The sequence below is a fragment of the Bufo bufo genome, chromosome 2 (genome assembly GCF_905171765.1).
Source record: "Bufo bufo chromosome 2, aBufBuf1.1, whole genome shotgun sequence".
Taxonomy (NCBI): Eukaryota; Metazoa; Chordata; class Amphibia; order Anura; family Bufonidae; genus Bufo; species Bufo bufo.
Window position 1 is genome coordinate 812,944,255 of NC_053390.1, and position 144,179 is coordinate 813,088,433.

Sequence of the window (144,179 nt, forward strand, 5' to 3'; positions counted from 1 at the left end):
GGTGGTATTTCATTGCTGCTGACATTTTTACTTTTTTTGTTATTAATCGAAATTTAACAAAATTTTTGCAAAAAAATGCAATTTTTCACTTTCAGTTGTAATTTTTTTATTTTTTTTTTAAAACGACCTCTATATATAAATTTTTCTCTAAATTAATTGTTCTACATGTCTTTGATAAAAAAAAAATGTTTAGGTAAAAAAAAATGGTTTGGGTAAAAGTTATAGCGTTTACAAACTATGGTACAAATATGTGAATTTCCGCTTTTTGAAGCAGCTCTGACTTTCTGAGCACCTGTCATGTTTCCTGGGGTTCTACAATGCCCAGACAGTAGAAAAAACCCACAAATAACCCCATTTCGGAAAGTAGACACCCTAAGGTATTCGCTGATGGGCATAGTGAGTTCATAGAACTTTTTATTTTTTGTCACAAGTTAGCGGAAAATTATGATTTTTTTTTATTTTTCCTTACAAAGTCTCATATTCCACTAACTTGTGACAAAAAATAAAAACTTCCATGAACTCACTATGCCCATCACGAAATACCTTGGGGTGTCTTCTTTCCAAAATGGGGTCACTTGTGGGGTAGTTATACTGCCCTGGCATTTTAGGGGCCCTAATGTGTGGGAAGTAGTTTGAAATCAAAATGTGTAAAAAATGCCCTGTGAAATCCGAAAGGTGCTCTTTGGAATGTGGGCCCCTTTGCCCACCTAGGCTGCAAAAAAGTGTCACACATGTGGTACTCAGGAGAAGTTGGGCAATGTGTTTTGGGGTGTCATTTTGCATGTACCTATGCTGGGTGAGATAAATATCTCGGTCAAATGCCAACTTTGTATAAAAAAATGGGAAAAGTTGTCATTTGCCCAGATATTTCTCTCACCCAGCAAGGGTATATGTAAAAAGACACCCCAAAACACATTGCCCTACTTTTTCTGAGTACGGTGATACCAGATGTGTGACACTTTTTTGCAGCCTAGGTGGGCAAATGGGCCCACATTCCAAAGAGCACCTTTCGGATTTCACAGGGCATTTTTTACACATTTTGATTTCAAACTACTTCTCACACATTAGGGCCCCTAAAATGCCAGGGCAGTATAATTACCCCACAAGTGACCCCATTTTGGAAAGAAGAAACCCCAAGGTATTTCGTGATGGGCATAGTGAGTTCATGGAAGTTTTTATTTTTTGTCACAAGTTAGTGGAATATGTGACTTTGTAAGGAAAAATTAAAAAAAAAATCATAATTTTCCGCTAACTTGTGACAAAAAATAAAAAATTCTATGAACTCACCATGCCCCTCACGGAATACCTTGGGGTGTCTTCTTTCCAAAATGGGGTCACTTGTGGGGTAGTTATACTGCCCTGGCATTTTAGGGGCCCTAATGCGTGAGAAGTATTTTGAAATCAAAATGTGTAAAAAATGCCCTGTGCAATCCAAAAGGTGCTCTTTGGAATGTGGGCCCCTTTGCCCACCTAGGCTGCAAAAAAGTGTCACACATCTGGTATCTCCGTACTCAGGAGAAGTTGGGCAATGTGTTTTGGGGTGTCATTTTACATATACCCATGCTGGGTGAGAGAAATATCTTGGCAAAAGACAACTTTTCCCATTTTTTTATACAAAGTTGGCATTTGACCGAGATATTAATCTCACCCACCATGGGTATATGTAAAATGACACCCCAAAACACATTGCTCAACTTCTCCTGAGTACGGCGATACCACATGTGTGACACTTTTTTGCAGCCTAGATGCGCAAAGGTGCCCAAAATCCTTTTAGGAGGGCATTTTTAGACATTTGGATCCCAGACTTCTTCTCACGCTTTAGGGCCCCTAAAATGCCAGGGCAGTATAAATACCCCACATGTGACCCCATTTTGGAAAGAAGACACCCCAAGGTATTGAATGAGCGGCATGGCGAGTTCATAGATTTTTTATTTTTTTTTGCACAAGTTAGCGGAAATAGATTTTTTATTTTTTTCTTACAGTCTCCCTTTCCGCTAACTTGGGACAAAAAGTTCAATCTTTCATGGACTCAATATGCCCCTCAGCGAATACCTTGGGGTGTCTTCTTTCCGAAATGGGGTCACGTGTGGGGTATTTATACTGCCCTGGCATTTTAGGGGCCCTAAAGCATGAGAAGATGTCTGGAATATAAATGTCTAAAAAATTTGACGCATTTGGATTCCGTGAGGGATATGGTGAGTTCATGTGAGATTTTATTTTTTGTCACAAGTTAGTGGAATAAAAAATAATCAATTTCCACTAACTTGTGCCAAAAAAATGTCTGGAGCCTTACAGGGGGGTGATCAATGACAGGGGGGTGATCACCCCCCTGTCATTGATCACCCCCCTATACGGCTCCATTCAGACGTCCGTATGTGTTTTGCGGATCCGATCCATGGATCCGTGGATCCGTAAAACACATACGGACGACTGAATGGAGCCTTACAGGGGGGTGATCAATGACAGGGGGGTGATCAGGGATTCTATATGGGGTGATCACCCCCCTGTTATTGATCACCCCCCTGTAAGGCTACATTCAGACGTCCGTATGTGTTTTGCGGATTCGATCCATGGATCCGCAAAACACATACGGACCTCTGAATGGAGCCAGCCTTACAGGGGGGTGATCAATGACAGGGGGGTGATCAGGGAGTCTATATGGGGTAATCAGGGGTTAATAAGGGGTTAATAAGTGACAGGGGGGGTGTGGTGTAGTGTGGTGCTTGGTGCTACTTATTACAGAGCTGCCTGTGTCCTCTGGTGGTCGATCCAAGCAAAAGGGACCACCAGAGGACCAGGTAGCAGGTATATTAGACGTTGTTCTCAAAACAGCGTCTAATATGCCTGTTAAGGGTTAAAAAAAAATCGCATCTACAGCCTGCCAGCGAACGATCGCCGCTGGCAAGCTGTAGATCCACTCGCTTACCTGCAGTTCCTGTGAACACGAGCGCCTGTGTGCGCGCGTTCACAGGAAATCTCGCGTCCCGCGAGATGCCGCGTATATGCGTGACTCTGCCTGAGACTGCCGCCTCCGGAACACGATCCTGCGTTAGGCGGTCCGGAGGCGGTTAAGGACACAGGGGCATACTGTGTATTTCCTGTATCATTAAGCTGGCACCTTGGGTCAATGCGCAGGGGGGTCCCGTGACCCCTTCCCCCGTGTCGGCGATCGCCACAAACCGCAGGTCAATTCACACCTGCGGTTTGCGGCTTTTATGGGAGTTGCGGCAGGCGGTCGGAGGTGCCATCGGGTCCCCGTGCGGCTGTAAGGGGGACCCGATGGCAAGGAAGGCAGCGTGATGCCTTCCTTAGGCATCGGCGCTGCCTTCCGATGACAAGCCTGTGAGATCCAGCCCCCTGGATCTCACAGGCAGGAAGCTGTATGAGTAATACACACTGTATTACTCATACAACCAATGCATTCCAATACAGAAGTATTGGAATGCATTGTAAAGGGGATTAGACCCCAAAAAGTTGAAGTCCCAAAGTGGGAAAAAATAAAGTGAAAAAAAAAGTTTAAAAAATGTAGTTCCCCCACGCCCAAAAAAATTAAAAGTTTCAAGTAAAAAAGAAAAAGAAAATGTCACTTCCCCCAAATAAAGTAAAAAAAAAAAAGTTGACATATTAGGTATCGCCTCATCCGTATCGACCGGCTCTATAAAAAATATCACATGACCTAACCCCTCAGATTAACACCATAAAAAATAAAAAATAAAAACTGTGCCAAATAAACCATTTTTTTGTCATCTTACATCACAAAAAGTACAACAGCAAGCGATTAAAAAGGCGTATGCCCACCAAAATACTACCAATCTATCCGTCACCTCATCCCGCAAATAATGAGCCCCTACCTAAGACAATCGCCCAAAAAAAAAAAAAACTATGGTTCAGAATATGGAGAACCATATAAATCACAGAAAAAATGCACCAAACGGATATGCCACTGACTATACTGGCTAGTCATAAATGCAGATATTAAAAGCTGAGACTTTCGCCAATATATTCCTGTCAGGAAAATATCGGAGCCCTTCATGCACCACGTCACGGTCACTCAGCATGGCAAAGGGTCCTACCACTACGCTAACTATGGTGTGAACAAAGTCTGAAGGTGATGTAATCCAGCTCACAGCCAAGCTTCCACACAACCGCCTAGCAGGACAACTAGTGCAATGTGAACAAAGCCAAGACTGCAAGCCACACCCATATCAGACCCTGTGATGGAGGTCACCAGGTGCAAAAGAGTGTTTTAATGCCAAGTAAAGGCACATACACTACATATAAAACAAGACAAAAACACAGAAATATAGTGGCAATACTGGAGGAGCGGCTCAACCCCTAACACTGTAGCGTGTTTTTCATTGGGGGAGCAGCCCCACCGCATGTGGACCGCAGCAAACGACTATCCCCAGCAAACAAATGCATACGGTGGAGGATGTCGGCGCGGTCCACATGCACGACAGGAATATTTTGGCGAAAGTCTCAGCTTTTAATATCTGCATTTATGACCAGCTAGTATAGTCAGTGACATATCCGTTTGGTGCATTTTTTCTGTGATTTATATGATTGTATTTACATCCGCACAATGCTCCGTTTTGTGTAGGATGCCCTTGTGGTGCATGTGGACCGCGCCGACATCCTCCACCGTATGCATTTGTTTGCTGGGGATAGTCGTTTGCTGCGGTCCACATGCGGTGGGGCTGCTCCCCCAATGAAAAACATGCTACCGTGTTAGGGGTTGAGCCGCTCCTCCAATATTGCCACTATATTTCTGTGTTTTTGTCAGAATATGGAGACACTAAAACATCTTTTTTTTTTAATGCTGTTATTGTGTGAAACTAAAGTAAATTAAAAAAAGTATACATATTCGGTATTGCCGCGTCCATAATAACCTGCTCTATAAAAATATCACATGACCTAACCCCTCAGGTGAACACCATAAAAAATAAAAACGGTGTAAAAAAAGCAATTTTTTGTCACCTTACATCACAAAAAGTGTAATAGCAAGCGATCAAAAAGGTATATGCAATCCAAAATAGTGCCAATCAAACCATCATCTCATCCCGCAAAAAATACGACCCTACCTAAGATAATTGCCCAAAAACTGAAAAAACTATGGCTCTCAGACTATGGAGACACTAAAACCATGTTTTTTTTTTTTTATGATTTTATTGTGTAATACTTACATTAAAAAAATTGTATACATATTAGGTATTTCCGCATCCGTGACAACCTGCTCTATAAAAATAACACATGATATAACCTGTCAGTATAATGTTGTAAATAACAAAAAAAGAACGGTGCCAAAACAGCTATTTCTTGTTACCTTGCCTCACAAAATGTGTAATAAAGAGCAACCAAAAATCATATGTACCCTAAACTAGTACCTACAAAACTGCCACCCTATCCCGTAGTTTCTAAATTGGGGTCACTTTTTTGAAGTTTCTACTCTAGGGGTGCATCAGGGGGGCTTCAATTGGGACATGGTGTCAAAAAACCAGTCCAGCAAAATCTGCCTTCTAAAAACTGTATGGCATTCCTTTCCTTATGTGCCCTGCCTTGTGCCTGTATAGCAATTTATGACCACATATGGGGTGTTTCTGTAAACTACAAAATCAGGGCCATAAATATTAAGTTTTATTTGGCTGTTAACCCTTGCTTTGTAACTGGAAAAAAAAATTAACTGGGAAATCTTCTAATTTTGAAATTTCTGAAATTTCTGAAAAATTTCAAGATTTGCTTCTAAACTGCTAAGCCTTGTAACCAAAAAATAAAATGTCATTCCCAAAATGATCCAAACATAAAGTAGACATATGGGGAATGTAAAGTAATAATTATTTTTGTAGGTATTACTATGTATTATAGAAGTAGAGAAATTGAAACTTAAAAATTTGCTAATTTTTCCAAATTTTTGGTAAATTTTGTATTTTTGTATAAATAAAAATGATTTTTTTTAACTCCATTTTATCAGTGTCATGAAGTACAATATGTGATGAAAAAACTGTCTCAGAATGGCCTGGATAAGTCAAAGCGTTTTAAAGTTATCACCACATAAAGTGACACTGGTCAGATTTGCAAAAAATGGCCTGGTCCTTTTGGTGAAAATGAGCCCACTCTTTAAAGGGCTTCTGTCACCCCACTAAAGTCATTTTTTATTTTTTTTTGGGCTACTTATAATCCCTATACTGCGATATATCAATACATGTTATTAATCATTTTGGTTCAGTAGTTAATTAAAAAACCTAATTTTTATTATATGCAAATTACCTGTCTACCAGCAAGTAGGGCGGCTACTTGCTGGTAGCAGGCGCATCCTCGTTTCATAAAGACGCCCCCTCCTCATGTTGATTGACAGGGCCAGCGAACGCGCTTGTCTTCTGGCTGGCCCTGTCTGCATTCAAAATCTGGCGCCTGAGCCGTACCTGTCTTCAGTTAGCGCAGGAGCACTGAGGGGAGGACGCTCGCTTGGCCGCTCCATCCTCAATGCGCCTGCGCCGATGACATCACATCTACACCCGGCGCAGGCGCACTGAGGAAGGAGCGGCCGAGCGAGAGTCCTTCTCTCAGTGCGCCTGCGCCGACTCAAGACAGTTACGGCGCAGGCGCCAGATTTTGAATGCAGACAGGGCCAGCCAGACGACGAGCGCGTTCACTGGCCCTGTCAATCAACATGAGGAGGGGGCGTCTTTATAAAAGGAGGATGCGCCTGCTAACAGCAAGTAGCCGCCCTACTTGCTGGTAGACAGGTAATTTGCATATGATAAAAGTCAGTTTTTTTTAATTAACTACTGAACCAAAATGATTAATAACATGTATTGATATATCGCAGTATAGGGATTATAAGTAGCAAAAAAAAAAAAAAGACTTTAGTGGGGTGACAGAAGCCCTTTAAGGGGTTAAAGTGCCTCTGATTAACCCCAAATAAAGTTCAGCTGCTCTAGTTGGTCTTTCTGAAATTTTCTTAGTCGTATCCCACAGCAAAAGCCATGGTCCACAGAGAGCTTCCAAAGCATCAAGGGGTTCTTATTGTTAAAAGGTATCAGTCAGGAGAAGGGTACAAAAGAATTTCCAAGGCATTAGATATACCATGGAAGACAGTGAAGACAATCATCATCAAGTGTAGAAAATATGGCACAACAGTGACATTACCAAGAACTGGACGTCCCTTCAAAATTGATGAAAAGACGAGAAGAAAACTGGTCTGGGAGGCTACCAAGAGGCCTACAGCAACATTAAAGAAGCCGCAGGAATATCTGGAAAGTACTGGCTGTGTGGTACATGTGAAGACAAGGTAATCACAAAATATCATAATTTTTATTGAAAATTACATAAAGACATGATTGACACAAGTCACAAGACATTTAAAACATTAAAAACCAAGAGGACCAATGGTGGGCTGTCGGTGTACACTGAAAAAGTACAAGTGCAATATTAGTGGTCAGCCACTAGTAGGAAAGTTGGTACAACCAAACAGTTATGGCTCAATAATAAATAATATCAAAATTAATCTTCAATTACATAAAAAAGGACACATTGCCATGTGGGTGATGTAACACACCACATAAAGTGACTAAGACATAGGAGCAGCAAAATATCAAGAGCACATAACAAATACTGACCAACCTAACTTGAACACCGCACACGACCACCACCAGTCCACTTTCACCTGAAACACCACAATCAATGGCAGGACTGGAAGGTCCGAGGCATTGATAGAGTGATTCTGGGCTCTAGGGGTGACGACCTCTTTAGACGTCTGGAACAGGTTGAGAGTAGAGTTGAGCGGACACCTGGATGTTCGGGTTCGGCATTTTCGGCCGAACTTGAAAAAAAAGTTCGGGTTCGGGACCCGAACTTGACCCCGAACCCCATTGAAGTCAATGGGGACCCGAACTTTTGGGCACTAAAATGGCTCTAAAATAGTCCTGGAAAAGGGCTGCAATAGGCATCAAAATGTGCTTAAGAGCATGGCAACTGTTCTGCAAACAAATGTGGATAGGGAAATGACTTAAAATAACATATAAAATACAGAAAAATTTAAAATAACAATCTGGATCTAGGAGTAGGAGGTTGAGGAGGCGGTGGATGGGTGTAGGTGGCGGTGTAGGTTGATGTGGCGGTGTAGGTTGACGTGGCGGTGAAGGAGGAATAGGTAGCCAACACTGATTTGTGTTATTTTTTATTTTTAAATATTGGGACATATAACAAAATAAAACAATGAAGTGCACTTGAGTACAAGAATGGATGGTTGAGGCTGGTATAAATGTCTATTCTGCACAAGGTACGGACAAGTCCTGTGGGATCCATGCCTGGTTCATTTTAATAAACGTAAGCTTGTCCACATTGGCTGCGGCCTGTGATAATGCTCTCTGCCGTGCTAAACACACGTTCACACTATACACTGGCTGCAGGGCAGGTCAGCACCTCCAAGGCTGACAAAGCTTTTCCACATTTGGACCATGCTAACCCTGCCTTCTCAGGTGCTGGCGGTGCCCCAGCTGCGTTGGCGACCTCTTCCTCCTCCTTGTGCCCCCGCTGTCAGGTGGGAATGCCATCATCAGCGTGCGCTTGTAGTCGCGCATCTTCCGATCAGTAACAGATGTTTTCACTAAATTTAGTTCCCTGTCAGCAATGCAGAGCAGGGGTTCGTTCACGGCAAAAGGAGGTTCATGTCACCCTGCAATAGAACAGAGGATTTTGAGAGATTTAGGCCCCTGTCCAGGTGCGTACATACAGGGGTCGCAGTTGCGACCGGGCCCGGCACTCCAGGGGGCTCGGCAGCCTGTGGACCCCTGGCCCCTGCAGTAGTGCTGTACCCAAGGCAGCTGGGGCCCGCAGCCCCACCTCAAATGATTTAAAAAGTTTTAATAGTATATGGCCGGTCGGGCCCCGGCCTCTGTGTCTGGCCGGCGGTGCAGCACTGCGCACTCGCAGTTAGTACCTTACGCGGCGGCCCCTCCCCCTCCCATCCAGGGCTGCTGCCAGTGCCTTGCTTCAGACCCGTGACCCTCGCGCCAGGTCTCGCGGGATCACGCTGGTTCACGGGATGACGCGGCTGACGCACGCCAGAAGATGGGATTATGAACAAGACGGCGGGAGCAGAGCAGGTTCAGAGTAGGTAATTTATTATTTTTTTTTTGTATGTGCCGGCTCATAACACAGGGAGCCTCTGGCAGTGCGGCGAATCCTTCATAGGGGCCCGACCCCGGGGTCAAATTTAATGAAATATTTGGCAAAATACAAAAAACGACAAAAATTTAATATATACAGAGGGGGTAAAAAATGGAATACATACACAGGGGACAAATGAAATCTATTCAGAGGGGGCAAAATGGATAAATATATATATATACAGGGCCCCTGTGTGTGTGTGTGTGTGTATATATATATATATATATATATATATATATCCATGTTGCCCCCTTTGTATATATTCCATTTGTCCCCTGTATATATATTCCATTTTGCCCCCGGTCCTAGGGGGACACATATCTGGCCATAACTACAGTAAGGGGACACATATCTGGGCATTACTACTGTGAGAGGGATACATCTGGCCATAACTACTGTAAGGAGGGCATATTTCTGACCACAACTACTGTGAGGGGCCACAAGGTGGGCATTAGTACTGTGTAGTAGAACTTAGGGGAAATGTATGCTATACATTGGCATGGCTCAGTGTTACAGGCCAGCACAGCGCCCCCTGCTGGTGATTTCACAGGGGCAGTCACCATCCCTTCCTTATGTGATTATTCTTTTTTTCTCTCTCACCACAGGGACCTTGTTCTGGATCCAGCGGACATCCCGCCGACGCCAGCGACACCCTGGATGAGGTAGGACCAGATTGTATTAGTTAGGACTGGGTGAGTGTAGTCATGCATTGGGCTCAGGGCTCTTTCACACGAGCGGATCCTGTGCGGGTAATCTGCTGTGAGAGAGAGCCGAGCCCCGCACCGGACAGCGGAGACACGGAGCAGTAACATGGTTGATAATGCTCTGTGCCTCTCTGTGATCTATTTGCTACAAAATCACAGTGACAGCTTTATCTCACAGTAGTAAAAAGGTCACAGAGAGGCACAGAGCATTATCAATCCCAATCCAGGGGGCCCAAGCAAATTCTTGCGACGGGTTGGGGGGGGGGGGGGCGACAGGGAGGGGGCCCCATGGATCAGTTTCGCAGCGGGGCCCCATGGATTTTGTGTATGGCAAAAGGAGGGTTCATGTCACCCAGCAATACAACAGAGGATTATGAGAGATTTAGGCCCCTGTCACCCAGGCACAGCAGGGGTTTGTATACGCCAAAAATGGTAAAATGTCACCCGACAATTTTTTTCAATTTAGGGCACTAAAATAGTCCTTGAAAAGGCTAGAGGGATGTAAAAGGCATTAAAATGTGCTTAAGAGCATGGCAACTGCTCTGCAAACAAATGTGGATAGGGAAATAACTTAACATGAAATAAAATAACAAAAAATTACAAATTATTAACCTGCAACACAGAGAAGGAGGTGGATATAGAGTCGGAGGTTGAGGAGGCGGTGAATGTGGTGTTGTAGGTGGAGGCAGCAATGGAGGAGGAGGAGGTAGCCAACAATGTTTTTTTATATTTTTTTTATTAAGGTAGGGTAGCCCCCAAAATATTGGGACAAATAAAAAAAAGAAAACAAAGAATGATTGCAGTAAAATACAATATACTGGGCACTCACGCTATAAATAGAACCATGAGATAGAAACAATAAATCTAATTTTAAATTAATGAATTTATTAACATACCCATAAGTTGATAAATATACGAATAATGATAAAAATATTAAATACTAGGACAACCTAAAAGTTATGGAATAAATATGAAAAATGCTGGATTATTAGAACATCAGTGTGACCACAATAAAACTTAATCTGTGGCTAAAACCCTTAATCACATTTAATCATAAACATAATATCATATAATACTATAAGAGACATAAATTAGTAGCCAGTGTAGGTTAATTAAGGATTCGCTAGTTGGAACAAAGTTTCTGAGTACTTGAAAGTCCAATGTTACAATGAGTGTTTAAAGCGGCGTCCCGCTTATACTCACTGTTCGGTAATTACTTTTGCAGTCTTCCACTGCTGCAGTTCCGGTTCACTGTGTCAACAAAATCTTGCTCCCAGGTTGTATCTGCCACCGGTCTGTGTGGCTCTGGGCACCGCTCCGTACCGCTGAAGAGCCGGTGTCCTCCAAGCCAGTAGTTTCCCTGCTTCCACGCTGAATTGTCTCTGCAGTCACGATGCTGGATATTCTCGTGCTGCGGTCTTAAAAGATCAGCGTTCTTAATGAGTCAGCGTGCCAGGGCCTCTTTACTTACTGGATATTCCGTTTTTTTTGTAGCATCAGCCTGGGATAATTTCTGAAGTATATTCAGCACAAGTTCATGTAGGTGGGCTGGGGGTCTTGGACCAAACGCGTTTCGGGGCTTCACGTTGCCCCTTCCTCAGTGGTGAACAATCCCCCTTGAAAAAGGTATTTTTATACAAAGACAATACCATGCTGGTTCCAATTACTCAATTAGATGTTACTCCTCCTATTTTTCACATTGAGATACAAATCCTAAATTGTGGATTTGAAGGTCTTTGTTGCTCCAACAGAATATATATTTTTCTCTACATTTCTTAGTTTATATTCGGACTCTATATAAGTGACATATTATGTCCTCATTTATATAACAGAGAATATTAGTAAATAAAGAACATATATAAATCCAAAATATATACCTGAAAAAAAATATATATATATACCCGAAAAAAGCATCCCATATTTCTATGAGTCTAGGCGATTTGAGCATTTCTATATTTCACCCAGTATTTCTAGTAACATGGGAGTCTCCTCTAAGTTTTATTATTGTAATAACCATAATACTGATCATAAATTATTTCTCCTAAAAATGTTGAAAAAATGATTTATCAGAAACTCTCTATTCAAATACTTATTATCAAAATAATATATTCCATCATATATAAAAAAAGGCGGTACAAATACGCAAAATCTTTTATTAAACAATTTTTGTTTAAAAAATTTTTTACATTTTTTTTTTCAGTTGGTGCGGAGTCATATATAAAAAATGGAATAACCAAAAATTTTTGAGGAAGAGGCCGAGGCAGCAGCAGAAGAGGGAGCAGGAGGGGCCTGATGCCTTTCTTGGTTTTGAAGGTGCTTCTCCACTGCAGCCTGTGTCTCGCATATAGATGCCTGGTCATGCAGGTTGTGCTGAGGTTCAGAACGTTAATGCCTCGCTTTAGGCTCTGATGGCACAGCGTGCAAACCACTCAGGTCTTGTCGTCAGCACATTGTGTGAAGAAGTACCATGCCAGTGTCACGGATTAGAGTGGGGGTAACTCTAATCCGTGTGATGTTAACGTAAGTGGAAGCTGCTTGACCAGGACAACAGAGTTAGGGAGCAGGTCACCTCCTAGCGCATCCCGATTCTGACCCTGACTCCTAGCTGTATGAGCCGACCTTGATGGTAGGAGGGCTCATACTCAGGAACCTCGGATCCCTACTAACCCTCCGCAGATCCCTGAGCTAGGAGCTGGGTAGACAACCTGTTCCTCCTGGAAGCGGAGAAACCGAAGTCTAAACTGGCCAAGCTGCAAGGGGATAGAAACATAAACAGCCTATAGATATGGCAGGAGGGTGAAAAGCACTTCCACACCTACCTGCCACAGACACACTGACTGGATCCCATGCTCACAAGCTGGTGTCCACACCCAAACATAAAAGGACACAGCACACACACATAAACACACAGGAACCCAGATCCATAGCCGCAGTAATAATAGACACCACACAAACATAAAATAACATCATGTAACATAAATAGAGTTGAGCGAACACCTGGATGTTCGGGTTCGGGAAGTTCGGCCGAACTTCCCGGAAATGTTCGGGTTCGGGATCCGAACCCGACCCGAACTTCGTCCCGAACCCGAACCCCATTGAAGTCAATGGGACCCAAACCTTTCGGCACTAAAAAGGCTGTAAAACAGCCCAGGAAAGGGCTAGAGGGCTGCAAAAGGCAGCAAAATGTAGTTAAATCCCCTGCAAACAAATGTGGATAGGGAAATTAAAATAAAAATAAAATAAATAAAAATTAACCAATATCAATTGGAGAGAGGTCCCATAGCAGAGAATCTGGCTTCATGTCAGCAGAGAATCAGTCTTCATGTCATAGCAGAGAATCAGGCTTCATGTCAGCCAAAACTGGAACAGTCCATTGTCAGATATTTAGGCCCCGGCACCCAGGCAGAGGAGAGAGGTCCCATAGCAGAGATTCAGGCTTCTTGTCATAGCAGAGAATCATGTTTCACGTCACCCAACACTGGAACAGGCGACTGTCAGATATTTTTAGGCCCCGGCACCCAGACAGAGGAGAGGTTCATTCAACTTTGGGTTGCCCCGCAATATAATGGTAAAATGAAAATAAAAATAAGATTGAATGAGGAAGTGCCCTGGAGTACAATAATATATTGTTAAGGGGAGGTAGTTAATGTCTAATCTGCACAAGGGATGGACAGGTCCTGTGAGATCCATGCCTGGTTCATTTTTATGAACGTCAGCTTGTCCACATTGGCTGTAGACAGGCGGCTGCGTTTGTCTGTAATGACGCCCCCTGCCGTGCTGAATACACGTTCAGACAAAACGCTGGCCGCCGGGCAGGCCAGCACCTCCAAGGCATAAAAGGCTATCTCTGGCCACGTGGACAATTTGGAGACCCAGAAGTTGAATGGGGCCGAACCATCAGTCAGTACGTGGAGGGGTGTGCACACGTACTGTTCCACCATGTTAGTGAAATGTTGCCTCCTGCTAACACGTTCCGTATCAGGTGGTGGTGCAGTTAGCTGTGGCGTGGTGACAAAACTTTTCCACATCTCTGCCATGCTAACCCTGCCCTCAGAGGAGCTGGCCGTGACACAGCTGCGTTGGCGACCTCTTGCTCCTCCTCTGCCTTCGCCTTGGGCTTCCACTTGTTCCCCTTTGACATTTGGGAATGCTCTCAGTAGCGCGTCTACCAATGTGCACTTGTACTCGCGCATCTTCCTTTCACGCTCCAGTGCAGGAAATAAGGTGGGCACATTGTCTTTGTACCGTGGATCTAGCAGGGTGGCAACCCAGTAGTTCGCACATGTTAAAATGTGGGCAACTCTGCTGTCGTTGCGCAGACACTGCAGCATGTAGTCGCTCATGTGTGCCAGGCTGCCCAGAGGTAAGGACAAGCTGTCCTCTGTGGGAGGCGTATCGTCATCGTCCTGTGTTTCCCCCCAGCTACGCACCAGTGATGGGCCCGAGCTGCGTTGGGTGCCACCCTGCTGTGAACATGCTTCATCCTCATCCTTCTCCACCTCCTCCTCGTCCTCCAGTAGTGGGCCCTGTCTGGCCACATTTGTACCTGGCCTCTGATGTTGAAAAAAACCTCCCTCTGAGTCACTTCTAAGAGACTGGCCTGAAAGTGCTTAAAATGACCCCTCTTCCTCCTCCTCCTCCTCCTGGGGCCACCTCCTCTTCCATCATCGCCCCAAGTGTTTTCTCAAGGAGACATAGAAGTGGTTTTGTAATGCTGATAACGGCGTCATCGCCACTGGCCATGTTGGTGGAGTACTCGAAACAGCGCAACAGGGCACACAGGTCTCGCATGGAGGCCCAGTCATTGGTGGTGAAGTGATGCTGTTCCGCAGTGCGACTGACCCGTGCGTGCTGCAGCTGAAACTCCACTATGGCCTGCTTCTGCTCGCACAGTCTGTCCAGCATGTGCAAGGTGGAGTTCCACCTGGTGGGCACGTTGCTTATGAGGCGGTGAGCGGGAAGGCCGAAGTTACGCTGTAGCGCAGACAGGCGAGCAGCGGCAGGATGAGAACGCCGGAAGCGCGCACAGATGGCCCGCACTTTATGCAGCAGCTCTGACATGTCGGGGTAGTTGTGAATGAACTTCTGCACCACCAAATTCAGCACATGCGCCAGGCAAGGGATGTGCGTCAAACCGGCTAGTCCCAGAGCTGCAACGAGATTTCGCCCATTATCGCACACCACCAGGCCGGGCTTGAGGCTCACCGGCAGCAACCACTCGTCGGTCTGTTGTTCTATACCCCGCCACAACTCCTGCGCGGTGTGGGGCCTGTCCCCAAAACATATGAGTTTCAGAATGGCCTGCTGACGTTTACCCCAGGCTGTGCTGAAGTTGGTGGTGAAGGTGTGTGGCTGACCGGATGAGCAGGTGGGAGAAGAGGAGGAGGAAGCCGAGTAGGAGGAGGAGGCAACAGGAGGCAAAGAATGTTGCCCTGCGATCCTTGGCGGCAGAAGGACGTGCGCCAAACAGCTCTTCACCTGGGGCCCAGCCGCCACTACATTTACCCAGTGTGCAGTTAGGCAGATATAGCGTTCCTGGCCGTGCTTACTGGTCCACGTATCTGTGGTTAGGTGGACCTTGCCACAGATGGCGTTGCGCAGTGCACACTTGATTTTTTCGGATTCTTGGTTGTGCAGGGAAGGCACGGCTCTCTTGGAGAAGTAGTGGCGACTGGGAACAACATACTGTGGGACAGCAAGCAACATAAGCTGTTTGAAGCTGTCTGTGTCCACCAGCCTGAATGACAGCATTTCATAGGCCAGTAGTTTATAAATGCTGGCATTCAGGGCCAGGGATCGAGGGTGGCTAGGTGGGAATTTACGCTTTCTCTCAAATGTTTGTGAGATGGAGAGCTGAACGCTGCAGTGTGACATGGTTGAGATGCTTGGTGACGGAGGTGGTAGTGGTGTTGGTGGTACATACTCTGTTTGCTGGGCGGCAGGTGCCAACGTTCCTCCAGAGGCGGAGGAAGAGGCCGAGGTGGCAGCAGCAGAAGAGGTAGCAGGGGGAGCCTGAGTGACTTCCTTGTTTTTAAAGTGTTTACTCCACTGCAGTTCATGCTTTGCATGCAGGTGCCTGGTCATGCAGGTTGTGCTAAGGTTCAGAACGTTAATGCCTTGCTTCAGGCTCTGATGGCACAGCGTGCAAACCACTCGGGTCTTGTCGTCAGCACATTGTTTGAAGAACTGCCACGCCAGGGAACTCCTTGAAGCTGCCTTTGGGGTGCTGGGTCCCAGATGGCGGTGGCCAGTTGCAGACGGACTCTCTTGGCGGCGGGTGTTCTGATTTTGCCCACTGCTCCCTCTTTTGCTACGCTGTTGGCTCGGTCTCACCACTGCCTCTTCCTCCGTCCCCTGCATCGTCTTCCACCCAGTCTTGATCCCTGACCTCCTGTTCAGTCTGCACACTGCAGAAAGACGCAGCAGTTGGCACCTGTGTTTCGTCATCATCAGAGACGTTGCTGAGGTGGTATTCCCTTGTCCTCATCATCAGGAAACATAAGTGGTTGTGCGTTAGTGCATTCTATCTCTTCCACCCCTGGGGAAGGGCTAGGTGGATGCCCTTGGGAAACCCTGCCAGCAGAGTCTTCAAACAGCATAAGAGACTGCTGCATAACTTGAGGCTCAGACAGTTTCCCTGATATGCATGGGGGTGATGTGACAGACTGATGGGCTTGGTTTTCAGGCGCCATCTGTGCGCTTTCTGCAGAAGACTGGGTGGGAGATAATGTGAACGTGCTGGATCCACTGTCGGCCACCCAATTGACTAATGCCTGTACCTGCTCAGGCCTTACCATCCTTAGAACGGCATTCGGCCCCACCAAATATCGCTGTAAATTCTGCTGGCTACTGGGACCTGAGGTAGTTGGTTCACTAGGACGTGTGGCTGTGGCAGAACGGCCACGTCCTCTCCCAGCACCAGAGGGTCCACTAACACCACCACGACCATGTCCGCGTCCCTTACTAGATGTTTTCCTCATTGTTACCGTTCACCACAATAAGAAAAAAATTATTTGGCCCAATGTATTGAATTCAAATTCAGGCCTTTTTTTACAGGCACCTAACACTATCTGGCTATCTATTTAGGTACCGTATTACACTAATACAGGCATAACAGTAACGACAGATTTAGCTGAATATAAATTGTAGGCCTGGTATTTAGGCGCTGGGTGACAGGTATACGTTTACGGACAGAATTAAACTTGGAAATGCACGGTAGCGTGTGAAGTTATTGAGGATGACCCTATCCGCACCTTCAATCTAATATACCCTTTTATGGATAGATTTAAACTTGGCCTGATACAGCAGAAAAAAAATATTTAGGGGATTGCTAAGTTGGGAATTGTATTCAACCCAGAACAAAAACTGTGCTTCGGCAGACAGCAGACAGTATTACAATTGGCTAGCCACAGCTGAAACACCAGATTTAGGGTACTGCTATTTTGGCCAATTGTATTTTACCCCTCAATAAAATAGCAAGCACAGCCAAGCCCCTGATGTAGGATATAGTAAAAAAAATAACCACACTATTGATGGTTAAATGGACTTGGTGGCAGCTTGTGCTGGCGCACCATAAGACACAAAATGGCCGCCGATCACCCAAGAAAAAAGTGACATAAAAATGCTCTGGGCAGCCTAAAAACAGTGAGCAATTAAATAGCAGCAGTTCAATGATCCACAGCTGTAGATCGATCACTGAATTAAGTGTTTTTGCTGAGTAAATCCCTGCCTAATCTCTCCCTAACAGCAGCAGCAACCTCTCCCTACACTGATCATAGCAAAGTGACGTGCGGCGCTACGTGACTCCAGCTTATATAGAGGCTGGGTCACATTCTGAACTGGCCAATCACAGCCATGTCAATAGTAGGCATGGCTGTGATGGCCTCTTGGGGCTTGTTGATTGGCTGGTTTGCAGCCTTTCAAAAAGCGCCAAGAAAGCGCCGAACCCCGAACCCGGACTTTTTTATGAAAATGTTCGGGTTCGGGTCCGTGTCACGGACACCCCAAAATTCGGTACGAACCCGAACTATACAGTTCGGGTTCGCTCATCCCTAAACATAAACTAATTTATGACCACAAGGGTGGCCCACACTGGCAGATGGTAAATGAACCAGGAGGATGACTCCAGCTTAACAAGAAGGCTGGAGTACCCCTCAGACTTCTGATCTCAGCAGAAGCTTAATAGCCACACCCACACACAGACACACCCAGTGTTCACACAGTAGGAAGGGATTAACCCTTTCACTACCAGACAAGGGATGGAAACTATTTAAAGGGGAAAAGCACAAAGAAACACACACTTCACCTGTTACCGCGGGCAACGGCATGCGTGGCAACCATGTCCTGGGGATCAGCCATGGGGCCGAGACACTGCCACCACATGCACACAACACCACATGTTGCCACGGGCAACCACAAGTGAAGGAAAGTGTCACAGTGCACACATAACATAAACCCCGTGCACACCAGACATCGAAAGTGCATACATACACACAACACATAGCCAGAGCCAACCGCACGCATCCACAGTGAGACGCCTAGCAAGCAGCTCAGGCTGCTACACTGCCAAATACACCTGTTGTCCGTGGCAACCGCACTTGAGGCAAACAACTAACATCCCCCGGCTGCGGTTGACAAAACACCCAGACCGCGGGCAACTGCATGCGGCTCCCAAGGAGTCACGACCATGAACATGGGCGTGACAACCAGGGAACTCCTTGAAGCTGCCTTTGGTGTGCTCGGTCCCTGGTGACGGTGGCCAGTAGCAGGCGAACTGTTTTGGCGACGGCTGCTCTGCTTTTGCACCCTGCTCCCGCTTTTGGTACGCTGTTAGCTCGATCTCACCACTGCCTCTTCCTCCGAACTCTGAAAGTCTGTGGCACGACCTTCATTCCATGTGGGGTCTAGGACCTCATCGTACCCTGCATCGTCTTCCACCCAGTCTTCCTCCCTGACCTCCTTTTCGGTCTTTGGGGTTAGATGTCATTATCATAATATCATCTGCGAATGCAGCAATCTTGTGATCCCTACCCCCTAGAACTACTCCTCGAATATCGGTGTCAACTCTCAATCTCAGTAGAAGCGGTTCTAGTGCCAGTACAAAAAGCAAAGGGGAGAGGGGGCAACCCTGTCTAGTACCGTTTTGGATAAGAAAGGGGTCAGACAAATCACCATTACCAGTACCGAAGCAGAGGCTTGTGAGTACATTGCGAAGGTAGCATGTACGAAGGGATCAGGCAGGCCAAACCGTATAAGGACATGTTTCAGAAAAAGCCAATTTATCCTATCGAATGCTTTTTCTGCATCCGTGCTTAGCAGGAGAAGAGGTCTAGATCTATTAGCAGAAAATTGTACTATGTTCAATACCCTGGCTGTATTATCTCTACCTTCTCTCCCTTTGATAAAGCCTACCTGATCCCCATGCACTAATGAAGGAAGTATAACCGACAAACGAGTGGCTAACAACTTCGCAAGCAGCTTAAGGTCGATATTGAGGAGGGAAATGGGTCTATAATTGGCACATTGTCTAGGGTCTTTTCCCTCTTTAGGGATCAAGGTGATGTGGGCTTGTGTCATATCCCTGGATAATTTTTCCCCTTTAAGGGTCAGATTACATACCTCAAGTAGGTGAGGGAGTAGACACTGCTGGTAAACTCTATAATATTGTATCGGAAGGCCGTCAGGGCCTGGACTTTTGCCAGAGGGTGTCTGTTTTAAGGCAAGTTTGAGTTCTTCAATAGTAAACGGTGATGCCAATTTCTGTTTCTGGCCTTCAGGGATAGCCGGGAGTGGGATCGAGTCTAGGAAGGTTGATAGTATTGATGTTTGAGTTTCAGGAGGAAAAGTTTGAGGCAGATTGTAAAGAGCTTCATAAAACTCTCTAAATTGAGCACCTATTTCTTTAGAGGAAAATAAGGGGAGGCCCTGGGAAGATGATAATTGGTGGATGTAGTTCACTGCTCTCCTATTTCTTATTCTGCTCATCATGAATTTGGATGTTTTGTCTCCATGAGCAAAGAACTTGTGTTGCGAATTTAAGAAAAGCTTAGTAGTGGATTGCTGTAACATAGATTTCAGTTCAGCTCTATATCCAGATAACTCCTGGAGTTGCAGTGCTGAGAATGTACGTTTGTGCGTAGATTCTAAGGACTGTATTTTCTGGCAAAGAAAGTCTAGTATTTTTGGTTCTCTCCTTTTTTTGATGGGCTCCCATGCTTATGAAATGTCCCCTAATAAAAGGTTTATGGGCGTCCCATAAGGTTAGGGCAGAGATATCAGGACTTTTATTTAAAGAAAAGTATTCCTCAAGGAGTTTTGCAATCTTATCTTTAGTGTGTTGATTTCCTAATAGGGATTCATTGAGTCGCCATTTAAATTTGTACTGTTTGGGGGCCAGGGCAGAGAGTGACAAGGAAATAGGGGCATGGTCAGAAAGATGTATAGATCCAATCTGGGGGTTACGAAAGTATTGAAGGTGTTCTTAAGAGACAAATATATAGTCTAGACGTTGGTACGAGCCGTGGGCATTTGAGTAAAAGGTGTAATCAGCAGTGGTGGGGTGTAGGGTACGCCAGACGTCAATGAGGTGAAGGTCCCAGAAACCCTCTCTAATGTACCGTAAGGTTCTTAGAGCAAGGGCCGATTTTGAGGTTGAAGAATCTAGTTGAGGGTTTAATGTAGCGTTAAGGTCTCCTCCTACTACAGTCAAACCTTCTGAGAAGGACTTGATAGCTGGAAAAACCGTGGAAAACCAAGTGTAATGGCCAGTGTTTGGTGCGTACAAGTTGATGAAAGTATAGGTCTGAGGGCCTATTGTGCCCTTGACCATTAGGTATCGACCCTCAGGGTCCTGTAACTGCGAAACAAACTGAAAAGGGACTCTCCTCTGGAACCCGATACTCACCCCCCCCTGAAGCAGAGGAGTTGCCTCCACAATGGAACCATTGCGAATAATGGCCAAATGAGAGATTGGGGTATTGATTGAACTTGAAGTGAGTCTCCTGGAGGAGGAGGACAGTGGCTCCTAGTTTGCGTAACAATGAGAAAATCTGACTCCGTTTTGAAGGAGAATTAAAGCCTTTGACATTGTATGACGCAAAAGATAGGTCAGCCATTATGTCTAGTGTGTAGTGTATTACCTTGCTGATAGTCCCTCCTCCTCCAGAAGAGTCCAACTTTGTGGGAAATGCAAGATGAGAACTGGGCGAGCATCGTGTGATCCAGAGGGCGCTCCTGCTTCCGATGGGTCCTTAGAGCAATGAAGACACGTACCTTCATAACATAGTAAACAAAACAACAATTAATCAAACAATAAACAAGGTGAAAAATCATCCGTGAGAGAGACCTTGAGGGGCCGGTCATCACAGAATGGGGTGTAAGTCGTAGGGGGGAAAAGGGTATATAGCCCACTTGTATTCCCCAAAGCACCGTTTGATGACTCATGAGTGAGGTTCTCAGACATGCACATGAGAAGAATTGTGGATGGCCTCTCATTTGACACGCACACCATATACGAGTGTGAGAGATAGAGTGGAGGAGGTAGACAAAAAAGGAAGCAGGCTAGGCTTGCAAAAGGAGGACAGGGAAGTAACTCATAGCAAGAGTAAGTAAGTAAGAACAGGACAGGTATGTATATAGACATACGATGTAGATTCTAGCTGTCGCGTCACCAAGTCCTTATGGGGTAAACTGTATGTTTCTTCGCTTAGACTTCTGTGGCTTTGGAGTGCGAGGATGCTCAAATGGGGTAATCACAGGAATCTCCGGCAGCTCCAGGATGTCTTGATATAGTTCCCAGTTTTCGATATCCATGCTTGGAATCTGAAGTTGGTCGAAAATTCCAGCCAGATCAGCGTACGTTGAGATCGTGAGGCGGCGACCCTCATGCGTGAAGGTAAGTCCAAATGGAAAATTCCACCGGTACAGGATCCTGTTGGATCGAAGCCAGTCAGTCAGGGGCTTCAATGCCCGCCGTTTTCTTAAAGTTGATGGAGCAAGGTCTTGAAAAACCGTAACAGGCGACCCCTTGCACGATATCGCATCCTGGTTCCTGGCCGCCTCCTGCACTGCTGCTTTTACTTGGAAGTTCAGAAAACGGCATATGACATCCCTGGGGGGTTCGGCCGGCTTCGGCTTAGGCCTCAGCGCTCTATGCACGCGCTCTATAGTAATGTCCACTTGAAGCTCCGGGCCTAGCAGTGATTTGCACAGTGCCATGACAGTGGATGGTATATCAGCGGCCAAGATTAATTCAGGTATCCCCCTGAACCGAAGATTATTCCTTCTTCCTCGGTTCTCCTGATCCTCCATAGCGCTGTGGAGGTCGTTTAGGTGAACATGGCATTTCTGGAGGGAGGATGCTGTGGCTGTCTGGTGAGCAAGGATCGCGGCCTGGTGCGTCTCCAGGGAAACCACTCTGTCCCCGACATGAAGCATGTCCTGTCGCATTGCCGTGAGTTCAGCCAGAACTGGCTCCATTGCTTTGCTAAGCGTTTGCTTAAGGAACTTGCGGGTGATCGGGAGAGCAGTTTTGTTGTGGGAGTCATCAGTGTCTGACTCCCCTTCAGAGAATTCCGCCGCTCGCTCACTAACCTTGAGTGAAGGTGTTGGCGCCATTTTGGGCTCCCGGGCCGCAACTGTGGCGGCAGCTTTCCTGATGAATTTGTCTATTTCTCCACTTGGGTTCGCCGTTCTGTTGGAGCTGGACGAGTCCCCACATCTAGCTTGACCTATTTTGACCATTTCTCTGGCAGTCAGCTAATGTACGCTGGTGCTTTGTAGGATTTGTAGCGGAGAGCTCCTGACTACGCTGCCATCGCGGTCTGGCGCTAGCTCCGCCCCCATATTAGAGGGTTTTTTCACACCAGTATTCCAAAGCTGTATTTCTGGACCTGCAGATAGCTTGTGCTGGTGCACTATCGTTGCATAAAATGGCTGCCGATGAGTTATTGATATCAATGAAATGAAGAAAAAAAAGTTTGTTTTCAGCAGTAGTTAGCACAGGGCAGGCTTAAAAAAATTGTGCACTGCACCCACAAAACACTTTTTCTGTAGATCGCTGAGTACATAAACCAGTTCTTGATAAGATTCCTCCCTGATCTCTCCCTCACAGCAGCTGCAGCCTCTCCCTACACTAATCCGAGCAGAGTGACGGGCGGCGCTATGTGACTCCAGCTTAAATAGAGGCTGGGTCACATGCTGCAGTTGGCCAATCACAGCCATGCCAATAGTAGGCTTGGCTGTGATGGCCTTTTGGGGCAAGTAGTATGACGCTTGTTGATTGCCTGCTTTGCAGCCTTTCAAAAAGCACCATAAAAATTGCCGAACACCGAACCTTTACGTAAATGTTCGGGTTTGGGTCCGGGTGCCGAAAAACCTAAAGTTCGGGTTCGCTGAACTCTAGTTGTGAGTAAATGGATAATCAAACTCCAGACCCAAATACCATGTGGCTCAATGACAAAGTTCCTTTTGCCTCCTTATTGTGATTGACTCCTCCTTCAATTTCCTTGCTGTGTACAGGTTTTTAAATTTCACACATATGGGTGGTGGGGAAATAGTCTTGATTATTGGTTACGAGTTTTTTTTTTCTAGCCCTCCTTGTGGGGGGGTGGAGCATCTCCTCCCTTCACGGGGATGAACTAGCCATTTATGATGGGTTGGCCATATTCACCTTTCAGTGATCCTCTGGGTTGGTTAGGCGTACATACAATGCCAGCATTATCGCCCCTATTATCTGGTGGTGGGGAGACATTATGAGTCACAATGCCTGGATGGTTCACCAACCAGTATTGATAATTTGGTGTTTTTTATTAGTATAGAGGGGATTTTTCATAGGGATCCTGTTTAGAAGCTTATTTGGTATTTTGTTTAACACACGTATGTGTGCTTTTTCTTCACAGGCTTTCAATTGCACAATTGCACATACCCTTTTTTCAGCACAATTTTTATTCATTTATCCAGTGCACATACTATGAGTCATACATTTTACTAACAGGAAGGGTAAAACTGACTCTCAATTATACACAGATTTTTTGTGTCATCACTAGGGATGAGCGAACCCGAACTGTACCGAATTTTGGGGTGTCCGTGACACGGACCCGAACCCGAACATTTTCGTAAAAGTCCGGGTTCGGGTTTGGTGTTCGGCACTTTCTTGGCGCTTTTTGAAAGGCTGCAAAGCAGCCAATCAACAAGCGTCATACTACTTGCCCCAAGAGGCCATCACAGCCTTGCCTACTATTGGCATGGCTGTGATTGGCCAGTGCAGCATGTGACCCAGCCTCTATATAAGCTTGAGTCACGTAGCGCTGCACGTCACTCTGCTGATTCAAACATAGGGAGAGGTTGCTGCTGCGACGTTAGGGCGAGATTAGGCAGATTAACTCATCCAAAAGACTTCATTCAGTGATCGATCTCCAGCTGTGGATCATTAAAGTGCTGATATTGAATTGCTCACTTTTTTTAGGCTGCCCAGAGCGTTTTTAGATCACTTTTTTCTGGGGTGATCGGCGGCCATTCTGTGGCTTGTGGTGCGCCAGCACAAGCTACCACCAAGTGCATTTAACCATCAATAGTGTGGTTATTTTTTGCTATATCCTACATCAGCTGCAGGCTGAGCCTGTGTCACCCAAGTGAATTTAACCATCAACAGTGTGGTTATTTTTTGGCCATATACTACATCAGGTGCAGGCTGAGCCTGTGTCACCCAAGTGCATTTAACCATCAACAGTGTGGTTATTTTTTGGCCATATACTACATCAGGTGCAGGCTGAGCCTGTGTCACCCAAGTGCATTTAACCATCAATAGTGTGGTTATTTTTTGGCCATATACTACATCAGGGGCAAGTTGAGCCTGTCACCCAGCGCCTAAAAAATAGCCCTGACATTTATATTCCTCCAAATCAGTACTGTTTTAGCTGGTCAAGTTATTTGTAGTGACCGTAAAAGCACAGTTTTTGTTCTGGGTTGAAAAATTATTCCCAAATTTGCCATTTTCTAAATTGGTAGTTTCTGCTGTATCAGGCCTACTTTAAATCTATCCCAAAAAGGGTATATTAGATTCAAGGTGCTGATAGTGTCATTCTGAAAAACTTAACACACACGCTATAGTGCAGATACAAGTCTAATTCTGTGATTAAAGGTATACCTGTCACACAGCGCCTAAAAAATAGCCCTGACATTTATATTCCTCCAAATCAGTACTGTTTTAGCTGGTCAAGTTATTTGTAGTGACCGTAAAAGCACAGTTTTTGTTCTGGGTTGAAAAAGTATTCCCAAATTTGCCATTTTCAAAATTGTGGTGAACGGGAACAATGAGGAAAACATGTAATAAGGGACGCGGACGTGGACGTGGACATGGTCGTGGTGGTGTTAGTGGACCCTCTGGTGCTGGGAGAGGACGTGGCCGTTCTGCCACAGCCACACGTCCTAGTGTACCAACTACCTCAGGTCCCAGTAGCCGCCAGAATTTACAGGGATATTTGGTGGGGCCCAATGCCGTTCTAAGGATGGTAAGGCCTGTGCAGGTACAGGCATTAGTCAATTGGGTGGCATCCAGCACGTTCACATTATCTCCCACCCAGTCTTCTGCAGAAAGCGCACAGATGGCGCATGAAAACCAAGCTCATCAGTCTGTCACATCACCCCCTTGCATATCAGGGAAACTGTCTGAGCCTCAAGTTATGCAGCAGTCTCTTATGCTGTTTGAAGACTCTGCTGCAGGGTTTCCCAAGGGCATCCACCTAGCCCTTCCCCAGGGGTGGAAGAGATAGAATGCACTAACGCACAACCACTTATGTTTCCTGATGATGATGACATGGGAATACCACCTCAGCACGTCTCTGATGATGACGAAACACAGGTGCCAACTGCTGCGTCGTTCTGCAGTGTGCAGACTGAACAGGAGGTCAGGGATCAAGACTGGGTGGAAGACGATTCAGGGGACGATGAGGTCCTAGACCCCACATGGAATGAAGGTTGTGCCACTGACTTTCAGAGTTCGGAGGAAGAGGCAGTGGTGAGACCGAGCCAACAGCGTAGCAAAAGAGGGAGCAGTGGGCAAAATCAGAACACCCGCCGCCAAGAGACCCTGCCTGCTACTGACCGCAGCCTTCTGGGACCGAGCACCCCAAAGGCAGCTTCAAGGAGTTCCCTGGCATGGCACTTCTTCAAACAATGTGCTGACGACAAGACCCGAGTGGTTTGCACGCTGTGCCATCAGAGCCTGAAGCGAGGCATTAACGTTCTGAACCTTAGCACAACCTGCATGACCAGGCACCTGCATGCAAAGCATGAACTGCAGTGGAGTAAACACCTTAAAAACAAGGAACTCACTCAGGCTCCCCCTGCTACCTCTTCTGCTGCTGCTGCCCCGGCCTCTTCTGCTGCTGCAGCCTCGGTCTCTTCTTCCGCCTCTGGAGGAACGTTGGCACCTGCCGCCCAGCAAACATGGGATGTACCACCAACACCACCACCTGCGTCACCAAGCATCTCAACCATGTCACATGGCAGCGTTCAGCTCTCCATCTCACAAACATTTGAGAGAAAGCGTAAATTCCCACCTAGCCACCCTCGATCCCTGGCCCTGAATGCCAGCATTTCTAAACTACTGGCCTATGAAATGCTGTCATTTAGGCTGGTGGACACAGACCGCTTCAAACAGCTCATGTCGCTTGCTGTCCCACAGTATGTTGTTCCCAGCCGGCACTACTTCTCCAAGAGAGCCGTGCCTTCCCTGCACAACCAAGTGTCCGATAAAATCAAGTGTGCACTGCGCAACGCCATCTGTGGCAAGGTCCACCTAACCACAGATACGTGGACCAGTAAGCACGACCAGGGACTCTATATCTCCCTAACTGCACACTGGGTAAATGTAGTGGCGGCTGGGCCCCAGGCAGAGAGCTGTTTGGCGCACGTCCTTCCGCCGCCAAGGATCGCAGGGCAACATTCTCTGCCTCCTGTCTCCTCCTCCTCCTACTCAGCTTCCTCCTCCTCTTCTTCCACCTGCTCATCCAGTCAGCCACACACCTTCACCACCAACTTCAGCACAGCCCGGGGTAAACGTCAGCAGGCCGTTCTGAAACTCATATGTTTGGGGGACAGGCGCTACACCGCACAGGAGTGGTGGCGGGGTATAGAACAACAGACCGACGAGTGTTTGCTTCCGGTAAGCCTCAAGCCCGGCCTAGTGGTGTGCGATAATGGGCGAAATCTCATTGCAGCTCTGGGACTAGCCGGTTTGACGCACATCCCTTGCCTGGCGCATGTGCTGAATTTCGTGTTGCAGAAGTTCATTCGCAACTACCCCGACATGTCAGAGCTGCTGCATAAAGTGCGGGCCGTCTGTTTGCGCTTCCGGCGTTCACACCCTGCCGCTGCACGCCTGTCTGCGCTACAGCGTAACTTCGGCCTTCCCACTCACCGCCTCATATGCGATGTGCCCACCAGGTGGAACTCCACCTTGCACATGCTGGACAGACTGTGCGAGCAGCAGCAGGCCATAGTGGAGTTTCAGCTGCAGCACGCACGGATCAGTCGCACTGCGGAACAGCACCACTCACCACCAATGACTGGGCCTCCATGCGAGACCTGTGTGCCCTGTTGCGCTGTTTCGAGTACTCCACCAACATGGCCAGTGGCGATGACGCCGTTATCAGCGTTACAATACCACTTCTATGTCTCCTTGAGAAAACACTTAGGGCGATGATGGAAGAGGAGGTGGCCCAGGAGGAGGAGGAAGAGGGGTCATTTTTAGCACTTTCAGGCCAGTCTCTTCGAAGTGAATCAGAGGGAGGTTTTTTGCAACACCAGAGGCCAGGTACAAATGTGGCCAGACAGGGTCCACTACTGGAGGACGAGGAGGACGAGGATGAGTAGGAGGTGGAGGAGGATAAGGATGAAGCATGTTCACAGCGGGGTGGCACCCAAAGCAGCTCAGCCCATCACTGGTGCGTGGCTGGGGGGAAACACAGGACGATGACGATACGCCTCCCACAGAGGACAGCTTGTCCTTACCTCTGGGCAGCCTGGCACACATGAGCGACTACATGCTGCAGTGCCTGCGCAACGACAGCAGAGTTGCCCACATTTTAACGTGTGCGGACTACTGGGTTGCCACCCTGCTGGATCCCCGGTACAAAGACAATGTGCCCACCTTACTTCCTACACTGGAGCGTGATAGGAAGATGCGCGAGTACAAGCGCACGTTGGTAGACGCGCTACTGAGAGCATTCCCAAATGTCACAGGGGAACCAGTGGAAGCCCAAGGCGAAGGCAGAGGAGGAGCAAGAGGTCGCCAACGCAGCTGTGTCACGGCCAGCTCCTCTGAGGGCAGGGTTAGCATGGCAGAGATGTGGAAAAGTTTTGTCACCACGCCACAGCTAACTGCACCACCACCTAATACGGAACGTGTTAGCAGGAGGCAACATTTCACTAACATGGTGGAACAGTACCTGTGCACACCCCTCCACGTACTGACTGATGGTTCGGCCCCATTCAACTTCTGGGTCTCCAAATTGTCCACGTGGCCAGAGCTAGCCTTTTATGCCTTGGAGGTGCTGGCCTACCCGGCGGCCAGCGTTTTGTCTGAACGTGTATTCAGCACGGCATTACAGACAAGCGCAGCCGCCTGTCTACAGCCAATGTGGACAAGCTGACGTTCATAAAAATGAACCAGGCATGGATCCCACAGGACCTGTCCATCCCTTGTGCAGATTAGACATTAACTACCTCCCCTTAACCATATATTATTGTACTCCAGGGCACTTCCTCATTCAATCCTATTTTTATTTTCATTTTACCATTATATTGTGGGGCAACCCAAAGTTGAATGAACCTCTCCACTGTCTGGGTGCCGGGGCCTAAATGTGTGACAGTGGCCTGTTCCAGTGGTGGGTGACGTGAAGCCTGATTCTCTGCTATGACATGAAGACTGATTCTGTGCTGACATGAAGCCAGATTCTCTGTTACGCGACCTCTCTCCTCTGCCTGTGTGCCTGGGCCTAAATATGTGACAGTGGCCTGTTCCAGTGGTGGGTGACGTGAAGCCTGATTCTCTGCTATGACATGAAGACTGATTCTGTGCTGACATGAAGCCAGATTCTCTGTTACGGGACCTCTCTCCTCTGTCTGGGTGCCAGGGCCTAAATGTGTGACAGTGGCCTATTCCAGTGGTGGGTGACGTGAAGCCTGATTCTCTGCTATGACATGAAGACTGATTCTCTGCTGACATGAAGCCTGAATCTCTGTTATGGGACCTCTCTCCTCTGCCTGGGTGCCTGGGCCTAAATATGTGACAGTGGCCTGTTCCAGTGGTGGGTGACGTGAAGCCTGATTCTCTGCTATGACATGAAGACTGATTCTGTGCTGACATGAAGCCAGATTCTCTGTTACGGCACGTCTCTCCTCTGTCTGGGTGCCAGGGCCTAAATGTGTGACAGTGGCCTGTTCCAGTGGTGGGTGGCGTGAAGCCTGATTCTCTGCTATGACATGAAGACTGATTCTGTGCTGACATGAAGCCAGATTCTCTGTTACGGCACGTCTCTCCTCTGTCTGGGTGCCAGGGCCTAAATGTGTGACAGTGGCCTGTTCCAGTGGTGGGTGACGTGAAGCCTGATTCTCTGCTATGACATGAAGACTGATTCTGTGCTGACATGAAGCCACTTTCTCTGTTACGGGACCTATCTCCTATGTCTGGGTGCCAGGCCTAAATATGTGACAGTGGCCTGTTCCAGTGGTGGGTGATGTGAAGCCTGATTCTCTGCTATGACATGAAGACTGATTCTCTGCTGACATGAAGCCTGAATCTCTGTTATGGGACCTCTCTCCTCTGCCTGGGTGCCTGGGCCTAAATATGTGACAGTGGCCTGTTCCAGTGGTGGGTGACGTGAAGCCTGATTCTCTGCTATGACATGAAGACTGATTCTCTTCTGACATGAAGCCTGAATCTCTGTTATGGGACCTCTCTCCTCTGCCTGGGTGCCTGGGCCTAAATATGTGACAGTGGCCTGTTCCAGTGGTGGGTGACGTGAAGCCTGATTCTCTGCTATGAGATGAAGACTGATTCTCTGCTGACATGAAGTCTGAATCTCTGTTATGGGACCTCTCTCCTCTGCCTGGGTGCCTGGGCCTAAATATGTGACAGTGGCCTGTTCCAGTGGTGGGTGACGTGAAGCCTGATTCTCTGCTATGACATGAAGACTGATTCTGTGCTCACATGAAGCCAGATTCTCTGTTACGGGACCTCTCTTCTCTGTCTGGGTGCCAGGGCCTAAATGTGTGACAGTGGCCTGTTGCAGTGGTGGGTGATGTGAAGCCTGATTCTCTGCTATGACATGAAGACTGATTCTCTGCTGACATGAAGCCTGAATCTCTGTTATGGGACCTCTCTCCTCTGCCTGGGTGCCTGGGCCTAAATATGTGACAGTGGCCTGTTCCAGTGGTGGGTGACATGAAGCCTGATTCTCTGCTATGACATGAAGACTGATTCTCTGCTGACATGAAGCCTGAATCTCTGTTATGGGACCTCTCTCCTCTGCCTAGGTCTAAATATGTGACAGTGGCCTGTTCCAGTGGTGGGTGACGTGAAGCCTGATTCTCTGCTATGACATGAAGACTGATTCTCTGTTGACATGAAGCCAAATTCTCTGTTACGGGACCTCTCTCCTCTGCCTGGGTGCCGGGGCCTAAATATATGACAATGGACTGTTACAGTGGTGGTTGACGTGAAGCCTGATTCTCTGCTATGGCATGAAGACTGATTCTCTGCTGACGTGAAGCCTGAATCTCTGTTATGGGACCTCTCTCCTCTGCCTGGGTGCCTGGGCCTAAATATGTGACAGTGGCCTGTTCCAGTGGTGGGTGACGTGAAGCCTGATTCTCTGCTATGACATGAAGACTGATTCTCTGCTGACATGAAGCCTGAATCTCTGTTATGGGACCTCTCTCCTCTGCCTGGGTCTAAATATGTGACAGTGGCCTGTTCCAGTGGTGGGTGACGTGAAGCCTGATTCTCTGCTATGACATGAAGACTGATTCTCTGCTGACATGAAGCCAGATTCTCTGTTACGGGACCTCTCTCCTCTGCCTGGGTGCCGGGGCCTAAATATATGACAATGGACTGTTACAGTGGTGGTTGACGTGAAGCCTGATTCTCTGCTATGGCATGAAGACTGATTCTCTGCTGACGTGAAGCCAGATTCTCTGCTATGGGACCTCTCTCCAATTGATATTGGTTTATTTTTATATATTTTATTTTTATTTTAATTCATTTCCCTATCCACATTTGTTTGCAGGGGATTTACCTACATTTTGCTGCCTTTTGCAGCCCTCTAGCTCTTTCCTGGGCTGTTTTACAGCCTTTTTAGTGCCGAAAAGTTCGGGTCCCCATTGACTTCAATGGGGTTCGGTTCTGGGACGAAGTTCGGATCCCGAACCCGAACATTTCCGTGAAGTTCGGCCGAACTTCTCGAACCTGAACATCCAGGTGTTCGCTCAACTCTAGTCATCACTCATTTCTAACACATTTTCTATTATCGAGGTCTTCACATTTTTCACAACATTTTTTTTCACATGTTCATACTTTTCACTCATTATTTACCTTGCGTCACAATTTTGTGTGCAGCATCATTTCTTCACATTATTATTGTTTCTGCATTGTAGGCACATATCACACTTGTATTTATTCTTCATATGTGTTGCCTTCAACATTTAAAGTAACAAAAACTGCATAAAAAAATATATTATAATGTAACTTAGTCTCCCTTCTCTATAGGATATTGTATTTTTACTTTAGTCCTATAGGCACCTGCGTTCGGGCGTGATACACAAATGTATTATTACTTTTCATCCACATTCTTTGCTTGGCCACTTTGTCTTCACCTTATATGGTGGCTGCGGTGTGCCCGACTGTCCACGCATGCGCCTGGCTCGGGCCCCGCCCACAGCTCCTGGATGATGATGGTCGCGAGAATCTCGCGTGATCCTCCTCCTTCGGACCGTCTGGGCGGGTTCGTGAGCTCTGCATTAATGGTGAAGTACCGGGCGCCATGTAACGAGCATCCACCGCTTTCATTCGATTCAGGTGTGGGCACTGAGGTGGTGAGGTTCAACCTATTAGCAAACATGATGTAGCCTTCTGATTTATTTAAAAGGCCATTCCCACCACACCAGCCATTACCCCCTTGAAAAAGCTAATGCGAAACGTGCGTTGGGGAGTGGACTGGTGGTGGTCGTGTGCAGTGTTCAAGTTAGGTTGGTCAGTATTTGTTATGTGCTCTTGATATTTTGCTGCTCCTATGTCTTAGTCACTTTATGTGGTGTGTTACATTACCCACATGGCAATGTGTCCTTTTTTATGTAATTGAAGATTAATTTTGATATTATTTATTATTGAGCCATAACTGTTTGGTTATACCAACTTTCCTACTAGTGGCTGACCACTAATATTGCACTTGTACTTTTTCAGTGTACACCGACAGCCCACCATCGGTCCTCTTGGTTTTTAATGTTTTAAATGTCTTGTGACTTGTGTCAATCATGTCTTTATGTAATTTTCAATAAAAATTATGGTATTTTGTGATTACCTTGTCTTCACATTTGTTTTTGTACATTGAGTGGCCCATTATCTTTGTTTGGTTTTCTTACATGTTCAGGTGTGGGTCCTGGATTTTGGTTTTGGGCTATATATAGGTTTCTTACCATTGTGTGTTACATGTGACAACAATCTCCCGTATTCTTCATATGTCTGGGCTATGGGGTAGAGTGGCAAGACGAAAGCCTTTTTTTACGAAGAAAAAACATCCAAGCCAGGCTACATTTTGCAAAAACACATCTCAAGTCTCCCAAAAGCATGTGGGAAAAGGTGTTATGGTTTGATGAAACCAAGGTTGAACTTTTTGCCCATAATTCCAAAAGATATGTTTGGCGCAAAAACAACACTGCACATCACCAAAAGAACACCATATCCACAGTGACGCATGGTGGTGGCAGCAGCATGCTTTGGGGCTGTTTTTCTTCAGCTGGAACTGGGGCCTTAGATAAACTAGAGGAAATTATGAACAGTTCCAAATACCAGTTAATATTTGCACAAAGCCTTCAGGCTTCTGCTAGAAAGCTGAACATGAAGAGGAACTTTATTTTTTAGCATGACAACAACCCAAAGCATACATCCAAATCAACAAAGGAATGGCTTCACTAGAAAAAGAGTAAAGTTTTGGAATGGCCCAGCCAGAGCCCAGACCTGAATCCGATTGAAAATCTGTGGGGTGATCTGAAGAGGGAAATGCACCAAGAGGATATGTCACTGACTATACTAGCTGGTCATACAAGCAGATATTAAAAGCTGAGACTTTCGCCAATATATTCCTGTCAGGAAAATATCGGAGCCCATCATTGCACCATGTCACGGTCACTCAGAATGGCAAAGGGTCCTACCACTATGCTAACTGTGGTGTGAACACGGTCTGAAGGTGATGTAATCCAGCTTACAGCCCAGCCTGCACACAAATGCCTAGCAGGACAGCCAGTGCAATGTGAACAAAGCAAGACTGTGAGCCCCACCCATAGCATAGTGAACATTCCTTTGCACCTGGAATCCTCCATCACATGGTCTGATATGGGTGGGGCTCACAGTCTTGCTTTGTTCACATTGCACTGGCTGTCCTGCTAGGCTTTTGTGTGCAGGCTGGGCTGTGAGCTGGATTACATCACCTTCAGACCGTGTTCACACCACAGTTAGCATAGTGGTAGGACCCTTTGCCATGCTGAGTGACCGTGACATGGTGCAATGATGGGCTCCGATATTTTCCTGACAGGAATATATTGGCGAAAGTCTCAGCTTTTAATATCTGCTTGTATGACCAGCTAGTACACTGCGTGCAGAATTATTAGGCAAATGAGTATTTTGACCACATCATCCTCTTTATGCATGTTGTCTTACTCCAAGCTGTATAGGCTCGAAAGCCTACTACCAATTAAGCATATTAGGTGATGTGCATCTCTGTAATGAGAAGGGGTGTGGTCTAATGAAATCAACACCCTATATTAGGTGTGCATAATTATTAGGCAACTTCCTTTCCTTTGGCAAAATGGGTCAAAAGAAGGACTTGACAGGCTCAGAAAAGTCAAAAATAGTGAGATATCTTGCAGAGGTATGCAGCACTCCTAAAATTGCAAAGCTTCTGAAGCGTGATCATCGAACAATCAAGCATTTCATTCAAAATAGTCAACAGGGTCACAAGAAGCGTGTGGAAAAACCAAGGCGCAAAATAACTGCCCATGAACTGAGAAAAGTCAAGCGTGCAGCTGCCAAGATGCCACTTGCCACCAGTTTGGCCATATTTCAGAGCTGCAACATCACTGGAGTGCCCAAAAGCACAAGGTGTGCAATACTCAGAGACATGGCCAAGGTAAGAAAGGCTGAAAGACGACCACCACTGAACAAGACACACAAGCTGAAACGTCAAGACTGGGCCAAGAAATATCTCAAGACTGATTTTTCTAAGGTTTCATGGACTGATGAAATGAGAGTGAGTCTTGATGGGCCAGATGGATGGGCCCGTGGCTGGATTGGTAAAGGGCAGAGAGCTCCAGTCCGACTCAGACGCCAGCAAGGTGGAGGTGGAGTACTGGTTTGGGCTGGTATCATCAAAGATGAGCTTGTGGGGCCTTTTTGGGTTGAGGATGGAGTCAAGCTCAACTCCCAGTCCTACTGCCAGTTTCTGGAAGACACCTTCTTCAAGCAGTGGTACAGGAAGAAGTCTGCATCCTTCAAGAAAAACATGATTTTCATGCAGGACAATGCTCCATCACACGCGTCCAAGTACTCCACAGCGTGGCTGGCAAGAAAGGGTATAAAAGAAGAAAATCTAATGAAATGGCCTCCTTGTTCACCTGATCTGAACCCCATTGAGAACCTTTGTTCCATCATCAAATGTGAGATTTACAAGGAGGGAAAACAGTACACCTCTCTGAACAGTGTCTGGGAGGCTGTGGTTGCTGCTGCACGCAATGTTGATGGTGAACAGATCAAAACACTGACAGAATCCATGGATGGCAGTCTTTTGAGTGTCCTTGCAAAGAAAGGTGGCTATATTGGTCACTGATTTGTTTTTGTTTTGTTTTTGAATGTCAGAAATGTATATTTGTGAATGTTGAGATGTTATATTGGTTTCACTGGTAAAAATAAATAATTGAAATGGGTATATATTTGTTTTTTGTTAAGTTGCCTAATAATTATGCACAGTAATAGTCACCTGCACACACAGATATCCCCCTAAAATAGCTAAAACTAAAAACAAACTAAAAACTACTTCCAAAAATATTCAGCTTTGATATTAATGAGTTTTTTGGGTTCATTGAGAACATGGTTGTTGTTCAATAATAAAATGAATCCTCAAAAATACAACTTGCCTAATAATTCTGCACTCCCTGTATAGTCAGTGACATATCCTCTTGGTGCATTTCTCTCAGTGATTTATTTAATTGTATTTTCATCCGCACAATGCTCTGGCCTGTGCAGGATGCTTTTGTGGTGCATGTGGACCGCGCTGGCGTCCTCCTTTGTACGCATTAATTGCTCGGGATGGTCGTTTGCTGCGGTCCACATGCGGTGGGACTGCTCCCCCAATGAGAAACACGCTACAGTGTTTGGGGTTTGAGCAGCTCCTCCATATCTGCCACTGCAATTCTACAGTGATTTTGTGATCTGAAGAGGGCTGTGCCCAGGAGATGCCCTCGCAATGTGACAGATTTTGAGTGTTTTTGCAAAGAAGAGTGGTCAGATCTTGCCAAGTCAAAATGTGCCATGCTGATAGACTCCTACCCAAAAAGACTGAGTGCTGTAGTAAAATCAAAAGGGGCTTCAACAAAGTATCAGTTTAAGGGTGTGCACACTTATGCAACCATATTATTTTATTTTTATATTTTTTCTTCCCTCCACCTAAAAGATTTCAGTTTGTTTTTCAATTGAGTGGTACAGTTTATACAGTCACATTAAAAGGTAGAAAAAGTTCTGAAATGATTTATTTTTGTCTCTTTTTTTACATCACAGAAACCTGACATTTTAAAAGGGGTGTGTAGACTTTTTATATCCACTGTATGTACAGATATGTACAGATTTTTCCTTCCTTGCCTTTCCTCAACTCAATATATCCCAAGATGAGTGGCACAAGATAAAAAATAAAACTTTCGATGTTCTTTTATGCGCCTACCATGGTGATCACGGATAGCGGGGATTCAGGGTTCCACGCCGGAGAGGGAGCGTGAGAAAGAGAGATTACATCCAAGGGAGGATTCATTTTTTAAAATTTAAAATTATAGAGCGGAATTATGGGACAAATTATTAAAGTGTAAAAGTGGGACAACTTTTTAAAGTTTAAGCATTGAATGAAAGGATGTGGCGCGCATCAATTAAAGAAGAATTTCTGAAATTTTATTCCCTGTCACCTATGCAGAGCAGGGGTTTATTCACATCTAAAATTGTATAATGTCAACCCAAGAATGTAACAGAAAAATTACAGAAATGTATTAAAGGGATTCTGTCACCAGGTTTCACCCCTGTCAGCTAAACATATGCTGATGTTCAGGGCCTCATCAGGATTCCTAATGTGGGCTTCTAAATGTGATCCGTAGCCTTATTTTGCTAAAAAACAGGTTTTACTAACCTGTCACTCAAAGAAATAAGGTGCCCAAGGGGATGTCAGGGGATGTCAAGGGATGCAAGGTCACCGCCGCACCCACCGCCATTCGTGCCCAGCGCCGCCTTTCCAGACTTCTGCACCGCCTCCTAATCCTCTGTGCCGCCTCTCGCTCTCCCTCCCTCCCCCCTCCTCCTGCTGTAAGATATTGCGCGTGCGCACAGGGCTCTGTCATGGGGTATTTTTATAGAGCAGATGCTTACGGACGTGGCGATTCCTAATATGTCTACTTTTTTATTTATTTTAGTTTTACAAAATATCATTCTTGAAAAAAATTTATTGTTTTGGGTGTCTCAAGTCTGAGAACCATAGTTTTTTTCCGATTGTCAGTGGCTAAATGGAATTAAATTAGGGGAAGGGGATTATAAATTTTGTACTCCATGGAAGTGTGGTACTCCCAGAAGCAACCAATAATGCAGACGCCCGGATGATCGGGGCACGTGTCACACTGAGTGGTGGTGTCCTTCCGATTGTAGTCGACGATACAATCGGGCTTGAGGACCATTGCCGTGGTACCTCGTACAGGGACAGGGGTGATGCCATTACCGTGAATTGTGGACGCGGCGGTGATAATAAATGCACCTGACGTACCGGTACGTCATGTGTCCTTAAAGGGGTTCTGCACTTTGTTTTAACTGATGATCTATCCTCTGGAAAATGGTCCGTTACCCTTTGTATTGTAAGACGACTAGTGAACAGAGCTTAGCCCCACCCCACGCTAGTTGATACTAGTCAAGACGTCACTGGGCCAGCAGTAAACAGTGAGAAGGCCGCGGCGCTACTGGAGCGCTGCTGCCTTCTCAAACAGCTGATCGGAGGGGATCCCGGGTGTCGGACCACCGCCGATCAGAAGCTGATGATCTATCCAGAGTATAGATCAGTTAAAAAAAAAGAGCAGAACCCCTTTAAGTACCAGGGCATCATGACGTACCTGTACGTCATGTGTTCCCAACAGGTTAAGCTCACTTTGGAGATTTTTGCAGCCCTCTAGCCCTTTCTATGACTTTGTTATAGCCATTTTAGTGTCCCAAAGTTTGGGTCTTCATTGACTTCAATGGGGTTTGTTGTTCGGGTCAAGTTCGGAACCCGAACGAAACTTTGAAACGAAGTTGGGCTGAACCCCTCGAACCTAGACATCCACTTCATCCCTAACTCCTACGTGTTATTGTAAGACACACTTATCCTATTTTTCGAAACTTAAAATAAGGAATCATTTGAAATGTCTGCAGCATGGATTTTAGCCTAATGTTTAACCTTATCACTCAGAGATGAAAATGGTCCGTTACCCTTTGTATTGTAAGACACTCATATGCTAATTTCCAAAACATCATCCAAAAAAATAATAATTGAAGTGCCTGGAGATTCACAGACATGGATATTGGACTAGTATTTCACGTTTTCACTCAGACTAGTAAAAACAGTTGCCCTTTGTATTGTAAGAATAAGAAACACTAATATGATACTCCCCCCCCCCCCCAATTTTTTTTTTGAAATGCCAGCACATGCACCGACACTGATTGCAGTCTAGGCTAGTACCAAATATTACTAGATATAACGATCTGCTACCCTGTGTATTGTTACACGCACTAAGGCTAGTTTCACACTATAATGGGGGTGGAGTTCTGCTGTTCACCCGCCGAAACAGCCTACCGGAGTCCCCTGCCGCTAGTGTGAAAGTACCCTAATATGCTGTCGTCCCCAAACTTAAACAAAAAACTAATAAAAATAAAAATAAGTGCCTAGAGATGCTCCGATTGCAGACTAATACTTTAAATTTTTTATTAAACTGGTATGAACAGCTACACTTTGTATTGTAAGACAAAATAATATGCTATTTTCCCAAACTTAAACATTAATTTGAACTTTCTGGAAATGCACCGACACGGATTTCGGACCATATAATCGTCTGCTCAGATGTGCATTATAAGACACACTCATTTTTCCAAACCCAAAAAAAAACTTTACATTTGAAGTGCCTTCTGATGCACAGACACTGCTCTCTGCCTACTATTTCTCATTATCATTCAGGGAAATACCGTTCACCACCCTACTAGACTTTGGTCCAGTATTTAAAGATACAATTGTCCGCTACCCTGTTTATTGTAAGACACACTAATATACTATTTTATATATTAACATAGTAAATTAGTAACATAGAGGGTCATTTATTAAGCAGAAATCCGCCTAAATTAGGCGTATTTCTGGCGACGATTGTGGGACAGCGGTTATGCCGCAATCTGAAACTTTTCCCTACTCACGCCAGGTCTAAAAATGTGCAAAAGTAATCCCAGCAGGCGTATTGCTTTCAACATGGTGTATTCTTTATTTTAACTTCTAAATCATAGGCTTAAAGGACACGTTTTGGGCCGTCCAGCCTTTCTCAACTGATAACATAAACTGACACATAGTAACATTTTATAGGTAAGAAGGGTTGTCACGGTGGGGAGTGGGGGGAACCCACCACCGTGCGGTGTCAATAGGTAAAAGGGTATCAGCCTGGCCAAAAGGAGTAATAAGGTAGTAGGTCACCTCCTACAGCGTCCCTAATCCTCTCCCTGTCTCCTCAGGAGTCTCTATCTGAGGCCAGGCTGCAAGGAGAGGGGAATACATACAGCATATGGAGTTGGCAGGTAAGTGAAACCCATAACACACTTACCAGCCACAGACACACAGACTGGAACCCGTGCACAAGTGCTGCTGTCCACACCAACATTAAAGGACACAGCACAAACCACAAACCACACAGGAACCCAGGACACCCATAGCTGCTATAAACGTGAGACAGGGGAAATGCCTAGCAAACATGCTGGACAGCAAACATCACCAGCCATGTAACAGATCACAAGACATACAACACCCTGAACATAACCCACGCAAACCAAAAGATAAGAAGGGAAAGAGACACCACAATAACATCAATGACCACAAGGGTGGCCCTCACTGGACAGATGGTAAAAGCTAGGAACAGTGGACCACCAGCATACACCAAGGCTGGAGGAACACTCAGCTTCAGGCATCTAGCAGAGGCTAAATAGCCCAAGCAGCCACACCCACACACCCATAAACCCAGTGTTCACAAAACACTAGGAAGGGAGTTAACCCTTCCAAAACCAGACAGAGGAAGGAAGCCACTTAACCCCTTAAGGACTTAGGACGTACCGGTATGGCATGGGTCCCGAATCCTTAAGGACCCATGACGTACCGGTACGTCATGGCTTAAATTCCCGATTCCGGCACCGCGGGGGTTAATCGGAACGGGATGCCGGCTGAAATCATTCAGCCGGCATCCCGTAACAACGCAAGGGGGTGGGTCATTTGACACCCCCCCCTTCCCGTATCGACGATCGCAGAAAACCGCAGGTCAATTCAGAACTGCGGTTTTCTGCGCTTTTAGCCGTTTCTGATCCCCGCTGTTTATTAACCCCCCCTGCACCCCTCAATGATATTATGTGGGCGGGTGGTGCAGGGGGGGTGTCGCAGGCGGTGCGGGAGGTGCGGGAGGCGGGCGGTGCGGCAGGCGGGATCGCAATCCCCCGCCCACCTCCCCTTGAATAATCGTTGGTGGACAGTGATTATACCAGGGTGTCAGCACATTGCTGACACCCTGGTATAAACGGCTGACATCGGTTATGCGATGTCAGCCGTTTAACCCTTTCCATGGAATGGAAAAGGTTAACAGCTCAGGGAGCTCCCTCCCTCTCCCATCGGGGGGCTGCTGTGCCTTTGCATCCCCCCGATGGGAGAGGGAGAGAGCCCCCAGACAGCCCCCTGACAGCCCCGTCCTTACCCTTCCCCGTCTGCGAAGTTCTGACAACTACTGAGCAGACGGGGAAGGTTCCCATGGCAACAGGTCGCCGTCTCAGGCATCCTGCTGTCAATGGTAATGAACAGATCTGTGCTAAAGGTAGAGATCTGTTCAGACAAAGTGTAAGTAAAATACAGTACAGTACAATATATATTGTACTGTACTGTATTATACAGACATCAGACCCACTGGATCTTCAAGAACCAAGTGGGTCTGGGTCAAAAAAATGTAAAAAAAAAGTGAAAAAAGTTAAAAAAACACATTTATCACTGAATAAAAATAAATAAAAAAAAATACACTACACATATTAGGTATCGCCGCGTCCGTAACGACCTGATCTATAAAAAGGTCATGTTACTTTCCCCGCATGGTGAATGCCATAAAAATAAAAAAATAAAAACTATGAGAAAATTGAAATTTTGCCCACCTTACCTCCCAAAAAAGGTAATAAAAGTGATCAAAAAAGTCGCATGTACGCCAAAATAGTACCAATCAAACAGTCATCTCATCCTGCAAAAATCATACCCTACCCAAGATAATCGCCCAAAAACTGAAAAAACGATGGCTCTTAGACTATGGAAACACTAAAACATGATTTTTTTTGTTTCAAAAATGAAATCATTGTGTAAAACTTAAATAAATAAAAAAAAGTATACATATTAGGTATCGACGCGTCCGTATCGACCGGCTCTATAAAAATATCACATGACCTAACCCCTCAGGTGACCACCGTAAAAAATAAAAACGGTGTAAAAAAAAACATTTTTTGTCATCTTATGTCACAAAAAGTGTAATAGCAAGCGATCAAAAAGTCATATGCACCCCAAAATAGTGCCAATCAAACCGTCATCTCATCCCGCAAACAATGATACCCTACTTAAGATAATCGCCCAAAAACTGAAAAAAACTATGGCTCTTAGACTATGGAGACACTAAAACATTTTTTTGTTTTAAAAATGAAATCATTGTGTAAAACTTACATAAATAAAAAAAATTGTATACATATTAGGTATCACCGCGTCCGTGACAACCTGCTCTATAAAATTACCACATGATCTAACCTGTCAGATGAATGTTGTAAATAACAAAAAAAAAAAAACGTGCTAAAAAATCTATTTCTTGTTACCTTGCCGCACAAAAAAGTGTAATATAGAGCAACCAAAAATCATATGTACCCTAAACTAGTACCAACAAAACTGCCACCCTATCCCGTAGTTTCCAAAATGGGGTAACTTTTTTGGAGTTTCTACTCTAGGGGTGCATCAGGGGGGCTTCAAATGGGACATGGTGTCAAATAACCAGTCCAGCAAAATCTGCCTTCCAAAAACCGTATGGCATTCCTTTCCTTCTACGCACTGCCGTGTGCCCATACAGCGGTTTATGACCACATATGGGGTGTTTCTGTAAACTACAGAATCAGGGCCATAAATAATGAGTTTTGTTTGGCTGTTAACCCTTGCTTTGTAACTGGAAAAAAATTATTAAAATGGAAAATCTGCCAAAAAAGTGAAATTTTGAAATTGTATCTCTATTTTCCATTAAATCTTGTGCAACACCTAAAGGGTTAACAAAGTTTGTAAAATCAGTTTTGAATACCTTGAGGGGTGTAGTTTCTTAGATGGGGTCACTTTTATGGAGTTTCTACTCTAGGGTGCATCAGGGGGGCTTCAAATGGGACATGGTGTCAAAAAACCAGTCCAGCAAAATCTGGCTTCCAAAAACCATACGGCGCACCTTTCCCTCTACGCCAGGGGTGGGGAACCTCCGGCCCGAGGGCCGTATGCGGCCCACGGTATCATTTCATGTGGCCCCCGGCCCCCTGCCAGAACATAATGTGAAAATGCTTATGACCCCTTCCATTATGGAAGCGGTCATTAGCATACGGGAGGCACAGGAAGGTGAGAACAGCACTGCACTGGCTGTCCTCACCTTCCCTGGTCTTCTTTCAGCCCCACACTGTGTCCTGACACATCCAGCGTCAGGACGCAGTGCACGTAGACGTGCACTATGACCTGACGCTGTGCAGTGTGAGGTGACAATATAGTGCGGCAGGAAGAAGAACAGGGAGGGTAAGTGAATCTGCCAAGAGGCAGCGCCGTACGGAGCTGGAGAGGTAAGTTTATTTGTTTATCTTAAATACAGTATCTGATCTGATGTCTGATTGGGGCTGATCTGAGGCTAAAGGAGGGTGGGGAGGGTCTGATGGGGGTCTGATCTGAGGCTTGGGAGGGTCTGATCTGAGGCTGGGGGTGTCTGATCTGAGGCTGGGGTTTGATAGGGGTCTGATCTGAGACTAGGGGGGCTGATGGGGGCTGATCTGAGGCTGGGGAGGGTCTGATGGGGGCTGATCTGAGGCTAGGGAGGGTATTATGAAGGTCTGATCTGAGGCTGGGGGGTCTTATAGGGGCTGATCTGACCCTGGGGGGTCTGATGGGGGCTGATCTGAGGCTGGGCGTCTGATCCGGGTCTGGTCTGAGGCTGGGGGTCTGATGGGAGTCTGATCTGAAGCTAGGAAGGGTCTGACTGGGGTCTAATCTGAGGCTTAGAGGTCTGATGGGAGTCTGATCTGAGGCTGATGTAGGCCTGGGGGGTCTGATAGGAGGCTGATTTCAGGCTGATGGAGGTGGGGGCAGATATTTTGCTGAGAAAGGGACAAAGGCAGGGACAGTTGCGAAGAAAGAGGCAGGGAGAGTGAAAGCTGGGTGAACCCCTCTCTGGACCCCCTGGGTTTAGCTTCCTGCCATTAATGTCAAATAAGTAACATTCTGAACTTAAAAATTAGACTGCTATGTGTGGTCAATATGGCGCCTGTATTGTATGTAATATACTGTATATATATAGTGCAGGCGCTATTTTGTGCTGCAAAAATACAGCCCTCTAGATTATTTTAATTGAAGTGCAATTTCTGTAACTTATCCCTAAGTCAATTATATGTTTGACCAAATACAGCAGTAAAAATTTTTTATTGAGAATTTTGTATGGCCCCCGAATGATGTTACAAATATCCAAATGGCCCTTGGAAGCAAAATGGTTCCCCACCGCTGCTCTACGCCCCGCTGTGTGCCCGTTCAGTAGTTTACGGCCACATATGGGGTGTTTCTGTAAACGGCAGAGTCAGGGCAATAAAGATACAGTCTTGTTTGGCTGTTAACCCTTGCTTTGTTAGTGGAAAAAAATTGGTTAAAATGGAAAATTAGGCATAAAAATTAATTCTCAAATTTCCTCCCCATTTGCCAATAACTCTTGTGCAACACCTAAAGGGTTAACGAAGTTTGTAAAATCCGGTTTTGAATACCTTGAGGGGTGTAGTTTATAGAATGCGGTCATTTTTGGGCGGTTTCTATTATGTAAGCCTCGCAAAGTGACTTCAGACCTGTAGTGGTCCCTAAAAATTGGGTTTTTGTAAATTTCTGAAAAATTTCAAGATTTGCTTCTAAACTTCTAAGCCTTGTAACATTCCCAAAAAATAAAATATCATTCCCAAAATGCTACAAACATGAAGTAGACATATAGGGAATGTAAAGTCATCCCAATTTTTGGGGGTATTACTATGTATTCCAGAAGTAGAGAAACTGAAACTTTGAAATTTGCAAATTTTTTAAAATTTTTGGTAAATATGGTATTTTTTTATGCAAAAAAATTTCCTTTTTTGACCCAATTTTAGCAGTGTCATGAAGTACAATATGTGACGAAAAAACAATCTCAGAACAGCCTGGATAAGTCAAAGCATTTTAAAGTTATCAGCACTTAAAGTGACACTGGTCAGATTTGCAAAAAATGGCCAAGTCCTTAAGGTGAAATAGGGCTGAGTCCTTAAGGGGTTAAAGAAGAAGTGCACACACAAGCATACCAAACCACACGTTAACACCGGCAACAGCATGCGTGGCAACCATGTCACGCAATCACCCAGAAGGCAGAGACACTGCCACTGCATGCTCTCACAGCAACACGTTGCCGCCGGCAACCGCAAGTGTGGCAACAGTGTCACAGCGCAAACCAAAGGCCGTGACAGGGGTTGGATCTCATGTTCATGACATCGTTAATTCATTATACAGACAGGAAGTGACCGAATTTTTCGCCCTATAAGACGCACCGGCCCATAAGACGCACCTAGGTTTTAGAGGAGAACAATAAGAAAAAAATATTTTCCATTACACCTCAGGTCAGACCAGCAATCAGACCCCCAATGTTAATCAGACCTCAGCTTACAGCCCCACTCAGACCCCCAATGTCAATCAGACCCCAGATCAGACCCCCCAACCTTCAGCCATCTAACAGCCCCTATATGTCAGCCATCAGCCCCCATATGTCATCCATCAGCCCCCAGCGCAAATAAAATAAAAATAACTCACTTACCTCTCCTGCTCCTGGACGCCACCGCTCCTGACCATCGCGATCCTCTTCTTTCTGCTGTCGGCTGTGTATCGCGGCGCACACTGAGGTCAGAGAGCACCCTCACGCTGTGCGCAGCCCTGCACAGCCGATAGCCGAGCCAAAGACCAGGAAGTCGTGAGTACAGAGCCTTCACCGCTACACGGTGCTCCGGTACTAATGAAGCGCTTCCATAATGGAAGCTTTTCATTAGAATTCGCCCCATAAGATGCAGGGACATTTTTCCCCCACTTTGGGGTAAAAAAAAAGTGTGTCTTATGGGGCAAAAAATACAGTATATAGATATTTAAATAATGTGTCAGTTGAGAAACCTGGAAACCTATGATTTGGAAGTTACAATAAGGAATACACATGTTGAAAGCAATACGCCTGCTGGGATTACTTTACACTGATTGTGGGGATTGCCCCTTTCCGTGCAGAGCGGAAAACGGATCGTGAGCTGTTGAACATTTACATTAGGTCTACAAAAGTGGGCGTGGCGCGGGAGGGGGAGGGGATGGGACGCCAGGCCCGTCTCATTTATTAGTTGTAGAAAATGGTCTGAATGTAAGACCGCAATGAAGCTGCCTTACATTTAGACTGGCGCTGCATGTGTCAAAGTTATGTGGAGGCTTAATCCTCTTCATGACTTTGGCGGATCCACCGCCAGATATAGGGGTTATTAAGATTGGTGTCTAAAATGCCGGTCTTAATATATGACCCCCATAGTTTGTAAGGCTGAAAGAAAGACATCTGTCCATCCAATTCAACATGTTTTCCTGCAAGTTCAACCAGAGAAAGGCAAAAACAATGTGTGAGGTAGAAACCAATATTCCTCCTTTTTGGGGAAACCTTTTTTTTTTACCCCAATCAGGCAATCAGAATAACTCCCAGGATCAATGACACTTCTCCAGAAATCTTAGTATCTATAATTTGTAATATTATTACACTCCAGAAATACATCCAGGCCCCTCTTGGACTCTTTTAGTGAGCTCACCATCACCACCTCCTCAGGCAGAGAGCTCCATAGTCTGACTGCTCTTACTATGTTTGTGTAAAAACCTTCTTCTAGACTTCTCCTTCTTCTAGAGGATGTCCCCTCATCACAGTCACAGTCCTGGGGATAAATAGATGATGGGAGAGATCTCTGTACTGACCCCTGATATATTTATACATCATTATTAGATCTCCCCTCAGTCGTCTTTTTTCTTAGCTTTCTGGTTACTGGTTACTGGAAATGAACCAGAAAAGCTTCAGGTTTGGCTGCCAGATGAGTTAGAAACATAGAAACATAGAATGTGTCGGCAGATAAGAACCATTTGGCCCATCTAGTCTGCCCAATATACTAAATACTATGGATAGCCCCTGGCCCTATCTTATATGAAGGATGACCTTATGCCTATCCCATGCATGCTTAAACCCCTTCACTGTATTTGCAGCTACCACTTCTGCAGGAAGGCTATTCCATGCATCCACTACTCTCTCAGTAAAGTAATACTTCCTGATATTACTTTTAAACCTTTGCCCCTCTAATTTAAAACTATGTCCTCTTGTAGCAGTTTTTCTTCTTTTAAATATTCTCTCCTCTTTTACCTTGTTGATTCCCTTTATGTATTTAAAAGTTTCTATCATATCCCCTCTGTCTCGTCTTTCTTCCAAGCTATACATGTTAAGGTCCTTTAATCTTTCCTGGTAAGTTTTATCCTGCAATCCATGTACCAGTTTAGTAGCTCTTCTCTGAACTCTCTCCAAAGTATCAATATCCTTCTGGAGATATGGTCTCCAGTACTGCGCACAATACTCCAAATGAGGTCTCACTAGTGCTCTGTAGAGCGGCATGAGCACCTTCCTCTTTCTACTGGTAATGCCTCTCCCTATACACCCAAGCATTCTGCTAGCATTTCCTGCTGCTCTATGACATTGTCTGCCTACCTTTAAGTCTTCTGAAATAATGACCCCTAAATCCATTTCCTCAGATACTGAGGTTAGGACTGTATCACTGATTTTATGTTCTGCTCTTGGGTTTTTATGCCCCAGGTGCATTATCTTGCACTAATCAACATAAAATTTTAGTTGCCAGATTTTTGACCATTCCTCTAGTTTTCCTAAGTCCTTTTCCATTTGGTGTATTCCTCCAGGAACATCAACCCTGTTACAAATCTTTGTGTCATCAGCAAAAAGACACACCTTACCATTGAGGCCTTCTGCAATTTCGCTGATAAAGATATTAAACAATATGGGTCCCAGAACAGATCCCTGAGGTACCCCACTGGTAACAAGACCTTGGTCTGAATATACTCCATTGACTACAACCCTCTGTTGCCTGTCCCTCAGCCACTGCCTAATCCATTCAACAATATGGGAGTCCAAGCCCAATGACTGCACTTTGTTGATAAGCCTTCTATGTGGGACAGTATCAAAAGCCTTACTAAAGTCTAGATAAGCGATGTCTACTGCACCTCCTCCATCTATTATTTTAGTCACCCAATCAAAGAAATCAATAAGATTAGTTTGACATGATCTCCCTGAAGTAAACCCATGCTGTTTTTCATCTTTCAATCCATGGGATTTTAGATGGTCCACAATCCTCTCCTTAAGTATGGTTTCCATTAATTTCCCCACTATTGATGACAGGCTTACTGGCCTGTAGTTGCCCGATTCCTCCCTACTACCTTTCTTGTGAATGGGCACAACATTTGCTAATTTCCAATCTTCTGGGACGACTCCTGTTGCCAGTGATTGGTTAAATAAATTTGGTATAATAATAATGGTTTTGCTAGTTCACCGCTGAGCTCTTTTAATAGCTTTGGGTGTATCCCATCAGGCCCCTGTGACTTATTTGTATTAATTTTAGACAGCTGACTTAGAACCTCTTCCTCTGTAAAGACACATGCGTCAAAAGATTCATTAGTCTTCTTTCCTAACTGAGGTCCTTCTCCTTCATTTTCCTTTGTAAAAACTGAGTTCATTACGAAATGGTTCGCTCATCTGTATCTTCAACCTATAACATATATATGTATACCACGTGTGCAATACCAAGGCAGAAGTGACATGTACTTACCTGCATTTAGTTGTACATACCCCAGAACACACAACACAGACCTGGATGAAGTGATTTATTTACGTTGCTCCTCACAGAAACTTAACAAGGTTTTATATCACAGTAAGTTAATAAATGTATCCCTGTATAGACTGAATACAATAAGAGGTGATCGCCTCACTGATCCCTGTAATTTCCCTGCACATTTTCTGTGTAAATTCCAGCTTTGCAGGACTAACATTTGTACTGACCCTGTACACATCCGGTTGTAGTGGTTGCTCCCTTTCCAGCGCCATTGTTTCACCCAGGAATGTACACTGAAGATCCCTCCGATAATGATGTCTCCTTCCTGAGAATATTCATACTCAAAGGTGTAATCCTTCATTACAAGATGACATTGAGCTGCAGGGTCCTGTATCTCAGAATCACAGAAGGTCACACACAAAACCAGAAATAGGAAAATTTTCTGAAAATAACACAAAATGATGGAAATGATCTTCTGCATGTTCACTGGTGTCTGCACAGGCCTGCATCACTGGGAATTCTTCAGCAGTAGATCAAGGGAAGTGACAGGGAGAGGTTTATATCTTATCGCCGGTCAGGTCTGTACCGAGAAATAAGCACAATATCCTCCTGTGTAATATCTAGAAAAGGATACACAATGAGAAAAGTCATATCCATCAGGGACCTCTCAGATCTGCAAAAGGAAAGCAGAAACGTGATTCTTAAAATTTGATTTCATTTTTCTATTTTAGACTCCTCAACTTTGAAATTGCAAAACCAAGACGAACAAGCCGTAAGCTCATGCAATTCAAGGAAGTAGCAAGTTGTCAGTAATATTTACAGCACGCCAGACTTGCAGGGTATTGCGAAGTGAGGTCACGGTTATGGGCAATCGAGGGCCACTCACTGTATTGGAGAACCCTGGGCAGGCATGCGGCAGTGAAGGAGAGGTAGACACAAGTTCCTCTGGGGCACACTCCGTATGTAGGGACCAGGCCTGATGGTGGATGAGGTGCCCTGGATGTTACCGGTATTTTGAGTGCCTGAAGCAAGGTCCCTTTTGGAATTGTGACGCCAGTGCCTGTAATGGTGGCACACCGATTTATAGTAGTAATAAGTGAGGTACACAGGTGGTATAGTGAACCAAACGTTGCTTTACTTAAACAGTCCAACTTTGTACATCAAGATGGTAATGCAGTTCCTTATATCAAGTGCTTCACAAGCAGGCTCAATTCAAATACTGGCAGGTATAATTCTGTGCAAGATACTCAGAGGGTAATCCACAACACACTCAGAATCAGGTTGTACCTTCTCATCAGAAATAGTGTAAGCTGTTCCTTAGAACTCCTGTCTGGTTTCTATCCCAAGGCCCGGATGCCTAAATGCTGGCTTAAATCCTTGGTAAAATATATCTTCCTCCCGTATGGATTCTTGCTTTGCCTTATAGTTCCTCTGCCCATTAGCTTACTTATCTGAGCTGATGACACTGTCTCTGCTTGACTTGAGGGTAACTGCAGGTTTTCTCCCAGGAGGTTCTGTCCTACAACTGGGGTGTCTCAACTGAGCTAATCCTAGCCTCAGGAGCTTCAGGTAGACGAAGTGACTCCTCTAGTCCCCTGGAATGTACTACCTCTCCCCTGTCTGGGCCTACCTATATATATATCTAGGGCTCTCTAGCTCCCTCTAATGCCTGGGAGGCTAAACTGCACCCTAACAGGCCTGACACCCAGATAACACAGGGAAATACATTGCATGTAAAACACATGACATTGAATGTAATAAGGCACGTTAATCCTTGTGTAGTGCCCACCTTTACCTAGTGGGACACTACATACAACCACGCTATAACGTTGCCCGTCCTCGGCGCAACATGGAGGGGGCCCTGCCCGGCTGGACACTGCAGCCTGAAAGACAAAATAGAGAACAGGCATACACAGCAATTATCACAGCAACAATATAAAGATTAACAAACAGTGTCACTGAAAGGAATGGTGAAAAGGGGCGTCGTTCTCTTCTCTCAGGATAATGTAAGGGAACAGGGGCGCTGACCTGGTACAGCGTATCAATAAGACCAGGATAGTCCATTATAAACTTTAAATGTAAACAGTCCACAAAAACGCAAACAACCATAAGTCCTTGGAGGCTCACAGGATCAAATGAGTCCGTACCCAGGCTTGCAAAGGGTTAAACAGGGGTTTCCCGTGAGGGGCTACCTGGGCCCATAATGTAGTCCCCAAACCTCACAGGTGGGTGCCCCCTGGTAGAACGAGTGGACCTCCTTAGTGGCAGGGATTCTTCCTGCCTGGACTCAGGAAGGTCAGGGGAGCTCACCGCCTCTGGAGCCACTTCAGGAGCTCTCTGGGGTAAGATGTCCTGAGACGGAGGACTAACAGGAGCAGGAGCAGGAACCAGTAAATTCAACCAAGGCGTGAGGGCCCAGTGGAGCGGCTCTTTATCATGGATCAAGTTCTCCACAGCCTGCATAGGGTCCATAGGTGGAGCCGGCAACTCTTCCTCAGAAGGCTCAGGCTCCATTTCCTCTGCCGCTGGTTCTCCTTCTATACAAGGCTTGAGGCGGTTCCTGTGAACGACTTGGGGACCTTTTCCTTCTCTGGAGACCTGGTAAATGTGGGCTGCAGCATTGGGTATGGCAGTAATAACGTAGGAAATCCTTTCCCATTTGCTGTCCAACTTGCTGGTCCGGTGGTTGTTTTTTAACCACACCTTGTCTCCAAGAGCCAGGGGTTCCGCATGGGCAGTCTGGTCATAGTCTTTTTGCTGGCGTTCCCGGACATTTTCCATTCGTTCTTGCACGATCTCTTTGGCATTAAGAAGATGCCTTTGGTGCTCCACTACCCAATCAGTCCTGGGCAGTGGGTTGATCACATCCGGCACTTGTACCCCCAGGGAGTGATCTGCAGGTAATCTCCCTTGTCGCCCAAACATCAGATAGAACGGGGTGTAACCGGTGGAACAATGGATGGCGTTGTTATAGGTGTACATAAGCTGTGGCAACAGAGTAGGCCAATCACCCCTCGTCTCAGGGGGTACTGCTCTCAGCATTTCAATGAGAGTCTTATTCATTTTTTCACAGAGTCCGTTACCTTGCGGATGATAGGCGGTGGTCCGGACTTTCTGGCAGTTGTGCAGCAGGCACATCTCATGGAACAGCTGCGACTCAAACGCGGACCCTTGGTCGGTGAGGATCCTTTCTGGGCAGCCGTAGGGCAGCAGGAAATGCTTCCAGAACGCCTCCGCTGTAGTGTTAGCTGTCAGGTCTTTCACAGGCACTGCTACGACAAACTTAGTAAAGTGATCAATTATAGTCATGGCATACGTATACCCAGAGCGACTCGGTTCTAACTTCACATGATCAATAGCGACAAGTTCTAAAGGAGCTGTACTTACAATGGGATGGAGAGGCGCCCTCTGGTCATGGCGCTCAGTTCGCCCCACTGCGCAGGCAGTGCATTCTCGGCACCATTTCCCGATATCTTCTCTCATCCCAATCCAATAGAACCTTCTACGTAGGGTAGCCTAGTTTTTTGCACACCGAAGTGTCCGGACTGGTTGTGGTACATATCCAGTACCAGGCTGGCATCCCGACGTGGCAGGAGAATTTGGTAAACTCTATCACAGGACACTGGATCCAGACTCCTTCTGAGCAACAGGCCTCTTTGAAGGAATAGTTGGTGGCGATGTCTCCACAGTCTCACTAGTTCTGGGTCTGCACTCTTCCTGCGGATTCTCTCAGGGATTTTCCCACTGGTAAGGAAGTCGAGCAGTTCACCGAGGACTCTACTTTCAGACTGGAGCTTAATCCATCTTTCTTGATCGCCTCTGGACTCAGGATCATCTGATGAGGGAGGATCAGCAGCAGGGAGATTTTCAGTACGGATATTATCCTGCTGGGCAAATTTATTGTAGAACGCGGGCATTTCCACTTCTTCCCAGGCATCTTTCGGTTCATCTGGGGCCTCTGTAGTGGGAAGCCACGACAGAGCATCGGCATTATCATTGGAGCGGCCTGCCCGGTATTTCACAGCAAAGTCAGAGTTGGCAAGGCGGGAGGCCCATCTTTGCTCCAGTGCCCCTAACTTGGCTGTATTCAAATGTGCCAGGGGATTATTGTCCGTGAAGGCAACAAATGGTGTGGCAGCGAGATAGTCTTTAAACTTTTCGGTCACAGCCCACACTAAGGCAAGAAACTCCAGCTTGAAAGAACTGTAATTCTGGTCATTCTTTTCAGCTCCCTTCAGGGATCTGCTGGCATAGGCAATTACCCTTTCTTTGTTATCTTGCACTTGAGCCAACACGGCCCCCAGGCCTCTTTTACTGGCATCTGTGTAGAGGTGGAATGGCTTCTGATAATCTGGGTAACCCAGAACAGGGGGTTCAGTCAACTTCTTCTTCAGGAGTTGAAAGGCAATTTCTCGTTCTTGGTTCCATTCAACAGGAATAGGAGTTTTCGGGCTCTTCTTTGGATGCCCCCTCAGGAGTTCCTGGATGGGATCCGCAATTTGTGCGAAATGCGGGATAAAACGCCTGTAGTACCCTGCAAAACTGAGAAAGCTTCTCACCTCCTTCACGGTCGTAGGAGTAGGCCAGTTGCGGACAGCAGCAAGTTTATCAGGATCGGGCTGTACTCCTTCGGCACTGACAACGTGCCCAAGGTATTTGACCGCTGGTTTCAGCAGGTGGCACTTGGATGGCTTGATTTTGAGGCCATATTTAGCAAGAACTTGAAACACCTCATCCAGGTGCTTTAAATGGTCCTCATACGTCTTGGAGTATACAATGACATCATCCAGATATAAGAGTACAGTCTCAAAATTCCTATGGCCTAAACAACGTTCCATCAGCCTCTGGAACGTTTCTGGAGCGTTACACAGTCCAAACGGCATATAATTGAATTCAAATAGGCCCATAGGTGTTGTGAAAGCAGTCTTTTCTCGATCTTCTGGGGCCATGGGTACTTGCCAGTACCCACTGGTTAAGTCCAAGGTGGAGAAATAGGCTGATGACCCCAGGGCAGTCAAGGACTCTTCAATGCGTGGCAATGGATATGCATCTTTGTGGGTGATTTGATTAATTTTTCTATAATCCACACAGAACCTTATGCTGCCATCTTTTTTCCGGACAAGTACTAGGGGCGCAGCCCAGGGACTATGACTGTCCCGGATTATATTAGAGTCTTTCATCTCTTTTATCATCTCTTTCACAGACTGATAGGTAGTAGGCGGTATGGGTCTGTGCCTCTCCTTAATAGGAGGATGAGAGCCAGGGGGTATGGTGTGTTTGATTACACTGACCTCTCCGTAGTCCGTGGAGTGTTTGCTGAAAGCCTGGTGGTGCTCCTTCACCAGCTTCAGGACTCCCACTATTTGCTCTTTTGGGGTGGATTCGTTCCCCACATGTAGTTCTTCCCACCAGGATGTCGTAGGGAGGCTGCTGCTCTGTGTGGTCTGGAACGCCTTCGTGGCAGGCAGACGGATCACATCCTGGAAAGACACTTGGGAAAGCTGAGCAACGGGGCAGTGCTTGAGGAGAGTAACGGGATGATCACCAAAGTTAATTAACCACCTCCGGACCGCCGAACGCAGCGACGCGTCCTGGAGGTGGTTGATTCATTCCTCCTGGACGCGCCGGAGCGTCCTCTAGCGAGACGCGAGATTTCGGTCACAGCCGACCCGCGCATGCTCATCGCGGGCCGGCAAAAGTTCGAGGAGTATTGCATCAGCAACCTGCCAGCCAATGTTCGTTGCTGGCAGGTTGCTGATTTTTAAAAAACCGAATCAGAAGCCATCTAACACCTTATATTAGTAAATATAAGGTGTTAAATGACTTGTCTGCTCCTCTGCTGGTCCTTTTCGTCGGTTGGATCCAGCAGAGGAGCAGACTGAACTGTGAGTACCCACCAAACACTGCCCTTAGCCCCAGATCACCTTCCATCACCCCCATCATCCAAATTAACCCCTCGATCGCCCCCTGTCAATCACTTAGTGAAAGACAAAAAATGATCAGTGTAAACTGTCACTTTTTTTTTTCACTAGTATTGGTTTAGGCCCCTTGGTTAGGTAGTTAGCGTCAGTTAGCGCCCACCACACCGCAGTCACTTTTATTCGCTGATTAGCGTATCGCTAATCAGCATTTGTACTTTTATAGTATCTGTAAGTGATCAAAACTGATCACAGTCAGATCTATAATTGTATTAGTGTCACCTTAGCTCGCCCTCCACCCAAAACGCAGTGTTTGCCCGATCATGCCTGATCGGTCGCCCACACGTGCGTTCACCCACGCCCGCCCCACCGCAGTGACAAAAAAATTATTTTTTTTGATCACTGCACATTCACTTTACACGCACTGCGGCGATAAAAAAAATCAGTTTTGATATTTTTTATCAACCGCAGCGGCCTCCGGTACTTCGCTAGCCTCCCCTTTGTAAGACAGGCTTGCTTTTTTTCTTGGGTAGTCTCAGGGAATACCCCTAAATTTAGTTGCCCAAATGTCAAACAGGGGGTATTCTTCTGAAGAGGCCTACAGGATTCTGACCCAGTCGGGTGAGGAATGGGAACCCTCATCTGACGAATCTAGCGGGTCAGAACATGAACCTGTAGAAAGCAGTGGCTCTCTGACCCAAAGTTCGGACGAGGAGGTGGAGGTCCCTGATAGAACCAGGCGTACCCGGCCCCGTGTCGCTAGACCACAGGTTGCGCAGGATCCGCTTCAAGAGCAGCAGAGTGGGGCTGGCGCTGTCGGATTACGTGGTGAGTCATACACCAGCAGCGCAGCCCTTCCTGGACCTAGTACCAGCACTGCCGTACAACATGGTGAAGTAGCGAGCACCAGAAGGGCAGTTGAAGCTGGTACGGTGGCACGTGCAGTAGTTACCCCGTCGCAGCCACCGCACAGACAGGCCCGTAGAGCCCCTAGAGTCCCTGAGGTGCTGGCAAACCCTGATTGGCAGTCACCAACTTCAGCCGCACCATTAGTTCCCCCTTTTACCGCCCAGTCTGGAGTTCAGGTTGAGACAGCTCAGATCGGTTCAGCCCTGGGATTTTTTGAGCTGTTCTTGACTGCGGAGCTCTTGGACTTAGTCGTGGCAGAAACAAATCGGTATGCCACACAATTTATAACCGCCAACCCGGGAAGCTATTATGCCCAGCCTTTCCGGTGGAAACCAGTCCAAGTTTCCGAATTTAAAATTTTATGGGCCTTCTCCTCAACATGGGTCTAACTAAAAAGCATGAATTGCGGTCATATTGGTCCACGAACCCAATTCATCACATGCCCATGTTCTCTGCTGCTATGTCCAGGACACGATTTGAGACCATCCTGCGTTTCCTGCATTTTAGCGACAACACCACCTCCCGTCCCAGAGGCCACCCAGCTTTTGACCGGCTCCACAAAATTCGACCCCTCATAGACCATTTCAATCAGAAATTTGCAGATTTGTATACCCCCGAGCAAAACATCTGCGTAGACGAGTCCCTAATACATTTTACCGGGCGCCTTGGCTTCAAACAATACATCCCAAGCAAGCGTGCCCGGTATGGGGTCAAATTGTATAAGCTCTGTGAAAGGGCCACCGGCTATACCCACAAATTTCGTGTCTCTGAGGGAAAAGATCAGACCCTGGAGCCGGTCGGTTGCCCTGACTACCTAGGGAGCAGTGGGAAGACAGTCTGGGACTTGGTGTCACCCTTATTCGGCAAGGGGTACCATCTTTATGTGGACAATTTTTACACAAGTGTGGCCCTCTTTAGGCATTTGTTTCTAGAACAGATTGGCGACTGTGGCACCGCGCGAACTAGTCGCGCGGGCTTCCCCCAACGGCTCGTTACCACCCGTCTTGCAAGGGGGGAGAGGGCTGCCTTGTGTAACGAAGAACTGCTCGCAGTGAAATGGAGAGACAAGCATGTCGTTTACATGCTCTCCTCCATTCACGCAGACACGACAATCCAAATTGAAAGGGCAACCCGTGTCATTGAAAAGCCCCTCTGTGTCCACGACTATAATGCGCTCATGGGAGGGGTGGACTTCAATGACCAGATGTTGGCTCCCTATTTAGTTTCCCGACGCACCAGACGCTGGTATAAGAAGGTGTCTGTATATTTAATTCAATTGGCTCTGTATAATAGTTTTGTTCTCTACAGTAAGGCTGGGAGAACACGATCCTTCCTCAAATTTCAGGAAGAGATCATCGAGAACCTCCTGTATCCAGGAGATTCCGTGGCCCCAACCACCAGTGTAGTTAGCCGTCTACACGAGCGACATTTCCCCAGTGTCGTTCCTGGAAACTCAACCCAACCGCCACCCCGAAAAAAATGACGTGTTTGTAGCAGGAGTGGAATAAGGTGTGACACCTGCTATTTCTGTCCTGACTGTCCTGACCACCCTGCCCTATGCTTAGGAGAGTGTTTCCGGAAGTACCACACACAGGTACACTTAGCATAGGGATTGCATCTCACAGGACAGGCACACAGGGCTATTAGGGCCCTTTCTCTCACAGCTGCTGCAAACCTCTCCTTTCACCTGGGATAAAGTGCATAACGTACTTCGCCACATCTTTGGGCGATTTGCGCTTTGCACATTGTCCCATGGGGAAGGAGAGGTTTGTTCTATAAAGGTAAAAAAAAAAAAAAAAAAATCACCGGTAAGTATAAAAGTTAACATTCAGTTCAATAAAGTTTATATGTTATGTTCAAAAGTTATTATAAAGTTAATAAATTTATTGCGTTGCGGCCTGGTTTTTTCTTTTGTTTTTTTTACCTTCCAGGTGGACCAACCGATCGACTAGCTGCAGCACTGATGTGCATTCGGACAGAAGCATTGCGCTGCTGTCAGATTACACACAAGTCGGTGTATGCGGCGCTGCAAGACGAGATTTCTCCTCTGCAGTAAAAGATACGTTTGCCGAGGCATATGAGCTGAGGAGGCGGCGGTGTTCATATACTTTGGCAAACACTTTGTATATAAAAAAAAATAAAAAATCCCGGCAATGATTTATTCATTCACATCGATTGATGTGAATGGAGAAATCGGGTTTGCCAGGGCATACGAGCTAAGTGGGTATGGATGTTGGGCGGAGCTCCTATGTCCTGGCAGACGCCTTTCCCCTCCATTTTTTTTTTTTGGCAGAGATTTTTTCATCCACATTGATCGATGCGAATGAAGAAATCTGTGCCGTTCATTTTTTCTTTCACCCCAGAGGCTGAACAAAAAAAAAAAATCTCATTACCCGTATGCTCAATACAAGGAGAATAGCAGAAACTCCTAATGCTGGGCATACATGTAATGATTGCGGAGACCCTCAAATGCCAGGGCAGTACAAACACCCCACAAATGACCCCATTTTGGAAAGAAGACACCCCAAGGTATCCGCTGAGGGGCATATTGAGTCCATGAAAGATTGAAATTTTTGTCCCAAGTTAGCGGAAAGGGAGACTTTGTGCGAAAAAAAAAAAAATATCAATTTCCGCTAACTTGTGCCCAAAAAAAAAAAAATTCTAGGAACTCGCCATGCCCCTCATTGAATACCTTGGGGTGTCTTCTTTCCAAAATGGGGTCACATGTGGGGTATTTATACTGCCCTGGCATTTTAGGGGCCCCAAAGCGTGAGAAGAAGTCTGGTATCCAAATGTCTAAAAATGCCCTCCTAAAAGGAATGTGGGCCCCTTTGCGCATCTAGGCTGCAAAAAAGTGTCACACATGTGGTATCTCCGTACTCAGGAGAAGTTGGGGAATGTGTTTTTGGGTGTCATTTTACATATACCAATGCTGGGTGAGAGAAATATCTTGGTCAAATGCCAACTTTGTATAAAAAAATGGGAAAAGTTGTCTTTTGCCAAGATATTTCTCTCACCCAGCATGGGTATATGTAAAATGACACCCCAAAACACATTCCCCAACTTTTCCTGAGTACGGAGATACCACATGTGTGACACTTTTTTGCAGCCTAGGTGGGCAAAGGGGCCCACATTCCAAAGAACACCTTTCGGATTTCACCGGCCATTTTTTACAGATTTTGATTTCAAACTCCTTACCACACATTTGGGCCCCTAGAATGCCAGGGCAGTATAACTACCCCACAAGTGACCCCATTTTGGAAAGAAAACACCCCAAAGTATTCCGTGAGGGGCATGGCGAGTTCCTAGAATTTATTATTTTTTGTCACAAGTTAGCGGAAAATGATGATTTTTTTTTCCACTAACTTGTGACAAAAAATAAAAACTTCCATAAACTCACTATGCCCATCAGCGAATACCTTGGGGTGTCTTCTTTCCAAAATGGGGTCACTTGTGGGGTAGTTATACTGCCCTGGCATTCTAGGGGCCCAAATGTGTGGTAAGGAGTTTGAAATCAAAATCTGTAAAAAATGGCCGGTGAAATCCGAAAGGTGCTCTTTGGAATGTGGCCCCCTTTGCCCACCTAGGCTGCAAAAAAGTGTCACACATGTGGTATCTCCGTACTCAGGAGAAGTTGGGGAATGTGTTTTGGGGTGTCATTTTACATATACCCTTGCTGGGTGAGAGAAATATCTTGGCAAAAGACAACTTTTCAATTTTTTTTATACAAAGTGGAAGAAATAGAATGCACTAACGCACAACCACTTATGTTTCCTAATGATGAGGACATGGGAATACCACCTCAGCACGTCTCTGATGATGACGAAACACAGGTGCCAACTGCTGCGTCTTTCTGCAGTGTGCAGACTGAACAGGAGGTCAGGGAGGAAGACTGGGTGTAAGACGATGCAGGGGACGATGAGGTCCTAGACCCCACATGGAATGAAGGTCGTGCCACTGACTTTCAGAATTCGAAGAAAGAGGCAGTGGTGAGAGCGAGCCAACAGCGTAGCAAAAGAGGGAGCAGTGGGCAAAATCAGAACACCCGCCGCCAAGAGAGTCCGTCTGCTATTGGCCACCGCCATTTGGGACCCAGCACCCCAAAGGCAGCTTCAATGAGTTCCCTGGCGTGGCAGTTCTTCAAACAATGTGCTGACGACAAGACCCGAGTGGTTTGCACGCTGTGCCATCAGAGCCTGAAGCGAGGCATTAACGTTCTGAACCTTAGCACAACCTGCATGACCAGGCACCTGCATGCAAAGCATGAACTGCAGTGGAGTAAACACCTTAAAAACAAGGAACTCACTCAGGCTCCCCCTGCTACCTCTTCTGCTGCTGCCGCCTCTGCCTCTTCCTCCGCCTCTGGAGGAACGTTGGCACCTGCCGCCCAGCAAACAGAGGATGTACCACCAACACCACCACCACCTCCATCACCAAGGATCTCAACCATGTCACACGGCAGCGTTCAGCTCTCCATCTCACAAACATTTGAGAGAAAGCGTAAATTCCCACCTAGCCACCCTCGATCCCTGGCCCTGAATGCCAGCATTTCTAAACTTCTGGCCTATGAAATGCTGTCATTTAGGCTGGTGGACACAGACAGCTTCAAACAGCTCATGTCGCTTGCTGTCCCACAGTATGTTGTTCCCAGCCGCCACTACTTGTCCAAGAGAGCCGTGCCTTCCCTGCACAACCAAGTATCCGATAAAATCAAGTGTGCACTGCGCAACACCATCTGTGGCAAGGTCCACCTAACCAAAGATACGTGGACCAGTAAGCACGGCCAGGGACGCTATATCTCCGTAACTGCACACTGGGTAAATGTAGTGGCGGCTGGGCCCCAGGCGAAGAGCTGTTTGGCGCACGTCCTTCCGCCGCCAAGGATCGCAGGGCAACATTCTTTGCCTCCTGTCTCCTCCTCCTCCTACTCAGCTTCCTCCTCCTCTTCTTCCACCTGCTCATCCAGTCAGCCACACACCTTCACCACCAACTTCAGCACAGCCCGGGGTAAACGTCAGCAGGCCATTCTGAAACTCATATGTTTGGGGGACAGGCCCAACACCACACAGGAGTTGTGGCGGGGTATAGAACAACAGACCGACGAGTGGTTGCTGCCGGTGAGCCTCAAGCCTGGCCTGGTGGTGTGCGATAATGGGCGAAATCTCGTTGCAGCTCTGGGACTAGCCGGTTTGACGCACATCCCTTGCCTGGCGCATGTGCTGAATTTGGTGGTGCAGAAGTTCATTCAAAACTACGCCGACATGTCAGAGCTGCTGCATAAAGTGCGGGCCATCTGTGCGCGCTTCCGGCGTTCACATCCTGCCGCTGCTCGCCTGTCTGCGCTACAGCGTAACTTCGGCCTTCCCGCTCACCGCCTCATATGCGACGTGCCCACCAGGTGGAACTCCACCTTGCACATGCTGGAGAGACTGTGCGAGCAGCAGCAGGCCATAGTGGAGTTTCAGCTGCAGCACGCACGGGTCAGTCGCACTGCGGAACAGCACCACTTCACCACCAATGACTGGGCCTCCATGCGAGACCTGTGTGCCCTGTTGCGCTGTTTCGAGTACTCCACCAACATGGCCAGTGGCGATGACGCCGTTATCAGCGTTACAATACCACTTCTATGTCTCCTTGAGAAAACACGTAGGGCGATGATGGAAGAGGAGGTGGCCCAGGAGGAGGAGGAGAAGGAAGAGGGGTCATTTTTAGCACTTTCAGGCCAGTCTCTTCGAAGTGACTCAGAGGGAGTTTTTTTGCAACAGCAGAGGCCAGGTACAAATGTGGCCAGCCAGGGCCCACTACTGGAGGACGAGGAGGATGAGGATGAAGCATGTTCACAGCGGGGTGGCACCCAACGCAGCTCGGGCCCATCACTGGTGCGTGGCTGGGGGGAAACGCAGGACGATGACGATACGCCTCCCACAGAGGACAGCTTGTCCTTACCTCTGGGCAGCCTGGCACACATGAGCGACTACATGCTGCAGTGCCTGCGCAACGACAGCAGAGTTGCCCACATTTTAACGTGTGCGGACTACTGGGTTGCCACCCTGCTGGATCCCCGGTACAAAGACAATGTGCCGACCTTACTTCCTGCACTGGAGCGTAATAGGAAGATGCACGAGTACAAGCGCACATTGGTAGACACGCTACTGAGAGCAGTCCCAAATGTCACAGGGGAACAAGTGGAAGCCCAAGGCGAAGGCAGAGGAGGAGCAAGAGGTCGCCAACGCAGCTGTGTCACGGCCAGCTCCTCTGAGGGCAGGGTTTGCATGGCAGAGATGTGGAAAAGTTTTGTCACCACGCCACAGCTAACTGCACCACCACCTGATACGGAACGTGTTAGCAGGAGGCAACATTTCACTAACATGGTGGAACAGTACGTGTGCACACCCCTCCACGTACTGACTGATGGTTCGGCCCCATTCAACTTCTGGGTCTCCAAATTGTCCACGTGGCCAGAGATAGCCTTTTATGCCTTGGAGGTGCTGGCCTGCCCGGCGGCCAGCGTTTTGTCTGAACATGTATTCAGCACGGCAGGGGGCTTCATTACAGACAAACGCAGCCGCCTGTCTACAGCCAATGTGGACAAGCTGACGTTCATAAAAATGAACCAGGCATGGATCCCACAGGACCTGTCCATCCCTTGTGCAGATTAGACATTAACTACCTCCCCTTAACCATATATTATTGTACTCCAGGGCACTTCCTCATTAAATCCTATTTTTATTTTTATTTTACCATTATATTGCGGGGCAACCCAAAGTTGAATGAACCTCTCCTCTGTCTGGGTGCCGGGGCCTAAAAATATCTGACAGTGGCCTGTTCCAGTGTTGGGTGACGTGAAGCATGATTCTCTGCTATGACATGAAGCCTGAATCTCTGCTATGGGACCTCTCTCCTCTGCCTGGGTGCCGGGGCCTAAATATATGACAATGGACTTTTCCAGTTTTGGCTGACATGAAGCCTGATTCTCTGCTATGACATGAAGACTGATTCTCTGCTGACATGAAGCCTGAATCTCTGTTATGGGACCTCTATCCTCTGTCTGGGTGCCGGGGCCTAAATGTGTGACAGTGGCCTGTTCCAGTGGTGGGTGACGTGAAGCCTGATTCTCTGCTATGACATGAAGACTGATTCTCTGCTGACATGAAGCCAGATTCTCTGCTATGGGACCTCTCTCCAATTGATATTGGTTAATTTTTATTTATTTTATTTTTATTTTAATTCATTTCCCTATCCACATTTGTTTGCAGGGGATTTAACTACATGTTGCTGCCTTTTTCAGCCCTCTAGCCCTTTCCTGGGCTGTTTTACAGCCTTTTTAGTGCCGAAAAGTTCGGGTCCCCATTGACTTCAATGGGGTTCGGGTTCGGGACGAAGTTTGGGTCGGGTTCGGATCCCGAACCCGAACATTTCCGGGAAGTTCGGCCGAACTTCTCGAACCCGAACATCCAGGTGTTCGCTCAACTCTAATTAAGAGACCATGCTCATACTCATCATAGTCGCACTGTGTACAGTGTCGAAAATGTACGTACCATATATTATGAGGAGGAATAATGGCAATAATGTCAGTATTCCAAAACAGCTGACTTGGTTTGACATAAAGTTCTAATGCATAAGCCAAATATAATATATATATATATATATATATATATATATACATAAATATTGACGGGAGCAACCAACCTTAGGGGCTGTATTATTACAGTATTCGATCATACACAATTGCTGGGAAGATAGGTGCCAGTAGAGTACAAATTTGATTATAATAAAACACACTCAAGGTAATTATATACTTAAAAAGGAAAAAAAAAGGCGCAAGTGAAAAGCAGGTGAAAAGAGTGCTCGGTGTGGTGATAGAAGGGAAAGGAAACACAAGAAAACTATAAAATGTACATCATGGTGAAAATATATGGTCGGAACATCTCGAAAAGAGGGGAGTTATTATGTAATATTGATGGAACAGTCATAGTTGTATAACCCTCATATGACCCGGGGAAATCCAGAATGTATCCAAAAGGCACCATGCACGAAGACATAACTCTGTATGGAACCATGACTCCACTGGTATGGTCCTCCACTGCCAAAGACGTCATCGGTAGTGCTAAGGTAAATCAAGAAAGCACAGTACGTTAAAAAACAGGGGAATGACAGACAAATAATTAAAAACACGGGACCCGGGATGAGCAGAGGGACCCCAAGAGGACTCAAAAACAGGGAATGTTATTGAGGACATCCATCACGGGGCGTATTAGTTATAGAAAAGGAGCAAAAGAAAAGGTCCTCATTTAACCCCCTAGGTGTCATGCTGTCTAATTCATGAATCCAGCGTATTTCTTTTTGCGCCAATATCTTCCTCCAGTTACCACCACGTGGTGTCATGTACACCCTATTGATCCCACAGATTCTAAATTGCGAACTATCACAATTGTGAAACAATTTAAAATGTTTGGGAATCGTTTTTAAAAGGGTCACATCATTTTCATCTTTGGCAGCCTCAATGCCCAGGATGTGTTCTCGTATCCTCCTCTTGAGCTCCCTGGATGTCAACCCAACATAAATGCGTTGGCATGGACACTTCCCCACATATATCACACCTGGAGTATTACAGGTGATAGTATGTGTGATGGTGTATTTTTTACTATTGGTGAATGGATTGCTAAAGGAAGTGGTCCTGTCGACATTGGGGCATGCCACGCACCTCCCGCATGGGGTACATCCCCACTTGGAACCTTTTGAGTCTGGATTCAATATGGTCTGATGACCTGGATGGTAACTGTTTACCAACAGATCCTTTAGATTTTTGGTGCGCCTGTACGTGATGGAAGGCCAGGTAGGTAAGATTTTTGCCAACATGGGGTCTAATTGTAGGACCTCCCAGTACTTGGCTAGTGTATCTCGGATCTATTTCCACTGCGGGTTAAATGAGGTGATAAACCGTACCTTGTCCACTGGATTGCGTCGTTTGCGGTTGTATGCCAAAAGAGGATCTCTCTGTACTTGTTTCGCTTTCTGGTGACACTGTTTGATGTTCGCCGCTGAATATCCACGATCCGAGAATCTTTGTTGCAAGTCCTGAGACTGTTTGTTAAATGCCTCTTCCGTCGAGCTCTTAAGAACTGGCCATATGGGATGCTACGGATAAGGCTCTGCGGATGGCAAGACTGTGCGTGTAGGACAGAATTGGTGGACATTGCCTTGCGGAATAGGTCTGTCGATATCCTGCCGGACTGGTCTACACGGATCTGTTCATCGAGAAAGTCGAGGTACGTCTTGTTGATCCTAGATGTTAATACAATATTACGGTTATTGCGATTGAGCAACCCTACCAACTCGGTGAATCCAGGTTGTTGGCCCTGCCACACGACGAAGATATCATCGATGTAGCGGGCCCACATTTGGACTCCGCCGATGTCGCCGTAGACCTCCGCAAGGAAGACCTACCTTTTGTAGAATGTATAAGTGGGAAAAAAAGGTTTTTTTTGCCGTTCAAAGATGCAGTTATGTGTTCTAAAGCCTTTTGTGTCGTGTATAAGTGGAAAATGGAAAAAATATAAGGGCCTATTTGCCGTTCAGCGATGCAGTTATATGTTCTAAAGCCCTTTTTGTCATGTATTAGTGGCAAAAGAAAAATATATTTGCCGTTCAGTGGTGCAGTTATGTGTTCTAAAGCCTTTTGTGTCCAATATAAGTGGTAAAAAAAATAAGGGCCTATTTGCCGTTCAGCAGTGCAGTTATATGTTTTAATGACCTTTTTGTTGTGTAATAGTGACAAAATAAAAATATATTTGCCGTTCAGCGGTGCAGTTATATGTTCTAAAGCCTTTTGTAGAATGTATAAGTGGGGGAAAAAGTTTTTTTTGCCGTTCAATGGTGCAGTTATGTGTTCTAAGGCTAGGTCTACACGACGACATTTGTTGCGCGACATTTTGTTGCACCAATGTCACGCGACAAAAATATATTGCGACTTGCATGCGAATGTAATGACCGACGTCACGCACAGGGAGGAAAAAGGGAAAGCCCTGCCCAAGGGAGAGGGAAAGGTGGTGACCCCTAACTCACCTTGCGGCTGGCACCTGACTGCCCTGACGTCCCTAGACGGGTTCCTCACCCGTGCGGCGATCACGTGCCTAGACCCTGGCTTTCCCTAAAATGAGCCCTAGATAGTGAACGGGCCCGTGGGATCGCTAGTCCGCACCACTGTCACTAAGAGGGAAACACCAAGGAGAGGAAAGACAAAACAGACAAACACATACACCCAGGTGGGCGACCACAATAGACCACAAAGGTCCAACAGGGATCTGGAGGGTAGCGTTCTGGACCAACTACCAGAGAACGCAGCAACACAGATCCAGAGGGTCAGAATAAATGTCCAGGCAGGAAGCTCTATATCTGGCAACCAGAGAAGTGTGAGAGAGGAATATAAGGAGGTTTGGGAGTGCTGGACAAGGAACAGCTGAGGAGAATGAGCTACGGATCCCTGAGTGAGCCAAAAGGGTTTGCAAAGCAAACCCAGAAAGCTACCATAAGGAAAACAGCCCTATCTTAAATAGAGCGTTCAGCCAACCGCTGCGACTTCCTGACCCCGGGTATAACGGAGTCAGGCGTGGTTCTCGACACCCTCGTGACAGTACCCCCCTCTCTACGAGGGGCCTCCGGACACTCAGGACCAGGTCTCTCAGGCTGAGAGGCATGAAAAACCCGAACTAGCCTGTCGGCGTTTACCTCAGACGCAGGAACGCACATTCTTTCCTCGGGACCGTAACCTCTCCAATGCACCAGATATTGAAGAGAGCGGCGGACCCGACGAGAATTAACAATTTTGGATATCTGAAATTCTAGATTACCATCCACGACAACAGGAGGGGGTGGCAGCGGTGACGGTTCTAGAGGTGGAACATATTTTTTGAGTAACGACTTATGAAAAACATTTTTAAAAGTCTGAGGTAACTCCAGGCGAAAAGCCACGGGGTTGATGATGGGTACAATTTTGTAAGGGCCAATAAACCTAGGACCCAGTTTCCAAGAGGGAACCTTCAATTTAATATTCCTAGTAGACAACCACACATAGTCATTCACTCCTAGGTCCGGACCTGGCAACCGTCTCTTATCAGCCATGCATTTGTATTTACCTCCCATATTTTTCAAGTTAGCTTGCACCTTCTGCCATACCGATGAAAGAGATGACGAAAACCGTTCCTGTTCGGGAACCCCAGAAGACCCCCCCTCTTTGAAAGTACAGAATTGGGGATGAAAACCATATGCACCAAGAAATGGTGACTTGCCAGTGGATTCCTGACGACGATTATTTATGGCAAACTCAGCTAACGGTAAATATGATGACCACAACTCCTGGTTTTCAGACACAAAACATCTTAGATATGTCTCAAGGTTTTGGTTGGTACGCTCAGTCTGTCCATTCGACTGAGGATGGAAAGCTGAGGAAAATGACAAGTGTACCCCCAAACGGGAACAAAAAGCTTTCCAAAATTTAGAAATAAACTGGGTACCCCGATCCGAAACAACATCGGAGGGGACCCCGTGAAGCTTCACGATTTCACTGACGAATACCTGAGCAAGAGTCTTAGCATTAGGTAGTGCAGGTAACGCAATGAAGTGTACCATTTTGCTAAACCTGTCCACTACTACCAAAATAACTGTTTTACCCGCAGACAAAAGGTAAGTCAGTGATAAAATCCATTGACAGATGTGTCCACGGTCTATTGGGAATGACGAGTGGTAATAGAGACCCTGCAGGACGTGTATGTGAAACTTTTGCGCGCGCACAGGTAGAACAAGAAGACACAAAATCCAATACATCCTGACGCAACCTTGGCCACCAAAAACGACGAGACAATAGCTCCAAGGTTGCTTTACTACCCGGGTGCCCAGCAAGTTCCGAATTATGATGTTCCTTTAATAATTCGAAACGTAGGTTCAACGGTACAAACAATTTCTCTGAGGGGCAAGAGACCGGGGCGTCCCCCTGGGCCTCTAACACCTTCCCCTCCAGAACAGAGTGTAGCGCAGAAACAACCACTCCTCTTTGAAGAATGGGCACCGGATCACTCACATTACCCCCTCCAGTGAAACAACGAGATAGTGCATCAGCCTTGGTATTCTTTGCCCCAGGAAGATAGGTAATCACAAAGTTAAACCTGGTAAAAAATAGCGACCACCTAGCCTGTCTAGGGGTGAGACACTTAGCTGATTTGAGGTACAGAAGATTTTTGTGGTCCGTAATCACAGTGACGGGGTGGACTGCCCCCTCTAAAAAGTGACGCCACTCCTCAAACGCAAGTTTAATAGCTAATAGTTCCCTATTGCCAATATCGTAGTTATTTTCTGCTGCAGATAGTTTTTTAGAAAAGAAAGCACAAGGACGCCATTTGCCAGGAGACGGACCCTGAGACAGCACCGCCCCCACTCCCACCTCTGACGCATCGACTTCAACAATAAAAGGCTGAGAGACATCAGGTTGGACCAGTACAGGTGCTGAGGTAAACCTCTCTTTTAGAGAAGAAAAAGCAACTTTAGCGGCGTCAGACCATTTAGAAAAATCTGTCCCCTTCCTAGTCATGTCAGTAAGGGGTTTTACAATAAGTGAATAATTTTTAATGAATTTCCTATAGAAATTTGCGAAGCCCAAGAACCGTTGTAGTGCTTTGGAGGTTCTCAGGAAGATCCCAATCTAAAATTGCCTGGACCTTCCTAGGATCCATACAGAAACCTGAAGCAGATAAAAAATAACCTAGGAATTGTATCTCCTGAACGGCGAAGACACATTTTTCAATTTTAGCATATAATTCATTCGTCCGTAGGACCTGCAGTACTTGTCTGACATGCACCTCATGTGTTTTCAGATCAGACAAATAAATAAAAATATCATCTAGGTATATTACCACAAACCTGCCGATTAGATGACTAAAAATGTCATTAACGAAATGTTGAAAGACGGCAGGAGCATTGGTCAGACCGAAAGGCATAACTAGATTTTCATAATGCCCCTCAGGGGTGTTAAAAGCTGTCTTCCACTCATCCCCCTCCTTAATACGAATCAGATTGTAGGCCCCCCTAAGATCAAGTTTGGAGAACCACCTAGCACCCGCAATCTGGTTAAACAGGTCAGGAATGAGAGGTAGAGGGTATGGGTCTCGGATGGTTATCCGATTTAATTCGCGAAAATATAGGCAAGGACGCAGGCCCCCATCTTTCTTTTTAACAAAGAAAAACCCTGCAGCCACGGGTGAAGAAGAGGGTCTGATGTGTCCCTTAGCCAAGCTCTCGGAGATATAATCTTTCATGGCTTGTCTCTCTGGACCCGAAAGATTATATAACCTCGTCTTGGGTAATTTTGCGCCGGGAATAACGTTAACCGGGCAATCATAAGGACGATGAGGTGGTAACTTCTGACAACCCTTTTCAGAAAAAACATCCTCAAAATCCGAAATAAATGTAGGTAGGGTAGTTATGGAGGTGACTAAGCAATTGCTATTTAAGCAATTTTCTCTGCACTGCTCAATCCACTCCAATATCTCCCTGGCCTGCCAATCCACCACTGGATTGTGCGCCACCAACCAGGGAAGACCCAGCACTACCGGAGTGGGAAGCCCCTCCAGAACATAACATGAAAGCATCTCGTTATGGTGGTCCCCTACCCGAAGGTGTAAATTATGAACAATGTGGGTGAGGTTTCTCTGAGACAGAGGAGCAGAATCAATAGCGAATATGGGAATGGGTCTCTGTAACGTACAGAGAGACAAACCCAAAGTGCGGGCAAAATGGGCATCTATCAAATTTACCCCTGCTCCACTGTCTAGAAAGAAAGAAATAGTCTCCGTCTTAGCACCAAAAACAATAACTGCTGGCAACACAAATTGCGATGTACGTATGGAGGAAACGTATACCCCCCCGGCTGACATCCTCCACACAGCCTGGGGTTAGTAGTTTTCCGACGGTCTTTAGTTTCTGAGGAAAGAAGGACAGACATTAATGAAATGACCCCTCTCCCCACAAAAAAAAAAAAACCCACGCCTACGGCGAGCCTCAGGAGGACGGACCTGACGAGTAGTTCCTCCTAGCTGCATAGGCTCGTCTAAGTCCGTACAGACTAACTGCTGCTTGGGAGGGGTTACCAATTGCTCCGGTTTTTTCAACCTGTCCCTAAGGCGTCTCTCTATACGGATAGAAAGGGACATAACCGCATCAAGGGAAAAGGGAGTCTCATATAATGCAAGCGCATCCTTAACCCTTTCGGATAACCCAGAGCAGAACTGACTCCTGAGAGCCGGGTCGTTCCATTGGGTATCCGTAGCCCACCTACGGAATTCAGAGCAATACTCCTCTACCGGCCGCTCTCCTTGTAAGAGTCTCCGTAATCTTGATTCAGCCAGTGCGACTCGGTCAGGGTCGTCATATATGAGACCCAAGGCCCCGAAAAACTCATCCACTGACCGAAGAGCCTGGGAATCAGTAGGTAAAGAGTTTAAAATATAATTTACAGGCCTCACGGAAAGTCAAAAACTTGTCCCTTCCCCCAGAAAATCTGTCAGGGAGAGTGACCTTGGGTTCCGCAACAACCTGGTTACCAGTAGCAACCGCTGGGCTTGCGGTCAGTTGCAATCGCTGCTGTTGCTGGAGGACCGACGCCTTCAATCTTGCCACCTCCAAAGACAGGCCATGAAATTTTTTATTTTTATTTTTTTTACCTACACAAAATAAGGGCCAGAGATAATGTAATGACCGGCGTCACGCACAGGGAGGAAAAAGGCTAAGCCCTGCCCAAGGGAGAGGGAAAGGTGGTGACCCCTAACTCACCTTGCGGCTGGCACCTGACTGCCCTGACGTCCCTAGACGGGTTCCTCACCCGTGCGGCGATCACGTGCCTAAACCCTGGCTTTCCTTAAAATGAGCCCTAGATAGTGAACGGGCCGGTGGGATCGCTAGTCCGCACCACTGACACTAAGAGGGAAACACCAGGGAGAGGACAGCCAAAACAGACAAACACATACACCCAGGTGGGAGACCACAATAGACCACAAAGGTCCAACAGGGATCCGGAGGGTAGCGTTCTGGACCAACAACCAGAAAACGCAGCAACACAGCTCCAGAGGGTCAGAATAGATGTCCAGGCAGGAAGCTCTATATCTGGCAACCAGAGAAGTGAGAGAGGGGAATATAAGGAGGTTTGGGAGTGCTGGACAAGGAACAGCTGAGGAGAAGGAGCTACGGATCCCTGAGTGAGCCAAAAAGGGTTTGCAAAGCAAACCCAGAAAGCTACCATAAGGAAAACAGCCCTATCTTACATAGAGCGTGCAGCCAGGTATAACGGCTGGGTATAACGGAGTCAGGCGTGGTTATCGACACCCTCGTGACAGTGACATTCTGTCGCGCAACATTTTTTGCTTAGTTTGTCGCGCGACAAACCACTAAGCTCAGTTTAAAAAGAGGAGCTCATGGGCACAAGAATGATACCTGTCTCCAGTGTCAGTCCCTTTGCAAGTGTTATTTTAGGAAATGGAAAGAGAAGTTCTTTTGTCTTTGATTTTCTGTTCTCATCTTCTGCATTATGAGCAAAGAAGAAGGATGCGGGCTTTGAAGGGACGTGCTTGGTGCATCCTCTAAATTACCAGCGATTAAGTAAAGGCCATTTTGAGTTGCTTTTTTCTGATTTGCGCAGGTATCCTGATAAATTTTAAAACTATTATCGCATGAACATAACGGTTTTTGATTACTTACTGGATAATGTGCGTGTGCATTTGACACGCCAAGATACCAATATGAGGCGGGCTATTTCTCCTGAGGAGAGACTCAGTATTACTTTGAGGTATGTTGGTATCTATTTTATGTAGATTTATGCCTTTTTATTAAGAAATCTGATACAGCTTTTTTAAACCAACAGGTATTTAGCAACGGGAATGAGTTATTCCTCTTTACATTTTAAGTATTTGTGTGGCAAATCCACAGTTCAGGTAATAATAAAGGAAACCTGTGAGTCTATTTGGATGACCTTGAAAGATGAAGTGATGCCGAAGCCCACAGAAGCAATGTGGTTGGACAAAGCAGCCGGATTTTTTGACAAAACAAATTTTCCAAATTGTTTGGGTGCCTTAGATGGGAAGCATATTAGACTTCAAAAGCCACCTTTAAGTGGTTCACGTTTTTTTAATTTTAAGAATTTCTTTTCCATTGTTCTTCTGGCCCTGGTGGACAGCAACTACTGTTTTACAGTTATAGAAGTAGGGGGATATGGCAGCAGTAGTGACTCCAATCTTCTCAACCTATCAGCATTTGGAAGTCGACTGCAGGAAGGTTCCCTTCACATTCCACCAAATGCTGCTCTCCCAGGGACTTTGGAACCAGCAATGCCATATATTTTTCTTGCGGATGAGGCATTTGCTTTATCCCAACATATTATGCGTCCCTACCCTCAAAGAAATGTATCTCTTGTGAAGCGGGTATTTAATTATAGGCTAAGGGCTCTTTCACACTTGCGTTGTCCCGATCCGTCGTGTACTCCATTTGCCGGAATTACACGCCGGATCCGGAAAAACGCAAGTGAACTGAAAGCATTTGAAGACGGATCAGTCTTCATAATGCGTTCAGTGTTACTATGGCAGCCAGGACGCTATTAAAGTCCTGGTTGCCATAGTAGTAGTGGGGAGCGGGGGAGCAGTATACTTACCGTCCGTGCGGCTCCCGGGGAGCTCCAGAATGACGTCAGAGCGCCCCACGCGCATGGATGACGTGATCCATCCATGGATGACGTGACACATGTGGTATCGCCGTACTTAGGAGAAGTTGGGGAATGTGTTTTGGGGTGTCATTTTACATATACCCATGCTGGGTGAGATAAATATCTTGGTCAAATGCCAACTTTGTATAAAAAAAATGGAAAAAGTTGTCTTTTGCCGAGTAATTTCTCTCACCCAGCATGGGTATATGTAAAATGACACCCCAAAACACATTGCCCAACTTATCCTGAGTACGGAGATACCACATGTGTGACACTTTTTTGCAGCCTAGGTGGGCAAAGGGGCCCATATTCCAAAGAGCACCTTTCGGATTTCACCGGCCATTTTTTACAGATTTTGATTTCAAACTCCTTTGCGCACACATTTGGGCCCCTAAAATGCCAGGGCAGTATAACTACCCCACAATTGACCTTATTTTGGAAAGAAGACACCCCAAGGTATTTCGTGATGGGCATAGTGAGTTCATCAAAGTTTTTATTTTTTGTCCCAATTTAGTGGAATATGAGACTTTGTAAGAAAAAATAAAATAAAATCATCATTTTCCGCTAACTTGTGACAAAAAATAAAAAATTCTAGGAACTCGCCATGCCCCTCACGGAATACCTTGGGGTGTCTTCTTTCCGAAATAAGGAATATTAAATATCTCGTTGCGTTCTGCATGTAAGAACAAATATGGTGCATCTAGTTTTGAACCTCTATTTAGCGCAATTACTTAAAGAGGACCTTTCATCTGGGTATAAATTGTGAACTAAGTATCATGATCTGTACAGCGTCGCCCACGGATCACACTGCACTTAATATTATCCCTGGGCGACACTCGGTCCTCCCGCTATGTCCTCCGCTATGTTAGGTCACTTCTTTATAGTAGGCGGAGACTGGCCTTGGTCTCCTGGGCGTCTCCTTCTCCCAGGCAGTGATCTCTGCGCTGCAATTGGCCAGCGATACAGCCTAGGACAGTGATGGCGAACCTATGGCACGGGTGCCAGAGGCGGCACTCAGAGCCCTTTCTGTGGGCACCCACACCCTGGAAATATATACTATTATGGTATTCTGGTTAAATTGCCGAGTTGGCACTTTGTGATAAATAAGTGGGTTTAGGTTGCAGTTTGGGCACTCGGTCTCTATAAGGTTCACCATCACTGGCCTAGGAGAAGGAGAGGCCCAGGAGAACAAGGGCAGACACCGCCTACTATAACCAAGTCCCCGAAGTCTCCTCATACTATAACCAAGGGACCAAACATACCGGAGGGCACAGCAGGAGAACGGATCAGCGGCGCCCAGGGATAATAGTGAGTGCAGTGAGATCCCTGGGCGCCGCTCTATATCTCATGATACTTACTTCACAATGTTTTGGCAGATGAAAGATCCTCTTTAATTATTCCTACTGAAACTTAGGACTAACCTGCCAGCAAACTGTAACAAGAATGACAAGTGCTGTGAAGAAGTTGAGTGTTTTAACTAACTAGCTGTAAAGTAATAGCAATATTTGAAGTCATCCACTAGGTGGCAGGCCTTGGCCTGTATGAAACACTTCCATGCACACTATTGTATGCTGTGTCAGCCATCGAAATATTGCCATTAAATTACATAATGCAACACAAACCAACACTTTGACAACATTTCTAAGCATGTGATATGCAGGTAATGTCTTCTTATTTATTTTCTCTAATCAGAAAACTGTGTAAAATCTGCCTCCGGTGTGGTCCGAGCTGATGGTGTCTGCGATTGGCCAAGTGATGAAGTGGAATGTGAGCCACCAGCTGTCGAGTGTGTGGATGAAGGACGGGTCTCAAGAGTTGTGGGTTGACTCCAAGGCCGGCTTGATTGCACAGATGTGTGTTGGGCGGGATTATGATAGATTGGCTCAGATTGCTGTGCTTGCCCAAATGTTTGCATGCTGGGTGGTGGAAGAATGGTGCATGTTCGTGGCATTGGGTTTGGTAATGGTGCTGAGTACTGTGCATGGTATGTAGGAAATTGGCTAGGATATGGGCTACTCTGGAAGTTTTGAGCATATGTTGGTTGATGCATAGTTGGTAAATCATGATGTGTTGGGTTATTATATTGGCTGTGTGGGTTTGTTGTAGATGCATAGGTATTTTGGTAGGTGTTTTGTGGTGCAGGGTAGTAATGGATTGGTGCAGAAGTTGGAATTTGGTTTTGGGTTAAGGTAGTTGTTTGTGTTTGATTCGTTTGGTTTCCTGTGGAATTTTCAGCCATAGCAATATATTTGGTTACAACCTCCCATAATTCTTCTCGACATGCATCCATTTGATCTTTGGGTAGTTTATTTAGGACAGTGTAGGCAAACACAGTAAAATGGTAGTTGGGATCATCCATTAGTCCCCTGCGCTCATCGAGAAGTGAGGTTATCTGGCCTGAAAGTGCTATATTGGGCTCATTGGCTCGTCTCCTTCTTTCACCAGCAGAAGTTGCAGAACGGCCTCTGTGGATCTTCTGCCTCAGCTGTTGACTCTGGTGGGGCATCTGAACTGTCCTGGTCAGGTTCTGGACACTTGTTCTCTGTAGATTTCCGCTGGAACTGAAATTGACAGTAATCAGAAACCAGAAAGACTACATGGCATGTCAGGGTTTGTGCTGGGATGTCCATCATTGATTGTGAGGCAAAACCAGGTGCAGCTCCAAACATAAAACACTTGCATCTCTTTACACGGCCCATTATTACATGTCTGTGCGGCCTCGACTCCCAGTTATTGCTCACAATCCCGGATAGAAATCACCGGTTCATATCCCATCACATGTGATAAGGCCTCATGTACACGGCTGTGCTCCGTGGCTTAGAGCGGACCCTGGAAACCCGGCCGGGATTCCTGCTGACAGCCTGAGTGCACGGTGTCATTGGCGGCTATGACGCCGCGCGCTTCGTGCAGCCGCTGCTGTACAGTCATACCGTAGTATAGTGTATTACTGTACGGCTGCATAAAGCGCACGGCGCCATAGCCACCAATGACGCCATGTGCTCATGCTGTCTGCAGGAATCCCGGCACAAATAGGACATCCAAATAAATACCATGTTCAGTAATGTCACCACTAATCACCTTCTTGGTTCCAGTGCTGGTCTCAAAACATCAAGTTGCTGGAAATCTATCTATTGCTTCCTCTTACAAGGTGAAGTCCCACTTCTTCCATCATCTCTAATTTGCCGCAGCTCCCGAGTCCTTTAACCATCGCCATCGGGTTTGCACTGCCTTCCCTATAGTCTGAGAAAGATGACAATATGAAGACCATGTAGTTTGTCTTGACATAACTGTATATAGCAGCAGGAGGTCGCTGATCGGCCTTTATGGAGGACACTATAATAAAGTGTCACATAACGTCTCCTCTGGGACCACACCGCTATACTACATGCTGCCACGTGTCCTTCATGTGCTCCAGGGCCGATCACTATTCGAGTAGACCCTTGAAGTACAAACAATATCCATCTCTGCAAACCCTGCAATTAGACAATCCATTTTCCAGGCAATCTTACTGTTAACACTTTGTTGGGTGGATGACAGGGACGGCCATTCCGGATAGACTGCAGGAACAACTTCATCCCAAGCACAATCTGCACAGCCGACATCTCCGCTGTCCGTATACATGGTCCTTCCTGGACGGCAGCAATGACCGATTCCTCATCTATTTCACGTCGGGACGAAGCCTTTCTGGAGAAGAAAGACAATATACACTGCGTGCAGAATTATTAGGCAAATGAGTATTTTGACCACATCATCCTCTTTATGCATGTTGTCTTACTCCAAGCTGTATAGGCTCGAAAGCCTACTACCAATTAAGCATATTAGGTGATGTGCATCTCTGTAATGAGAAGGGGTGTGGTCTAATGACATCAACACCCTATATCAGGTGTGCATAATTATTAGGCAACTTCCTTTCCTTTGGCAAAATGGGTCAAAAGAAGGACTTGACAGGCTCAGAAAAGTCAAAAATAGTGAGATATCTTGCAGAGGGATGCAGCACTCTTAAAATTGCAAAGCTTCTGAAGCGTGATCATCGAACAATCAAGCGTTTCATTCAAAATAGTCAACAGGGTCGCAAGAAGCGTGTGGAAAAACCAAGGCGCAAAATAACTGCCCATGAACTGAGAAAAGTCAAGCGTGCAGCTGCCAAGATGCCACTTGCCACCAGTTTGGCCATATTTCAGAGCTGCAACATCACTGGAGTGCCCAAAAGCACAAGGTGTGCAATACTCAGAGACATGGCCAAGGTAAGAAAGGCTGAAAGACGACCACCACTGAACAAGACACACAAGCTGAAACGTCAAGACTGATTTTTCTAAGGTTTTATGGACTGATGAAATGAGAGTGAGTCTTGATGGGCCAGATGGATGGGCCCGTGGCTGGATTGGTAAAAGGCAGAGAGCTCCAGTCCGACTCAGACGCCAGCAAGGTGGAGGTGGAGTACTGGTTTGGGCTGGTATCATCAAAGATGAGCTTGTGGGGCCTTTTCGGGTTGAGGATGGAGTCAAGCTCAACTCCCAGTCCTACTGCCAGTTTCTGGAAGACACCTTCTTCAAGCAGTGGTACAGGAAGAAGTCTGCATCCTTCAAGAAAAACATGATTTTCATGCAGGACAATGCTCCATCACACGCGTCCAAGTACTCCACAGCGTGGCTGGCAAGAAAGGGTATAAAAGAAGAAAATCTAATGACATGGCCTCCTTGTTCACCTGATCTGAACCCCATTGAGAACCTGTGGTCCATCATCAAATGTGAGATTTACAAGGAGGGAAAACAGTACACCTCTCTGAACAGTGTCTGGGAGGCTGTGGTTGCTGCTGCACGCAATGTTGATGGTGAACAGATCAAAACACTGACAGAATCCATGGATGGCAGGCTTTTGAGTGTCCTTGCAAAGAAAGGTGGCTATATTGGTCACTGATTTGTTTTTGTTTTGTTTTTGAATGTCAGAAATGTATATTTGTGAATGTTGAGATGTTATATTGGTTTCACTGGTAAAAATAAATAATTGAAATGGGTATATATTTGTTTTTTGTTAAGTTGCCTAATAATCATGCACAGTAATAGTCACCTGCACACACAGATATCCCCCTAAAATAGCTAAAACTAAAAACAAACTAAAAACTACTTCCAAAAATATTCAGCTTTGATATTAATGAGTTTTTTGGGTTCATTGAGAACATGGTTGTTGTTCAATAATAAAATTAATCCTCAAAAATACAACTTGCCTAATAATTCTGCACTCCCTGTAGATGTTCTATTTATATAAGCTAACAATTACATTAATACTATCAGAGAATCTTACAGACAAAACTAACACATTACATACACTACTCAACTACATACACACATTCAGCACCACTACATACACTACTCAACTACATACACACATTCAGCACCACTACACACACTACTCAACTACATACACACATTCAGCACCACTACATACACTACACAACTACATACAGACATTCAGCACCACTACATACACTACTCAACTACATACAGACATTCAGCACCACTACATACACTACTCAACTACATACAGACATTCAGCACCACTACATACACTACTCAACTACATACAGACATTCAGCACCACTACATACACTACTCAACTACATACAGACATTCAGCACCACTACATACACTACTCAACTACATACAGACATTCAGCACCACTACATACACTACTCAACTACATACAGACATTCAGCACCACTACATACACTACTCAACTACATACAGACATTCAGCACCACTACATACACTACTCAACTACATACACACATTCAGCACCACTACATACACTACTCAACTACATACAGACATTCAGCACCACTATATACACTACTCAACTACATACACACATTCAGCACCACTACATACACTACACAACTACATACACACATTCAGCACCACTACATACACTACTCAACTACATACAGACATTCAGCACCACTACATACACTACTCAACTACATACAGACATTCAGCACCACTACATACACTACTCAACTACATACACACATTCAGCACCACTACATACACTACTCAACTACATACAGACATTCAGCACCACTACATACACTACTCAACTACATACACACATTCAGCACCACTACATACACTACTCAACTACATACACACATTCAGCACCACTACATACACTACTCAACTACATACACACATTCAGCACCACTACATACACTACTCAACTACATACACACATTCAGCACCACTACATACACTACTCAACTACATACAGACATTCAGCACCACTACATACACTACTCAACTACATACACACATTCAGCAACGCTACATACACTACTCAACTACATACACACATTCGGCACCACTACATACACTACTCAACTACATACACACATTCAGCAACGCTACATACACTACTCAACTACATACACACATTCAGCACCACTACATACACTACACAACTACATACAGACATTCAGCACCACTACATACACTACTCAACTACATACACACATTCAGCACCACTACATACACTACTCAACTACATACAGACATTCAGCACCACTACATACACTACTCAACTACATACACACATTCAGCACCACTACATACACTACTCAACTACATACAGACATTCAGCACCGCTACATACACTACTCAACTACATACACACATTCAGCACCACTACATACACTACTCAACTACATACACACATTCAGCACCACTACATACACTACTCAACTACATACAGACATTCAGCACCACTACATACACTACTCAACTACATACACACATTCAGCACCACTACATACACTACTCAACTACATACACACATTCAGCACCACTACATACACTACTCAACTACATACAGACATTCAGCACCACTACATACACTACACAACTACATACAGACATTCAGCACCACTACATACACTACTCAACTACATACAGACATTCAGCACCACTACATACACTACACAACTACATACACACATTCAGCACCACTACATACACTACTCAACTACATACAGACATTCAGCACCACTACATACACTACACAACTACATACACACATTCAGCACCACTACATACACTACTCAACCACCTGAAAGAAGAATATTCGGCTGAATTCAGGTGAACTGATAAATGACCTTTATTCCAGCGTTACAATCCGTGATGCACGTCTACATCTCCGCGTTTCAGACCTCTCAGATATCTGGGCCCTTCCTCATGACCAGCAGGAATATGAACTGGCAGCAGCTCCCGCTATGTCCTAGACTAGCCCCCGGTGACCGCTATCCCCTGGGAGGAGGGGACATGGGGGGGGGGGGGGGGGGGGGGGGGGCGCTTCCATGCAAGTTAATTACTGTGGAATAAGGTCCTGACCTATAAAGAAGTATATATTGTGGGGGTTTAGCTCTTCTCCGGGGGTGATTCACACAAATATCGTCGCCAGACACCAAGTTTCTGGTCCAAACATCACTTTATTTGGCTCCTCAGCAATCCAAACGTAAATGGTACAAAATAAACACTCGCCCGTCCAGGCTCTAACTAAACATAAAGTTTCCTGACTCACCTAGGTCCCAGTTGACACCCTGTGAACACATGCGGCGTTGTCAGCCAATGTCCCACAGCCTCCTGGCTGTACAGAGCACAGTACGCCCCCTGTCTCCAGTTCAGTATTTCTTGTGGGGGATTGGGGCTCAGTAGTCCGCCTGACTATGGCCCTGTGACCCTCCCAGGCGTCGCTGCGTCCCCCAACTCCAGGCTATCTCCCAGCCTTGTGGTCCCTCAGCCTTGCCCAGCTGAGACCACACAGACAGAGCCTCCAGGCCTCGGTCCACAGGTAACACACTCCCCCCTTTCTGACACTCTGGGAGGTGCCTTATGCCAGGCTGATTACCTCCAGCTTCTCTCACCTGTGGTGGAACAGGGGTGTGGACCGCACTATCCACCCCTTCCTTGCCTCTAACCTGAGTGAGACCTGTCACTGTCTCACATATCCCCCCCCTTTGTTCAAGCCCGTGAGGGTGAACACCTGCAAAACCACGGGAGGCTGGTGAGAGGGTATCGACCTGGCCTGGACGTGGGGAACAGCCATCCACCCTGCTCTTTGGCTGCTCCCAATAAGAACCGGCCCAGATTGGCTTTACAGCCACACTAAGTAACCCAGTGTCAGCGAGCACTAGCTGCCGCTGACACAGAAAATTACCGGTTCTTATTTCACCGAGGCCAGGAACCTCGGTGACACGTACCTTCCCTTTGTTCTGCCAGACCCACGCCAGCAGAGCTTGGTTTATCACCAAAACCAACATCTTGCCTATCCGAAACTGCCTAAAGGCCTCATGTGCCCATCTCATGGCCAGATACTCTTTTCTTACTCTTTCCCGAGTGATAATGATGCGCTGTCGTATATTTTGACCTCTCTCTCTTTTTAGATCCTCTGGCTCCTGTACATGCGCCTCACGTCCTTTCTTGGACTGCTGCAGCTCTTGACTGAACTGTTCCGAGTCATGGTCATATCCCGACACTTTCTCCTTTGCTTTGCAGGGCTCCTTCTGCAGAGCATGCTTGCTCCTACTCGCTTCTTTTACGTGCATCTGGGTCACTTCTTCCTTCTTTCCAACCAACATTGTGGGGACTGCATTTCCACCTCTGGTACGTGCGGTACACCCTCTAACCCCATCATATTTTCCTGCACCTTCAAACACTGAGCTGGAGCTGGGCTTTTCTCCACACTACTTATATACATGTCTTCAAACCTTTCGATTACGTCATATCGCGCTTCATGAAACATAGCAGATGCAGAAAATAAAGCTTCATCATCATTTACATTTTTACCACCAGGGGGCGCTTCTCCCCTGACCACAACCTGCAACGGAAAAGTTATATCACTGTCACCACATATTTCATATGACATCATATTTTCCTTATGCATTTCCGCACTTTTGTCACCATCACTTTGCACTTGACCAGCACCATTGTTTCCAATGGTCAATATTCTTTCCCCATGCAGGTCAAAGTGCAACTCCCTTAGATCCTCACTTAAAGGGACAGGTACAGGTTCTCCAGGAGTTTCGTCACTATCTGCAGAAGTGTCTACCTTACCCCACAGCAACAACCCGATATCACGGCCCAACACTCCCTCATGCATGAGCGTATCTGTAACATCAAGTTCATCAGTCGCTGTTCTCATTGGAGTCTCACGCTCAGTGAAAATCAGCGGATAGTCCTTATCCGCACGACTGTCCAGCACCTTTATTATTTTACCAGTCCCAGGTTTCAATATTGTGCTCTCTTACCCGGGCTAGCATGGGATCCCGGATCCTTGTCATCCCAAAACTAGCTTTGGTCATGAGCAACTGAGGTAACACAGAAACCTTCTCCCCTGTAGATTTCTGCGAGGGAGCGATCACAGCAGGCTGATCCGCCTGTCCAGACACAGACTTATTACCTACCGGCCCAGCAGGTATCCCCTGCCGCCGGCTCACTGTCCAGACACAGACTTATCACCTACCGGCCCAGCAGGTATCCCCTGCCGCCGGCTCACTGTCCAGACACAGACTTATTACCTACCGGCCCAGCAGGTATCCCCTGCCGCCGGCTCACTGTCACTGGACACAGACTTATTACCTACCGGCCCAGCAGGTATCCCCTGCCGCCGGCTCACCGTCACTGGACACAGACTTATTACCTACCGGCCCAGCAGGTATCCCCTGCCGCCGGCTCACTGTCCAGACACAGACTTATCACCTACCGGCCCAGCAGGTATCCCCTGCCGCCGGCTCACTGTCCAGACACAGACTTATCACCTACCGGCCCAGCAGGTATCCCCTGCCGCCGGCTCACTGTCACTGGACACAGACTTATTACCTACCGGCCCAGCAGGTATCCCCTGCCGCCGGCTCACTGTCACTGGACACAGACTTATTACCTACCGGCCCAGCAGGTATCCCCTGCCGCCGGCTCACTGTCCAGACACAGACTTATCACCTACCGGCCCAGCAGGTATCCCCTGCCGCCGGCTCACCGTCACTGGACACAGACTTATTACCTACCGGCCCAGCAGGTATCCCCTGCCGCCGGCTCACTGTCACTGGCTCTGCCACATAGTTAGTAACAGGAACAGTCTTACCCTTTGTAATCCACCATTCTGGTAAAGCAGCGACATTCTCTCCCGCAGACTCATCAAGGTTGTGGTTGCTCCTAGCAACAGCTTTACTGCACCTCCGCACTTCCTCTCTAGGACTCCGGACACAGTCGCAGGGAAGATATGCACTCCTGAGAACCGCACCGCTCGCCAGCTCTTTGTCTTCCCGACGGTTGCCCTTGGCAACGGCATATCTTTGCCTTTTATCAGGAACTCCGCTCCACAACTGCCCAAACAATGGAAAGTCCTTGCCCAGTACAAATTCCACTTCCAGTGTCTCACATTTTAACAGCTCCCATTGCACCGAGCCATAGTCCGTCACAAAGGTCAGTGACACCGTAGTTTTTGTCTCTGGCCCCCTTGTTACAAAGTCCAGAATTCCAAGCAGGACCCGAGACACTTGCTGGCGGGAGTCTAGAATGACCCCCAGCGGGATTCCGCCGATCACTAACTCGCAGGATTTCTCCCACGGGCTATACCATTTTGCAGCCATTTCCACTGCTCAGTCTCTTGTACTGGGCTTCTGGCCCTTTAAATCCTGCACTGTTTGCACCACAGGAAAAAAAAAAGTCCAGTTTAACACCAGCAGTCTCTGCTCTGCAAACTAGCAGGCTTCCAGCACTTTTACTTATCAGCAGGGACACCTGCCCGCATCCGACACCAATTGTGGGGGGTTAGCTCTTCTCCGGGGGTGATTCACACAAATATCGTCGCCAGACACCAAGTTTCTGGTCCAAACATCACTTTATTTGGCTCCTCAGCAATCCAAACATAAATGATACAAAATAAACACCTGCCCGGCTGGGCTCTAACTAAACATATGATATCCTGACTCACCTAGGTCCCAGTTCACACCCTGTGAACTCATGCGGCTTTCTCAGCCAATGTCCCACAGCCTCCTGGCTGTACAGAGCACAGTACGCCCACTGTCTCCAGTCCAGTGTCTCTTGTGGGGGATTGGGGCTCAGTAGTCCGCCTGACTATGGCCCTGTGACCCTCCCAGGCATCGCTGCGTCCCCCAACTCCAGGCTATCTCCCAGCCTTGTGGTCCCTCAGCCTTGCCCAGCTGAGACCACACAGACAGAGCCTCCAGGCCTCGGTCCACAGGTAACACACTACCCCCTTTCTGACACTTTGGGAGGTGCCTTATGCCAGGCTGATTACCTCCAGCTTGTCTCACCTGTGGTGGAACAGGGGTGTGGACCACACTATCCACCCCTTCCTTGCCTCTAACCTGAGTGAGACCTGTCACTGTCTCACAATATGTATACAGCATACAGGTGATATTGTGGAATAAGGTCGTGACCCTTATTGAGTCCCTGGGGCTGGCGAGATCCTAATTGGAATATCCAGAAGGCTTCCCTGTTAAGGAGTTTCCTTCTATCATCTCCCCAAAAAAACCCTCTCTATGCCTTTGGCTTTTAGACCGGACACATCCCCCGCATGTGCTATTGCAAAATGTAGGCCGGCTGCAGAGACATTCCGGTCCCTGAAGTGCGGTACGTCGGACATGTGTTTCCGTATCCGATTTTTTAATGGATGAACAGTACAGCCCACATATTGCAGAGAGCACGGTCTACATGTGATGAGAGAGACCACATGTCGGGTGCTGCAAGTAATGTAGGATTGTATCTTATATTCTTCCTCATTTGCAGTAGCTCGTAACAACATTGAACGGCTACCAACATGCTTCTGGATATTAACAGGCAGTCCCTAGATTTTCCTGAATCCTCCACAAAGTTTAAACAGCTGGGGAGTACTGGGGAGTACTGGGGAGTACTGGGGAGTACTGACACCAGACAATATGCCACATATTTTTTATTTTTTTTATTTATATTTTTATTGTAAATGTCAATATATAACAGAGGGTAACAGAGGGTAACAGGGTACCAAGGTATAGGCTCGCAGGCCATGTCAAACATAAGATATGATACAGAGGTTGTACACTTTCATTGTGAAAGTTACAAAGAGCATGAGTTAGCTCACAGTACTGTCATCAGCGATTTGAAAAAGACGTGTGATAAATGTTGTGTTTGCCAAACTGAAGTCTGAGAAGAGGACGACATGACCTGATACAAGAGGTCTTAAGTCTACCATGTGGAATATGAGAGTCTCCTAGTCAAGACGCTAATTACATTGGGAGAGTGTGATGAATGATGACATATGTATGTCTTAAACCGTTTAGTCAACTATGGGATATGCTAAGTTGTGAGGGATCTATATTTAGACCACAGGGACCACCTCTTTAGGAACATCAAGTGTGTACGGGATTCCCATGAAGATAGTTCCTCAAACCTATAGATCTGATCCATTTTTTGGGTCCATTGTTCTTGGGAAGGGACTTCAGGTTGCAGCCAAAATTTAGGGAGTAGAAGGCGGGCCGCCAGCAACATCTGTGAGAATACAAAGGGTAGCTTAACTTTCTCCTTTTCTTGGGAGAGGGACAGTAAAGCTAGCTGGGGAGAAGGTTGGATCGAGGTGCCACAGACTCTGTTGGCAACTGAGAAAATCTCACACCACCACTTATGGATAAGGGGGCAAGCCCACCATATGTGAAGAAAGGTTCCTCTCTCCCCAAGGCACCTCCAGCAAACGTCAGAAGCAGACACAGAAAATCTTGCTGTCTTGTCAGGCGTATTGTACCATCTGGTGAGGATTTTATATCCATTTTCCTGAATTCTAACGCAGCGGAAGGCACCATGAGGGGATTCAAGTAGTTTAGGTAGACCTTCAAATGGAATTGTAATGTTCAAGTCAGTTTCCCAGTGTTTCACAAAGGATGGTTTAGCTATCATTGGGGGCAGCCGCAGTTTACTGTATAACAGTGAAATGAGTTTTCTGGGTGTTGGGTGTATTGAAATCAGAGCTTCCAACCAAACCAAAGGGCGAGAAAGATCCCCTATTTTAATATGTTGTTTTAGATAGGCTCTGAGGTAAGCAATGGAGAGGAAATCTCTCGGGTGAGGGTTGAGCAAGGCATTTGTTTCATTTAAATCCATCCACCCTCCCGTAGGGAGAACCAAGGAGGTTATAGGAATTGAGGCGGAGATAAGTCCTATTGAAGTTGATTTTCTGAGGGTAGAGGGGGCTGTATTAATAACATCAGACACAGATAAGGTGGGGGAAGGAAATGGGATGGAGCAGTGTGAGGAGGATAACCACTTCCAAACTTCCAGCGTGGCTTTAACTATTGGGTAGTGAGGCACAAGGCCAGGAAGAACCAATCTATGACCCAAGAGAAGTGATCTAACTGGTCCGTTCAAAATATCTAATTCTATCTGAACCACTGCGGAGGAAGAAGGAGAACGTAACCAGGCTATTGCGCGTGATAGAAGAATGGCTTTCCCGTATAACTCGGGGTTTGGCAAGCCAATTCCCCCAGCATGCCTCGGCTTAGTGAGGAGAGCAGTTGAAAGTCTCGCTTTCTTTCCACACCAGATGAAAGACCTGAACTTTTGCATAATCGTATCATAATAGTGTTTTGGGACAGGTATGGGGAGAACTTGCTGTAGGTATGTGAGACGGGGAAGTATTAAAGAAGAAAGAAGGTTTTTGCGACCAAACCAGGACAGTGTTGGGTTAGAGCGAGCCAAGTTATCAATAGCTTCAAAAAGCAAATTTTTTAAGGGGGTGTAGTTAAGAGAGAAAAGTTCCGATATTTCAGGACTAATCTTGACCCCCAAATATGTGATATTAGGGGAGGACCAAATAAATGGAGACTCCCTCATCAGTTGACTTTTGGTTGTCTGGGAGATGCCTAAGCAAAGGACTAGTGATTTGCTGGCATTAATTTTGAAATCTGACATGACACTATACGCCTTAAGGTGAGTCTGAATTCGGGGTAAGGATACCTTCGGGTTGATTGTCATCATAAGAACATCATCTGCGAAGGCAGCTATTTTTTGTTCCCTGCCTCCCAAACATAGACCTACTACCTCCTGATCCAATCTTATGGTAGCCAGGAGTGGCTCAAGGGCCAAAATAAATAAGAGGGGTGATAGGGGGCAGCCCTGACGGGTCCCGTTTCTAATGGGAAAAGGGGAGGATAGGTTACCATTAACTAATACTGAAGCTGTTGCATGTTCGTACATCGAGAAAGTAGATTGAACAAAGGAGTCAGGCAAACCAAAGCCCAGCAGTGCTTGCTTTAAGTATAACCAATTAACCCTATCGAATGCTTTCTCAGCATCCGTGCTAAGTAAAAGCATAGGAGAGGAGATTCGTTTGGCATGACAAAGAGTATTTATCACTCTGGTGGTGTTATCCTTGCCTTCCCTGTTGCGGATAAAACCTACCTGGTCCCCATGGACGAGTTGAGGGAGAAGAATAGCTAATCTATTGGCTAACATCTTGGCCAGGAGCTTGAGGTCTATGTTTAGGAGGGAAATGGGCCTGTAATTGGAACATATCTTGGCATCTTTCCCTTCCTTAGGAATGAGAGTAATGTGGGCTGCAGTCATATCTCTTGAAAGAGGAATTCCCTGAAAAGTCTGGTTGCATACTTCTAAAAGGTGGGGGAGAAGGAGTTCATGGAATTTTTTATAGTAAGCTTATGGCAAACCGTCAGGGCCTGGACTCTTTCCTGCCGGCATTTGGTGCATTGCTTTTTTAAGTTCAATTATGGAAAAAGGGGATTCCAGACTGGATTTCTGTTCTGGGGAGATGTTAGGAAGTTTAGCAGCTTTTAGGAAAGAAGATGTAGCGGAGGCACGAGTATTTGGGTCTGTGGCTGAGGGAAGGTTATATAAATCATTGTAGAATGAACGAAAATGGGCAGCAATCTGGTTAACAGAGAAGATAGGAGACCCATCCTGCGAGGATAGCTGGTGGACGTAATTTGCTGATCTCCTCCCTTTAACTCTGTTCATAACAAATTTTGTGGCTTTATCGCCATGTGCGAAAAATTTGTGCTGGGAACTCATGTAATATTTGGCTGCTCTAGAAGATAGGAGGGATCTTAGTTTGGCCCTATACTTCGATAATTCTTGGAATTCAGGGTCAGAGGGTTTATTTTTGTGTTGCGACTCTAGTCTCTGGATGTTTTTTAGAGTTTCATCAATTTCTCTTTCCCTTATTCTTTTTTGGTGAGTGCCAATATTGATGAATTGTCCCCTAATTATTGGTTTGTGAGCATCCCAGAGAGTGTTCACTGCTAATTGGGGGTTTTTATTTAGCGAAAAATACTCGGTGATGTGTTTGGAAATTAAATCTACTGAGTCCTGGTAGCCCAGGAGGGATTCATTTAGGCGCCAGTTGAAGCACGAGGGAGTTTCGTTAGGGGCTAAGACAGAAAGAAATATGGGGGAAGGGTCTGAAACATGTATAGAGCCAATAGACGCCTCTCTACACAAATGTATGTGTTCTTTAGAGATAAAGAGGTAGTCTATTCTGTGATAGGTACCATGTATTGGGGAGTAGAACGAATCATTAGGGTGATGTGATCGCCAGACATCAATCAGGTGTAGGTCCCATAAAGCATTTCTGATGGTTTTTAAAGCTTTATTTGAGTGGGAAGATTTGTGAGAAGAGGTATCCAGTTGTGGGAAAAGTGCTACATTTAAGTCGCCCCCTGCAATTACTATACCCTCCTTAAATGATTCTATGACAGGGAATATGTCGGCGAACCACTGAGCTTGATTAGAGTTAGGGGCATATAAATTGATAAGGGTGTAAATTTGAGGCCCTATAGTGCCTTTAAGTAGTATAAATCTACCGTCTGGGTCAAGGATTTGGCTAACAAATTTAAAGGGGATTTTCCTTTGCAAGCCAATGCTGACCCCGCTAGAGGCCGAAGAACTACCCCCACAGTGATACCAATTGGAATAGTGCGAAAACCGCATGTTAGGGTAGTGGTTGAAGCGGAAGTGTGTCTCTTGCAGGAAAATCACTCCAACTCCGGCTTTTCTTAGAATGGTAAAGATTTGGCTCCGTTTTGAAGGGGAATGAAAACCTTTAACATTGTAAGAGGCCACTATCAGATCAGCCATTAGGTATGGTGTGCGTGGTAGTACCTTGCTGCTGGCGTGACTTTCCCGGAGAGAATATAGCAGATTGGTGATGATCCGCTGCTTCGTGCGTCTTGGAAGTTGAAGTAGGTAGAAGAATATTCCTTTTCAGCGGAAGAAATAGATACCTTGGATTAGGGATAAGGGGAGGGAACAGAATACAGCAAATTAAACAAAGAACATAAGAGAGAGCAGACATTCTTAAATATGTCCTGATCGGGAGGGGGGTAATTGGTCTGTAGACCGGTTGGGAGATCGTATAACGTCCAAAAGAAAGCATTAGTAGGGCAAGAAAGGGAGGAAAGGCCCTTAAGGCCAATAGTGCAAGTTGTATGAAATCACAATGGCGCTAAGATCTTAAAATAGGTGAATGGGAAATGATGACTACTAAATAACAGCATCACATAAAACAAGCAAGAATAGATCACTTATGACAATCTACTGTTCTTGAGAAAGGCTCCTCGGTGTGAGATGCATGCCTCTTTTCTTGGAACGGGAGGACTTCGGCGTACGTGGCACTTCAAAGGGAGCCATCTTGGGAACATCAGGTAGGGCGTTTAAATCTTGAAAAAGTTCCCAGTTTTCAATCGGCAGTGCAGGTATATTCAGTAGGTCATAAACGGCTGTGAGATCCGTGAAAGATGAGATGTTAACCCTCTTGCCCGCATGTGTGAAAGCTAGGCCGAACGGATAGGACCAACGGTACAGCACTTTATTAGAGCGAAGCCAGTCCGTCAGGGGCTTGAGGGACCTGCGTTTCTTCAAAGTTGAAGGAGCTAAGTCCTGATATATATCAATCCTAGATTCTTCACATTCTATGTCGGAGCGGTTACGTGCCGCCTCTAGGATAGCAGTTTTCACTTGAAAATTGAGAAATTTGCATATGATGTCCCTGGACGGTTCGGTCGGCTTAGGCTTAGGTCTCAGGGCTCTGTGCGCCCGTTCTATGACCACTTCGTGTGGGAAGTCAGGGCCCAGTAGCGATCCGCATATTTCAATTATAGTAGCCGAAATATCACCTGGGGGGGGGGACCGATTCTGGCACTCCTCTAAATCTCAGATTATTTCAGCGCCCCCTGTTTTCCTGATCTTCTAAAGAAGCATGAAGGTCATTCAAATACATTGCGCAGCGGCGAAAAGAATCTGACACTGCAGACTGGTGAGTTGAGATGGCTGTTTGGTGCGATTCAAGGGTTTCCACACGCTCCCCAATATGCCTGACCTCGTGCCTGCAGGCTGACAGTTCTGCCAGGATCGGTTCCATTACTCTATTCAGAGCTCGGTCGAGGTATTTCCTTGTGATCGGTAGCTCAGTAGTGGAGTGGATGTCCTCTGATCCGCTTTCTTCCTCCGATTGGGCCGATGCGCGCTTCGGAGCTTTAGGTTGCGGTGTCGGCGCCATCTTGGGCTCTCTGGCAGCTATCGTGGTGGCCGCTTTCTTGAGAAATTTCTCCATATCTCCCCCAGGAATTTGATTTTTGGAGGTAGCAGGGGGATCACCTTGCCTGGCATTCCCGATTTTCACCATTCTTGCCACAATAAGCTAGTTTTAGCTGGCGTTAGGGACGATTCTCCTTACAGAGCAGAGAGCTATGCGACCATCTTCATCCGGCGCTAGCTCCGCCTAATATGCCACATATTTTATCACACAATTTAGTCAGGAATTTCCTGCTATATGCAAGATTACGAGAAAATGTTTTCATGTCAACTGGTCAGAGATTGTGTCAAATGGAATAAACTGTGTGGCCAGGAGAGCGCCTACCGTGGGCGACATGATCCGCCCGAGCGTCTTCTCAGATAGGGAGAGACCACGAGCCACGTGGCTGCGCTACAAAGGGAGTTTACACGTGGACATAAGAAATGTATTTGCTGCGATCACATGATGATGGAGAAAACATTTTGATCTAATGAGGAAGAATATAAGATACAATCCTACATGACTTGCAGCACCCGACATGTGGTCTCTCTCATCACATGTAGACCGTGCTCTCTGCAATACGTGGGCTGTACTGTTCATCCATTAAAAAATCGGATACGGAAACACATGTCCGACGCACCGCACTTCAGGGACCGGAATGTCTTTGCAGCCGGCCTACATTCTGCAATAGCACATGCGGGGGATGTGTCCGGTCTAAAAGCCAAAGGCACCGAGAGGGGGAGATGATAGAAGGAAACTCCTGAACAGGAGCCTTCTGGATATTAGGACCTCGCCAGCCCCAGGGACTCAATAAGCGTCAGGACCTTATTCCACAGTATCACCTGTCCGCTGTACACATATATACTTCTTTATAGGTCAGGACCTTATTCCACAGTATCACCTGTCCGCTGTATACATATATACTTCTTTATAGGTCAGGACCTTATTCCACAGTATCACCTGTCCGCTGTATACATATATACTTCTTTATAGGTCAGGACCTTATTCCACAGTATCACCTGTCCGCTGTACACAGATATACTTCTTTATAGGTCAGGACCTTATTCCACAGTATCACCTGTCCGCTGTATACAGATATACTTCTTTATAGGTCAGGACCTTATTCCACAGTATCACCTGTCCGCTGTACACAGATATACTTCTTTATAGGTCAGGACCTTATTCCATAGTATCACCTGTCCGCTGTATACAGATATACTTCTTTATAGGTCAGGACCTTATTCCACAGTATCACCTGTCCGCTGTATACAGATATACTTCTTTATAGGTCAGGACCTTATTCCATAGTATCACCTGTCCGCTGTACACAGATATACTTCTTTATAGGTCAGGACCTTATTCCACAGTATCACCTGTCTGCTGTATACAGATATACTTCTTTATAGGTCAGGACCTTATTCCACAGTATCACCTGTCCGCTGTATACATATATACTTCTTTATAGGTCAGGACCTTATTCCACAGTATCACCTGTCCGCTGTATACATATATACTTCTTTATAGGTCAGGACCTTATTCCACAGTATCACCTGTCCGCTGTACACATATATACTTCTTTATAGGTCAGGACCTTATTCCACAGTATCACCTGTCTGCTGTATACATATATACTTCTTTATAGGTCAGGACCTTATTCCACAGTATCACCTGTCTGCTGTATACATATATACTTCTTTATAGGTCAGGACCTTATTCCACAGTATCACCTGTCCGCTGTATACATATATACTTCTTTATAGGTCAGGACCTTATTCCACAGTATCACCTGTCCGCTGTATACATATATACTTCTTTATAGGTCAGGACCTTATTCCACAGTATCACCTGTCCGCTGTATACATATATACTTCTTTATAGGTCAGGACCTTATTCCACAGTATCACCTGTCCGCTGTATACATATATACTTCTTTATAGGTCAGGACCTTATTCCACAGTATCACCTGTCCGCTGTATACATATATACTTCTTTATAGGTCAGGACCTTATTCCACAGTATCACCTGTCCGCTGTATACATATATACTTCTTTATAGGTCAGGACCTTATTCCACAGTATCACCTGTCCGCTGTATACATATATACTTCTTTATAGGTCAGGACCTTATTCCACAGTATCACCTGTCCGCTGTATACATATATACTTCTTTATAGGTCAGGACCTTATTCCACAGTATCACCTGTCCGCTGTATACATATATACTTCTTTATAGGTCAGGACCTTATTCCACAGTATCACCTGTCCGCTGTATACATATATACTTCTTTATAGGTCAGGACCTTATTCCACAGTATCACCTGTCCGCTGTATACATATATACTTCTTTATAGGTCCCTGTGCTGATTATAAACACTGAATCCCATTTATCACTAGTGTTTTAGTGTCAGAATTTACATTCCATCCTCCTCCATTGTTTTTCATGTTTTGGCTTGAAGTTTTTTTTAACCTAATTAACTTGCATGGAAGCGCCCCCCCCCCCCCCCCCCCCCCCCCCCGATGTCCCCTCCTCCCAGGGGATAGCGGTCACCGGGGGCTAGTCTAGGACATAGCGGGAGCTGCTGCCAGTTCATATTCCTGCTGGTCATGAGGAAGGGCCCAGATATCTGAGAGGTCTGAAACGCGGAGATGTAGACGTGCATCACGGATTGTAACGCTGGAATAAAGGTCATTTATCAGTTCACCTGAATTCAGCCGAATATTCTTCTTTCAGGTGGTTGAGTAGTGTATGTAGTGGTGCTGAATGTGTGTATGTAGTTGAGTAGTGTATGTAGTGGTGCTGAATGTGTGTATGTAGTTGAGTAGTGTATGTAGTGGTGCTGAATGTGTGTATGTAGTTGTGTAGTGTATGTAGTGGTGCTGAATGTCTGTATGTAGTTGAGTAGTGTATGTAATGGTGCTGAATGTGTGTATGTAGTTGAGTAGTGTATGTAGTGGTGCTGAATGTGTGTATGTAGTTGAGTAGTGTATGTAGTGGTGCTGAATGTCTGTATGTATTTGAGTAGTGTATGTAATGGTGCTGAATGTGTGTATGTAGTTGAGTAGTGTATGTAGTGGTGCTGAATGTCTGTATGTATTTGAGTAGTGTATGTAGTGGTGCTGAATGTGTGTATGTAGTTGAGTAGTGTATGTAGTGGTGCTGAATGTCTGTATGTATTTGAGTAGTGTATGTAGTGGTGCTGAATGTGTGTATGTAGTTGAGTAGTGTATGTAGTGGTGCTGAATGTCTGTATGTAGTTGAGTAGTGTATGTAGTGGTGCTGAATGTGTGTATGTAGTTGAGTAGTGTATGTAGTGGTGCTGAATGTGTGTATGTAGTTGAGTAGTGTATGTAGTGGTGCTGAATGTCTGTATGTAGTTGAGTAGTGTATGTAGTGGTGCTGAATGTGTGTATGTAGTTGAGTAGTGTATGTAGTGGTGCTGAATGTGTGTATGTAGTTGAGTAGTGTATGTAGTGGTGCTGAATGTCTGTATGTAGTTGAGTAGTGTATGTAGTGGTGCTGAATGTGTGTATGTAGTTGAGTAGTGTATGTAGTGGTGCTGAATGTGTGTATGTAGTTGAGTAGTGTATGTAGTGGTGCTGAATGTCTGTATGTAGTTGAGTAGTGTATGTAGTGGTGCTGAATGTGTGTATGTAGTTGAGTAGTGTATGTAGTGGTGCTGAATGTCTGTATGTAGTTGAGTAGTGTATGTAGTGGTGCTGAATGTGTGTATGTAGTTGAGTAGTGTATGTAGTGGTGCTGAATGTGTGTATGTAGTTGAGTAGTGTATGTAGTGGTGCTGAATGTCTGTATGTAGTTGAGTAGTGTATGTAGTGGTGCTGAATGTGTGTATGTAGTTGAGTAGTGTATGTAGTGGTGCTGAATGTCTGTATGTAGTTGAGTAGTGTATGTAGTGGTGCTGAATGTCTGTATGTAGTTGTGTAGTGTATGTAGTGGTGCTGAATGTGTGTATGTAGTTGTGTAGTGTATGTAGTGTTGCTGAATGTCTGTATGTAGTTGTGTAGTGTATGTAGTGTTGCTGAATGTCTGTATGTAGTTGAGTAGTGTATGTAGTGGTGCTGAATGTGTGTATGTAGTTGAGTAGTGTATGTAGTGGTGCTGAATGTCTGTATGTAGTTGTGTAGTGTATGTAGTGTTGCTGAATGTCTGTATGTAGTTGAGTAGTGTATGTAGTGGTGCTGAATGTGTGTATGTAGTTGAGTAGTGTATGTAGTGTTGCTGAATGTGTGTATGTAGTTGAGTAGTGTATGTAGTGGTGCTGAATGTGTGTATGTAGTTGAGTAGTGTATGCATTGTGTTAGTTTTGTCTGTAAGATTCTCTGATACTATTAATGTAATTGTTGTCGGTGTGTTAGCTTATATAAATAGAACATCTACAGTATATTGTCTTTCTTCTCCAGAAAGGCTTCGTCCCGACGTGAAATAGATGAGGAATCGGTCATTGCTGCCGTCCAGGAAGGACCATGTATACGGACAGCGGAGATGTCAGCTGTGCAGATTGTGCTTGGGATGAAGTTGTTCCTGCAGTCTATCCGGAATGGCCGTCCCTGTCATCCACCCAACAAAGAGTTAACAGTAAGATTGACTGTAAAATGGATTGTCTAACTGCAGGGTTTGCAGAGATGGATATTGTTTGTACTTCAAGGGTCTACTCGAATAGTGATCGGCCCTGGAGCACATGAAGGACACGTGGCAGCATGTAGTATAGCGGTGTGGCCCCAGAGGAGACGTTATGTGACACTTTATTATAGTGTCCACCATAAAGGCCGATCAGCGACCTCCTGCTGCTATATACAGTTATGTCAAGACAAACTACATGGTCTTCATATTGTCATCTTTCTCAGACTATAGGGAAGGCAGTGCAAACCCGATGGCGATGGTTAAAGGACTCGGGAGCTGCGGCAAATTAGAGATGATGGAAGAAGTGGGACTTCACCTTGTAAGAGGAAGCAATAGATAGATTTCCAGCAACTTGATGTTTTGAGGCCAGCACTGGAACCAAGAAGGTGATTAGTGGTGACATTACTGAACATGGTATTTATTTGGATGTCCTATTTGTGCCGGGATTCCTGCAGACAGCATGAGCACATGGCGTCATTGGTGGCTATGGCGCCGTGCGCTTTATGCAGCCGTACAGTAATACACTATACTACGGTATGACTGTACAGCAGCGGCTGCACGAAGCGCGCGGCGTCATAGCCGCCAATGACACCGTGCACTCAGGCTGTCTGCAGGAATCCCGGCCGGGTTTCCAGGGTCCGCTCTAAGCCACGGAGCACAGCCGTGTTCATGAGGCCTAATCACATGTGATAGGATATGAACCGGTGATTTCTATCCGGGATTGTGAGCAATAACTGGGAGTCGAGGCGGCACAGACATATAATAATGGGCCGTGTGAAGAGATGCAAGTGTTTTATGTTCGGAGCTGCACCTGGTTTTGCCTCACAATCAATGATGGACATCCCAGCACAAACCCTGACATGCCATGTAGTCTTTCTGGTTTCTGATTACTGTCAATTTCAGTTCCAGCGGAAATCTACAGAGAACAAGTGTCCAGAACCTGACCAGGACAGTTCAGATGCCCCACCAGAGTCAACAGCTGAGGCAGAAGATCCACAGAGGCCGTTCTGCAACTTCTGCTGGTGAAAGAAGGAGACGAGCCAATGAGCCCAATATAGCACTTTCAGGCCAGATAACCTCACTTCTCGATGAGCGCAGGGGACTAATGGATGATCCCAACTACCATTTTACTGTGTTTGCCTACACTGTCCTAAATAAACTACCCAAAGATCAAATGGATGCATGTCGAGAAGAGTTATGGGAGGTTGTAACCAAATATATTGCTATGGCTGAAAATTCCACAGGAAACCAAACGAATCAAACACAAACAACTACCTTAACCCAAAACCAAATTCCAACTTCTGCACCAATCCATTACTACCCTGCACCACAAAACACCTACCAAAATACCTATGCATCTACAACAAACCCACACAGCCAATATAATAACTCAACACATCATGATTTACCAACTATGCATCAACCAACATATGCTCAAAACTTCCAGAGTAACCCATATCCTAGCCAATTTCCTACATACCATGCACAGTACTCAGCACCATTACCAAACCCAATGCCACGAACATGCACCATTCTTCCACCACCCAGCATGCAAACATTTGGGCAAGCACAGCAATCTGAGCCAATCTATCATAATCCCACCCAACACACATCTGTGCAATCAAGCCGGCCTTGGAGTCAACCCACAACTCTTGAGACCCGTCCTTCATCCACACACTCGACAGCTGGTGGCTCACATTCCACTTCATCACTTGGCCAATCGCAGACACCATCAGCTCGGACCACACCGGAGCCAGATTTTACACAGTTTTCTGATTAGAGAAAATAAATAAGAAGACATTACCTGCATATCACATGCTTAGAAATGTTGTCAAAGTGTTGGTTTGTGTTGCATTATGTAATTTAATGGCAATATTTCGATGGCTGACACAGCATACAATAGTGTGCATGGAAGTGTTTCATACAGGCCAAGGCCTGCTGCCTAGTGGATGACTTCAAATATTGCTATTACTTTACAGCTAGTTAGTTAAAACACTCAACTTCTTCACAGCACTTGTCATTCTTGTTACAGTTTGCTGGCAGGTTAGTCCTAAGTTTCAGTAGGAATAATTAAAGAGGATCTTTCATCTGCCAAAACATTGTGAAGTAAGTATCATGAGATATAGAGCGGCGCCCAGGGATCTCACTGCACTCACTATTATCCCTGGGCGCCGCTGATCCGTTCTCCTGCTGTGCCCTCCGGTATGTTTGGTCCCTTGGTTATAGTATGAGGAGACTTCGGGGACTTGGTTATAGTAGGCGGTGTCTGCCCTTGTTCTCCTGGGCCTCTCCTTCTCCTAGGCCAGTGATGGTGAACCTTATAGAGACCGAGTGCCCAAACTGCAACCTAAACCCACTTATTTATCACAAAGTGCCAACTCGGCAATTTAACCAGAATACCATAATAGTATATATTCCATGTACTTTATCATTCAGCAATAATAGCCGCCTACATTCAGTGCGCTGCCTGTGCTGTTCATAGTGCGCCCAGCGCTGATGAATGGCAGGGAAAGTCTAGGGCATATTGGTACACCATAGACTATTTCCAGGGTGTGGGTGCCCACAGAAAGGGCTCTGAGTGCCGCCTCTGGCACCCGTGCCATAGGTTCGCCATCACTGTCCTAGGCTGTATCGCTGGCCAATTGCAGCGCAGAGATCACTGCCTGGGAGAAGGAGACGCCCAGGAGACCAAGGCCAGCCTCCGCCTACTATAAAGAAGTGACCTAACATAGCGGAGGACATAGCGGGAGGACCGAGTGTCGCCCAGGGATAATATTAAGTGCAGTGTGATCCGTGGGCGACGCTGTACAGATCATGATACTTAGTTCACAATTTATACCCAGATGAAAGGTCCTCTTTAAGTAATTGCGCTAAATAGAGGTTCAAAACTAGATGCACCATATTTGTTCTTACATGCAGAACGCAACGAGATATTTAATATTCCTTATTTCGGAAAGAAGACACCCCAAGGTATTCCGTGAGGGGCATGGCGAGTTCCTAGAATTTTTTATTTTTTGTCACAAGTTAGCGGAAAATGATGATTTTATTTTATTTTTTCTTACAAAGTCTCATATTCCACTAAATTGGGACAAAAAATAAAAACTTTGATGAACTCACTATGCCCATCACGAAATACCTTGGGGTGTCTTCTTTCCAAAATAAGGTCAATTGTGGGGTAGTTATACTGCCCTGGCATTTTAGGGGCCCAAATGTGTGCGCAAAGGAGTTTGAAATCAAAATCTGTAAAAAATGGCCGGTGAAATCCGAAAGGTGCTCTTTGGAATATGGGCCCCTTTGCCCACCTAGGCTGCAAAAAAGTGTCACACATGTGGTATCTCCGTACTCAGGATAAGTTGGGCAATGTGTTTTGGGGTGTCATTTTACATATACTCATGCTGGGTGAGAGAAATTACTCGGCAAAAGACAACTTTTCCCATTTTTTTTATACAAAGTTGGCATTTGACCAAGATATTTATCTCACCCAGCATGGGTATATGTAAAATGACTCCCCAAAACACATTCCCCAACTTCTCCTAAGTACGGCGATACCACATGTGTCACGTCATCCATGGATGGATCACGTCATCCATGCGCGTGGGGCGCTCTGACGTCATTCTGGAGCTCCCCGGGAGCCGCACGGACGGTAAGTATACTGCTCCCCCGCTCCCCACTACTACTATGGCAACCAGGACTTTAATAGCATCCTGGCTGCCATAGTAACACTGAACGCATTATGAAGACTGATCCGTCTTCAAATGCTTTCAGTTCACTTGCGTTTTTCCGGATCCGGCGTGTAATTCCGGCAAATGGAGTACACGACGGATCGGGACAACGCAAGTGTGAAAGAGCCCTTAGCCTATAATTAAATACCCGCTTCACAAGAGATACATTTCTTTGAGGGTAGGGACGCATAATATGTTGGGATAAAGCAAATGCCTCATCCGCAAGAAAAATATATGGCATTGCTGGTTCCAAAGTCCCTGGGAGAGCAGCATTTGGTGGAATGTGAAGGGAACCTTCCTGCAGTCGACTTCCAAATGCTGATAGGTTGAGAAGATTGGAGTCACTACTGCTGCCATATCCCCCTACTTCTATAACTGTAAAACAGTAGTTGCTGTCCACCAGGGCCAGAAGAACAATGGAAAAGAAATTCTTAAAATTAAAAAAACGAGAACCACTTAAAGGTGGCTTTTGAAGTCTAATATGCTTCCCATCTAAGGCACCCAAACAATTTGGAAAATTTGTTTTGTCAAAAAATCCGGCTGCTTTGTCCAACCACATTGCTTCTGTGGGCTTCGGCTTCACTTCATCTTTCAAGGTCATCCAAATAGACTCACAGGTTTCCTTTATTATTACCTGAACTGTGGATTTGCCACACAAATACTTAAAATGTAAAGAGGAATAACTCATTCCCGTTGCTAAATACCTGTTGGTTTAAAAAAGCTGTATCAGATTTCTTAATAAAAAGGCATAAATCTACATAAAATAGATACCAACATACCTGTAAGTAATACTGAGTCTCTCCTCAGGAGAAATAGCCCGCCTCATATTGGTATCTTGGCGTGTCAAATGCACACGCACATTATCCAGTAAGTAATCAAAAACCGTTATGTTCATGCGATAATAGTTTTAAAATTTATCAGGATACCTGCGCAAATCAGAAAAAAGAAACTCAAAATGGCCTTTACTTAATCGCTGGTAATTTAGAGGATGCACCAAGCACGTCCCTTCAAAGCCCGCATCCTTCTTCTTTGCTCATAATGCAGAAGATGAGAACAGAAAATCAAAGACAAAAGAACTTCTCTTTCCATTTCCTAAAATAACACTTGCAAAGGGACTGACACTGGAGACAGGTATCATTCTTGTGCCCATGAGCTCCTCTTTTTAAACTGAGCTTAGTGGTTTGTCGCGCGACAAACTAAGCAAAAAATGTTGCGCGACAGAATGTCACTGTCACGAGGGTGTCGATAACCACGCCTGACTCCGTTATACCCAGCCGTTATACCTGGCTGCACGCTCTATGTAAGATAGGGCTGTTTTCCTTATGGTAGCTTTCTGGGTTTGCTTTGCAAACCCTTTTTGGCTCACTCAGGGATCCGTAGCTCCTTCTCCTCAGCTGTTCCTTGTCCAGCACTCCAAACCTCCTTATATTCCCCTCTCTCACTTCTCTGGTTGCCAGATATAGAGCTTCCTGCCTGGACATCTATTCTGACCCTCTGGAGCTGTGTTGCTGCGTTCTCTGGTTGTTGGTCCAGAACGCTACCCTCCGGATCCCTGTTGGACCTTTGTGGTCTATTGTGGTCTCCCACCTGGGTGTATGTGTTTGTCTGTTTTGGCTGTCCTCTCCCTGGTGTTTCCCTCTTAGTGTCAGTGGTGCGGACTAGCGATCCCACCGGCCCGTTCACTATCTAGGGCTCATTTTAAGGAAAGCCAGGGTTTAGGCACGTGATCGCCGCACGGGTGAGGAACCCGTCTAGGGACGTCAGGGCAGTCAGGTGCCAGCCGCAAGGTGAGTTAGGGGTCACCACCTTTCCCTCTCCCTTGGGCAGGGCTTAGCCTTTTTCCTCCCTGTGCGTGACGCCGGTCATTACATTATCTCTGGCCCTTATTTTGTGTAGGTAAAAAAAATAAAAATAAAAAATTTCATGGCCTGTCTTTGGAGGTGGCAAGATTGAAGGCTTCGGTCCTCCAGCAACAGCAGCGATTGCAACTGACCGCAAGCCCAGCGGTTGCTACTGGTAACCAGGTTGTTGCGGAACCCAAGGTCACTCTCCCTGACAGATTTTCTGGGGGAAGGGACAAGTTTTTGACTTTCCGTGAGGCCTGTAAATTATATTTTAAACTCTTTACCTACTGATTCCCAGGCTCTTCGGTCAGTGGATGAGTTTTTCGGGGCCTTGGGTCTCATATATGACGACCCTGACCGAGTCGCACTGGCTGAATCAAGATTACGGAGACTCTTACAAGGAGAGCGGCCGGTAGAGGAGTATTGCTCTGAATTCCGTAGGTGGGCTACGGATACCCAATGGAACGACCCGGCTCTCAGGAGTCAGTTCTGCTCTGGGTTATCCGAAAGGGTTAAGGATGCGCTTGCATTATATGAGACTCCCTTTTCCCTTGATGCGGTTATGTCCCTTTCTATCCGTATAGAGAGACGCCTTAGGGACAGGTTGAAAAAACCGGAGCAATTGGTAACCCCTCCCAAGCAGCAGTTAGTCTGTACGGACTTAGACGAGCCTATGCAGCTAGGAGGAACTACTCGTCAGGTCCGTGCTCCTGAGGCTCGCCGTAGGCGTGGGTTTTTTTTGTGGGGAGAGGGGGGGTCATTTCATTAATGTCTGTCCTTCTTTCCTCAGAAACTAAAGACCGTCGGAAAACTACTAACCCCAGGCTGTGTGGAGGATGTCAGCCGGGGGGGTATAAGTTTCCTCCATACGTACATCGCAATTTGTGTTGCCAGCAGTTATTGTTTTTGGTGCTAAGACGGAGACCATTTCTTTCTTTCTAGACAGTGGAGCAGGGGTAAATTTGATAGATGCCCATTTTGCCCGCACTTTGGGTTTGTCTCTCTGTACGTTACAGAGACCCATTCCCATATTCGCTATTGATTCTGCTCCTCTGTCTCAGAGAAACCTCACCCACATTGTTCATAATTTACACCTTCGGGTAGGGGACCACCATAACGAGATGCTTTCATGTTATGTTCTGGAGGGGCTTCCCACTCCGGTAGTGCTGGGTCTTCCCTGGTTGGTGGCGCACAATCCAGTGGTGGATTGGCAGGCCAGGGAGATATTGGAGTGGATTGAGCAGTGCAGAGAAAATTGCTTAAATAGCAATTGCTTAGTCACCTCCATAACTACCCTACCTACATTTATTTCGGATTTTGAGGATGTTTTTTCTGAAAAGGGTTGTCAGAAGTTACCACCTCATCGTCCTTATGATTGCCCGGTTAACGTTATTCCCGGCGCAAAATTACCCAAGACGAGGTTATATAATCTTTCGGGTCCAGAGAGACAAGCCATGAAAGATTATATCTCCGAGAGCTTGGCTAAGGGACACATCAGACCCTCTTCTTCACCCGTGGCTGCAGGGTTTTTCTTCGTTAAAAAGAAAGATGGGGGCCTGCGTCCTTGCCTATATTTTCGCGAATTAAATCGGATAACCATCCGAGACCCATACCCTCTACCTCTCATTCCTGACCTGTTTAACCAGATTGCGGGTCCTAGGTGGTTCTCCAAACTTGATCTTAGGGGGGCCTACAATCTGATTCGTATTAAGGAGGGTGATGAGTGGAAGACAGCTTTTAACACCCCTGAGGGGCATTATGAAAATCTAGTTATGCCTTTCGGTCTGACCAATGCTCCTGCCGTCTTTCAACATTTCGTTAATGACATTTTTAGTCATCTAATCGGCAGGTTTGTGGTAATATACCTAGATGATATTTTTATTTATTTGTCTGATCTGAAAACACATGAGGTGCATGTCAGACAAGTACTGCAGGTCCTACGGACGAATGAATTATATGCTAAAATTGAAAAATGTGTCTTCGCCGTTCAGGAGATACAATTCCTAGGTTATTTTTTATCTGCTTCAGGTTTCCGTATGGATCCTAGGAAGGTCCAGGCAATTTTAGATTGGGATCTTCCTGAGAACCTCCAAAGCACTACAACGGTTCTTGGGCTTCGCAAATTTCTATAGGAAATTCATTAAAAATTATTCACTTATTGTAAAACCCCTTACTGACATGACTAGGAAGGGGACAGATTTTTCTAAATGGTCTGACGCCGCTAAAGTTGATTTTTCTTCTCTAAAAGAGAGGTTTACCTCAGCACCTGTACTGGTCCAACCTGATGTCTCTCAGCCTTTTATTGTTGAAGTCGATGCGTCAGAGGTGGGAGTGGGGGCGGTGCTGTCTCAGGGTCCGTCTCCTGGCAAATGGCGTCCTTGTGCTTTCTTTTCTAAAAAACTATCTGCAGCAGAAAATAACTACGATATTGGCAATAGGGAACTATTAGCTATTAAACTTGCGTTTGAGGAGTGGCGTCATTTCTTAGAGGGGGCAGTCCACCCCGTCACTGTGATTACGGACCACAAAAATCTTCTGTACCTCAAATCAGCTAAGTGTCTCACCCCTAGACAGGCTAGGTGGTCGCTATTTTTTACCAGGTTTAACTTTGTGATTACCTATCTTCCTGGGGCAAAGAATACCAAGGCTGATGCACTATCTCGTTGTTTCACTGGAGGGGGTAATGTGAGTGATCCGGTGCCCATTCTTCAAAGAGGAGTGGTTGTTTCTGCGGTACACTCTGTTCTGGAGGGGAAGGTGTTAGAGGCCCAGGGGGACGCCCCGGTCTCTTGCCCCTCAGAGAAATTGTTTGTACCGTTGAACCTACGTTTCGAATTATTAAAGGAACATCATAATTCGGAACTTGCTGGGCACCCGGGTAGTAAAGCAACCTTGGAGCTATTGTCTCGTCGTTTTTGGTGGCCAAGGTTGCGTCAGGATGTATTGGATTTTGTGTCTTCTTGTTCTACCTGTGCGCGCGCAAAAGTTTCACATACACGTCCTGCAGGGTCTCTATTACCACTCGTCATTCCCAATAGACCGTGGACACATCTGTCAATGGATTTTATCACTGACTTACCTTTTGTCTGCGGGTAAAACAGTTATTTTGGTAGTAGTGGACAGGTTTAGCAAAATGGTACACTTCATTGCGTTACCTGCACTACCTAATGCTAAGACTCTTGCTCAGGTATTCGTCAGTGAAATCGTGAAGCTTCACGGGGTCCCCTCCGATGTTGTTTCGGATCGGGGTACCCAGTTTATTTCTAAATTTTGGAAAGCTTTTTGTTCCCGTTTGGGGGTACACTTGTCCTTTTCCTCAGCTTTCCATCCTCAGTCGAATGGACAGACTGAGCGTACCAACCAAAACCTTGAGACATATCTAAGATGTTTTGTGTCTGAAAACCAGGAGTTGTGGTCATCATATTTACCGTTAGCTGAGTTTGCCATAAATAATCGTCGTCAGGAATCCACTGGCAAGTCACCATTTCTTGGTGCATATGGTTTTCATCCCCAATTCTGTACTTTCAAAGAGGGGGGGGTCTTCTGGGGTTCCCGAACAGGAACGGTTTTCGTCATCTCTTTCATCGGTATGGCAGAAGGTGCAAGCTAACTTGAAAAATATGGGAGGTAAATACAAATGCATGGCTGATAAGAGACGGTTGCCAGGTCCGGACCTAGGAGTGAATGACTATGTGTGGTTGTCTACTAGGAATATTAAATTGAAGGTTCCCTCTTGGAAACTGGGTCCTAGGTTTATTGGCCCTTACAAAATTGTACCCATCATCAACCCCGTGGCTTTTCGCCTGGAGATACCTCAGACTTTTAAAAATGTTTTTCATAAGTCGTTACTCAAAAAATATGTTCCACCTCTAGAACCGTCACCGCTGCCACCCCCTCCTGTTGTCGTGGATGGTAATCTAGAATTTCAGATATCCAAAATTGTTAATTCTCGTCGGGTCCGCCGCTCTCTTCAATATCTGGTGCATTGGAGAGGTTACGGTCCCGAGGAAAGAATGTGCGTTCCTGCGTCTGAGGTAAACGCCGACAGGCTAGTTCGGGTTTTTCATGCCTCTCAGCCTGAGAGACCTGGTCCTGAGTGTCCGGAGGCCCCTCGTAGAGAGGGGGGTACTGTCACGAGGGTGTCGAGAACCACGCCTGACTCCGTTATACCCGGGGTCAGGAAGTCGCAGCGGTTGGCTGAACGCTCTATTTAAGATAGGGCTGTTTTCCTTATGGTAGCTTTCTGGGTTTGCTTTGCAAACCCTTTTGGCTCACTCAGGGATCCGTAGCTCATTCTCCTCAGCTGTTCCTTGTCCAGCACTCCCAAACCTCCTTATATTCCTCTCTCACACTTCTCTGGTTGCCAGATATAGAGCTTCCTGCCTGGACATTTATTCTGACCCTCTGGATCTGTGTTGCTGCGTTCTCTGGTAGTTGGTCCAGAACGCTACCCTCCAGATCCCTGTTGGACCTTTGTGGTCTATTGTGGTCGCCCACCTGGGTGTATGTGTTTGTCTGTTTTGTCTTTCCTCTCCTTGGTGTTTCCCTCTTAGTGACAGTGGTGCGGACTAGCGATCCCACGGGCCCGTTCACTATCTAGGGCTCATTTTAGGGAAAGCCAGGGTTTAGGCACGTGATCGCCGCACGGGTGAGGAACCCGTCTAGGGACGTCAGGGCAGTCAGGTGCCAGCCGCAAGGTGAGTTAGGGGTCACCACCTTTCCCTCTCCCTTGGGCAGGGCTTTCCCTTTTTCCTCCCTGTGCGTGACGTCGGTCATTACAGTCGCATACAAGTCGCAATATATTTTTGTCGCGTGACATTGGTGCAACAAAATGTCGCGCAACAAATGTCGTCGTGTAGACCTAGCCTTAGAACACATAACTGCACCATTGAACGGCAAAAAAAACTTTTTCCCCCACTTATACATTCTACAAAAGGCTTTAGAACATATAACTGCACCGCTGAACGGCAAATATATTTTTATTTTGTCACTATTACACAACAAAAAGGTCATTAAAACATATAACTGCACTGCTGAACGGCAAATAGGCCCTTATTTTTTTTATCACTTATATTGGACACAAAAGGCTTTAGAACACATAACTGCACCACTGAACGGCAAATATATTTTTCTTTTGCCACTAATACATGACAAAAAGGGCTTTAGAACATATAACTGCATCGCTGAACGGCAAATAGGCCCTTATATTTTTTCCATTTTCCACTTATACACGACACAAAAGGCTTTAGAACACATAACTGCATCTTTGAACGGCAAAAAAAACCTTTTTTTCCCACTTATACATTCTACAAAAGGTAGGTCTTCCTTGCGGAGGTCTACGGCGACATCGGCGGAGTCCAAATGTGGGCCCGCTACATCGATGATATCTTCGTCGTGTGGCAGGGCCAACAACCTGGATTCACCGAGTTGGTAGGGTTGCTCAATCGCAATAACCGTAATATTGTATTAACATCTAGGATCAACAAGACGTACCTCGACTTTCTCGATGAACAGATCCGTGTAGACCAGTCCGGCAGGATATCGACAGACCTATTCCGCAAGGCAATGTCCACCAATTCTGTCCTACACGCACAGTCTTGCCATCCGCAGAGCCTTATCCGTAGCATCCCATATGGCCAGTTCTTAAGAGCTCGACGGAAGAGGCATTTAACAAACAGTCTCAGGACTTGCAACAAAGATTCTCGGATCGTGGATATTCAGCGGCGAACATCAAACAGTGTCACCAGAAAGCGAAACAAGTACAGAGAGATCCTCTTTTGGCATACAACCGCAAACGACGCAATCCAGTGGACAAGGTACGGTTTATCACCTCATTTAACCCGCAGTGGAAATAGATCCGAGATACACTAGCCAAGTACTGGGAGGTCCTACAATTAGACCCCATGTTGGCAAAAATCTTACCTACCTGGCCTTCCATCACGTACAGGCGCACCAAAAATCTAAAGGATCTGTTGGTAAACAGTTACCATCCAGGTCATCAGACCATATTGAATCCAGACTCAAAAGGTTCCAAGTGGGGATGTACCCCATGCGGGAGGTGCGTGGCATGCCCCAATGTCGACAGGACCACTTCCTTTAGCAATCCATTCACCAATAGTAAAAAATACACCATCACACATACTATCACCTGTAATACTCCAGGTGTGATATATGTGGGGAAGTGTCCATGCCAACGCATTTATGTTGGGTTGACATCCAGGGAGCTCAAGAGGAGGATACGAGAACACATCCTGGGCATTGAGGCTGCCAAAGATGAAAATGATGTGACCCTTTTAAAAACGATTCCCAAACATTTTAAATTGTTTCACAATTGTGATAGTTCGCAATTTAGAATCTGTGGGATCAATAGGGTGTACATGACACCACGTGGTGGTAACTGGAGGAAGATATTGGCGCAAAAAGAAATACGCTGGATTCATGAATTAGACAGCATGACACCTAGGGGGTTAAATGAGGACCTTTTCTTTTGCTCCTTTTCTATAACTAATACGCCCCGTGATGGATGTCCTCAATAACATTCCCTGTTTTTGAGTCCTCTTGGGGTCCCTCTGCTCATCCCGGGTCCCGTGTTTTTAATTATTTGTCTGTCATTCCCCTGTTTTTTAACGTACTGTGCTTTCTTGATTTACCTTAGCACTACCGATGACGTCTTTGGCAGTGGAGGACCATACCAGTGGAGTCATGGTTCCATACAGAGTTATGTCTTCGTGCATGGTGCCTTTTGGATACATTCTGGATTTCCCCGGGTCATATGAGGGTTATACAACTATGACTGTTCCATCAATATTACATAATAACTCCCCTCTTTTCGAGATGTTCCGACCATATATTTTCACCATGATGTACATTTTATAGTTTTCTTGTGTTTCCTTTCCCTTCTATCACCACACCGAGCACTCTTTTCACCTGCTTTTCACTTGCGCCTTTTTTTTCTTTTTAAGTATATAATTACCTTGAGTGTGTTTTATTATAATCAAATTTGTACTCTACTGGCACCTATCTTCCCAGCAATTGTGTATGATCGAATACTGTAATAATACAGCCCCTAAGGTTGGTTGCTCCCGTCAATATTTATGTATATATATATATATATATATATATATATTATATTTGGTTTATGCATTAGAACTTTATGTCAAACCAAGTCAGCTGTTTTGGAATACTGACATTATTGCCATTATTCCTCCTCATAATATATGGTACGCACATTTTCGACACTGTACACAGTGCGACTATGATGAGTATGAACATGGTCTCTTAATTAGAGTTGAGCGAACACCTGGATGTTCGGGTTCGAGAAGTTCGGCCGAACTTCCCGGAAATGTTCGGGTTCGGGATCCGAACCCGACCCAAACTTCGTCCCGAACCCGAACCCCATTGAAGTCAATGGGGACCCGAACTTTTCGGCACTAAAAAGGCTGTAAAACAGCCCAGGAAAGGGCTAGAGGGCTGCAAAAGGCAGCAACATGTAGTTAAATCCCCTGCAAACAAATGTGGATAGGGAAATGAATTAAAATAAAAATAAAATAAATAAAAATTAACCAATATCAATTGGAGAGAGGTCCCATAGCAGAGAATCTGGCTTCATGTCAGCAGAGAATCAGTCTTCATGTCATAGCAGAGAATCAGGCTTCACGTCAGCCAAAACTGGAAAAGTCCATTGTCATATATTTAGGCCCCGGCACCCAGGCAGAGGAGAGAGGTCCCATAGCAGAGATTCAGGCTTCATGTCATAGCAGAGAATCATGCTTCACGTCACCCAACACTGGAACAGGCCACTGTCAGATATTTTTAGGCCCCGGCACCCAGACAGAGGAGAGGTTCATTCAACTTTGGGTTGCCCTGCAATATAATGGTAAAATAAAAATAAAAATAGGATTGAATGAGGAAGTGCCCTGGAGTACAATAATATATGGTTAAGGGGAGGTAGTTAATGTCTAATCTGCACAAGGGATGGACAGGTCCTGTGGGATCCATGCCTGGTTCATTTTTATGAACGTCAGCTTGTCCACATTGGCTGTAGACAGGCGGCTGCGTTTGTCTGTAATGACGCCACCTGCCTTGCTGAATACACGTTCAGACAAAACGCTGGCCGCCGGGCAGGCCAGCACCTCCAAGGCATAAAAGGCTATCTCTGGCCACGTGGACAATTTGGAGACCCAGAAGTTGAATGGGGCCGAACCATCAGTCAGTACGTGGAGGGGTGTGCACAGGTACTGTTCCACCATGTTAGTGAAATGTTGCCTCCTGCTAACACGTTCCGTATCAGGTGGTGGTGCAGTTAGCTGTGGCGTGGTGACAAAACTTTTCCACATCTCTGCCATGCTAACCCTGCCCTCAGAGTAGCTGGCCGTGACACAGCTGCATTGGCGACCTCTTGCTCCTCCTCTGCCTTCGCCTTGGGCTTCCACTTGTTCCCCTGTGACATTTGGGACTGCTCTCAGTAGCGTGTCTACCAATGTGCGCTTGTACTCGTGCATCTTCCTATTACGCTCCAGTGCAGGAAGTAAGGTCGGCACATTGTCTTTGTACCGGGGATCCAGCAGGGTGGCAACCCAGTAGTCCGCACACGTTAAAATGTGGGCAACTCTGCTGTCGTTGCGCAGGCACTGCAGCATGTAGTCGCTCATGTGTGCCAGGCTGCCCAGAGGTAAGGACAAGCTGTCCTCTGTGGGAGGCGTATCGTCATCGTCCTGCGTTTCCCCCCAGCCACGCACCAGTGATGGGCCCGAGCTGCGTTGGGTGCCACCCCGCTGTGAACATGCTTCATCCTCATCCTCGTCCTCCTCGTCCTCCAGTAGTGGGCCCTGGCTGGCCACATTTGTACCTGGCCTCTGCTGTTGCAAAAAAACTCCCTCTGAGTCACTTCGAAGAGACTGGCCTGAAAGTGCTAAAAATGACCCCTCTTCCTTCTCCTCCTCCTCCTGGGCCACCTCCTCTTCCATCATCGCCCTACGTGTTTTCTCAAGGAGACATAGAAGTGGTATTATAACGCTGATAACGGCGTCATCGCCACTGGCCATGTTGGTGGAGTACTCGAAACAGCGCAACAGGGCACACAGGTCTCACATGGAGGCCCAGTCATTGGTGGTGAAGTGGTGCTGTTCCGCAGTGCGACTGACCCGTGCGTGCTGCAGCTGAAACTCCACTATGGCCTGCTGCTGCTCGCACAGTCTGTCCAGCATGTGCAAGGTGGGGTTCCACCTGGTGGGTACGTCGCATATGAGGCGGTGAGCGGAAAGGCCGAAGTTACTCTGTAGCGCAGACAGGCGAGCAGCGGCAGGATGTGAACGCCGGAAGCGCGCACAGACGGCCCGCACTTTATGCAGCAGCTCTGACATGTCGGGGTAGTTGTGAATGAACTTCTGCACCACCAAATTCAGCACATGCGCCAGGCAAGGAATGGGCGTCAAACCGGCTAGTCCCAGAGCTGCAACGAGATTTCGCCCATTATCGCACACCACCAGGCCGGGCTTGAGGCTCACCGGCAGCAACCACTCGTCGATCTGTTGTTCTATACCCCGCCACAACTCCTGTGCGGTATGGGGCCTGTCCCCCAAACATATGAGTTTCAGAACGGCCTGCTGACGTTTACCCCGGGCTGTGCTGAAGTTGGTGGTGAAGGTGTGTGGCTGACTGGATGAGCAGGTGGAAGAAGAGGAGGAGGAAGCCGAGTAGGAGGAGGAGGCAACAGGAGGCAAAGAATGTTGCCCTGCGATCCTTGGCGGCTGAAGGACGTGCGCCAAACAGCTCTTCGCCTGGGGCCCAGCCGCCACTACATTTACCCAGTGTGCAGTTAGGGAGATATAGCGTTCCTGGCCGTGCTTACTGGTCCACGTATCTGTGGTTAGGTGGACCTTGCCACAGATGGCGTTGCGCAGTGCACACTTGATTTTATCGGACACTTGGTTGTGCAGGGAAGGCACGGCTCTCTTGGAGAAGTAGTGGCGGCTGGGAACAACATACTGTGGGACAGCAAGCGACATGAGCTGTTTGAAGCTGTCTGTGTCCACCAGCCTAAATGACAGCATTTCATAGGCCAGTAGTTTAGAAATGCTGGCATTCAGGGCCAGGGATCGAGGGTGGCTAGGTGGGAATTTACGCTTTCTCTCAAATGTTTGTGAGATGGAGAGCTGAACGCTGCCGTGTGACATGGTTAAGATGCTTGGTGACGGAGGTGGTGGTGGTGTTGGTGGTACATCCTCTGTTTGCTGGGCGGCAGGTGCCAACGTTCCTCCAGAGGCGGAGGAAGAGGCCGAGGCGGCAGCAGCAGAAGAGGTAGCAGGGGGAGTCTGAGTGAGTTCCTTGTTTTTAAGGTGTTTACTCCACTGCAGTTCATGCTTTGCATGCAGGTGCCTGGTCATGCAGGTTGTGCTAAGGTTCAGAACGTTAATGCCTCGTTTCAGGCTCTGATGGCACAGCGTGCAAACCACTCGGGTCTTGTCGTCAGCACATTGTTTGAAGAACTGCCACGCCAGGGAACTCCTTGAAGCTGCCTTTGGGGTGCTGGGTCACAGATGGCGGTGGCCTATAGCAGACGGACTCTCTTGGCGGCGGGTGTTCTGCTTTTGCCCACTGCTCCCTCTTTTGCTACGCTGTTGGCTCGGTCTCACCACTGCCTCTTCCTCCGAATTCTGAAAGTCAGTGGCACGACCTTCATTCCATGTGGGGTCTAGGACTTCATCGTCCCCTGCATCGTCTTCCACCCAGTCTTCCTCCCTGACCTCCTGTTCAGTCTGCACACTGCAGAAAGACGCAGCAGTTGGCACCTGTGTTTCGTCATCATCAGAGACGTGCTGAGTTGGTATTCCCATGTCCTCATCATTAGGAAGCATAAGTGGTTGTGCGTTAGTGCATTCTATCTCTTCCACCCCTGGGGAAGGGCTAGGTGGATGCCCTTGGCAAACCCTGCCAGCAGAGTCTTCAAACAGCATAAGAGACTGCTGCATAACTTGAGGCTCAGACAGTTTCCCTGATATGTATGGGGGTGATGCGACAGACTGACGGGCTTGGTTTTCATGCGCCATCTGTGCGCTTTCTGCAGAAGACTGGGTGGGAGATAATGTGAACGTGCTGGATCCACTGTCGGCCACCCAATTGACTAATGCCTGTACCTGCTCAGGCCTTACCATCCTTAGAACGGCATTGGGCCCCACCAAATATCGCTGTAAATTCTGCTGGCTACTGAGACCTGAGGTAGTTGGTTCACTAGGACGTGTGGCTGTGGCAGAACGGCCACGTCCTCTCCCAGCACCAGAGGGTCCACTAACACCACCACGACCATGTCCACGTCCGCGCCCCTTACTAGATGTTTTCCTCCTTGTTCCCGTTCACCACAATAATAAAAAAATTATTTGGCCCAATGTATTGAATTCAAATTCAGGCCTTTTTTTACAGGCACCTAACACTATCTGGCTATCTATTTAGGTACCGTATTACACTAATACAGGCATAACAGTAACGACAGATTTAGCTGAATATAAATTGTAGGCCTGGTATTTAGGCGCTGGATGACAGTTATCCCTTTTACGGACAGAATTAGACTTGGAGATGCACGGTAGCGTGTGAAGTTATTGAGGATGACCCTATCCGCACCTTCAATCTAATATACCCTTTTATGGATAGATTTAAAGTTGGCCTGATACAGCAGAAACCACAGATTTAGGGAATTGCTAAGTTGGAAATTGTATTCAACCCTGAACAAAAACTGTGCTTTGGCGGACACTAAATTAATTGACCAGCCTCAGCAATAAACACAGATTTAGCTGAATATAAATTTTAGGACTATTATTTTGGCGCTGGGTGACAGGTATACGTTTACAGACAGAATTAAACTTGGAAATGCACGGTAGCGTGTGAAGTTATTGAGGATGACACTATCCGCACCTTAAATCTAATGTACCCTTTTATGGATCGATTTAAACTTGGCCTGATACAGCAGAAAAAAATTATTTAGGGAATTGCTAAGTTGGGAATTGTATTCAACCCAGAATAAAAACCGTGCTTCGGCAGACAGCAGACAGTATTACAATTGGCTAGCCACAGCTGAAACACCAGATTTAGGGTACTGCTATTTTGGCCAATTGTATTTTACCCCTCAATAAAATAGCAAGCACAGCCAAGCCCCTGATGTAGGATATAGCAAAAAAATAACCACACTATTGATGGTTAAATGGACTTGGTGGCAGCTTGTGCTGGCGCACCACAAGACACAAAATGGCCGCCGATCACCCAAGAAAAAAGTGACATAAAAACGCTCTGGGCAGCCTAAAAAAAGTGAGCAATTGAATAGCAGCAGTTCAATGATCCATAGCTGTAGATCGATCACTGAATTAAGTGTTTTTGCTGAGTTAATCACTGTCTAATCTGTCCCTAACAGCAGCTGCAGCCTCTCCCTACACTGATCAGAGCAGAGTGACGTGCGGCGCTAGGTGACTCCAGCTTAAACAGAGGCTGGGTCACATGCTGCACTGGCCAATCACAGCCATGCCAATAGTAGGCATGGCTGTGATGGCCTCTTGGGGCAAGTAGTATGACGCTTGTTGATTGGCCCATTTGCAGCCTTTCAAAAAGCGCCAAGAAAGCGCCGAACACCGAACCCGAACCCAGACTTTTACGAAAATGTTCGGGTTCGGGTACGAGTCACGGACACCCCAAATTTCGGTACGAACCCGAACTATACAGTTCGGGTTCGCTCATCCCTACTCTTAATACAACATTGCGGTGTGGTGGGGTGTAATCCACCTGTCCACAGCGCAATGTAGTTATCTGCTGTCCATTAGGATAATGAGGGGTTAACTGTGTGCTTTTGTATACTATGTCATCTTACGTCATGTCCAGCTCCCAGCCACTGGCCTGGTACCTTTTACCCTGACCTATACTTAATAAGTTTCCATGCATTTTGATCATCTGCCCATATTTAGAGGTGTCTGTGGGCTGGTATGTGTATCTGCATTGGGCCGCTTTCACACTAGCGTTTGGGGTTCCGCTTGTGAGTTCCGTTTAAAGGCTCTCACATGCGGCCCCGAACGGATCTGTAGAGCCCCAATGCATTCTGAGTGGATGCGCTTCCACTCGGAGTGCATTGGGATGGCTCAGCTTGGCCTCCGTTCCGCTCGGCAGGCGGACACCCGAGCACAGCTTGCAGCGTTCGGGTATTCGCCTGGCTGTGTGGAGCAAGGCGGATCCATCCGGACTTGCAGTGTGGATCGGTGGGGACGGATCCGTTTGGAGTTGACACAATATGGTGCGACTTCGAACGGATCCGTTCCCCATTGGCTTTCGATGTCGGGTCTGGACGGATCCGTCTGACTAACTTTCACATTTAAAAATTTTCTTTGAACTATAATGCAGACGGATCCGTTCTGAACGGATCCCAACGTCTGCATTATAAGAGCGGATCCGTCTGTGCAGCCACCAGACGGATCCGTTCTGAACGCAAGTGTGAAAGTAACCTAAGTGTGCCGCCGCGGTCGTGTGCTGCATCACGTGGCCGCTCCGTCACTAAGGCTTGCCTGCGTTGCCGGGGTGGGGCGTTCACCACTGCTTGTGCTTTTGCAGTGGGGGCGTTGCCTTGGCGGCGCCCTTGACGTCGCGGTCGCGTGCTGTGTCACGTGATCGCCGCATCACTATCCCTCCGCCCCTTGGAGTTTGAGGCCTCATGTTTTGTTGGTGCCGCTGTCACTCAGACGTTTGGCCGCACCTACTGTACTGCCCCCAGTTCCTCCTCCATATGACTACATGGGCCACTGATTGGCTTTCCTGGCATGGTCAGGGCGTGTCTTATGATGCACCTCTGACACTGCAGTCATGTGCTTGCTCACATGCTCGCTCTGTCAGCTTAGTCCTGCCCCCATTAGGTGCTTTTGGTTCTATTACTGGCTCTTAAGTACTGGGGCTCCAATTCCATTGGTGCTGATGTCATTCAGGTCCTACAATCTTAATTATCTTCCACACACCTGTGTGGGCACTATATAGGGGAGATGTTTTTATGTGTTTCCGTATCCCCAGAAGAAGCCAGATTTACTGGCGAAACGGCGCTGGGTCAGGAGTTGGCCGAGAGATCTTTGCACCATTCAGGGTATGTTTAATTGTGTTCCTTTGTGTTCCTTCCATCGTAACCTCAGTCTCTACAATTGCCTCTTTTGCATTGTGTTTGGGGTGTTGCTGCCATGAGGCTCTGAGGTATGCTCTTTCAGCTAGTATTCTTTTTTCCTGTATTTTCGTGCACTGATCTCCCGACCACTCCTTGGGTCCGGCTCCTCATTTGTGTGTCCCGCCTTGTGCTGCCTGTTTTATAATACATGTATGTACTGTTCATTTATATTTACAATAAAGCTCTTTGGATTTTCATATACACGAAAGTCAGCTTCATTTTTTGGTGATTCTACAAAAGGCTTTAGAACATATAACTGCACCGCTGAACGGCAAATATATTTTTATTTTGTCACTATTAGGGCTCTTTCACACCTGCGTTCTTGTCTTCCGGCATAGAGTGCATTCTGAATGGAGAGTAATCCGTTCAGGATGCATCAGGATGTCTTCAGTTCCGGTACGGAACGTTTGTTGGCCGGAGAAAATACCGCAGCATGCTGCGCTTTTTGCTCCGGCCAAAAATCCGGAACACTTGCCGCAAGGCCGGATCCGGAATTAATGCCCATTGGAAGGCATTGATCCGGATCCGGCCTTAAGCTAAACGTCGTTTCGGCGCATTGCCGGAGCCGACATTTAGCTTTTTTAGAGTGGTTACCATGGCTGCCGGGACGCTAAAGTCCTGACAGCCATGGTAAGTGTAGCGGGGAGTGGGGGAGCAGTGTACTTACCGTCCGTGCGGCTCCCCGGGCGCTCCAGAGTGACGTCAGGGCGCCCCAAGCGCATGGATCACGTGATCGCATGGATCACGTCATCCATGCGCATGGGGCGCTCTGACGTCATTCTGGAGCGCCCCGGGAGCCGCACGGACTGTAAGTATACCGCTCCCCCGCTCCCCACTACTACTATGGCAACCAGGACCTTAATAGCGTCCTGGGTGCCATAGTAACACTGAAAGCATTTGGAAGACGGTTCCGTCTTCAAATGCTTTCAGTACACTTGCGTTTTTCCGGATCCGGCAGGCACCTCCGGCAACGGAAGTGCATGCCGGATCCCAACAACGCAAGTGTGAAAGAGGCCTTACACGACAAAAAGGGCATTAAAACATATAACTGCACAGCTGAACGGCAAATAGGCCTTTATTTTTTTCAACTTATATACGACACAAAAGGCTTAAGAACACATAACTGCGCCGCTGAACGGCAAATATATTTTTATTTTTTCCACTTATACACTCTACAAAAGGCTTTCGAAAATATAATTGCACTGCTGAATGGCAAATATGTTTTTCTTTTTTCCACTTATACACTCCACAAAAGGCTTTAGAACATATAACTGCACCGCTGAACGGCAAATATATTTTTATTTTGCCACTATTACATGACAAGAAGGGCTTTAGAACATATAACTGCACCGCTTAATGGCAAATAGGCCCTTATTTTTTCCACTTATACACGCCACAAAAGGCTTTAGAACATATAACTGCACCGCTGAACTGCAAATATATTTTTCTTTTTTCTGCTTATACACTCCACAAAAGGCTTTAGAACATATAACTGCACAGCTGAATGGCAAATATATATTTTTTTCCTCTTATACACTCCACAAAAGGCTTTAGATCATTTAACTGCACCACTGAACAGAAAATAGGCCCTTATTTTTTTCCACTTTTACAAGCCACACAAGGCTTTAGAACATATAACTGCACCACTGAACAGCAAATATATTTTTCTTTTTCCTTTTATACTTGACATAAGGGGCTTTAGAACATAAAACTGCACCGCCTAATGGCAAATATATGTTTATTGTGCCACTAATACACTACAAAAAGGGCTTTAGAACATATAACTGCACTGCTGAATGGCAAATTGGCCCTTATATTTTTTCCATTTCCCACTTATACACAACACAAATGTCACGGCTGAGGATGGGGAAAATCCTCAGCCGTGCGATGCCAGAAGATGTAAGGCGGCTCGGCCAGGACAGCAGGATTAGGGAGCAGGTCACCTCCTAACACATCCCTAACCTGACCCTAACTCCTTGCTGCATGGGCCGACCTTGAAGGTAGGAGGGCCCATGCTCAGGAACCTTGGATCCCTAACTTACCCTCCGACCGGTCCCTGAACTAGGAGTCAGGGTAAGGAGGTGACCTGCTCCCTAATCCTGCTGTCCTGGCCGAGCCGCCTTACATCTTCTGGCATCGCACGGCTGAGGATTTACCCCATCCTCAGCCGTGACAGTATGACCACAAAGGCTCCTAACTTGGCGTACCTTCGAAAGAGGGTGCAGCATGCAGTGCCATTCGCTTTGTGGCCTGCATGCGCGTTCTCCGGAGGGAGAGCGTCCCGGGGGGATCACCGTTAACGGCACGGTTGGTGGCTTATTCCCCGCCACCTTACCTTCCGTGTCCGTGTTGGTGACCCCTCATCCCTCTCCATGTTCCCATCTCTGGTCGTTTGCTGGCAGCACTCCGTAAGTGGTCCGGCTGCGTGCTGGTTAGGAGTGTCTGCTGGCAGCGACTGGAGTGGGGACGTGAGTGGAGAGTCCCCTCGTCCACTCTCAGTGGTTCCATTCCGTGTCGCTGTGTCGGGCTGCAGGCCTCGCTGGACTGGCTGAGTGAGTGCTGGGAGAGGATGCAGCTGCCAGTGACTTCCTGGGAACCATGTCTTGAGGGTGGACGTTCCCTTCTCCTATCCCCTTGTGCGAGTCTCTCACCAGTTTCCTTTTTTTTTGGTGGAGGGGCTTTGAGGGGTGGGAGTGTCACGGCCACGGCTATGGTCGTGACTCCTCAACTGCATGCGGTTGCCTGCGGTTTGGTTTTGGTCTTCAATCACAGCTGAGGGCCGCTGGTTTGTGGCCTCACCTGTGGTTGCCGCGGGCAACTAGTTGTATGGGGTTAGTTTCAGCAGAGCAGTCTGAGCGGTGCTGGGCAGCTTGCTGCATTGCATGCGGTTGCACCTAACAACCTTCATGTTGGGTGTTGTGTTTGTTTGTCTGTTGTGCACTGTGTTTTGTGTTGTGTGTGCACTAGGACTCTTCCCTTCACTGTGGCTGCCCGTGGCAACGTTTGGTTGGATGTGTACATGTGGTGGCAGTGTCCCGGCCTGCGGGCTGACTCCTAGGACATGGTAGCCACCCATGTCGTTGCCTGCGGCAACAGCCACAGTGTTATCTTGGTTTGGACACTTCCCCTTTAAGTGGTGTTTTCCCTTCCCTGGTGTTGGAAGGGTTAACTCCCTTTCTGTGTGTGTGAGACACTGGGTGTGTCTGTGTGGGTGTGGCCTCTTAGGCCTATAAAGCCTCAGTGTTTGGCATGTCTCAGTGGGTAGCTTCAGCCATGTGTAGCTGGAGCAGCCTCCTGTGTTTATCATCTGCCAGTGGGGGCCACCCTTGTGGTCATAGGTTTATCTGCGAAGTATAAGTTATGTTTGCATGATGTTCAGTTGATGTTTCCCTTTGTTTCCTATTTAGTACAACTATGGATGTCCTGGTTACCTGTGTGTTATGTGTGCAATGTCCCTTTGTGTTCTGTGGACATGAGTAGTGCATGCATGGGTTCCAGTCAGCGTGGCTGTGACAGGTACGTGTGGAACTTGTTTAGTTCGTCTGTCATATCTGTATGTTGTATGTGTTTCCCCATTCCTTGCAGCTTGGCCAGTGAGACCCCTGTTCCTCCATGTCCAGAAGGAACAGGCCGTCTTACCCTGACTCCTAGTTCAGGGACCGGTCGGAGGGTAAGTTAGGGATCCGAGGTTCCTGAGCATGGGCCCTCCTACCTTCAAGGTCGGCCCATGCAGCTAGGAGTTAGGGTCAGGTTAGGGATGTGTTAGGAGGTGACCTGCTCCCTAATCCTGCTGTCCTGGCCGAGCCGCCTTACATCTTCTGGCATCGCACGGCTGAGGATTTTCCCCATCCTCAGCCGTGACAACAAAAGGCTTTAGAACATATAACTGCACTGTTGAACGGCAAATATATTTTTATTTTGTCACTATTACACAACAAAAAAAAAGGGCATTATAACATATAACTGCACCACTGAATGGAAAATAGCTCCTTATTTTTTTCCACTTATATACATAGTACATACGACACAAAAGACTTTAGAATACATAACTGCACCGCTGAACGGCAAATATATTTTTCTTTTTTCCACTTATACACTCCACAAAAGGCTTTAGAACATATAACTGCACTGCTGAACGGCAAATATATTTTTATTTTGCCACTATTACACGACAAGAAGGGCTTTAGAACATATAACTGCACCGCTGAATGGCAAATAGGCCGTTATTTTTTCCACTTATACACGCCACAAAAGGCTTTAGAACATATAACTGCACCGCTGAACTGCAAATATATTTTTCTTTTTTCCGCTTATACACTCCACAAAAGGCTTTAGAACATATAACTGCACAGCTGAATGGCAAATATATATTTTTTTCCTCTTATACACTCCACAAAAGGCTTTAGATCATTTAACTGCACCACTGAACAGAAAATAGGCCCTTATTTTTTTCCACTTTTAAAAGCCACACAAGGCTTTAGAACATATAACTGCCCAGCTGAACGGCAAATATATTTTTCTTTTTCCTCTTATACTTGACATAAGGAGCTTTAGAACATAAAACTGCACTGCTGAACGTTAAATATATGTTTATTGTGCCACTATTATATGACAAAAAGGGCTTTAGAACATATAACTGCACTGCTGAACGGCAAATAGGGCCTTATTTTTTCCACTTATACATGCCACAGAAGGCTTTAGAACATATAACGCCTAATAGCAAATAGGCCCTTATTTTTTTCCACTAACACACGACAAAAAGGGCTTTAGAACATATAACTGCACCGCTTAACTGCAAATAAACCCTTTTTCCCCACTAATACAAGCCAAAAAATACTTTAGAACATATAACTGCACCACACAAAGGAAAATAAGACGTAGAAATATTTCTTTGTAATAAACCCTGTTAATGGCTGTATCACACAGCACTTGCACCCCAATAACAAGAGCTGTATAATGGCAATTTGGATCCCTAGTCAGTGCAGCAAGGTGTAATAGAAATGTTCCTATTACCCAGGCTGTAACCTCCCCTACTAAACCCTGTTCTACATAAGTGCTGTGGAATGATTCCTCCCTCTCCTTTCCCTACACCGTGAATAATCTTTCCCTTAACTTGTAAATTGTTTTTTTAGCACAATGAAGCCCTGTCCCTAGCGCCTGCTCACGTCTCTTCTGCACTAAGTACACTGTAAAATGGCAGAATACAAAATGGCTGAGGCTATGTAAAGGGCTGTGACGTCACAGGGCAGGCTGGCTGCTGATTGGCTGCATGCATGGCATTATGGGTGATCCCGCGTTCCCAGAGTTCCTTGCTCCATGTCCTCACACACAGCCATTTTAGGAAAAAATGTGATGCGTTACCACGAAGAGCGAGAAAATTCGGATTCAGTGCGAATTGAATTTTTCCTGAAATGCGGATCGAAATTCACTTCATCAACTTTGACTTGCTCATCTCTACTCACGGCGACAATTACACCCTGCTGGCTAAGCCACTGTCTCACGCGCAGGCTGCCACCCTCACCCCCTGATGATGATGAATTCCATGATGAATGAATGCCAACTAAGTGTGGTATCAGAGGAACCAACTGACTCCTGGCTATGGATGTCTGATGTCAGTTGAGATGATGTTGAAGACTGAACCATTCAAGGACAGCAGGATTGCTGGTCAAAACACGACCACTGGATGACACTGGCAGCTCTGGCCTGTTGCTGCTGCCAAAACCCCAACCCCTGCCCTTCTTCTTCTGCTACTTCTGCCAGCTCCAGAAACATTTTTGCCACTGCCCGTTACCTTGGATGGCCCTGGCACCTGTCTGTCGAACATACTGTATGTAACAGTAACTGTAAGTATAAAATAGCAGTAGTTTTTCCGTTACAGAATCAAGGCCAAATACAATTACTTATCTATAAAACAAGGTGGGGAAACAAATAACTGTAACAATCGAGCACTATTCACCCCAGTTACAGAATCAAAGTGTTATAGAAGTGCTTGAAGAGTTAATCATTTGCAGATATTACAGACACTCGCTACTTCCTTGAGCTTACGGCTTACGGCTTGTTTTTCTTGGTTTTGCAATTTCAAAGTTGAGGAGTGTAAAATAGAAAAATGAAATCAAATTTTAAGAATCACGTTTCTGCTTTCCTTTTGCAGATCTGAGAGGTCCCTGATGGATATGACTTTTATCATTTTGTATCCTTTTCTAGATATTACACAGGAGGATATAGTGCTTATTTCTCGGTACAGACCTGACCGGTGATAAGATATAAACCTCTCCCTGTCACATCCCTTGATCTACTGCTGAAGAATTCCCAGTGATGCAGGCCTGTGCAGACACCAGTATGCCAGAGATACAATGAAAGCAATGAACATGCAGAAGATCATTTCCATCATTTTGTGTTATTTTCTGAAAATGTTCCTATTGCTGGTTTTGTGTGTGACCTTCTGTGATTCTGAGATACAGGACCCTGCAGCTCAATGTCATCTTGTAATGGAGGATTACACCTTTGAGTATGAATATTCTCAGGAAGGAGACATCATTATCGGAGGGATCTTCACTGTACATTCCTCGGTGAAACACTGGCGCTGGAAAGGGAGCAGAGACTACAACCAGATGTGTTCAGGGTCAGTACAAATGTTAGTCCTGCAGAGCTGGAATTTACACAGAAAATGTGCAGGGAAATTACAGGGATCAGTGAGGCGATCACCTCTTATTGTATTCAGTCTATACAGGGATACATTTATTAACTTACTGTGATATAAAACCTTGTAAAGTTTCTGTGAGGAGCAACATAAATAAATCACTTCATCCAGGTCTGTGTTGTGTGTTCTGGGGTATGTACAACTAAATGCAGGTAAGTACAGGTCACTTCTGCCTTGGTATTGCACACCTGGTATACATACATATGTTCTAGGTTGAAGATACAGATGAGCGAACCATTTCGTAATGAACTCATCTGGCAGCCAAACCTGAAGCTTTTCTGGTTCATTTCCAGTAACCAGAAAGCTAAGAAAAAAGACGACCGAGGGGAGATCTAATAATGATGTATAAATATATCAGGGGTCAGTACAGAGATCTCTCCCATCATCTATTTATCCCCAGGACTGTGACTGTGACGAGGGGACATCCTCTAGAAGAAGGAGAAGTCTAGAAGAAGGTTTTTACACAAACATAGTAAGAGCAGTCAGACTATGGAGCTCTCTGCCTGAGGAGGTGGTGATGGGGAGTTCACTAAAAGAGTCCAAGAGGGGCCTGGATGTATTTCTGGAGTGTAATAATATTACAAGTTATAGATACTAAGATTTCTGGAGAAGGGTCATTGATCCTGGGAGTTATTCTGATTGCCTGATTGGAGTAAAAAACAAAAGGTTTCCCCAAAAAGGAGGAATATTGGTTTCTACCTCACACATTGTTTTTGCCTTTCTCTGGTTGAACTTGCAGGAAAACATGTTGAATTGGATGGACAGATGTCTTTCTTTCATCCTTACAAACTATGGGGGTCATATATTAAGACTGGCATTTTAGACACCAATCTTAATAACCCCTATATCTGGCGGTGGATCCGCCAAAGTCATGAAGAGGAGCAAGCCTCCACATAACTTTGACACATGCAGCGCCAGTCTAAATGTAAGGCAGCTTCATTGCGGTCTTACATTCAGACCATTTTCTACAACTAATAAATGAGACGGTCCTGGCGTCCCATCCCTCCCCCTCCCACGCCCACTTTTGTAGACCTAATGTAAATGTTCAACAGCTCACGATCCGTTTTCCGCTCTGCACGGAAAGGGGCAATCCCCACAACTAGTGTAAAGTAATCCCAGCAGGCGTATTGCTTTCAACATGTGTATTCCTTATTGTAACTTCCAAATCATAGGTTTCCAGGTTTCTCAACTGATGACATAAACTGACACATTATTTAAATATCTATATACTGTATTTTTCGCCCCATAAGACACACTTTTTTTACCCCAAAGTGGGGGAAAATGTCCCTGCATCTTATGGGGCGAATACTAATGAAAAGCTTCCATTATGGAAGGGCTTCATTAGTACCGGAGGCTCTGTACTCACCACTTCCTGGTCTTTGGCTCGGCTATCGGCTGTGCAGGGCTGCGCACAGCGTGAGGGTGCTCTCTGACCTCAGTGTGCGCCGCGATACACAGCCGACAGCAGGATGAAGAGGATCGCGATGGTCAGGAGCGGTGGCGTCCAGGAGAGGTAAGCGAGTTATTTTTATTTTATTTGCGCTGGGGGCTGATGGCTGACATATGGGGGCTGATGGCTGACATATAGGGGCTGATGGCTGACATATGGGGGCTGATGGCTGAATGTTGGGAGGTTGATCTGAGGCATTGGGGGGTCTGATCTGGGGTCTGATTAACATTGGAGGTCTAATTGCTGGTCTGACCTGAGGTGTAATGGAAAATATTTTTTTCTTATTGTTCTCCTCTAAAACCTAGGTGCGTCTTATGGGCCGGTGCGTCTTATAGAGCGAAAAATTCGGTCACTTCCTGTCTGTATAATGAATTAACGATGTCATGAACATGAGATCCAACCCCTGTCACGGCCTTTGGTTTGCGCTGTGACACTGTTGCCACACTTGCGGTTGCCCGCGGCAACGTGTTGCTGTGAGCATGCAGTGGCAGTGTTGCGGCCTTCTAGGTGATTGCGTGACATGGTTGCCACGCATGCTGTTGCCGGTGTTAACGTGTGGTTTGGTATGCTTGTGTGTGCACTTCTTCTTTAACCCCTTAAGGACTCAGCCCTATTTCACCTTAAGGACTTGGCCATTTTTTGCAAATCTGACCAGTGTCACTTTAAGTGCTGATAACTTTAAAACGCTTTGACTTATCCAGGCCGTTCTGAGATTGTTTTTTCGTCACATATTGTACTTCATGACACTGCTAAAATTGGGTCAAAAAAGTTAATTTTTTTGCATAAAAAATACAATATTTACCAAAAATGTTGAAAAATTTGCAAATTTCAAAGTTTCAGTTTCTCTACTTCTGTAATACATACAGGGAGTGCAGAATTATTAGGCAAGTTGTATTTTTGAGGATACATTTTATTATTGAACAACAACCATGTTCTCAATGAACCCAAAAAACTCATTAATATCAAAGCTGAATATTTTTGGAAGTAGTTTTTAGTTTGTTTTTAGTTTTAGCTATTTTAGGGGGATATCTGTGTGTGCAGGTGACTATTACTGTGCATAATTATTAGGCAACTTAACAAAAAACAAATATATACCCATTTCAATTATTTATTTTTACCAGTGAAACCAATATAACATCTCAACATTCACAAATATACATTTCTGACATTCAAAAACAAAACAAAAACAAATCAATGACCAATATAGCCACCTTTCTTTGCAAGGACACTGAAAAGCCTGCCATCCATGGATTCTGTCAGTGTTTTGATCTGTTCACCATCAACATTGCGTGCAGCAGCAACCACAGCCTCCCAGACACTGTTCAGAGAGGTGTACTGTTTTCCCTCCTTGTAAATCTCACATTTGATGATGGACCACAGGTTCTCAATGGGGTTCAGATCAGGTGAACTGGGAGGCCATGTCATTAGATTTTCTTCTTTTATACCCTTTCTTGCCAGCCACGCTGTGGAGTACTTGGACGCGTGTGATGGAGCATTGTCCTGCATGAAAATCATGTTTTTCTTGAAGGATGCAGACTTCTTCCTGTACCACTGCTTTAAGAAGGTGTCTTCCAGAAACTGGCAGTAGGACTGGGAGTTGAGCTTGACTCCATCCTCAACCCGAAAAGGCCCCACAAGCTCATCTTTGATGATACCAGCCCAAACCAGTACTCCACCTCCACCTTGCTGGCGTCTGAGTCGGACTGGAGCTCTCTGCCCTTTACCAATCCAGCCACGGGCCCATCTATCTGGCCCATCAAGACTCACTCTCATTTCATCAGTCCATAAAACCTTAGAAAAATCAGTCGTGAGATATTTCTTGGCCCAGTCTTGACGTTTCAGCTTGTGTGTCTTGTTCAGTGGTGGTCGTCTTTCAGCCTTTCTTACCTTGGCCATGTCTCTGAGTATTGCACACCTTGTGCTTTTGGGCACTCCAGTGATGTTGCAGCTCTGAAATATGGCCAAACTGGTGGCAAGTGGCATCTTGGCAGCTGCACGCTTGACTTTTCTCAGTTCATGGGCAGTTATTTTGCGCCTTGGTTTTTCCACACGCTTCTTGCGACCCTGTTGACTATTTTGAATGAAACGCTTGATTGTTCGATGATCACGCTTCAGAAGCTTTGCAATTTTAAGAGTGCTGCATCCCTCTGCAAGATATCTCACTATTTTTGACTTTTCTGAGCCTGTCAAGTCCTTCTTTTGACCCATTTTGCCAAAGGAAAGGAAGTTGCCTAATAATTATGCACACCTGATATAGGGTGTTGATGTCATTAGACCACACCCCTTCTCATTACAGAGATGCACATCACCTAATATGCTTAATTGGTAGTAGGCTTTCGAGCCTATACAGCTTGGAGTAAGACAACATGCATAAAGAGGATGATGTGGTCAAAATACTCATTTGCCTAATAATTCTGCACGCAGTGTAGTAATACCCCCAAAAATTGGGATGAATTTACATTCCCCATATGTCTACTTCATGTTTGTAGCATTTTGGGAATTATATTTTATTTTTTGGGGATGTTACAAGGCTTAGAAGTTTAGAAGCAAATCTTGAAATTTTTCTGAAATTTACAAAAACCCAATTTTTAGGGACCACTACAGGTCTGAAGTCACTTTGCGAGGCTTACATAATAGAAACCGCCCAAAAATGACCCCATTCTATAAACTACACCCCTCAAGGTATTCAAAACTGATTTTACAAACTTTGTTAACCCTTTAGGTGTTGCACAAGAGTTATTGGCAAATGGGGATGAAATTTGAGAATTTAATTTTTTTGCCTAATTTTCCATTTTAACCAATTTTTTCCACTAACAAAGCAGGGGTTAACAGCCAAACAAGACTGTATCTTTATTGCCCTTACTCTGCCGTTTACAGAAACACCCCATATGTGGCCGTAAACTACTGAACGGGCACACAGTAGTTCGTAGAGGGAAAGGTGCGCCGTATGGTTTTTGGAAGCCAGATTTTGCTGGACTGGTTTTTGACACCATGTCCCATTTGAAGCCCCCCTGATGCACCCCTAGAGTAGAAACTCCATAAAAATGACCCCATCTAAGAAACTACACCCCTCAAGGTATTCAAAACTGATTTTACAAAGTTTGTTAACCCTTTAGGTGTTGCACAATATTTAATGGAAAATAGAGATACAATTTCAAAATTTTACTTTTTTGGAAGATTTTCCATTTTAATAATTTTTTTCCAGTTACAAAGCAAGGGTTAACAGCCAAACAAAACTCATTATTTATGGCCCTGATTCTGTGGTTTACAGAAACACCCCATATGTGGTCGTAAACCGCTGTACGGGCACACGGCTGGGCGCAGAAGGAAAGGAATGCCATGCAGTTTTTGAAGACAGATTTTGCTGGACTGGTTTTTTGACACCATGTCCCATCTGAAGCCCCCCTGATGCACCCCTAGAGTAGAAACTCCAAAAAAGTGCCCCTATTTTGGAAACTACGGGATAGGGTGGCAGTTTTGTTGGTACTAGTTTAGGGTACATATGATTTTTGGTTGCTCTATATTACACTTTTTTGTGCGGCAAGGTAACAAGAAATAGATTTTTTAGCATGTTTTTTTTTTTGTTATTTACAACATTTATCTGACAGGTTAGATCATGTGGTAATTTTATAGAGCAGGTTGTCACGGACGTGGCGATACCTAATATGTATACAATTTTTTTTTTATTTATGTAAGTTTTACACAATGATTTCATTTTTAAAACAAAAAAAATGTTTTAGTGTCTCCATAGTCTAAGAGCCATAGTTTTTTCAGTTTTTGGGCAATTATCTTAAGTAGGGTCTCATATTTTGCGGGATGAGATGACGGTTTGATTGGCACTATTTTGGGGTGCATATGACTTTTTGATCGCTTGCCATTACATTTTTTGTGACGTAAGATGACAAAAAATGGCTTTTTTTACACCGTTTTTATTTTTTATTTTTTACTGTGGTAATCTGAGGGGTTAGGTCATGTGATATTTTTATAGAGCCGGTCGATACGGACGCGTCGATACCTAATATGTATACTTTTTTTTATTTATTTAAGTTTTACACAATGATTTCATTTTTGAAACAAAAAAAATCATGTTTTAGTGCTTCCATAGTCTAAGAGCCATAGTTTTTTCAGTTTATGGGCGATTATCTTGGGTAGGGTATGATTTTTACGGGATGAGATGACGGTTTGATTGGTACTATTTTGGCGTACATGCGACTTTTTTGATCACTTATATTACCTTTTTTAATTTTCTCATAGTTTTTATTTATTTTTATTTTTATGGCGTTCACCATTTGGGGAAAGTAACATGACCGTTTTATAGACCAGGTCGTTACGGACGCGGCGATACCTAATATGTGTAGTGTATTTTATTTTATTTATTTTTTTATTCAGTGATAAATGTGTTTTTTTTAATCTTAACTTTTTTACTTTTTTTTTTACATTTTTTGGACCCAGACCCACTTGGTTCTTGAAGATCCAGTGGGTCTGATGGCTGTATAATACAGTACAGTACAATATATTTTGTACTGTACTGTATTTTACTTACACTTTGTCTGAACAGATCTCTGCCTTTAGCACAGATCTGTTCAGCACCATGGACAGCAGGATGCCTGAGACGGCGTCCTGTTGCCATGGGAACCTTCCCCGTCTGCTCAGTAGTTGTCAGAACTTCGCAGACGGGGAAGGGTAAGGACAGGGCTGTCGGGGGGCTGTCTGGGGGCTCTCTCCCTCTCCCATCGGGTGGCTGCAAAGGCACAGCAGCCCCCCGATGGGAGAGGGAGGGAGCTCCCTGAGCTGTTAACCTTTTCCATACATCGGTCCGTACGGACCGCTGTATGGAAAGGGTTAAACGGCTGACATCGCATCACCGATGTCAGCCGTTTATACCAGGGTGCCAGCAATGTGCTGACACCCTGGTATAACCACTGTCCACCAACGATTATTCAAGGGGAGGCGGGCGGGGGATCGCGATCCCGCCTGCCGCACCGCCCGCCTCCCGCACCTCCCGTGACACCCCCCCTGCACCACCCGCCCACATAATATCATTCAGGGGTGCAGGGGGGGTTAATAAAACTTTTTTCCGGGCATTTAAAAGAAACGGCTAAAAGCGCAGAAAACCGCAGTTCTGAATTGACCTGCGGTTTTCTGTGATCGTCGATACGGGGGGTCAAATGACCCCCCCCCTGCATTGTTACGGGATGCCGGCTAAATGATTTCAGCCGGCATCCCGTTCCGTTTAACCCCCGCGGCGCCGGAATCGGGAATTAAAGCCATGACGTACCGGTACGTCATGGGTCCTTAAGGATTCGGGACCCATGCCATACCGGTACGTCCTAAGTCCTTAAGGGGTTAAGTGGCTTCCTTCCTCTGTCTGGTGTTGGAAGGGTTAACTCCCTTCCTAGTGGTTTGTGAACACTGGGTTTATGGGTGTGTGGGTGTGGCTGCTTGGGCTATTTAGCCTCTGCTAGATGCCTGAAGCTGAGTGTTCCTCCAGCCTTGGTGTATGCTGGTGGTCCACTGTTCCTAGCTTTACCATCTGTCCAGTGAGGGCCACCCTTGTGGTCATTGATGTTATTGTGGTGTCTCTTTCCCTTCTTATCTTTTGGTTTGCGTGGGTTATGTTCAGGGTGTTGTATGTCTTGTGTTCTGTTACATGGCTGGTGATGTTTGGTGTCCAGCATGTTTGCTAGGCATTTCCCCTGTCTCACGTTTATTGCAGCTATGGGTGTCCTGGGTTCCTGTGTGGTTTGTGGTTTGTGCTGTGTCCTTTAATGTTGGTGTGGACAGCAGCACTTGTGCACGGGTTCCAGTCTGTGTGTCTGTGGCAGGTAAGTGTGTTATGGGTTTCACTTACCTGCCAACTCCATATGCTGTATGTATTCCCCTCTCCTTGCAGCCTGGCCTCAGATAGAGACTCCTGTTCCTCCATGACTGGGATGAACAGGTCGTCTCTTCCCTGCTCCTTGGTGAGGGATTACCAGGGCGACTCAGGATCTCTAGGAATCCAGAGTATGAACCGTCCTACCATTGGGGTCCGCTCATACGCTGAGGATACAGGGAGAGGATTAGGGACGCTGTAGGAGGTGACCTGCTCCCTTATTACTCCTTTTGGCCAGGCTGATACCCTTTTACCTATTGACACCGCACGGTGGTGGGTTCCCCCCACTCCCCACCGTGACAACCCCCATACCTATAAAATGTTACTATGTGTCAGTTTATGTTATCAGTTGAGAAAGGCTGGACGGCCCAAAACGCGTCCTTTAAACCTATGATTTAGAAGTTAAAATAAAGAATACACTGTGTTGAAAGCAATACGCCTGCTGGGATTACTTTTGCACATTTTTAGACCTGGCGTGAGTGGGGAAAAGTTTCAGATTGCGGCATAACCGCTGTCCCACAATCGTGGCCAGAAATACGCCTAATTTAGGTGGATTTCTGCTTAATAAATGACCCTCTGTGTTACTAATTTACTATGTTAATATATAAAATAGTAATTAGTGTGTCTTACAATAAACAGGGTAGCGGACAATTGTATCTTTAAATACTGGACCAAAGTCTAGTAGGGTGGTGAACGGTATTTCCCTGAATGATAATGAGGAATAGTAGGCAGAGAGCAGTGTCGGTGCATCTGAAGGCACTTCAAGTGTAAAGGTTTTTTTTTGGGTTTGGAAAAATGAGTGTGTCTTATAATACACATCTGAGCAGACGATTATATGGTCCGAAATCCATGTCGGTGCATTTCCAGAAAGTTCAAATTAATGTTTAAGTTTGGGAAAATAGCATATCATTTTGTCTTACAATACAAAGTGTAGCTGTTCATACCAGTTTAATTAAAAATGTAAAGTATTAGTCTGAAATCCGCTACGGATCATCTCTAGGCACTTATTTTTATTTTATTAGTTTTCTGTTTAAGTTTGGGGACAACAGCATATTAGGGTACTTTCACACTAGCGGCAGGGGACTCCGGTAGGCTGTTTAGGCGGGTGAACAGCAGAACTCCGCCCCCATTATAGTGTGAAATTAGTGCGTGTAACAATACACAGGGTAGCAGATCGTTATATCTAGTAATATTTGGTACTAGCCTAGACTGCAATCAGTGTCGGTGCATGTGCTGGCATTTAAAAAAAAAAAAATTTTTTGGGGGGGAAGTATCATATTAGTGTTTCTTACAATACAAAGGGCAACTGTTTTTACTAGTCTGAGTGAAATGTGAAATACTAGTCCAATATCCATGTCTGTGAATCTCCAGGCACTTCAATTATTTTTTTTTTGGATGATGTTTTGGAAATTAGCATATGAGTGTCTTACAATACAAAGGGTAACGGACCATTTTCATCTCTGAGTGATAAGGTTAAACATTAGGCTAAAATCCATGCTGCAGACATTTCAAATGATTCCTTATTTTAAGTTTCGAAAAATAGGATAAGTGTGTCTTACAATAACACGTAGGAGTTAGGGATGAAGTGGATGTCCAGGTTCGAGGGGTTCAGCCCAACTTCGTTTCAAAGTTTCGTTCGGGTTCCGAACTTGACCCGAACAACAAACCCCATTGAAGTCAATGAAGACCCAAACTTTGGGACACTAAAATGGCTATAACAAAGTCATAGAAAGGGCTAGAGGGCTGCAAAAATCTCCAAAGTGAGCTTAACCTGTTGGGGACACATGACGTACCGGTACGTCATGATGCCCTGGTACTTAAAGGGGTTCTGCTCTTTTTTTTAACTGATCTATACTCTGGATAGATCATCAGCTTCTGATCGGCGGTGGTCCGACACCCGGCATCCTGTCCGATCAGCTGTTTGAGAAGCCTTCTCACTGTTTAATGCTGGCCTAGTGACGTCTTGACTAGTATAATCTAGTGTGGGCGGGGCTAAGCTCTGTTCACTTGAATGGAGCTTAGCCCCGCTCACGCTAGTTGATACTAGTCGTCTTACAATACAAAGGGTAACGGACCATTTTCCAGAGAATAGATCATCAGTTAAAATAAAGTGCAGAACCCCTTTAAGGACACATGACGTACCGGTACGTCAGGTGCATTTATTATCACCGCCGCGTCCACAATTCACGGTAATGGCATCACCCCTGTCCCTGTGCGAGGTACCACGGCAACGGTCCTCAAGCCCGATTGTATCGTCGACTACAATCGGAAGGACACCACCACTCAGTGTGACACGTGCCCCGATCATTCGGGCGTCTGCATTATTGGTTGCTTCTGGGAGTGCCACACTTCCATGGAGTACAAAATTTATAATCCCCTTCCCCTATTTTAATTCCATTTAGCCACTGACAATCGGAAAAAAAACTATGGTTCTCAGACTTGAGACACCCAAAACTATTATTTTTTTCAAAAATGATATTTAGTAAAAATAAAAAATAAAAAAGTAGACATATTAGGAATCGCCACGTCCGTAAGCATCTGCTCTATAAAAATACCCCATGACCTAACCCCTCAGATGAACACGGTCAAAAAAATAAAATAAAAACGGTGCAAAATATATATATGTATCGATTAACACGTTCACAATTTTACACCTATGGAAAGATCATGTTTTATATAGGTAGACTTCTGATTATATATATTTTCTTTCTGCCACTTAATCTTTTTAACGCAGTATTATTATGTACTAAGTATACGCATATTGTCTTGGATTCCTTCTTGAGAAAAATGTCCATGTTGGTAGATGTAATGGATTGTTGTACCCATTCAATTACCTGCTTTGGCTAAAGGACCTTCCTGGGGGAGTGGTTAACTATCTGTGATGTGTCAGGGCATGTGATTGGCCGTCACGTGTCCGACGCATCACATGGGCGGGAGTGGGGTGTGCGGCTTCCTAACTGGCCATCTGGCGGCCGCGCCCACTTCCTTGCCCCTTGCTGGGCATTGCCGGATGCGTGATTGGCCGTCACGGCTCCGACGCACCATGTGGGCGTGGGGAGGCATGCGACTGGCTAACTGGCCAACTGGCCATTGGTCGGCTGCACTGCTTTGCCCGCCCCCCAAACTCCCTCCTCCCCCTATTTTTCTTTTTTTCTTCTTTTCTCTGTTTTCAATTATGGGTGTTTTTAGATCAATTAAGATATCAGATACAGGTGTGAGGGGTACCTTATAAGAAGCGAATTCACAAGTAGAGCCTCACCCCCAGAGGAAGGCATCCGCCGAAACGCGCGTCGGGGTTACGTGGCTCTCCTGAGGTGTATATCCCCATACTATGGGTATGTAGACATGTAATGCTTTGGTGTATTCTTGGGGATGTGTTTACTGGCTCTGGTGTTTAGCTATACCCACTTGGGTTATCCATAAGTGGATGTTGCTTGTGCACCTCAGCCATATTACTATGTATATGGAGTTTTAGGCTGTCACCACATATTCATACTGTTCTATGGTATTTGACCATTGATGTGGTGACCCCTTATGCATTCGGACTTTAATTTTCTTTGACTGTTGTATGTTCCCATATATACATATTTATTGGAGCTATTACACACCCATATGTTGCGGTGTAGTCTGTTACCATTTACTGATGTGGTGCTTTATTATATGCACTTGCACTTTAGTATTTTTGGTGGTGTTTTTGCCCGTACACACTAAGTAACTGCGGTCGCAGACACATACGCAATATTTAGGCAGGTATTGTACTTTTCTTCTCTGCCTCTACTCCTGTACTCCATTTTTTCCCCTTCTATGTTTGATATGCCTCCTCAGATGTAGCCAGTTTTTATCTGTGGTATCACGTTCTCGTTTACATATGTTATTTATTTAATAAAGGATTTCTTTTTGATGATATACCCGTTTAATCTCAGTTCTTTTTCGATATTTGATGTATCTATGTACACTGAGTGGGTTTTTTACTTACTCTTTCCGGGTCCATTCTACATAGTACATCCAATTACCATTTATGTGTATGTCTATGTTTTGTGTAACCTACTTGTTATAACCCTGCTCTACCAAGTAGACAGGTTAAAGGGATTCTGTCACCAGGTTTCACCCCTGTCAGCTAAACATATGCTGATGTTCAGGGCCTCATCAGGATTCCTAATGTGGGCTTCTAAAGGTGATCCGTAGCCTTATTTTGCTAAAAAACAGGTTTTACTAACCTGTCACTCAAAGAAATAAGGTGCCCAAGGGGATGTCAGGGGATGTCAAGGGATGTCAAGGGATGCAAGGTGCCCGCCGCACCCACCGCCGTTCGTGCCCAGCGCCGCCTTTCCAGACTTCTGCACCACCTCCTAATCCTCTGTGCCGCCTCTCGCTCTCCCTCCCTCCCCCCTCCTCCTGCTGTAAGATATTGCGCGTGCGCACAGGGCTCTGAGAGGCTGGCGCCAGAGTGCAGGTCATACCTGGGTTGAGCGAAGTGCCGGCGCATGCACACTTCGCTTCAAGAAGCCAAATCGAGAAGTCTGCACGGGCGCATCAGGCAGAGCCCTGTGCGCACGCGCGAGATCTTACAGCAGGAGGAGGGAGGAGGGGGGATGGAGGGAGATCGAGAGGCGGCACAGAGGATTAGGAGGCGGTGCAGAAGTCTGGAAAGGCGGCGCTGGGCACGAATAGCGGTGGGTGCGGCGGGCACCTTGTATCCCTTGACATCCCCTTGGGCACCTTATTTCTTTGAGTGACAGGTTAGTAAAACCTGTTTTTTAGCAAAATAAGGCTACGGATTACATTTAGAAGCCCACATTAGGAATCCTGATGAGGCCCTGAACATCAGCATATGTTTAGCTGACAGGGGTGAAACCTGGTGACAGAATCCCTTTAATACATTTCTGTAATTTTTCTGTTACATTCTTGGGTTGACATTATACAATTTTAGATGTGAATAAACCCCTGCTCTGCATAGGTGACAGGGAATAAAATTTCAGAAATTCTTCTTTAATTGATGCGCGCCACCTCCTTTCATTCAATGCTTAAACTTTAAAAAGTTGTCCCACTTTTACACTTTAATAATTTGTCCCATAATTCCGCTCTATAATTTTAAATTTTAAAAAATTAATCCTCCCTTGGATGTAATCTCTCTTTCTCACGCTCCCTCTCCGGCGTGGAACCCTGAATCCCCGCTATCCGTGATCACCATGGTAGGCGCATAAAAGAACATCGAAAGTTTTATTTTTTATCTTGTGCCACTCATCTTGGGATATATTGAGTTGAGGAAAGGCAAGGAAGGAAAAATCTGTACATATCTGTACATACAGTGGATATAAAAAGTCTACACACCCCTTTTAAAATGGCAGGTTTCTGTGATGTAAAAAAAAGAGACAAAAATAATACCTTTTAATGTGACTGTATAAACTGTACCACTCAATTGAAAAACAAACTGAAATCTTTTAGGTGGAGGTAAGAAAAAAATATAAAAATAAAATAATATGGTTGCATAAGTGTGCACACCCTTAAACTGATACTTTGTTGAAGCACCTTTTGATTTTATTACAGCACTCAGTCTTTTTGGGTCTGAGTCTATCAGCATGGCACATTTTGACTTGGCAAGATCTGACCACTCTTCTTTGCAAAAACACTCCATATCTGTCAGATTGTGAGGGCATCTCCTGTGCACAGCCCTCTTCAGATCACCCCACAGATTTTCAATCGGATTCAGGTCTGGGCTCTGGCAGGGCCATTTCAAAACTTTAATCTTTTTCTAGTGAAGCCATTCCTTTGTTGATTTGGATGTATGCTTTGGGTTGTTGTCATGCTGAAAAATAAAGTTCCTCTTCATGTTCAGCTTTCTAGCAGAAGCCTGAAGGCTTTGTGCAAATATTAACTGGTATTTGGAACTGTTCATAATTTCCTCTAGTTTATCTAAGGCCCCAGTTCCAGCTGAAGAAAAACAGCCCCAAAGCATTCTGCTGCCACCACCATGCGTCACTGTGGATATGGTGTTCTTTTGGTGATGTGCAGTGTTGTTTTTACGCCAAACATATCTTTTGGAATTATGGGCAAAAAGTTCAACCTTGGTTTCATCAGACCATAACACCTTTTCTCACATGCTTTTGGGAGACTTGAGATGTGTTTTTGCAAAATGTAGCCTGGCTTGGATGTTTTTTCTTCGTAAAAAAAGGCTTTCGTCTTGCCACTCTACCCCACAGCCCAGACATATGAAGAATACGGGAGATTGTTGTCACATGTAACACACAATGGTAAGAAACCTATATATAGCCCAAAACCAAAATCCAGGACCCACACCTGAACATGTAAGAAAACCAATCAAAGATAATGGGCCACTCAATGTACAAAAACAAATGTGAAGACAAGGTAATCACAAAATACCATAATTTTTATTGAAAATTACATAAAGACATGATTGACACAAGTCACAAGACATTTAAAACATTAAAAACCAAGAGGACCGATGGTGGGCTGTTGGTGTACACTGAAAAAGTACAAGTACAAGTGCAATATTAGTGGTCAGCCACTAGTAGGAAAGTTGGTACAACCAAACAGTTATGGCTCAATAATAAATAATATCAAAATTAATCTTCAATTACATAAAAAAGGACACATTGCCATGTGGGTAATGTAACACACCACATAAAGTGACTAAGGCATAAGAGCAGCAAAATATCAAGAGCACATAACAAATACTGACCAACCTAACTTGAACACCGCACACGACCACCACCAGTCCACTCCCCAACGCACGTTTCACATTAGCTTTTTCAAGGGGGTAATGGCTGGTGTGGTGGGAATGGCCTTTTAAATAAATCAGAAGGCTACATCATGTTTGCTGATAGGTTGAACCTCACCACCTCAGTGCCTCTATTGGCTGGCCTGTCACGCCTCCGCTGCACCACACCTGAATCGAATGAAAGCGGTGGATGCTCGTTACATGGCGCCCGGCACTCCACCATTAATGCAGAGCTCACAAACCCGCCCAGACGGTCCGGAGGAGGAGGATAACGTGAGATTCTCGCGACCATCATCATCCAGGAGCTGTGGGCGGGGCCCGAGGCAGACGCATGCGTGGACAGTCGGTCACACCGCAGCCACCATATAAGGTGAAGGCAAAGTGGCCAAGCAAAGAATGTGGATGAAAAGTAATAATACATTTGTGTATCACGCCCAAACTTAGGTGCCTATAGGACTAAAGTAAAAATACAATATCCTATAGAGAGGGGAGACTAAGTTACACCATAATATTTTTTTTTTTATGGTGTTTTTGTTACTTTAAATGTCGAAGGCAACACATATGAAGAATAAACACAAGTGTGATATGTGCCTACAATGCAGAAACAATGATGCTGCACACAAAATTGTGACGCAAGGTAAATAATGAGTGAAAAGTATGAACATGTGAAAAAAAATGTTGTGAAAAATGTGAAGACCTCGATAATAGAAAATGTGTTAGAAATGAGTGATGACACAAAAAATCTGTGTATAATTGAGAGTCAGTTTTACCCTTCCTGTTAGTAAAATGTATGACTCATAGTATGTGCACTGGATAAATGAATAGAAATTGTGCTGAAAAAAGGGTTTGTGCAATTGTGCAATTGAAAGCCTGTGAAGAAAAAGCACACATACGTGTGTTAAACAAGATACCAAATAAGCTTCTAAACAGGATCCCTATGAAAAATTCCCTCTATACTAATAAAAAACACCAAATTATCAATACTGGTTGGTGAACCATACAGGCATTGTGACTCATAATGTCTCCCCACCACCAGATAATAGGGGTGATAATGCTGGCATTGTAGGTACGCCTAACCAACTCAGAGGATCACTGAAAGGTGAATATGGCCAACCCATCATAAATGGCTAGTTCATCCCCGTGAAGGGAGGAGATGCTCCACCCCCCCACAAGGAGGGCTAGAAAAAAAACAACTCATAACCAATAATCAAGACTGTTTCCCCACCACCCATATGTGTGAAATAAAAAAACCTGTACACAGCAAGGAAATTGAAGGAGGAGTCAATCACAATAAGGAGGCAAAAGGAACTTTGTCATTGAGCCACATGGTATTTGGGTCTGGAGTTTGATTATCCATTTACTCTCAACTAGAGTTGAGCGAACCCGAACTTTAGGTTTTTCGGCACCCGGACCCAAACCCGAACATTTACGTAAAGGTTCGGTGTTCGGCAATTTTTATGGTGCTTTTTGAAAGGCTGCAAAGCAGCCAATCAACAAGCGTCATACTACTTGCCCCAAAAGGCCATCACAGCCAAGCCTACTATTGGCATGGCTGTGATTGGCCAACTGCAGCATGTGACCCAGCCTCTATTTAAGCTGGAGTCACATAGCGCCGCCCGTCACTCTGCTCGGATTAGTGTAGGGAGAGGCTGCAGCTGCTGTGAGGGAGAGATCAGGGAGGAATCTTATCAAGAACTGGTTTATGTACTCAGCGATCTACAGCAAATGTGTTTTGTGGGTGCAGTGCACAATTGTTTTAAGCCTGCCCTGAGCCAACTACTGCTGAAAACAAACTTTTTTTTCTTCATTTCATCAATATCAATACCTGATCTGCAGCCATTTTATGCAACGATAGTGCACCAGCACAGGATATCTGCAGGTCCAGAAATACAGCTTTGGAATACTGGTGTGAAAAAACCCTCTAATTTACTGCACATCTGGGATTAGACAAGCATAAGTGACTGACTGTCACATTTAGGCCATAAATACGGCTTTGGCATACTGGGGTGAAAAAAGCCTCTCATATACTGCACATCTGGGATTACACGTGCATAAGTGAGTGTCACATTTAGGCCACAAATACCGCTGTCATATAGAGTTTAAAAAAAAAATGGAGTGCAATACCCTACATCAGGGTTTATATTGGCGGTTAATTATTTTTAACAGACTTAACCACTTTTGACTTTGCTTTGTGAACTCTAACTATGAGGCAAACATCTAATAAGGGACGCGGACATGGTTGTGGTGTTAGTGGAGCCTCTGGTGCAGGGAGAGGACGTGGCCGTTCTGCCACAGCCACACGTCCTACTGAACCTACTACCTCAGGTCCCAGTAGCCACCAGAATCTAAAGCGATATTTGGTCGGGCCTAATGCCGTTCTAAGGATGGCAAGGCCTGAGCAAGTTCAGGCGCTAGTCAATCGGGTGGCCGACAGTGGATCCAGCACCTTCACATTATCTCCCACCCAATCTTCTGCAGAAAGTGCACAGATGGCGCCTGAAACCCATGCCCATCAGTCTGTCACATCACCCCCGTGCATATTGGGGAACCTGTCTGATCCCTCAAGTCATGCAGCAGTCTCTTATGCTGTTTAAAGATTCTGCTGGCATGGTTTCCCAAGGGCATCCACCTAGCCCTTCCCCAGGGGTGGAAGACATAGAATGCACTGACGCACAACCACTTATGTTTCCTGATGAGGACATGGGAATACCACCTCAGCAAGTCTATGATGATGACGAAACACAGGTGCCAACTGCTGCATCTCTCTGCAGTGTGAAGACTGAAAAGGAGGTCAGGGAGGAAGACTGGGTGGAAGACAATGCAGGGGACAATGAGGTCCTAGACCCCACATGGAATGAAGGTCGTGCCACTGACTTTCAGAGTTCGGAGGAAGAGGCAGTGGTGAGACCGAGCCAACAGCGTAGCAAAAGCGGGAGCAGAGTGCAAAAGCAGAGCAGCCGTCGCCAAAACAGTTCGCCTGCTACTGGCCACCGTCACCAGGGACCGAGCACACCAAAGGCAGCTTCAAGGAGTTCCCTGGCTGTCACGCCCATGTTCATGGTCGTGACTCCTTGGGAGCCGCATGCAGTTGCCCGCGGTCTGGGTGTTTTGTCAACCGCAGCCGGGGGCTGTTAGTTGTTTGCCTCAAGTGCGGTTGCCGCGGACAACAGGTGTATTTGGCAGTGTAGCAGCCTGAGCTGCTTGCTAGGCGTCTCACTGTGGATGCGTGCGGTTGGCTCTGGCTATGTGTTGTGTGTATGTATGCACTTTCGATGTCTGGTGTGCACGGGGTTTATGTTATGTGTGCACTGTGACACTTTCCTTCACTTGTGGTTGTCCGTGGCAACATGTGGTGTTGTGTGCATGTGGTGGCAGTGTCTCGGCCCTATGGCTGATCCCCAGGACGTGGTTGCCACGCATGCCGTTGCCTGCGGTAACAGGTGAAGTGTGTGTTTCTTTGTGCTTTTCCCCTTTAAGTAGTTTCCATCTGCAGCACGCCAGACCTGCAGGGTATTGCGAAGTGAGGTCATGGGCAATCGAGGGCTACTCACTGTATTGGAGAACCCTGGGCAGGCATGCGGCAGTGAAGGAGAGGTAGACACAAGTTCCTCTGGGGCACACTCTGTATGTAGGGACCAGGCCTGATGGTGGATGAGGTGCCCTGGATGTTACAGGTATTTTCAGTGCCTGAAGCAAGGTCCCTTTTGGAATCGTGACGCCAGTGCCTGTAACGGTGGCACACCGGTTTATAGTAGTAATAAGTGAGGTACACAGGTGGTATAGTGAACCAAACGTTGCTTTACTTAAACAGTCCAACTTTGTACATCAAGATGGTAATGCAGTCCCTTTTATCAAGTGCTTCACAAGCAGGCTTTAATACAAATACTGGCAGGTATAATTCTGTGCAAGATACTCAGAGGGTAAATCCACAACACACTCAGAATCAGGTTGTACCTTCTCATCAGAAATAGTGTAAGCTGTTCCTTAGAACTCCTGTCTGGTTTCTATCCCAAGGCCCGGATGCCTAAATGCTGGCTTAAATCCTTGGGAAAATATATCTTCCTCCCGTATGGACTCTTGCTCTCACTTTATAGTTCCTCTGCCCATTAGCTTACTTATCTGAGCTGATGACACTGTCTCTGCTTGACTTGAGAGTAACTGCAGGTTTTCTCCCAGGAGGTTCTGTCCTACAACTGGGGTGTCTCAACTGAGCTAATCCTAGCCTCAGGAGCTTCAGGTAGACGAAGTGACTCCTCTAGTCCCCTGGAATGCACTACCTCGCCCCTGTCTGGGCCTACCTATATATAACCAGGGCTCTCTGGTTCCCTCTAATGTCTGGGAGGCTAAACTGCACCCTGACAGGCCTGACACCCAGTTAACACAGGGAAATGCATACACATGACATTAAATGCAATAAGGCACATTAACCCTTGTGTAGTGCCCACCTTTACCTATTGGGACACTACACATCCCTTGTCTGGTAGTGAAAGGGTTAGTTCCCTTCCTACTGTGTGAACACTGGGTGTGTCTGTGTGTGGGTGTGGCTATTAAGCTTCTGCTGAGATCAGAAGTCTGAGGGGTACTCCAGCCTTCTTGTTAAGCTGGAGTCATCCTCCTGGTTCATTTACCATCTGCCAGTGTGGGCCACCCTTGTGGTCATAAATTAGTTTATGTTTAGGGATGAGCGAACCCGAACTGTATAGTTCGGGTTCGTACCGAATTTTGGGGTGTCCGTGACACGGACCCGAACCCGAACATTTTCGTAAAAGTCCGGGTTCGGTGTTCGGCGCTTTCTTGGCGCTTTTTGAAAGGCTGCAAAGCAGCCAATCAACAAGCGTCATACTACTTGCCCCAAGAGGCCATCACAGCCTTGCCTACTATTGGCATGGCTGTGATTGGCCAGTGCAGCATGTGACCCAGCCTCTATTTAAGCTGGAGTCACCTAGCGCCGCACATCACTCTGCTCTGATCAGTGTAGGGAGAGGTTGCAGCTGCTGTTAGGGCGAGATTAGGCAGTGATTAACTCCTCCAAAAGACTTAATTCAGTGATCGATCTACAGCTGTGGATCATTAAACTGCTGCTATTTAATTGCTCACTGTTTTTATGTCACTTTTTTCTTGGGTGATCGGCGGCCATTTTGTGGTGCGCCAGCACAAGCTGCCACCAAGTCCATTTAACCATCAATAGTGTGGTTATTTTTTTGCTATATCCTACATCAGGGGCTTGGCTGTGCTTGCTATTTTATTGAGGGGTAAAATACAATTGGCAAAATAGCAGTACCCTAAATCTGGTGTTTCAGCTGTGGCTAGCCAATTGTAATACTGTCTGCTGTCTGCCGAAGCACAGTTTTTGTTCTGGGTTGAATACAATTCCCAAGTTAGCAATCCCCTAAATATTTTTTCTCTGCTGTATCAGGCCAAGTTTAAATTGATCCATAAAAGGGTATATTAGATTGAAGGTGGGGATAGGGACATCCTCAATAACTTCACACGCTACCGTGCATGTCCAAGTTTAATTCTGTCCGTAAACGTATACCTGTCACCCAGCGCCTAAATACTAGGCCTACAATTTATATTCAGATAAATCTGTTGTTTCTGCTGTGCCTGTATTAGTGTAATACGGTACCTAAATAGATAGCCAGATAGTGTTAGGTGCCTGTAAAAAAAGGCCTGAATTTGAATTCAATACATTGGGCCAAATAATTTTTTTATTATTGTGGTGAACGGTAACAATGAGGAAAACATCTAGTAAGGGACGCGGACGCGGACATGGTCGTGGTGGTGTTAGTGGACCCTCTGGTGCTGGGAGAGGACGTGGCCGTTCTGCCACAGCCACACGTCCAGGGCCGATCCTAGGGTCACAGGCGCCTGGGTGCAGAAATATTTCTGGCGCCCCCCACATGGGCGTGGTTATCCTACTAACTCCTCCCCTTTACAATGTTTCTATGGCAACAACTTCAGCCCCCAACTTCAGCCCCACCAATTTGCTTTGACAATAACTTAGTCAACGGCTTTGACAAGTCAAAATAAATGTCATGTGCCAGTAGCCAGAGCCCCCCCATATCATGTGCCAGTAGCCAGAGCCCCCCATATCATGTGCCAGTAGCCAGAGCCCCCCATATCATGTGCCAGTAGCCCCCCTTATGTGGCAGTAGCCCCCCTATGTGCCAGTAGCCCCCCTTATTATGTGCCAGTAGACCCCCTTATCATGTGCCAGTAGCCCCCTTATCATGTGCCAGTAGCCCCCTTATCATGTGCCAGTAGCCCCCCTTATCATGTGCCAGTAGCCCCCCATATCATGTGCCAGTAGCCAGAGCCCCCCCCCTTATCATGTGCCAGTAGCCAGAGCCCCCCCCCATATCATGTGCCAGTAGCCAGAGCCCCCCATATCATGTGCCAGTAGCCCCCCTTATGTGCCAGTAGCCCCCCTATGTGCCAGTAGCCCCCCTTATCATGTGCCAGTAGACCCCCTTATCATGTGCCAGTAGCCCCCTTATCATGTGCCAGTAGCCCCCCTTATCATGTGCCAGTAGCCCCCCTTATCATGTGCCAGTAGCCCCCCATATCATGTGCCAGTAGCCAGAGCCCCCCCCCTTATCATGTGCCAGTAGCCAGAGCCCCCCCCCCATATCATGTGCCAGTAGCCAGATCCCCCCCATTATCATGTGCCAGTAGCCATAGTGCCCCCATATCATGTGCCAGTAGCCAGAGTGCCCCCATATTATGTGCCAGTAGCCCCCCATATCATGTGCCAGTAGCCCCCCTTATCATGTGCCAGCCCAGTAGTCCCCCCTTATCATGTGCCAGCCCAGTAGTCCCCCCTTATCATGTGCCAGCCCAGTAGTCCCCCCTTATCATGTGCCAGCCCAGTAGCCCCCCTTATCATGTGCCAGCCCAGCCCAGTAGTCCCCCCTTATGTGCCAGCCCAGTAGCCCCCCTTATCATGTGCCAGCCCAGCCCAGTAGTCCCCCCTTATGTGCCAGCCCAGTAGCCCCCCTTATGTGCCAGCCCAGTAGCCCCCCTTATCATGTGCCAGCCCAGTATTGTACCTATATAAAAAAAAAAAAAATAATAATATACTTATACTTACCTCCAGCAATGCGATGCGATGCAGGCCGCCTCTTCCGTCTGTGTCCCTCGCTATACAGCTCAGGGGCGCGATGACGTCATCGCGCCGCCTGCACCGGCCTCTGATAGGCTGCCAGCACTAAGCCGGCAGCCTATCAGAGGAACAGGAGGGGACACACCTCTCCCTCCTCTGCCGCAGCACAGGCATCTGTATTGCCGTCCTGAGGACGGCAATACAGATGACTATGGAGATGAGCGCTTCCGCAATGGAGGCGCTCATCTCCTGCTCTGCCCTGCCGCCGGCCGCGGCCGCCCCCACTTGTCACCAGGGCCGCGGCCTTGCGGCACTCAGGCTTGCCGGCCCACCGAGAAATTTCCCGCTATCCCGGCAGGCCAGTCCGGCCCTGCGCTCGGCGCCTTTCGGGTGACAGCGCTGGGGTGCGGGGCACCCACTGCACCCCGTGTAGGATCGGCCCTGCACACGTCCTTGTGAACCAACTACCTCAGGTCCCAGTAGCCAGCAGAATTTACAGCGATATTTGGTGGGGCCCAATGCCGTTCTAAGGATGGTAAGGCCTGAGCAGGTACAGGCATTAGTCAATTGGGTGTCCGACAGTGGATCCAGCACGTTCACATTATCTCCCACCCAGTCTTCTGCAGAAAGCGCACAGATGGCGCATGAAAACCAAGCCCATCAGTCTGTCGCATCACCCCCATGCATATCAGGGAAAGTGTCTGAGCCTCAAGTTATGCAGCAGTCTCTTATGCTGTTTGAAGACTCTGCTGGCAGGGTTTCCCAAGGGCATCCACCTAGCCCTTCCCCAGGGGTGGAAGAGATAGAATGCACTAACGCACAACCACTTATGTTTCCTGATGATGAGGACATGGGAATACCACCTCAGCACGTCTCTGATGATGACGAAACACAGGTGCCATCTGCTGCGTCTTTCTGCAGTGTGCAGACTGAACAGGAGGTCAGGGAGGAAGACTGGGTGGAAGGCGATGCAGGGGACGATGAGGTCCTAGACCCCACATGGAATGAAGGTCGTGCCACTGACTTTCAGAATTCAGAGGAAGAGGCAGTGGTGAGACCGAGCCAACAGCGTAGCAAAAGAGGGAGCAGTGGGCAAAAGCAGAACACCCGCCGCCAAGAGTGTCCGTCTGCTACTGGCCACCGCCATCTGGGACCCAGCACCCCAAAGGCAGCTTCAAGGAGTTCCCTGGCGTGGCAGTTCTTCAAACAATGTGCTGACGACAAGACCCGAGTGGTTTGCACGCTGTGCCATCAGAGCCTGAAGCGAGGCATTAACGTTCTGAACCTTAGCACAACCTGCATGACCAGGCACCTGCATGCAAAGCATGAACTGCAGTGGAGTAAACACCTTAAAAACAAGGAACTCACTCAGGCTCCCCCTGCTACCTCTTCTGCTGCTGCCGCCTCGGCCTCTTCCTCCGCCTCTGGAGGAACGTTGGCACCTGCCGCCCAGCAAACAGAGGATGTACCACCAACACAACCACCACCTCCGTCACCAAGCATCTCAACCATGTCACACGGCAGCGTTCAGCTCTCCATCTCACAAATATTTGAGAGAAAGCGTAAATTCCCACCTAGCCACCCTCGATCCCTGGCCCTGAATGCCAGCATTTCTAAACTACTGGCCTATGAAATGCTGTCATTTAGGCTGGTGGACACAGACAGTTTCAAACAGCTCATGTCGCTTGCTGTTCCACAGTATGTTGTTCCCAGCCGCCACTACTTCTCCAAGAGAGCCGTGCCTTCCCTGCACAACCAAGTATCCGATAAAATCAAGTGTGCACTGCGCAACGCCATCTGTGGCAAGGTCCACCTAACCACAGATACGTGGACCAGTAAGCACGGCCAGGGACGCTATATCTCCCTAACTGCACACTGGGTAAATGTAGTGGCGGCTGAGCCCCAGGCGGAGAGCTGTTTGGCGCACGTCCTTCCGCCGCCAAGGATCGCAGGGCAACATTCTTTGCCTCCTGTTGCCTCCTCCTCCTACTCAGCTTCCTCCTCCTCTTCTCCCACCTGCTCATCCGATCAGCCACACACCTTCACCACCAACTTCAGCACAGCCTGGGGTAAATGTCAGCAGGCCATTTTGAAACTCATATGTTTGGGGGACAGGCCCCGCACCGAGCAGGAGTTGTGGCGGGGTATAGAACAACCGACCGACGAGTGGTTGCTGCCGATGAGCCTCAAGCCCGGCCTGGTGGTGTGCGATAATGGGCGAAATCTCGTTGCAGCTCTGGGACTAGCCGGTTTGACGCACATCCCTTGTGTTAAAGGGGCTATTAATTATTGCTATTTATGCAAATCTCAATAATTAATATTCATAAATAGAGGGAAGTTGTCTATTGGTGACTCCGCCTATTTATGCCTTAATTAACAACAAATCGCTACTGATTGCCTTACGTTAATCACTAAACTAGCTGCGTGCGCCTTACTGACTACCGCTAGTAACCACTCGTTACACAATAAGTATAAATAACACAGTATTTATTAATCCTTACAGAATATAACATACGTAATACACTAATCATACAGTACCAACAATACACTACCAACTATTGCTGTGGTGCCTTACTTCTACAAAGGAACATATGTTTATAACCATATATATCTATATCAAGGGAATAGATATATATAGTTATAACAGCACACAGCAATAAGTACACATACTATAACAATACACTAATACGGTCCTAACTACACTCACAGTCCCAATTCCTCCCCAGAATTTATCTACAATCTCATACATGCACTTTATCCGGAGCCCACCCAATCCTGGCAATATACTATCCCTACGGGGAACTACAAGGGGTAAATACGGACACTGCGGCAGCTGGGGTAAACAAGGCAGCCGGGAAGGGGGTAACACCAGGGTAGCGGGGATCCTGGGGGAACACAGGGGGTTTAGGCTCAGGGCAGGGGAAGGTAAGGGTTACCAAGGGTGCCAGGGGTTAAGGGTAAACCAGGGAAAGCAGGGGTAAGGGTAAATGAGATGAGG